Source organism: Leiobunum rupestre, chromosome 6 (assembly GCF_980474605.1).
Source record: "Leiobunum rupestre chromosome 6, qqLeiRupe1.1.hap1, whole genome shotgun sequence".
In the NCBI taxonomy this organism is placed as follows: Eukaryota; Metazoa; Arthropoda; class Arachnida; order Opiliones; family Sclerosomatidae; genus Leiobunum; species Leiobunum rupestre.
This window is the reverse complement of record NC_143389.1, coordinates 24620174-24743553: the sequence shown is the minus strand read 5'-3', so window position 1 is coordinate 24743553 and position 123380 is coordinate 24620174. Positions and strand designations below refer to the sequence as shown.

Sequence of the window (123380 nt, the reverse complement as noted above, 5' to 3'; positions counted from 1 at the left end):
AAAAACTTTTTTTTTCATTGATATTTAAAGGAACTGGCAAGGGGAGCTTAATAGGGGGAACGAAAATTCAAAAAACTTCATCGTTAACGCGAAATCGGGGACGGGGTCGTTTTTGTGAGGGAAGAACGAATATGCTTGGAATATTTATAGTTTATGCCGCTGGAGTCGGAAAGCGCTGCGCGTTTCCTTTGGATTTTTCGTTTCTCTAAAAGCGTCGAACGTATTCATCCGCGTTTTTTTCGCTTTGTTAGCCGTTTAGGGTTACGTATGGCGACTACGTGGTAATTATTTTTTATTTTAGTTATGAAAATAAATAAGTCTGATTCCAATTATTCCAAACGCAAACCTACTGAGAGTGTCAGAACTAAGGTAAGCCTTCTCAATGCCTTTGATACTTTTCAACAATTAAAATCCCAATGGGTAGAGCAGTGTTCGAACAAAAATGCAACTTCTAAGACTAGGCCCAAAACGCTATTATACAATATATTAATTATATTCGGGTCAGTCATTCTGCCGGAATGCGTTATTTCAGAAGTAATGAACTCTTCTGACAGCATCTTCTAAACGTTCATGAAGTTTCTGGCATTTTATGTTATAAATTGTCCGATAATTCATCTGTGCAAGAGAATAACAGTTGTAAAACTGTTGACCAGGAAACTCAGTATTCCTTAAGTAATTTGCAACTATCAAGTCAACAGTGCTCCATTACTACTCAAGATCAAACAGTACAGTGTTCCGTAGATGTTTGCAATCAAGTTACACAGACATGCGTAGAACTTTGTGATCAAGATACTCAATTTGAAGTTAATGTTTCAGATCAGGGCACCCAATGTGGTATATATTTTTCTAATCAGGCCTATGGTTATGACCATACATCTATAGCTTTGGTGAATACAAAACAGGTGTTACCCTGTTTGACCGCCAATGAGTCCCTAGATGTGAATCCCATAAATATGTCATTAGAGGTGGAAGGTGTCATGGAAAATGAAGATAGGTATATTTTGATTTACAATTTTTTAATAAGCTGGTTGTTAACTGATGTATTTCAGCCTTGATATTGAAGAAATTAGGATTTCAACTTTTAGCGCCGTGACGCGTTTTCAGCCAATCAGGAGACTGAAGGAAATGAGGGCATGTTAGCCCCTCACTCTTTCGAAACAGAGTTTCCAACTGAAAATGAGCAAAGGCTTAAAAGAGGAATTACGTTATTCAGATATTTTTGACCCTTAGTCGTTTTAACATTCGTTGAATTTTTATTCTTTGAGAATCCTTTTAAGTAAAGGGTCTGATGTAAATTTTATCCAAAAATACTTCCAAATATACTCAGTAGCTCACCAACTCGTAACCCCGTACATTTTCTTCCACTTAGTCGAAGCATAGGCCAAGTAATGATAAATTATTACTTGGCCCATGGCTTAAATAAATCAACGATTATCTTCTCTATTCCCACCATGTGATTGATCACGTGAATAGATAATTCCAACCCAAATTTTAGCGGGAGGTTAGATAGGCTATGCTATTGTATATTCATAGCTAGATATATTCATTTTAAAAACTAGGAGATGGAGCCAAAGACATTTTCCGGCAAAATACTTTCTGAACGCTCTGTTTAACTACTTTCAACGCTAAAACACCATTGTGCATTGGCTAATTTTTCTATTTACTGAACGTCCCCTGGGCAACGAATTACGTTTCCTACTTATTGAACGTACTGATTTTTTTCAGTGCAGCGTATGGGAGTCCTAAAAATCCATCGATTACTTTGAATGATTCTGAAATACAAACCGTTCAGTCTCCAGAAAAACTCAATTTAACACCGCTTGCTTAGTAGAAATAGAAAAATTAGTAGATCTCATAGAGAAAGCTTACGTTAACCAAAACTGCACTTATGAACATTGTGGTAAATTGGTGACTGCTCAAAGATACTATAAGGGATCGGTTTTTAAATACTCTTGGAAATGCCAAAACACCCCTTGCATTCTTTCAAATGGACGTCTGCTAATCCAGATATGAACTTGAAATTAGCAGCAAGTATTTTATATTCAGGATGTTCGTTTTCTAAAGTAAGTATTCATTAGTAGGTTAAAGCTTAAACACAATTTATAATTAGCTTTTTTTACAGTTAAACACTTTTTCTCCTTTTTTTAATGCAAGCCATTAGTCATACTATTATGTACGATTTGCATGACGCATACTGCTACCCTGCAATTTTACATTACTGGGATGCTCAGCAAGTGGCTTTTCTGTCACGGTGCAAAGAACCATATTGATAATAGCCGGCGATGCTAGGATGGATAGGTAACGTAAAACTGTTAGAAGGTTAATATAATTAAAATAATAAAATCAAATTCATTTCTTTAGCCCTGGCTATTGTTAAAAATTCTGCATTTATTCTGCAATTGACATCAAAACAGGCCAAATTATAGCGATGGTATTTGCTACCTAAAGTGAAACAGACCACAAGAGTCCGAACATGGAGACTTTATGCTTCCGTAAATTACTCATCTTGCTTTTACAACATCGAAAGTAGCTGAAGTAGTTACCGATACGCATAAAGGAATTAGAAAGATAATGAGTTAATGAAATTCTTTTGTTTCTGATGTGGCTTTAGCAATAATTCTCAAGTATACTGTTTTATGGTTTTTTAGGGACAGAATACCATCAAATTAAGCATTCGCATGACATTTGGCATGCTGCCAAGAACCTGAGGTTAGGGTAAAATATTTCCTACAAATTACGTTGGAAACGTTTGGTATCACTTATTTTTTAGGCTAGCAAAGATAAAAATTGCAGATTTATAGAAGACTGGATAGATGATCTAGTTAGCCATTTTTGGTGGTCCGCAGAAAATTCCGAAGGAGATGCAAATGAAATGAGGGTAAATCTTTTTCTAATTGGTTTGTAATGAAGCCTTTTATATTAAGCCGACAATTACACCATATACCAACGGGCATGATTGGGGTGGCGGTGAATGTTGCTATGAAGAAATAGAACCCCCGATGAGGAATGCAACAGTATGAAAGTGAAGCGTACGATAAACTGCACTACATCATCAATGATAAATCATTCCTACAAGCTTTCGAGTTCTCTGAAAATTATCGGTATTATTTACTTAGCACAACAGCGTGTTTATAATAATAATCTACTCTTACCTCTCCGAGGGGACTTTGTACCCTAGGAGGGGTTATACAACCACCGTGTCTGTCTGTGGGTGGGTCTGTCTGTCTGCCTGCGTTCGCATTTTCGAGGCAAAGGGTAATCACTGCGTACCCAGTTTCTTAGAATCAGGGAAAAGGTTTTTCCAAAAGCACCCTCTTTTTGTCATTGGGTGTAGTATAATTTTTTGATCGGCCGGGATTCGAACCCGAGCCCTCTTGCACGACAGGTGAGCGTTCTACCGCAGAACCACGCTTGTTAGTTCCACATCGAGATATATATATCGAAGTGGGACTATTGCTATGAACGGATTGTCGTTAAGTGTTTGTTGTTGTTGTTTGTCTGTCGTGGAAAAGCAACGACACGGTAGATGGAGCTGCGAAAAATAATTTATATAAATTAAGTTATTGGAGTCGCCGGGATTCGAACCCAGATAGCTGCTGGCCGCGTAATCTCCAAAACCAACGCCTCTACCAAGCGAGCCACGGTGTCCTTTTTGAATTTCATGCTTAAACTTTTAGCTTTGAACGCTTTTGTTAGCGACGCGGGGGGATTTGACTAGTTAAATTGTCACAATTGTCGTTCCTTTTTCCGCGTTATTTTTATTTTACGTATATTTACGGCGTTTAAGGTCAACTGAACCTCAAACTTCGTCTCCCCCCCAACCCAGTGGATTTACACGAAGGGTGACACGGGCGTGGCGGGAAGTTTGAATTACAGTGTGGGGCTACACAACTTTTACCGATGGCCAGTTTCAGGTCTGTCAGGTAAACAGGGGGCACATTTTCGACCCCCCTTTAATAACAATACGTTAAAGTCAACTCTTTAACTTAGCATGGTGCTTTTTATATCAAACGATAGAACGTGCAGTGCCGTTAGTTTCCGCCTCCTCCGACCAGCCCCCTTAAAGGGAGAGAGATCGAACAAACAAGTTAATAAATTAATTTTTTTTATGAATTTGCGAATTTACAAGACTTTTGGTGACTAAACTACCCAAATGTTTGATATAAATTTCCTAAAATAAACCCATTTGAATCCCAGCTTAAAAATGTCTTTAAATCATATTTCCACTAATTTCAATAATTTAAAAGAATTATGTTCGTCGTGTTTGGCTTACCTATTTCACCTTTGATACTTTCCGTCTATCTAACGATAGGAAATCACATGGCCTTAACAGCTTTTGTATGGGTTAATTTGGTTTGCCCACCCGGGTATCCTGAGGGCGGGCGGTGGCCACTCTTTAACATAGGATGGTAAATTATATATCAAACGATAGGAAATCACATGGCCTCAACAGCTTTTTTATTGCTTTGCCCACCCATGTATCCTGAGGGTGGGTGGCGCCCAAGTTTTAATCCTTCAACTTCGGATGGAATTTTATACATCTAACGATAGTACATCACATGGCCTCAACAGCTTTTGTATTGGTTTGCCCACCCGCTTATCCTGAGGGTGGGCGATGATATAAGATATGATGGTTAATTATATATCAAACAATAGGAAATCACATGGGCTCAACAGCTTTTATATTAGTTTTCTCACCAGGGTCTCCTGATGGTGGGCGGCATCCACTCTTTAACTTAGGGTGGCAATTTATAAATCAAACGATAAGAAATCACGTAGCCTCAACAGCTTTTGTATTAGTTTGCCTACCTGTGTCTTCTAAGGGTGTATAGGTTTGTCCACTCTAATACACTGATGTGGAACTAATATTACGGCCTCGGCCGACTTGCTATAACCTGCATCGCAACAGACCTGAGGCCCTTTTAACAGCGATACAGGGGAATTCAAACTATGTGGGAGCGAGAAGGCTAGCCCTGCCACAGCTAACTACTAGCGTCCCTACATTAACTATTGCATTAAAACCTCTGCAAGTTTTTATGAGAAGGGGTAACCGAAGATCTCGGGGGAAAACCCCTTGCAAACTCTACGCAGAAGGACTCGGAGTGGTTCCAGATTTTCACCCAGTGATCGAACCCGGCTCCTCTTGCTGCGAGGCGAAAGCGCTAACCACTCCGCCACCTCACTATAAGTGATATTATAATTTTGAAGAGAGAAAACAAAAGGCATTGGCTACAAAATGTGGATAATTTGATATAAAGAATCCAGTTTTGGTCTTTCCCTCGCTTATAAATCGCAAAACCCTCTTTTTTTCATTTTTGTACTCTTTAAATTTATTTACTTTTGTTCGCCTTTAGCTGATACATTTTGAGCCGCTACTTCATTGTCAAAAAGTATAATTCAAGGTCTTTTTTTCTTCCTCTTGCTTCCCCCTTTTTTTTGGCCTACCAGGAGGGCGAACTTTAGCCCGTTCCCTCTCCGGTATATTTCCAAGTGTTTTCCAAGAAAATTACGATTGCACCATTTTTTGTTAACCTCCTTGCGAGCGTCCCTTTCACCCTTTGGTCAAAAACGTAGTTAGATTCTCTTCTCACCCCAACGGGTCAACAGTGCCCGAATTCTTTTTTTAGTCGATTGTGACGTGTGGGACAATTCAGTCCTCTCGTCCATTTGATTAATCAGGGCGAGATATGTGTAACGGCCATGCCAACGGGGGGATACGTGGGGACAGGGGTGGAGACAACCGTGGCGGAAGTATTCGTGGTCTTCCTCAAACGGCCATCCACAAACTCTGCCTCACAGACGCTTGGGATTACAGGAGTACGCCACTACTGATCACGCGAGTTTTGGACTCAACTACAATTTCGTACGTTTACAACCAAGTCGCGGCGATAATATAATTTTGTAACTCTTTTTTTTACTTCAGTTACTTTCCCCCTCTTTTTGAATTAAAGTTTTGTTAAAGTTTTTTAATCTGTTTTCGATCATTTAACGCGTTGCTACGACAATCGAACTGTTTAGACAGGCCTTTAGATTTTTCAGTAAACTTTTATCCTCCTCCTCCCTTTGCGGTATTTCAAAGTCACACGCTCCTTATCATTAGTAAATTATTTTATACAATTTTCCAACTAATTAAAATATAAATGATGTAATTTAGACACATTGGTTGTTTGTAATCTTTTCATGCAGTGATATTGTCATATGCCTTAAAAAAAACTGCCATTCGAGTAAGTAGTAGTATCTATCAACTCGGTAGAAATTTCAAGGATATTGATGATTTTATTCATTCTGGTATAAGACTTGTGTTGTTCGCAATATACTAGCAGCGCTTGATCACAACAATAACATTCACCGACCACAAGCCAAGACCAAAGACGGAATTCCAAATTATTTCAATTACATAAGGGGAAAGTATTCGTTGTATTAATTTTCATTGATTTTAATTTTGAATAGATATAAGACAGTGTGCGCTAAATCAAGCACTAACATGGAGACTACCCGAGGTGTAACACACCTATTTTGTTTAAACTCGGGTGTTTGGTAGACCTGCATGTAAATTGAAAAACCCCAAAGGGAAATGTCTCCATACGCAACCGTTTTGCCATGGCAACCAAAAATGTTTTTGACAACACAAAATTGAATTTTTCCTATGGAAAATAACATAGGAATCTGATAGTTTTTAAAAAAAAAACGTTAAAAATTTTAAAAAAAAATTAAAATGCTAAAAACAAAAAAATAAATAAAAAATAATTAAAAAGTTCGAAATTGATCAAAATTTGACTAATTTTGATCGATGTGATCAATATGTGTGAAAATGAACGAAAATGGGTAAGGTTTCATAAATGTAAGAGAAAATGAATAAAATTGCAAAAATGACAATATATCTATGTTGCGAAGTAGCTCGAGCGGCGTTTAAAGTTGGGAGAGCGCTGGGCTTACTTAGGTTGACCGACTGAAAAAATCTCCCTAAGTATTTTATTTTGAAATTAAAAGGTTTTTACTTTAGGAACTGGTTGTATCGCGATTTAATAAATTGAACTTAGTCTTAATGTTTTCTAAAGAAAAGTCAAGTTTGTTTTATTTTAGCGACTGAAAAATGGCCCTTTTGGTTTGAGGACCAAGTTGAGAGCAAAGGACTGGAGTGCTCTACGGGGACATAGGTTGAACGATTTTGTTTGGTACAACAGCGCCACGTAGTAGTGGCGGCCCGAACTTTTCAGTTTAAAAACGGGCCAACGCGGACGAGACTGCGAACAACGATATCACTGAAGCCACGTGTGCGTGTTGCCCAAATACTTTTTCTTTGTCTTCTTTTTATTAGTTATATTTTTTATCGCATTTTACGTAATGGATCATGAAAAACGTTTATGAGTGACCTATTGCGCTTTTTTTTATTGCGGTAATACAAGAAAGAAAGATAAAAATATATCTTTTTTTAGGTTTCCTAAAGATAAAGAAAGGTGAGCTTGTAATTTTTAAAGTTTATTGTTTAAAAATTCACCTTAAACTTATAATTGTGTTATTTTTTAGGTGTGACCTTTGGGTTTCCAATGCGGAGCGTTGTGACTTAAAAGAGAAAACTCCTCATTTTTTAAATAAGTCATATACTGTTTGCGCGAATCATTTTAAAAATGATTGTTTTATGAATAACGCCAAAAAAAACTTGGTTTGGAATGCCATTCCAACAATAAAAACGGGTGAAATAGAAATAACATCTAATTCTATCAGTCCCTCATTGAAAATTATTTCTAATGGTAAAATAGGGTTTGATTCTGAAAGAAACTAAATTAATTCCTGATTGAGTAATGCCTGATTGTAATTTATTTTTTGTACAGAAGACCCAAAGACTGAAAATGTTCTTTCAACACCTAAGCGATCCATTGATTTAACAGGTGATATATAGATTTAAATAGACCCGAATTCTGGACTAATTCAACTCTTATAGCTTTAGTTGGCCAACTATTTACTGGCGATGGATTTTTGACATCACCTTTATCAGTAAAAGATAACTTTGAGACTCAAACCTGCAGTACAAAAAACCTAACTTCTTTGAAACCTTTAGACAATAGCATAAACTTACCAGGTGACCTAGTTGTATATTTGAAAAATACATTAATTATGGGTTAATTAATGTAATATTTTGCAGGTCTACACAATCAAATATTTGAAGAAAGTTTATTGACCAATGATTCATGTTTTAAAAGAAGTTTAGAGGCAGACTCATTAACAATTAATTCACCACCTTCGCGAAGAAAACTGGACAGCTTAAATTATGAACCTTTCAGCAGCACAACAGGGTTCCACGAAGTAAATGGAAAACCTCCACAACAAATAGGTACAATTAAAATCTTGATCTATTAATTATGGATAATAATATCATAAATCCTTTTCCTTAGAGAACATTACCAGATATCAACTAAATCTATCAAAAAGTTTGGTCCATGAATATTTGTTGAATAATGACCTTCCAACAACGGCAAATATGTTAATGGATGAGGACCCGGTATAAACAAAAAAATTATTCAGCATAACAAAACAAAACATTTATATTTCATTATGATAGGAATTTACTTCTTGGATAAAGTTAAATGAAAGTACGTGTCGACCACCTTCGCTTGTGAAGATTATGGAATGCTTTTTTGAAAATCAAAAGTTTCTATTTACGCACATGAACAAGCCAGATAAAGACAACGATAACTGTAATATCGTATATTTTAAATAATTCGAACAATTAATAATTTAGTTTCATTTTATGTAGTTTTGAGAAAACCCAGAATTCGCATTCGAAGAACGAAAGTTTTAAGTGAAATTGAAAATTCTAGATCCATGTCCGGAAAGGTTGATGAAAGTATAAATACAGAAACTGGTACAAGTCTACATATTTTTAAACTTAATCAATGCCATTGTATTCTATATTAAATTATTTATAATAATAATTAATGAATATTTTAGAACTGAGTAATCTAAACAGTCGGTTAAACATTGAAGTTCCTTTAGTTTCGGTCCAAAATACTCCTATTATTGACACTGGTAGTTATTTTTTAGTATATCTTAAAAAATTAAAGTAATTAATTTCTAAATTACTTTGTTAGGTGTGATCAATATGAACAAAGATGCTGCTTTATCTGAAGTACAGATATCTAATTTTAAATCGCCATCTGCTACTTTTACTGGTGAGTATTTTAAAATTTAATTTAATTTTTTAAATGTATTTATTCTATTTAATATAACATTAGGTAAAACCTGCACTCAAAGTCTAATCAAAAGGAAACGATTTTTTGATACTCCAAGAAAAATCAAACTGAAGAAAACTCTCAAAGTCAAAACAACACTTCTGAGCCGAAGCAGAAAACGGATACAAAACCTAAAATCCCAAATTCCAAAAACTAAAGCAGAGAAAATTAAAACTATAAGTTTAGTGGCAAAAGATTTTCTGACAGAAGATCAAGAACACTTCTTTCATTCTCAGATATTGAACAACAAACGTCCCAAAAAAGGAAGAAGATGGTCTGATATGGACAAGCAAATTGCTTTGTCAGTGTTCTATCAAAGCCCCAAGACCTACAGACTCCTTGGAAAACTTTTTGCACTTCCTGACCCTAGAACCTTAAGAAACTGGTTGGAGGACGTCTCGGTAGAACCTGGTTTCAATGAAAATATCTTCCAAGCTTTAAAAAAGAAAATTGAAAAGATGTCTCCAAGAAACCGAAACTGCGTCCTTTTGATGGATGAAGTTTCTTTAATGACTGGTCTTTCTTATAATCCATCCAAGGACCAGGTTGAGGGCTTTTTGGACAATGGGAATGGTGATCGAGAAAAAGTTTTAGCCAATGAAGCTTTCGTCATAATGTTGCATGGCATATTCCAGCCATGGAAACAAGTTTTGAGCTTTACATTTGCCCGTGGGACTACAAATTCTGCAAAAATGGAGAGTCATTTGAAAGAATGTCTGACAAGGCTGCAAGCAATTTGCCTGAATGTTAGAGCGATAATTTCAGACCAAGGGCCATCGAACCGAAGTCTCTTCAATCGCTTGAAACTAACAGAAAACCAGCCATTTTTTATGCATAATAGCCAGAAAGTCTTTGGTCTGTACGACCCACCACACTTACTGAAAAGTTTAAGAAATAACTTTCGTACTTACTTAATGGAAGTCTTTGGCAAACCAGTACGCTTTCATTATGTAGATGAGTTTTTTAAGTATGACCGAACAAGACCTCTTCGATTAGCGCCAAAACTAAAAAAAAAACACTTGCATCCCACTTCATTTTCTAAAATGAGAGTGAAAGATGCCGCACAAATTTTTTCCCACACAGTCTCTGCAGCAATGTCAACATGTATCTCATTTGGTAAGTCAATTTGAATATCAACTGGTATTGCAGGTATACAAACGTATACTATATAAAAAATTGTTACTGAAAAATTTAGGAAAACTGGAGGCAGAGGCTGCATATACCGCAGATTTTATAGGGAGAGTTGATCAAATGTTTGATGCTGTCAATTGCTCCAAATTTGACAGCACAAAGGAGTTGAGAAGGATGATGACAAAGAATTCTTTGCACCATAAAATCCTTGATGAATCAGTACAAATGCTTAAGTCAATTAAATTTGAGCTACCAAACAAAAATACCAGAATTTTCTGTGTGGATGGATGGTTACTATCCATTGCAGCCATTAAAGGGTTATGGCAAGACCTTAATGCTGAAGGAGCCCATTTTATTTTCACTCGACGTTTCACCCAGGATCCATTGGAAAACTATTTTTGTACCATACGCCAAAAAGGGGGCAACCGCCAGAATCCAAATGCTATGCAATTTAGCGACGCCTTCAAGCAAACATTAACCCAATCTTTTCTTCAAGGCAGTGATGGTCAAAACTGTGAAGGAGACTTTGGTGAAATCTTACTAACTTTGAAGAGTCTTAAAAATAAAGACTCGTTGATAAACAACAGTTCAGGCAATGAAGATGGGAAATCAGCAGAAAAAACAAGCCTTAATCTCTCAAAGAAAAAAAGAATTTCAGGCTTGAAAGAAATAGACGCACATGCAGTTTCCGAGGCATTTGGAAATGCCATAGATCTCAATGCTCTAACATATGTTACTGGTAGCGTTATCAAGAAAGTACGAGATTCCCATCACTGTGAAAGTGATAAAACAATTTGTCGTTTTTTCACTGAATCTGAATATCTTGAAAATCAAAACCAAACATTCACTCATTTAAAAGCATATTCTTACAAAAAGGGAGACTTTGGTGGGTTAATTTCTCCCTCAGACATAGTGACATCCTTTATGTTACAAATTGAAAAGATTTTTATTAAAGTGTTTAATGACGAAATGCATAAAACAAGCATTTTATCAAAATTAGCTAAAGAAACAGTTGTTATAGAAGCAGATATTTGCCAAGGGTTTAAAAATAAAATAGTCCTAACATATTTAAAAATGCGTATATATTATGCAGTGATTTTTATAAACTGGGAGCTTGTAGAGGAAAGAGAGAAAAATAAACAAAAAAAAGTCAGTGAAATCGAATAAGAAATTGTTAAAAGTTACCCACCTGGGTTGTTAAATCATGATAAGAAGTAATACATCTACCAAATCTGATTTTCTACATATATTTCAGGAACATTGTAAAGTTTATGCTTTGAAATGAGTGAATGTTTGGTTTTTTTTTTGGATTTAGTGAAAGCCTTCATTGGAACTCTTTTTTTAACGTATGCAGTTTTGTAAAACTGACTGCTAGTGCTATTAACCAGAAAATGTTAATGCGAATAATCTCATATGATCATATCACAATTATACTTTGTTAAGTATTGTGAATGCAAGAAGATTCTATACAGTTGGCTTTGTGAAATTGCACGATGCTAAACTGCAGTGTTATAACTTAGAGCCATAACACTTCATTGTTTTTAAAGGCTAGAGACCACCAGCCAAATAGTGTATGTTCATCTCAAAAAGCACCGGAAATCCTTGGTCGTTTCTTCAGCATAAGAGTCAACTAGCAGTCAACAGAGAGCACTACGGAGGCATTCACAAGTCCACAAAGGTCGCCAAGTGGGCAATTGACATTGTCAATTTGTTAACTACGAAAGGCAACTGAGCCCCACAATCCCAAGAAAGGGTGATTGCCTCTGTTTCAGACTGATTCGTATTATTCCTCAAGCGGGGATTGGAGTCCATCTCCCACTGCTGATCTGGATGATGATTGAACTTGGATTTCAGCTAATCGAAGAATGAAAACCATGACTGATCGATCGTTGAACATGTTTGGGGAAGAGGATTTAATGACCATGTTTCGCGAAACAGAAGAACTGGAGGTATTTTGCATTATTTGGCGATTAAGCAAGTAAGAGATACAAACTGATTTCATCTAAAAAGTCTTTTACATTTACAATAATTTTTTTCATTCATTAGTCTTAAAGCTTGAAACCAGGATTAGTGGACAAGATCGAACAGTCACTTTTAAAGATCTGGTCAAAGATTTCTATAGAAAAGCTTGTCAAGAAAAGAAATGGGGTTTAGTGAGACATATCGTTGGAATTTTAGGCCATAAAGTTAAAGATCTTCCTGAAGTATGCTACTGAAATTTCTCAATATTTTAGTGTATTTATATTTACTACTACATTTATACTCTTAGGCCATAACAGACCTGTTGGTTAGACCAAAGCTTCGAACATACAAGGCCCTTACTGGCTAAAGAACCGAGGGAAATAATAGAGAAATACGATGGTGGTGATCCAAGTACAGCTATGCTCACTCATGTTAAATGTTCAACAAAATGTAAAGATGTGAGAGTACTCCATTTTGGGGGGCCAGAACTCAATCCCAAACTTGAGCAGTCGTAGTAGGAAAACTCAAAAAAAAAATATCAAGAAGCCTAATCTTTGCGTTTCAATTACTAAAAATGGTTATTTAATTTCGAAACTAATTGTACAAGTACAACCCAACAAGCAGCCATCTATTCAATTAGCGCTAGTAGTGGTTCAGGGACAGAGGGCAGCAAAATCCTGGAAGATGTACCAGTTAGTAAAGTAAAGCGCGTTTTGTTGAGCTTAAGCATATTTCAGTTATAAATGTTTAATTCTTGGATAGCCTCATGTGGGATATCTAAAAAAAGAGCAATTTGAAAACTTTCCATTTTGTTCTATCGAAGAAATCTTTGTCACAAAATATAATTTATAATAAATGTTTTATTTTTGTAAAATTTTATACAATTTAAAAATAAGAATGGAAAAAAGCATGCACTTTAAGTTATCTAAAAGTTACACAATTTTATATCATTTTTAAGTGTACAATTATATAGAATAAATGAGTAAATTCTTCAATATTCAATATCTTGAGAACCAAGTTGAATCAGCGCAAACTTTTGGTTAATTAACGTATCGCAGTATTAAGACTGTAAATGTCACCATGGTTACTTTCTAAACAAAACTACAACCTCGAACAATGTCGAATATTCCAAAATAATTAAATAAGATAATGCAATGAAAAATGAGTGTTGTTGTAACAGCATTTTTCAAATTTTACTAATTAATTTAAAGACTATCTGAAAAGGCTGACAGATAGATGGCAGAGTGGTTCAATTATTTTAGTTCGCGCAGCGAGTACTTGGTGGCGCTACAAAAAAATTTATATTGCCATTTTGATTTTCGGATCTAAAAGCAACAGATAGATGGCAGTGTGGTTCAATTACTTTAGTTCGCGCAGCGAGTACTTGGTGGCGCTACGAAAAAATTGACCACCTTTTCGGAGTAGTGAGTTTCCAGTCTATGAGAGTGAGGCCTATTTCTCGACCCTCAAGTTTTACAAGAATGGTATTGCTACAACTTTCGAAATATGCAGTTGCGTACAACATTGAAAAAAGCGGAAAATTTTGGCGTACGGGGTTTTTTGGCACGACACAGAGAGAAAGCTACGAAACGAATATCGAGGCGATTAGAGCGCCTTGCTGACCACAACGACGCTATAGTTACAATGGAATATTTTTCTTTAGATTTTCTATGTATCGTACCTCCTCCCGCCCGTCACCATTTTCGTCTTCCTACAATGGTGGTTTTTACAAGTAAAAAAAAAGGGAGAGTATTTTTTGGGTACTTTGTAATATAAAAATGCTCGAAACGAGTTACAATGGATTAAAAACCTATTTTCCCACAATTACAAGATAATACACAAATTATTGAAAAAGAGTTCACAGATTTTACAAATTATTTTAGGTTGTACAATTTTATACAATTTTAATTTTAATTTTATTACTTGGATTTTAATGTTTTGTTAAGGTTAATTAAATTTTATTACGTTACAACAAATTTTCAACAATCTAAACGTGTGAATTTTTTCAAAAGTAATAAATTTGAATACATTTGACCAATTTCGATGAAAATTATAAATGTTTATAAAAATTTATTAAACTTGATTTACTGTATGAAATCGGTGAAATGTCTAGAAAAAATATTCGATAAAATTTGATTAATTTTGATCAATTATCAACTTGATCAAATTAGAAAAAGATGATCAAAATGAACAAAAATTTTAAAATTCTGTTCATTTTGGTCATTTTTTCTTCTCTGATCAAATTGATATAATTGATATATAAGGATATTACATATTAATTTTGAATAAAATTTGGTTTAATCAATCCTATTTACTTAAAATTTAACATATTTTATCTATTGTGAACCATTTATTGGTTATCTCTCACATCTTTTCCATTTTAGCCAATTTGGTCCATATTCATCTATAACAATCATATTGACCTATAGTAGTTCCAATTTTATGAAATATTATAGTTCATAAATGTTTACAAGAGTTTAACCCATTTTATTCATTTTAATCTATTATTGTCTAATTGGATCTCATGCATTTAATGCAAAATGTTTTAAATTTTGATCAAATTTGATCAAATCTTTAATTTAATTATTTACATCAAATTGGAAATATTTTATCTATTTTGGAAAATTTTCAAGTCATCTCATGTTTTTTTTATTTTTAGCCAGTTTGGTTAATTTTCATACTTTTTGATAAAATTGAAAAAAATTAGTGAAAACCTTTACTCAAATTTTACTAAATATATCAAGTTTAATAAATTTTTGTTAAATTGGATCTATTTGGATCCAAAAAAATTAGTTTTGATCAAAATTGGTCCAATTTTAGACATTATATCAATTTTAAAAAATATATTTTAAAACAAAGATATTATGACAATTTTAGATATCATTTGCCCTAAAAAGTTTAAACTGTTGTTCATTTTGTTTATCTTTTTGTTATTTGGTCAAGTTGATATAATTGACTAGAATTAATAAAATTGAAGTTTAATAAAATATATTTATCGATATAATGTACCAATATTTCACAATTAATAAAGACTAATTAATTTTTATAGAAATTTAATGATTTTTATCACAATCCCTGCTTTTGATTAAACTTGATAAAATTTTATAAAATTTTAAAAAAGTAATTTTATTTTTAACGTTTTTTCAGATATTTTGACAATTTTAGTCATCTTCGTACATTTTCTCTAAATTTTGTTCATTTTGATCACCTTTTTCAAATTTAATCAAGTTGATAATTAATCAAAATTAATCAAATTTTATCGAATATTTTTCCTAGACATTACACTGATTTCACACAGTAAATCAAGTTTAATAAATTTTTATAAAAATGTATCATTTTTAATCAAAATATATAATTTTGATCAAAATTGGTCAAATGTATTCAAATTTATTACTTTTGAAAAATAATCACACATTTAGAGATATTGTGTCATTTTTTGCAATTTTATTCATTTTCTCTTACATTTTTGAAACCTTAGCCATTTTTGTTCATTTTAACCGATATTGATCACATCGATCAAAATTAATCAAATTTTGATCAATTTAGAACTTTTTAATTATTTTTACTTCATTTTTTGTTTTTAGCATTTTAAAAAATTTAAATATTTTAACATTTTTACAGATTCCCATGTTATTTTTCATAGGAAAAATTCCATTTTGTGTTTTCAAAAACATTTTTGGTTGCCATGGCAAAACGGTTGCCTATGGAGACATTTCCCTTTGGGGTTTTTCCAGTTACATTAAGGTCTACTAAACACCCGAGTTTAAACAAAATAGGTGTATTACACCTCGGGTAGTCTCCTTTGTAAGTGGTCTGCTGTGCCTGTGAAGGTTAAACAAATTGTTAATTTTTTTAAAGGATTTGTTGGATTTAACTATTAGCAAGGAAGGGTTACGAACCAGCAACGAAATGTTTCCGGATAGCATTTTAAACGCAAAGCCTATAAAGCCACCTTGCCCTCCAAAAGAGGAATTAATAGCTCCCAGAGAAAGAAAAACAAGGTTTTCTTCAACGACTTTAGAGTTGACTAAACTATTAGAAAATTAATTACAAAATACTGCTAAAAAATGCTTATTTATTTCTGGCACTGAATTAAATTGATTAATAAAAATGCGCCTGTACACAATTTAAATTTAATGCCTGTTCTGTTGGTCCAAAGCTTGGCCATTATTATTTCTCCTCGGTCTGAATCCCGTGTAGTTACCATTAGGATTTGGATACCTTTGTCTGATTCTATGTACCACACAGGAAGGAACAACTTTTCTGTTGTTTCTTCCTAGAGGCCCATTGTTAAAAGCAACAAATGATCTAAACGCTGTATGCTTATAACGTCGATTATTATCTAAATATCTGTAGTTTGCTGCAAATATTTCCCGATTTCCCGCTCTCAAACAGGGGGAGGGTTGGAAGGGTCAGTTCCGTCCCGCCGAATTGGGGTCACCGATGACTTTTTTGAATTTTTGTTCTCCCCTATAAAGCTCCCCTTGCCAGTTCCTTTAACTAGTCAAAGTATTTTATTAAATTATTTCATATATTTAATAATTATTAAATTATATCATATATTTAATAATTATTAAATTATTTAATAAAAAATTAATTAATATTAATTAAATTATTTTCAATTAAATATTTCCGACTTCATTTTTAATCGAAGAATTCCACTATCTGCCGACGTAAAATAAATGTACCTAAATTTTGACTATCAACTGATTTGCTGATAGGTAATTGTGGACTCAATTTATTGACGTTTTTACCGACTCAAGAATTAGTTTCTGATTTGAATGAGAGTAGCTAAAATAAGATTGACGATATGTTATTTGGGTAAGCGTCGACACTTTACCACCCATATAACTAGACAAGTTTATATAGTTGGCTTTACAGACAGGTCAGACATTTATTATATCCTTATTTAAAAATAGCGCTAGGTTTTTATATTCTATATTTAAAAAGTAAAATTTATTCAAAAAATCTATTTAAATTAGCTGAAATAATTTTTAAACATATTTTAATTTATGAGTTTTAACAGTTTTAACCTACCACCTGTTGGTAGCGTCTATTTCAAACCTTGGAAATAAAGCTCGTTAGCCTTCTTTTAAACGCATTTTCGACGCATAAAGCTTAACGCAACGCATTTTAATTTTTTTGCGCAAGATAATTGGAATGAAAATGGCATCGTATCTGTCCGGTCCCCATCCTAAGTTATCGAGGCATCTGGTTTCTACTTCGCATTTATCGTAGAATTTTCGCAAAGCTACGACGTCGCTAGACGATTCCACGGGTGTCAAGGCCAAATCTAAAAGATTATTCATGTGGGCGTCGATAATGTCGTCCTTTCTTCCGAAACGTTTCTTGAGCAAACTCACGGCCGATTCGTAGTTTTCCGCGGTATTGCTAAATCCTGCGACCACAGGCGCGGCGTTTCCTCCCAATAAAGATTTCAGATAGGCAAACTTGATTGGTGCGTCTAAGTTCGTATTTTCTATGGATGTTTCGAATTGTCCCCAAAAATCTTCCCATTTCGATTTATCCCCGTTAAAATGTCCGATAGTGATTTTTGGTAAATGCATAGCCGCGGCGTTATTTCCGCTTACGTTTTCTCCGGTTGGAAAATTAAGATTTCGGTTCGGTGGTAATCTATCCAGTGGCCTTAATCTAGCATTAGCTCTTTCTTTACATTCGAAAATCTTATCGAACGTTATTTCGTTATCTTCTATTTCCGCATTCATTTCGTCTTGGTTCGTTATGAATAAGTGTACGTTACGGTTATACTCTTTCAACGTCTCTGTTTTCTTGTCAAGTTTTCGTAACTCGAGATTGAGCGTCGGTATGTTTATACCTAACGGATCATTCAACATTCCGTCTATTATGTTTACGGCCCTTGTTATCACTCCTTTATAACTTGACTGCTTTCGTATTACGGAGTCTTTCGTTTCCGCTGGTAAGGCTGCTTCGCCCCCTTCTTCGTTTGGCATTTTCGTTTCTTTACGTAATTCCACTAACCTTTAAACTTGATGTTCGTAATTGAGACCGTCGATTGATCTGTTGAATTTCGTTGCGTTATCAATCTAAGGTCCCGGGTTTCGGCACCATGAAATATTTTTGCGCGCGTATTTAGTTAAAATAGTAGAAAAAAACTAAAATTATGTTTAAAATAGATACTTTTAATGTTAGTAAGAGATTAAAAATGCGGATAAATACAGAATTGAATTAGGGTTACGGAGAGAAAAAATTATATTTCTTTTTTTTGACGGTTGCTAGTACGTTTTTTTTTATTTTTTGCGCGTGCACACTTTTTTAAAACCACTGTCAGCGCGTGCTCATTAAGCCCCATTTTCATGCTCGCTGGTAGCGGGTAAAAATCGTCAAAAACCGCTTCAACTACACACTTTTTGACTTTCCGCGTCGATCTGTTTCAAAAAGATATTTTAGGTTTCTTTTCATGCTTGCGAGTCGCGGAAGCGAATTTTTACAATTTTTACCCGCTACCAGCGAGCATGAAAATGGGGCTTTATCTTCAATCTTTTTTACGTGACGCAGACAAAACATTATGTATTTTCTAAGTCTATTTTTGCTTTTTGGGGAATATATTTTTACAATATATAAATTATATTAATCTTATATTTAATTAAATATTTATAAATTATATTAATCTTATATTTAATTAAATATTTATAAATTATATTAATCTTATATTTAATTAAATATTTATAAATTATATTAATCTTATATTTAATTAAATATTTATAAATTATATTAATCTTATATTTAATTAAATATTTATAAATTATATTAATCTTATATTTAATTAAATATTTATAAATTATATTAATCTTATATTTAATTAAATATTTATAAATTATATTAATCTTATATTTAATTAAATATTTATAAATTATATTAATCTTATATTTAATTAAATATTTATAAATTATATTAATCTTATATTTAATTAAATATTTATAAATTATATTAATCTTATATTTAATTAAATATTTATAAATTATATTAATCTTATATTTAATTAAATATTTATAAATTATATTAATCTTATATTTAATTAAATATTTATAAATTATATTAATCTTATATTTAATTAAATATTTATAAATTATATTAATCTTATATTTAATTAAATATTTATAAATTATATTAATCTTATATTTAATTAAATATTTATAAATTATATTAATCTTATATTTAATTAAATATTTATAAATTATATTAATCTTATATTTAATTAAATATTTATAAATTATATTAATCTTATATTTAATTAAATATTTATAAATTATATTAATCTTATATTTAATTAAATATTTATAAATTATATTAATCTTATATTTAATTAAATATTTATAAATTATATTAATCTTATATTTAATTAAATATTTATAAATTATATTAATCTTATATTTAATTAAATATTTATAAATTATATTAATCTTATATTTAATTAAATATTTATAAATTATATTAATCTTATATTTAATTAAATATTTATAAATTATATTAATCTTATATTTAATTAAATATTTATAAATTATATTAATCTTATATTTAATTAAATATTTATAAATTATATTAATCTTATATTTAATTAAATATTTATAAATTATATTAATCTTATATTTAATTAAATATTTATAAATTATATTAATCTTATATTTAATTAAATATTTATAAATTATATTAATCTTATATTTAATTAAATATTTATAAATTATATTAATCTTATATTTAATTAAATATTTATAAATTATATTAATCTTATATTTAATTAAATATTTATAAATTATATTAATCTTATATTTAATTAAATATTTATAAATTATATTAATCTTATATTTAATTAAATATTTATAAATTATATTAATCTTATATTTAATTAAATATTTATAAATTATATTAATCTTATATTTAATTAAATATTTATAAATTATATTAATCTTATATTTAATTAAATATTTATAAATTATATTAATCTTATATTTAATTAAATATTTATAAATTATATTAATCTTATATTTAATTAAATATTTATAAATTATATTAATCTTATATTTAATTAAATATTTATAAATTATATTAATCTTATATTTAATTAAATATTTATAAATTATATTAATCTTATATTTAATTAAATATTTATAAATTATATTAATCTTATATTTAATTAAATATTTATAAATTATATTAATCTTATATTTAATTAAATATTTATAAATTATATTAATCTTATATTTAATTAAATATTTATAAATTATATTAATCTTATATTTAATTAAATATTTTTAAATTATATTAATCTTATATTTAATTAAATATTTTTAAATTATATTAATCTTATATTTAATTAAATATTTTTAAATTATATTAATCTTATATTTAATTAAATATTTATAAATTATATTAATCTTATATTTAATTAAATATTTATAAATTATATTAATCTTATATTTAATTAAATATTTATAAATTATATTAATCTTATATTTAATTAAATATTTATAAATTATATTAATCTTATATTTAATTAAATATTTATAAATTATATTAATCTTATATTTAATTAAATATTTATAAATTATATTAATCTTATATTTAATTAAATATTTATAAATTATATTAATCTTATATTTAATTAAATATTTATAAATTATATTAATCTTATATTTAATTAAATATTTATAAATTATATTAATCTTATATTTAATTAAATATTTATAAATTATATTAATCTTATATTTAATTAAATATTTATAAATTATATTAATCTTATATTTAATTAAATATTTATAAATTATATTAATCTTATATTTAATTAAATATTTATAAATTATATTAATCTTATATTTAATTAAATATTTATAAATTATATTAATCTTATATTTAATTAAATATTTATAAATTATATTAATCTTATATTTAATTAAATATTTATAAATTATATTAATCTTTTATTTAATTAAATATTTATAAATTATATTAATCTTATATTTAATTAAATATTTATAAATTATATTAATCTTTTATTTAATTAAATATTTATAAATTATATTAATCTTATATTTAATTAAATATTTATAAATTATATTAATCTTATATTTAATTAAATATTTATAAATTATATTAATCTTATATTTAATTAAATATTTATAAATTATATTAATCTTATATTTAATTAAATATTTATAAATTATATTAATCTTATATTTAATTAAATATTTATAAATTATATTAATCTTATATTTAATTAAATATTTATAAATTATTTTAATCTTATATTTAATTAAATATTTATAAATTATATTAATCTTATATTTAATTAAATATTTATAAATTATATTAATCTTATATTTAATTAAATATTTATAAATTATATTAATCTTATATTTAATTAAATATTTATAAATTATATTAATCTTATATTTAATTAAATATTTATAAATTATATTAATCTTATATTTAATTAAATATTTATAAATTATATTAATCTTATATTTAATTAAATATTTATAAATTATATTAATCTTATATTTAATTAAATATTTATAAATTATATTAATCTTATATTTAATTAAATATTTATAAATTATATTAATCTTATATTTAATTAAATATTTATAAATTATATTAATCTTATATTTAATTAAATATTTATAAATTATATTAATCTTATATTTAATTAAATATTTATAAATTATATTAATCTTATATTTAATTAAATATTTATAAATTATATTAATCTTATATTTAATTAAATATTTATAAATTATATTAATCTTATATTTAATTAAATATTTATAAATTATATTAATCTTATATTTAATTAAATATTTATAAATTATATTAATCTTATATTTAATTAAATATTTATAAATTATATTAATCTTATATTTAATTAAATATTTATAAATTATATTAATCTTATATTTAATTAAATATTTATAAATTATATTAATCTTATATTTAATTAAATATTTATAAATTATATTAATCTTATATTTAATTAAATATTTATAAATTATATTAATCTTATATTTAATTAAATATTTATAAATTATATTAATCTTATATTTAATTAAATATTTATAAATTATATTAATCTTATATTTAATTAAATATTTATAAATTATATTAATCTTATATTTAATTAAATATTTATAAATTATATTAATCTTATATTTAATTAAATATTTATAAATTATATTAATCTTATATTTAATTAAATATTTATAAATTATATTAATCTTATATTTAATTAAATATTTATAAATTATATTAATCTTATATTTAATTAAATATTTATAAATTATATTAATCTTATATTTAATTAAATATTTATAAATTATATTAATCTTATATTTAATTAAATATTTATAAATTATATTAATCTTATATTTAATTAAATATTTATAAATTATATTAATCTTATATTTAATTAAATATTTATAAATTATATTAATCTTATATTTAATTAAATATTTATAAATTATATTAATCTTATATTTAATTAAATATTTATAAATTATATTAATCTTATATTTAATTAAATATTTATAAATTATATTAATCTTATATTTAATTAAATATTTATAAATTATATTAATCTTATATTTAATTAAATATTTATAAATTATATTAATCTTATATTTAATTAAATATTTATAAATTATATTAATCTTATATTTAATTAAATATTTATAAATTATATTAATCTTATATTTAATTAAATATTTATAAATTATATTAATCTTATATTTAATTAAATATTTATAAATTATATTAATCTTATATTTAATTAAATATTTATAAATTATATTAATCTTATATTTAATTAAATATTTATAAATTATATTAATCTTATATTTAATTAAATATTTATAAATTATATTAATCTTATATTTAATTAAATATTTATAAATTATATTAATCTTATATTTAATTAAATATTTATAAATTATATTAATCTTATATTTAATTAAATATTTATAAATTATATTAATCTTATATTTAATTAAATATTTATAAATTATATTAATCTTATATTTAATTAAATATTTATAAATTATATTAATCTTATATTTATTTAAATATTTATAAATTATATTAATCTTATATTTAATTAAATATTTATAAATTATATTAATCTTATATTTAATTAAATATTTATAAATTATATTAATCTTATATTTAATTAAATATTTATAAATTATATTAATCTTATATTTAATTAAATATTTATAAATTATATTAATCTTATATTTAATTAAATATATATAAATTATATTAATCTTATATTTAATTAAATATTTATAAATTATATTAATCTTATATTTAATTAAATATTTATAAATTATATTAATCTTATATTTAATTAAATATTTATAAATTATATTAATCTTATATTTAATTAAATATTTATAAATTATATTAATCTTATATTTAATTAAATATTTATAAATTATATTAATCTTATATTTAATGTAAAATTTGATCGGGATTAGGAATTGAAGTCGGGTCGCATTGTTACCATGCGGATAGTTCACCGCCGAGCCATTGACTTCCTTAGGGAAAATTTTAAAGTAAAGGAACCATTATGATAAGGCGGGTTTTTTTAGTAAACGGATGAATACAATATCTGTGGATATTTTTTATTGAACTTGGTTTTTTAATTTTTGTGAATTTGTTAAAGTCTAAATTGTTTACGTATGAAAATTAAAGGTCAAATCTTGTTTTAGTGCAGTCGGCAGATAAGATGGTTAAAGGGTAGAAGCGTGAGTTTTTTGTAATTTATTTCGTTTTTTCAGTCGTATATTTTTATCTATTGTGTGTTTAGCGTATTAGTTTTCAAGCGTAATAGTTCATTTATTAATAAAATATCGAGTTGTATACATCGTCCTCTTACACTTATGTCGGTCTTGTTTTTAACTGGGTCGTCATTACTTCGTAATTTATTTTAAACGTTTTCTCGACTGATTAAGATGTTTAATGCAGTTCATCAATTGGGTTCGTTTGTTTTAATTTATAAAGAGTTCTAACTATTCCATTTACGGTCATTTATTGATATACGAGCTGTCGTATATTCAAGTGTCTTTATGTGCTTTGTGAATGGTAAGTTTTTCGCTTCTTTTTAATACATTTTTTATTGGTGTTGATATTTGGATATCTACGATTCCCAATGCAGTCATTGATTTCCTGGGTGTGCGAGTCATTATATGATATTGGAAATTGGACGGTATTGGTCTTTTTCATGCGGTATGTGTCACAACGTCAACAGGAAGTCTACGAATCGTCCACCCCCAGATGTCGAATATAGCTATTCTACGGTATCTTCATCAAGGGCAACTGTTGAAATAAAATGAGCGTTAAAGATGCGGCAAGTATTTCGTAAGCGAGAAAAATACAAATACCCTCTGTAGATATTTCTTTTATTAAAATTTGCTTCGTATTATATTTAACTGATAAACTTGTTCTGTAAATAGGGTTAAATTCAATTGTGCATTGTTGTAGTACGTCTAACTCGCTGTTGTAACTACTTAATTTTCATTATTCTGAATAAATTAAACTCGGTTGTTTCGTCTCAATTATTTTAATTAAAATTAAAATTTTATACCGGGCGGGATTGAACTGGGATTACGTTTTTAGTAAATAATTCTGAATTGCGGAGATATCTTTAAGGGTCGTCTCGAGAAATTAATACCACTAGGGACAATTCTTCGGAGGAGAGGTATATTTTGGCTTGCCAACTTGTTATCATTTTTGTACCGCAAAAAAGAACTCCTCATTGCGCTGAAACAAGGCATAGAATATACAAAACGATAAATGGTCAAAACGTGCATATTATTTAAACGACATGTTAAATATACTAATTTATTTAAAAATACTTAGGCCTACTTATTTATACTATCGCAATAATAGTTAAATTTAATTTTAGCGCGGTTTCTTCTTCGTTTGTATTAGCCCAAACACGCACATGTAATGTAAACAAACGAAGTAAAAATAACCGAATGTCCGAAAACGATTACCCCTCGAGTACAGGCGGGGCTGAGATCGGAGAAAATTGGAAAAATAAATTGTTTGCTGCGGATATAGAGAGTTTCATATCTCTATATGCCAGGATCTCTGATAACTGCTAATAATCTCAATTCCTAAAATGGTCAGCTCTCCCAATGGGTAATTCCCAATATTTTAATTTCCCTAGTCGTCAGCGCAATTCCCGAAAAGGCCCTATCCGTAATACCGTAATTCAAATAAGATAAGTTATCAGAACTCAAGCAGTTTTCAAAATTTGGTCAAAAGCTCTCAATGAATTCTTTGATTAAACTTAATTCGATCTGTCAACATTTAATTTAAAATTTTTGGCGAAGCGATTCTTAAAATAGAGAGTATATTCAGGCTATCATATGGATTTGTTGAGGTTAACGGTAATAGTTAGTGAAGGGAGCTGTAGGTTCGCGTGGCTTGCAGGGCTTGCCACCACCCTCCTACGCATTGTTACCCGGCCACCTTTAAAAGTCGCTCGATTACTTAGGCCTAAGGCGGTGCCTTGGGTATTAGCCTAGCTGATTATTATTATTATTATTATTATTATTAGTTAGCACCCTAATCATCTCCTGATTTCCGGAAGAAAAATAATAATTTGTATAATTATTTTATAATATATTATTTATATTTCCATTCAAATGAATTATCTACTGCAAACATCTGGCGCTAGATTTGATAGGGTTTAATAACAAAGAAAATCGCGTTTGTCCTTTGCTGTTAGCTTGATGGAAATAATGAGTGTCAAAAAATTAAAAGGCTTTTCCAAACAGCCAACTGTGTTTGTGTTACACATTTGATTAAACCATGTTTGAGTTCCACATCTAATAAAAAAATTTAAATCCATAATTTCAATGATGGTTTAGCTGCACTAGCTACAACGCGAAGTGATAATAATAATAATCAGCTAGGTTAATACTCAAGACCCAAGTCATCGAGCGACTTTTAATGCCTTAAACAGGTGGCCGGGTTACAATGTGTAGGAGGGTGGTGGCAGGCCCTTCATTCCACGCGAGCCAACAGCTCCCTACACTAACTATTACCGTTAACTTCAAAAGGTTTTTATAGAAAACTCGAGGGAAAACCCCTTTAACCAGTAGGGAGATAACTTGCAAACTCAACGCCGAGGGAGTAGTTCCGAGTTTTCACCATATATCCCAGCATACCTTAATTGCGATTCGCCCGCAACACTCAGGGTCGTAGCTAGGCATGGGTGGGTAGGGCACGTTATGGTCTAGGGTGGCCAAAATATATATAAAAAAATTGGGGCCAAAAGTAGGCCCAAAATAATTCAAAGTTTGCGAGCCGAAAGTGCTACCTACTCCGCCACCCCACAGGGGCCTTTCATCGTATGATGATATGTATTTACTATTCTGATAATTATAATTATAATAATTATAATAATATTATTCTATTATATTGGAGGGTGCCAATTCCCACTCGCCCCGGGCTATATTTTTGCTAGCTACGGCCCTGGCAACACTTGACCCGCAACATCACTTGTTACATAAAATCGCAATTATTTTGTGCTGTTACAGTGCCCCGCAAGTGACCAAACTTGAGAAGTTTTAGCATGTGTAGATTTGATCACGAAGAAATAACTCACATTGCAAGAAGTATTAACTGCCATTATTTTTTCTTCTTCACATCATTTAGAAAATTGAGCGAACTCATCTTTAGTTCTTTAGTTCTTTATTAGCTCAACAAACAATACGGAATCCCGGAGGCACCACAGACACCGTGCGGAGACCGCGGGGTTTACGAAACCACTGAGAGGCCACCGCGGAAAGAGGCGCAAGGGCACCTCCGTGGCGGTGAACGACAGAGTTTACCAGAACTAGGCGCCTAAAACGGCGGCGCGAAGCGAGCGTGTTCCATTTGAAATTAGTTAGAACGTTTGTCATACAAGTGTTCCACGAAAAGCCAATGCTCGCCGCGAAACGAAGAGCACGACGCTGGATAGTCTCAATAGAATGGATCCCGCTTGCCGAGTTGGGGGCCCAGACCGCCGAGCAGTACTCCAGGATAGGAAGGACATAAGTTTTTATACCCAGAGTTTTAGTGGCCAAAGAGCAATGGGCCAGATGGCGCTTAACGAAGCCTAGCGCGCGAGCGGCTTGCGAGGTGACCCGTGCAACGTGGGTAGCCCACTCCAGGGTGTCGGTGATGGTGACGTCCAAATATTTCTGAGAAGTGACAACCTTGAGCGCGACACCATCGATGCGATAGACGGGCACCACGGGTGGTTGACCGGAGCGACGAAGGCAGAGCATGGCGCATTTTGCAGTGTTCAGAGGGAGCTTCCATTGTTTGCTCCATGTAGTGATGGCATCGAGATCCCCTTGCAGGAGTTGATAGTCATGGGACGAAAAGATCGCCCGGGATAGGGCCACATCATCAGCGAAAATGTAGAGGGTTGAGACAACATTATCCCCAATGTCGTTTATGTAAATTATGAAGAGTAGCGGCCCAAGGACCGATCCCAGAGACACCGGACGAAGCAGGGAGCCAAGCAGTAGCAGCTCCAGGGAGAACTACGCGGAACTTCCGGTCACTGAGATAGGGCCCTAAATGGGTTAGAGTGTGCAATAACTGGTGGCTTTACCGGGGAGTCGAGGTCCGGCTCTTGTAACCCATAAGGGCGGTGGCGCACTGGGAGATGTTAGCTCTGATCAAATGGTCCTATCTCCACCTCCGACTTCGGTCAGGTTTGGGCTGGATACTGAACTTCGGTTCAGGCTAACGGAGAGGGTCCAGGCAAACTGGTCGCCTCGGCGGATTGGGTAGCCTGCTGTGAGGCGGCGAGCCTCCATATGAGGGCACGGCGGACCCATCTCCCGGCCATTTGGACTCCCACCGGGATCTCCGGTGCCAGCTGTGCCGGGTTATGCTGGCTGCTGTGTGCTCGTCGTTCCCCTTTAGGAGCTCTCTCCAAAGGGTTTGGCTCCTTACCTTCATGGGTAGGGTGTCAGCTGGAGTTGCTATAGCATCCATTCTTAATCCCACTGCTGTGTGCGAAGTGGGGATTGGTCCACCCATTGCTGCACCTTCTGCTGGGTTGAGTGGCTTGCGTCAAAGGTGAGACCATCAGTAGTAGGGTTCTGCTACCCATGCTGGATTTGTCACCTGTCCGGGCTAGGGGGACGCTGGCGTAGGGCACTATGATGATATTCCTCCGGTGGTATAGTCTCTGTTACTAGGTACACCGGGCTATAAATTCTGACACACTGGTCACTAAGATAGGCCGACAGCCAGTTGAGAGTTTTGCCACGGACCCCATAAGAGTGCAGCTTGGCTTTCAGAAGTTCATGCGGAACCGAGTCGAAAGCTTTCTTGGAGTTATATAACCTACCTTATGTTGAGTTATAATAATTAATTAAACTATGTGAAATAATTATACAAGTTTAAGCTAAGATTGAAGCATGTCTTTATTCCCTGAGAACCCTCTTGGATCTCGTGATGAGAACTTATACAAAATAACATTATCTAACACCTTAAAGAGCCTGTTCATAAATTTGTTAGCCAAAAATCGACTTTAGTGTACCTCCCCTCTTCCTCTTCACGAAGAGTAAGAATTAGAAAGATTCCCAACCCTTGAACTACTTAACATTTACTCTAACCCCTCAAATCACAATAACACCATAGACCTTAAAATGATAAAATTTCTTTTAAAATATAGGCTTACTGATTGTTTTACTAATCATACTATTATACATGAGAATAATAAGTACTAAATGGCGACTGTAAGTTAATACAACTGATAATTTAGGTTATGATATGTGTTGAGGAGTCGTAAGTATTGTTTTAGTGAAGAATTTCTGATGTTATTTAAAAATAAATCATTAATATTGGATAAACTCGTTCTCGAATGACGGAATGACAAAGTTATTAGCTCTTTTGCGAATGCATAGTTTTCGAAAACAATCGTCAGTATACATTAATAAAAGTAAAAGTAAATGTAGTGTATAGGTAATTTTGCAGCAGTTGTTTCCGTATAACGGAGATATGTCCTCTGCCGTTGCACGCGCAGACACTATTTCAATGTACATGTCAGCGTTGCCAGACGTATGATAATTTTCGCTCAGTGCGATAATTTCTTCGGCATTTTTAGGGCTTACTATAATTTTCATGGCGTACATTATCGTAATAATCGTACCATTATTTCGATTATTCTGCCTCAACGTACGATAATGTACGATGATTTTTTGAAAAACCTACGAACGATTTAAATTGTATTATTAATTTATATAACTTCTACTTAAAAATGAATTATATACATTTTCTGCGGAACGTGCTGCGTAGTCCTGAGTATGAGTTTATTGCTCCTAGCTGTTACCGCATTTTCTATACATTTTTATACATATTACGTTCAGTTTAAGGGAAAGTTCAGGTTGGGTGAGATTTGGATTTATTTGAAAGATCATGTTTAAATAAACTCAAAAATATCAGTCGTAAAATTTTATCTTTTTTTAATGACGATAAATTAATTTTTAAACGAGCCAAATTTACCCGCCAAGCAATCTGCCATTTTGTTTCGCTGTGACGTTTTAGGACTTTAATCACGCGCTGTTCGCGGTATAACAGCGCTCTGTTCCCTGCGCGCGCTTGCTCCGCGTGCGGTCTGTGGAGGGAAGGTGAAAGAAAATAGCAGCTCGCTTAGCGGGTAGATTTGGCTCGTTTAAAAATTAATTTCTCGTCATTAAAAAAAGATACAATTTTACGACTTATATTTTTGAGTATATTTAAACATGATCTTTCAAATAGACCCAAGTTTTACCCAACCTGGACTTTTCCTTTAAGAATGATAATAGATATTTTGTTTATTTCCCTGAAATAAAACTCTAAATTTTACGCATTTATGTATGAATTCAAATTTAGCGCCAAAAAGAAATGTGCGATAATTTTCAAGGAAAATCGATAATTTTTTGGCCTAAATACGATAATGTCAGATTTTTGCTCTGGCAAAGCTGGTACATGTAGTATTTGAAATAGTTATCATTATTATCTCAACGACAAATACGTCTTCTTTGATAGCGAAAACTGAGCATTCAAATTAAAATAATTTAAAATGAACCCTTTCCAATCGTTGAGTTGGAAATATTTTTTATTTAATTGAATTAATATAAAGAGCCGTATTTAGCAAAAAAAACCACAAAATTATTTTACTCTCAGATTATTAAGAAGCCGGATAATAAAAGGAATAGAAATTTCATCTCGGGAAATGGTAGGTCTACTCATTGTTGTTTCTCATTAACCGGAAGATTGTCAAAAGCTTTCAAACGTAAAGAAAGTTTAAATGTAAATTTAAAAACTTTCCAATAGGCGCTTAAATAAATCATCCTCCCAGGAAATCGCCGAGAAGTAATATTTCCGAGAGCCAGGACCCTCAAGATATTGTTTTTATAGAGCTTGTGGAAATAATGTAAACTTAATTTCACCTGTAAACAGAACGTCGTGTTTCTGCCCAGCCTTAATATGTCAAAATGGTTAAGAGCGAACGCCATGGGGAACGCTTGTTGCTGCCGTAAAGGTGAAAAACTTCAATTATTTTAACAAACACTATATAAACAGTGATTGCAGGTCCAGGCTTTCGGAAATATTACTTCTTGGCGATTTCCTGGGAGGATGATTTATTGAAGCGTCTATACACTCTTTTTAGACACGTTTACTGGGCGCCGCCATTATCGTACAGACAGCCAACGAGCCAGCCCTCTACCGCAGAAATTTCATCCCCCCAAAACCGGTTTTTTCATCACCCTCCCCGTAGACTGTAAGTTAATGGCGGTCGATTGGGAAGGCGCGTTTAAGAGTTATTGGTAAGTTTTTTAATATTTTCGAATTTGTTTAGAGTTTAGCTGTTTGGTCCCTTTTCATTATGGACTGTTCTATCAATTTATTTATCACTCTTTGCAAGGCAGTCCATAGGTGGTTCTTATTAACTTAACATTTCGTGTATAATAATTAGTGACTTTAATTGCCATTGATTCAGGTGGCCTGGTTAAATTGCGTAGGAGGGTGGTGGAAAGCCCTTCATGTACTGGGAACAATCAGCTCCATACACTCACTATTACCGTTACAAAAATATTAAATGCTACGAAAATTTGAATTCAAAATTTTTCAATTACTTAAAGGGGGTATGAACTGAATCTAAAAATCGTCTGCTTAATCGTACTAAAGCTTATTTATAACGCAACTAGCGCCAATAGCCTTTAGCTTTTGTTAAACCTGGTGACAGATATGTGAAATTAGAGTTCATCCTCACTTTAAAGAAAAAATGTTTAAAATTTGAAATAAAAATGGTATCAAACACTTCTCGGAAATACATTTGTTAAATATTTTTGGACAAATAAATCTTGAAATTATTAGGTCATAAAAATTTTAAATGCCGAAATCACCATTTTCAAGGTTGAGATGTGAATGTTTATAGCAGTTATTATTTATTCTAAGATTTTAGTATATGGGAAACCCTGGCTTAGATTACTTTTTTGTTCTTCTGTGAGCTTAGAACACAGGCAGTGCTTCCACTCGTATGAGTACGGTGTGACTTCATTACACCTTGGATAAATAATAGTAGTTCCTACTTGTATATATCACTTGGAAAAAAACCTGACAAGCATATGGCTTTTGCGACAGCGGCGCCGCTTCGGCGAAATTAACCGAGAATTTCCGAAACTCCCGTAACACGTAGCCTTCTACAAGGCAGAACCCGTATGAATAGTTCTACATTTATTTTGTTTTCCTTCAAGACGTCATTGGAGTTTACGAGCATTTTCGAAACTTCTAAACTGCTAGCTCGTTAATAACCTGGAGAAAAAATGCAAATTAATTAATTTTGTGATAACAAAAGTAAGTGAAACATTTATTAATGGGCTGTTTATGTTGTCGACATAGAGGAAAATCTAAATTTCCGTTACTTCGGACAATTAAATTACAAGTTTTAATAATAATCAGCTTAGGTAATACCCAAGGCACCACCCTAGGTCGAAATCCACTAGCGACTTTAATTGCCATTAATTCAGGTGCCCTGGTTAAATTGCGTAGGAGGGTGGTGGAAAGCCTTTCATGTACTGGGAACCATCAGCTCCATACACTCACTATTACCGTTAAGAACTCGGGGGAAAACCGCTCTGACCAATGAGGAGAGAGCTGGGAAGTTTATCTCACTGTCTTGGCAAAGTGACTACCAAGTTACGTTGATGGCGATAAATAGGGGTAGTTCAGTAACGCCCATCAAAAACATCGATGAGTAATCGAAGACAACATTTTGCTTCTGTCGAGGCTACTGTACGATTTTTCGCGTTTTTGATTTGACGTCATGATAGGCATCCGATGCTCATTAAAACAAGTGGGTCACGTGACCCAAATAATAGTCTTACACGAGCTTACTGTATCGAGTTTGTGAGTTAAACTAAGCCAAAAATAAATAAGCACGACGATTTATTTGAGTGTACATATATTTATTAAACTACTATTCCCCAGCGCCAGTCTAAACGTAGTGACGATTCCCGCGTCCTCTCCCCAGCCATTTCGCGGTACAGCTCTACCCCAGCGCCAGTCTAGACGTAGTGACGATTCCCGCGTCCTCTTTCCAGCCATTTCGCGGTACAGCTCTACCCCAGCGCCAGTCTAGACGTAGTGACGATTCCCGCGTCCTTTCTTGTGTGTCACGTGACTCTTCCATGTCTATTTCTCTAAGAGTTGTAGGAAGATTCTTCTAGCTTTTGATTGTTACTTCTAGAGGCTGATTTCCTCGCGTGGCTGTTATTCGCAATCGCGTGCGAGGATTCTTCTAAGTTTAGTATGATTTCTACCCTGCCGTGTCATGCCTACGGCGGCGGCGGCGGCGGCGGCGGACAACGGAGCGAGACCAGGAGTCTTACTAAGAGCCTATACGGCTCGTGTAAGACCAAAAACCATCTCGGAGATAAGGTTTTTTTGATGTCTTGACGTCAAAAGCGTCGGTATTTACAGTTTAGCTGGTGGATGAGTTAAAATTATACAACTGTAGTTTTAGTCAACAATTCTACTGGTTTGGTTAAAGGCCTATAATTTAATTGAAATGCCTCCGCTTATGTAATGGGCGTTTTCGATTTTTTCATAAAAGACTGATCGGTTTCTTTTGACAATAAGCGTGATCCATTTTTAGTCCGAGGCCCGAACGAGGACACGAGGTCCATATATCGAAGCAGACGAACCCGCTGAAACTTTTCAGACTAAACTTCCACCCCCACCTCTCCCACTAGGGAATCGCATGAGACAACGCATTTCGCGTTCGTTTCTACCCCCTGTATTAACATTTCTGTATTTCACTCTTCCTCAATATTATATTTTTTTTTTGTAATTTAGACTGTGATGGCTTTAGGCATTGTAAAGATGTTAGGTTACAAATCATGCGATTATAAAAATAAGCACTTTCTACAATCAACACAGGATAAATATAAAAACATACTGAAAACTATAAATCCACGATGTTTTATGGTTTTAGGGAAAACACACGGTAAATGGTCGATTATTTCTAATAATCTATTTACAAATAACACACTAAATGCAAGACTGATTCAAACTGACAGGATGAGGCTTACAAAATGACGCAGTAGCCGTTATTTTGATGACAGCCACTAGATGCGCCAGTGTCGCGCCCCAGCAAATTCCTAACAATTTTGAAAATATCTCTCTCTACTGTGAAAGGCGTAAGTCGTGTGTCCAGGGCAGGCCCGTAGCCATGGGGGAGGGGTCAGTACGGCGTTCCTCGAAGTAAATCTATAAAGGCGGCACTGAATAATACTCGCCACTCCTAAATTACGGTTCGCCCGATCGACCCGGGTCTACCTCTAAAACCTGGCTACGGCCCTGGTCCGGGGTTTACCCGTTCTTCGTCTATGCTCACAGGGACCGTTCTCGTACGCACAGATACCATTTAAATGTCGCGGCAACGTATGGTCCTAATAGTTTTCTTATAACACCTGTATAGTACACGCATAGACATAATAAAGAATAGACACCTTACGCGGAGTTTGATTTGACAAAAAAATACGGGAGCGATAACTAGCAGACAACCGGCAGTTGTTTCGTATTCCTGGGGTACTACGTGTAAAGCGCCACTTAAGTTTGGTGGCGCTTTAGGCTAGGCGCCCACTGGCTCTCCGTTTCGTATCCGTCCTGCCTTCCACAAGGCATTGTCTCCGTTACGAAGCAAAGGCTTGTGGAAGGTAGTACGTAGACGTTACGAAGAGCAGTGAGCGCTTGGCCCTAGTACGCCACGTAGAACCTAACGCTGAAGAATATTTATCGGGTTTAAAATCAGACGCAAAAACTTTAGCGGTGAATTTGAAACACAGGTAGTAAGTTTATGTTAGCTAACATGTTTTATAATTAAATTAAGTTGTGGTTTGTTTATTAAAAAAGTAGTAGTAAAAGTGTTTTCTACTGAAAATCTGTTTTTATTTGGTGAAAATGGTTAATATTTGTTCTTTTACGAATTGCAATAACTTTTCAACTGTTTTGTATGTATATAATATTGGTGGCAGCACCTCCCCGATAAACATTATTTTACCTGTATTTGTAAAACTGCCCAGTCTAGCAGACGCGAGTGAGCAACCAGACAATAAAATTATGTCCTTTGTTTACCCAAAGTATCTCATAATTATTAAAATAAGCATAATGAAACATGGTGCCAGAAGTGATTAGATAAGGTATTTAGACATTCTTTAACTTTATGTCTACTTTCGTAAACCCTCGTGTTTCAACTTTATCAGTTCTATATCCATATCCTTTGAACTCTGACTTTGTCTCCGCTCGCTAAGCCTCGGCTACTCGCTCTCCCGTGCGTGTAACCATTGAGTTGGGAATATTAATCTAGAGGTCCAATCAAAACGTCGGATTTCAGTATTTCGCGAAACAAGTTTTTAAAAAATAAGAATACTGCCGTCTGCTCCCTTCTTTCTCCATGGTCTGCTCCCAAATGACGAGAAAACTTTATCATTCTACCCGTGGCGCCGTCTATCTCTCAATGGTTAGTTCAAATAGAACGCGGTTTCTGACAAAAACATTTTTTTTCCAAAATAATGGATGGCGCCACGGGTCATATGATAACGTTTTCTCGTCATTTTAGAGGAGACGGCACATTCGTAATTTTCAAAAACTTGTTTCGCGGGGAGCAGATTTGATAGGATCTCTAGATTAATATTCCCAACTCAATGCGTGTAACAGCTTTCTCAAGGTCGTCTCTTTCCGGCCGGATCTCCGCTATTGCACTTTTTTATGGCTACTACTGCTCCGTCGGCTGCTATTCCGTTTCCTCCCTCAGTTTCTTTGGACGGGGATGTGTATGGAAATTAGAAACTCTTAAAGGCCCAATGGACTAACTATGAAAAGGCAACAATTATCGACAAGTTGGCGTATGATATACGAATTGCCACATTTATATCGGCAATTGGAGTAACTTGTTTTCAAGTCTATCAAGAGTTGAATTTAACTCAAGCGCAGCTAGCAGATCTTGACTCTATAATTGATGCCCTCGAGAATCATTTTAAACCTCGTCGGAATGTTATTTATGAACGGTTTCTCTTTAATTCTGCTAATCAGTCAACAACGGAGACTGTAGATCAATATGTCCATAAATAAGGCTCTCAAACGCCCCAAATATCAACTATCCACAATCGAAGAACTTTTACCAAATTTGGCACAAGCTAAGGTTTTATTTACCTCTCCGAGTCTGTCTGTCTGTGTGTCTGTCCTGCGAACGCGTTCGCATTATCCGTGCAAAGGTTAATCATTGCGTACGCAGTTTCTCGAAATTTCTACGTTCGCAGTTTCTCGAAGGGTTGGCAAAACCACCGTGTGACGGTGAACGTTAACGGATTTATTTGCGGTTGGGTTGGGTTTGGATTGTCTTTTTTTCGTCAACGCTCACCGTAGCGACAGTTTTAATTCAGTTTGATTGGATATTTCGTTATTGTAATGTTTATGTGTAGGTTGTGAATGTTGAGTTCGTGTTATGACGGTTGTGGGTGTTGAGTTTAATAATAATAATAATAATAACCAGCTAGGCTAATACCCAAGGCACCACCTTAGGCCTAAGTCATCATGCGACTTTTGAAGCCCTTAATTCAGGTGGCCGGGTTACAATGCGTAGGAGGGTGGTAGTTGCGGATGTTGAGTCTGTTGTGTTTGTACGGGCGTTTTCTCTCCAACTTCTTCTTAATGACTTTGGGCCGGACCGAATGCTGAATGTTATGCAACCTCTCAACGTCCAATGGCAGGGTCTCCACCAATTGTTTACGGTATTCGTCTTAGTATCACTTTGCGATCGCATCGGGCGGGATTTGAACCCGAGACCTCCTGCTTGACAGGCGGACGTTCTACCACAGAACCACCGACACTTATTACGCTTCATTGAAAATTAGACCTTCAGCTTTATCGGAAGCGTATTTAATAGAGTATGAAATTTTGGTTTAATTGAAATAGAACAAGATTTCGTGTATGATTTAAATTATTTTAATATAATATGTATTTGGGTTTTAGGCAAAGGAAGGGTCGTATGTTATTTTTACTGATCGAGATAATGTTGTTTTTTGTCTATTCTTTGATCTTATATTTTTATCTTTGGTTTTTTGAGATTATTTTGTTTCCACGAAAACGTCCAGTTTTGGAGGAGACTTTATAGTGTGTAGGTCGTGTTGTTTAGCTTATCCGGTTTCATGATAATAACGTCGAAAATTCCTGTTTGTTAATGATAAGGTGTCGCACTAACTATTCCGTCTACGGTCATTTGATATATGAGCTGTGGCTTTCTGTGCTTTGTGATGGTTAATACATTTTTTATTGGTGTGGATATTTGGACATCTACGATTCCTAATGCAGTCATTGATTTCCTGGGTGTGCGAGTCATTATATGATATTGGAAATTTGATGGAATTGGTCTTTTTCATGCGGTATGTGTCACAACGGCAACAGGAAGTCTACGAGTCGTCCACTACCAGATGTCGAATATATTGCTATTCTACGGTATCTTCATCAAGGGCGAGTGTTGAAATAAAATGAGCGTTAAAGATGCGGCAAGTATTTCGTAAGCGAGAAAAATACAAATACCCTCTGTAGATATTTATTTCATTAAAATTGGCTTCGTATTATATTTAACTGATAAACTTGTACGGTAAATAGGGTTAAATTCAATTGTGCATTGTTTTAGTACGTCTAACTCGCTGTTGTAACTACTTAATTTATAATATTCTGAATAAATTATACTCTGTTGTTTCGTCTGAATTATTTTAATTATAATTAAAATTTTATACCGGATGGGATTGAACCGGGATTACGTTTTTAGTAAATAACTCGGAATTGTGGAGATATATCTTTAAAGAGTCATCTCGAAAAATTAATACCGCTAGGGACAATTCTTCCGAGGGTCTATTTCTTTATTATGTCTATCAATACACGAGTTACTTAAGCCTTTGACCAAATATCATTTCGTCAATTAGAATTTTTTATTTTTTATTAAAAGATAATCTGCTGCTTTTTATTTGGGTTTCGAAAGAATTAATTGACATATTTACAAATTATAATTAAAATTAACCTTATATTAAATTATCACAGCCGAAATTTTCGCGAATAACATCAGAATACATATTACAAACATGAACAGGTGATGATTTTTGATTTTCTCACCTACTCGACAGGCGTCGCTTAAACCACGGCCAACTTAGATCCACTGCTACTCGCACTAGAAGGCCCCCCAGCTTTATTTTCTTCCCATGTTAACTACCGTATGAGGAAAAGCCGATTTACGCGGGAAAATTCCGCTTGGCACGCTAGGAACCGGGACAACCCTTCTAATGTTATCCTACGGGGAAAATTTTTCGAAACAGTCCCACTTTTAGGAACCTTTTCCCTTATCTTTGCAATATTGTTCAACGCTGAGATTTTAATATGATTTGAAGTAAGGTTTTAGCTTTATTTTAAGACTATGTTTGTAATTTTCCGATCTTTGGTTCGCGTACAATCTTCTTTTAAAATCGACCAAAATTTTAAGGCGAGGAATTGACTCCGTATCGAAAATAAGCCTCGGCGTCATCTTGCGCGCCTGATTGAAAACTAAACATAAATTCAAACTCTGTATTAAATTTTAAAAACTTGTCTTATATTAAATTTCATAGTTTTACAAATTGAATTTCTTGTAACAAATTTCACGTGAAATATAAAAGTGTTTTAGATAAAATTTAAAGTTTCAAAACTTTTCGACTAACTGGTTTGTATTGTAGGTGTTTAACTTTTTAAAATTTTTGAGAAATATTGTGTATCAAATGGTCCAGAAGAGGAGGAACTAAGCGATTCTTAATGGTTTTATCCAATTTCTCAGTGTGTTGTTGATTGTTACAATCACAAATTAATACAAAACACTGTATTAGCTTAGGTTGTATCAGAGACAGCAAACTTTAACCATTTGAAATAATGTTTTGAACAGTTTAATAATAATAAAACGTAAAAATTGAGGTAATAAAATATTAACTAAAGTAAGAAATAGAACCCAAGTTGTATTTCAGATAATCTGAGATATTTTATTTTGTGTTCTTAGCTTTACATTGTTTAATCTCGCGCCGCGCAAGAGGACGCCGAGGCTTATTTTCGATACGGAGTCAATTCCTCGCCTTAAAATTTTGGTCGATTTTAAAAGAAGATTGTACGCGAACTAAAGATCGGAAAATTACAAACATAGTCTTAAAATAAGGCTAAAACCTTACTTCAAATCATATTAAAATCTCAGCGTTGAACAATATTGCAAAGATAAGGGAAAAGGTTCCTAAAAGTGGGACTGTTTCGAAAAATTTTCCCCGTAGGATAACATTAGAAGGGTTGTCCCGGTTCCTAGCGTGCCAAGCGGAATTTTCCCGCGTAAATCGGCTTTTCCTCATACGGTCGTTAACATGGGAGGAAAATAAAGCTGGGGGGCCTTCTTGTGCGAGTAGCAGTGGATCTAAGTTGGCCGTGCTTAAACGTAGTACCACAACTACCGGTTGTTTGCTTGGCGTCGCCTCCATGTTAACCAAACGTAGAATCTTGGGTCTATATCTTTATTATGTCTATGGTTTTATTTCGTCTTATTTTTTGCCCTTATTAAGATTTTGAGGCAGAGGTGAGAGGTCTGCTTGCATTTCATCGTCTGCTATTGATTCTTAAAGTTTGAATAGAACTGGATAACGAGAGTAGTATGTTTATTCATTTTTATTATTATTGTCTTTTCCCCTGAGTTTTAATTAATGTTATATGTACTAAGTTGTACACTATCTAGTTAATTACACTACTAATTCTTTTATTTTTTATTTATGTATCCAGAAGCAGACAGTGTCAGACGAATGACAGCTGTTCAGTGTACAATATCAAACGTTGTTTTGAAGTTTTTTGAATCTTTTTTCAAGGATATCACTTTGTAAGTTACTGTATCTTACAGAAGGCCATATTCTGTGTTACGGAATTAATTCTATTGTATAACATGCTCTGTTCTTAACTCAAAGCTATATTATCAATTTGAATTTGCGGTAGAGTATGTTGAGGTTTGGAACTATGGTAATATTAGCATGATAGCTTTTTAAGTTCCCTAGTATTCAGTTGCAAAATGGATACTAGGGAGCTTGAAAAGCTATCGCTGAAGTGAAGCTGATCACAATTAAAATAATATAATTTTTAAAAAGAAGTTAAAGCTCAGGGTATTTAAGGTTTGGAAATTGTTGTGAGATTTAACATAATATTTTTATTTTAGATGACAATGATCCATGGCCAAGAGCAATGAACCCGTCAATGCTTCAGAAGATGAAATTACCTTCTTCCCCAACCAGATATCTGAAGATGCGGACTTGGCTTCTACCTCAGAGATAAAATTTCCATATGCAATTACTAAATGTTCTTCCAACCTGAACACCGGATTTTACTGTAAATTTTTTTATCATACATTTATGGTTTCAGCTCTGATTTTAACATTTTGACCCTAAAGTCTGTACTTTTAGGTACCCCTTGTGTTGATTGAATCGTTTGTAAATTGGTCAATAACATAAATTACAGTAATTTTTAACAATATTTTTTACATGGGATATATAATTTAGGTTAAAGTCCACTAAATAAAGTATAAGTTATAATGAGTATTAAAATCACGACTGATACTTCATGGTACCATGAAGTATCAGTCGTGATTTTAATACTCATTATAATTGAAAATTCAACCATGGAAACAAAACTTTTTAACTTATAAGTTGTCTAAATATAATACTCTACAATGCCTTTCTGATGACGTTATCATTTGGCTATTTTGAATTTTAGTTTCCTTCGCCAATAGATGGCACCATACTCTCCACTAAAATATCTTTTTTTTAAGAATCTGATAGATTCATGGCCATCTCTAATAACAGGGGCGTGTTCATAATACAGGTGGCAATGATAGAGCCTTCAGTTGCTTTAAGTGGGATAAAGGACTTCTAGCTTGAAAGTGGTCTCATTGTAGTTAGAAATTTCACATGGCCCAGACACAGCGGTTTAATGAAATTCCCTTATTTACATTTAGCTGTTGTTCCTGCTCGTCACTTCCTTTCATTCATGATATTTTGGGCGACGTTCCTCGTCTACGCCCTGCGAGTTAATTTAAGCATAGCCCTTATAGCGATGGTAAAACAAGAACCAAGCAATACAAGCGTTGATTATGAATGTTCATTCGTCAATGGTTCCTCGGCAAATTCTTCAAGTGATTACAATGTACGTATTTTTGTTACTCCATATATATGATGTCAGAAAGGACATTATTATTATTATTATTATTATTATTAGTAAAAGTTGGGTGGTTGGGTTAGACCCAACCTAGCACTTCGACCAGAGGTCCATTTAAACATGGACAAGCCCAGTCTTAGAAACAAAGCGCAGGATTTGCTTCGCTGGGATGTTGGAAAGATCGCTCGTTTCCAACGTATGCATACCAAGGTACTCAAACCTTTGAGCCGCATAAAAATCACAGACACAAAGGACATGAGAGGAAGTTTCCTCCTCTGCAAGGCATGCCCTGCACAAAGGACTCGCTGATACCAATCAGATGCGCATGTCTATTAAGCTGGCAGTGACCTAAAAGTAGGCCCGTAACCACCCTTATACTACTCTTAGAGAGCGAAAGCAACTCAGTTGCTCTATTCATAGAAGGCCCAGGAATAAACTCCTCGGCCTGCCTCTGACCCTCCGTCTCAAGCCAAAGCCTGACCTGCCTCTCAGGCATAGCGCCATGCACATGGCTGCGAACCAGGCCATTGGGTATTGAAATAGCAGGTTCAGCACCTAAGAACCTAACCTCCACACCCTCGTGACCCTCCTTGGTCAGAGTGTCGGCCATTTCATTGCCATGATGCCCCTTATGACCAGGTACCCAATATAGTTGAACCTTATTATGGGTGCCCATTTCCGAAAGGAGATCCAAACAGCTAAGAAAGAGCTTAGAAGTAATACTTAACTGATTAAGAGCCTTAAGGGCAGCCTGACTGTCCGAGAAAATCTGAATAGTCTTGCCCCGATACATATTTTTAAGACAGAAGTCTTCACAGAAGCAGATTGCTAAAATCTCAGCCTGAAAAACCGTAGCAAAAACGCTAAGGCTCTCAGAGAAGCCAAACTTCTTAGTCTGACAATAAAACTCCAGCACCCACCCCTGAGTGAGTCTTGGAGCCATCCGTGAACCAAACAATTTCGCCCTTGGTTCCAACACTGTGTCGCCAGACCAGTCTAAACGACTTGGAAAGTAAACATTAAACTGCTTTTCAAAGTGTATCTTTCTAGCCATGTTGTCAGAACCCATCAATAAGATGGGTAAGTGACCAAAATATTGCCGAAACCATTTGGTGTGGCTACACTCCCAATTAGCAGGCCTCCACCAACCATTATGCAGTAACCGATGGGCACTCATAATTGCAACTTCCTCTATATAAAGATGAAGCGGTAGAATTTTCAGCAGCACCTCCAGAGAAACACTTGGGGCCGTTTTCATAGCTCCTGTAATGCTGACACAGGCCAGCCTTTGCACAGTGCGTAGTTCAGCCTGAACTGACTTAAGCACTACCCTCGGCCACCAAACCACTGTTGCATACGTCAGCATAGGCCTGATTACAACCTTTGGGCTAAGACCCCAAGACTTGCTTATGGTACCCCTTACTCTCCAGAATAACATTTTTGCCTTTCTGATACTAAGGTCAAGATGTGGCTTCCATGTTAGTTTACTGTCGAGAATAACACCAAGGTATTTTACTTCAGTTGATTTGACCAGGATGGTCCCAAAGAAATAAATATCTTTGAACAAGTCCTGCACCTTCCTCCGAGGGAAAGGAATCAGGCTCGTCTTGTCAGGATTGACGGTGAGGCCAACATCCCTACACCAGCATTCCACAGAGATGAGAGTTTTTCTCATCATTATTATTATTAATAGTGAAAGGGGTGAAGGGCTAAGGGCAAGCCCATTCGCGCACTTCGACCAGAGGTCCATTGTGCAACCCCGAACCTTAAGACTTAAAAAGCCCAATATCTGACACAAAACGGAGAATCCTTTTGGCCGGTATATTATAGAAATCAGAAGTTTCCAGCTGATGCATACCAAGATGCTCGAATCTCAACATAGTCCAAATGGTTCCTGGGAGCTTCCAGTAATTATCACTGCGACATCGTCAGCATAACCAAAGCCGCGACAGCCATCCCTGTTTAGCCTCACCAAGAGTTCGTCCAGAACCAGGCACCACAGCAGGGGTGAAAGAACACCCCCCTGTGGGCAGCCCCGGTTGGTGGTAACCCTTAGTGATTTGCCAAGCAGGGAAGCCGTCGCGACCCGATCAGTCAACATAGAGTCGATCCAAAGATACAATGTGTCATTTATACCAAAACGCTTAGCCACCTTAAGAATGACAGCCTTAGAGACTTTATCAAAAGCCCCCTCGATGTCCAGAAAAACAGCTAGCGCTATTTCTTTGAACTCAATTGCACGTTCAAGGCCATTAATTATGCCATGAAGGGTAGTCTCAGTAGTTTTGCCCTTTTGATAGGCATACTGAGCATTCGAGAGGGGTGTAACACTAAGAACCTCCTCTCTAATATAGCAATCAGCTAATTTCTCCAAAACTTTTAGGAGAAATGAAGTTAGACTGATTGGTCTAAATTCTTTAGCCTCGAGATAACTGGTTTTCCCGGGCTTAGGAATAAAGATAACCTTTGAGCTTGGTACGTGCCCAAGAACAATACAGAACCTGTAGATTCTGCACAACACAGGAGAGAGAATATCTATTCCCTCCTGCAACAAGATGGATGATATCCCATCCGGACCAGAGGCCTTGTAGGGCTTAAATGACTTCATAGCCCACATAAGCTTGGAGTGAGTGACAACTTGTTTTGCCACATCCCAATCTACCTTTTTAGTTCTTTTGATCCGAAGAGGAAGATCATAAGAGTCATCTGTGTCAGTGACTTTAGAATCTGGAAAGTGAACCTCCAATATATGTGTCAGTGTTTCCTTTCCAGAACTGGAGTAACTACCATCCTTCAACTTAATAGTATCTAGATGTTTTGTATTGTCATATGCCATAATTTTCATTAGTTTGGCTGTAGTGGGAATATCAGAGATACTCTCACAAAAATCCCTCCAGGAAGCCTGTTTGGCTTCTCGGATGGCCTTATGATAGGAAGTGAGGGTCTGCTTATAGGCTGACCAATCTCTCACAGTGGTTCACCAGATTGGCAACCTCCTGTGATGGAGGGGAAAATAGCCAGAGGCCATCATTAATTCGTCTTCTCCATCAGCTGATAATTTTTATGGTGGCAGTGTCCCTAGATTGGTATAATGAAAGAGGAAGAGCGTGAATACCCTTTCGTACCAAAATACATGCCCTAGGATTAGCAGATTTGTAGTCATAGTAAACAGTACATGCATTTTTGAGCCCTAGGATTCTTCCATTATGGATCCAAGGCTCCTGTATGAGGGCCACGTCTAGGCCCTCCACAACAAACCTGCGACAGAGAACTGCCGAGGCTGCCTTACAGTGATGCAGATTAATCTGTATCACCTTCATGTCCAACCAGAGTTACCGGTGTTGGTGCTGGGCTACTCGCCGGCTAAGGGGGTGGGTACCGGACAGACCCTACCTCCATCACCAGCTGACCCACTCGCATCTTCACCTAATGCCCCTGTGGGTTGGACAGACCCTTCTGTACAGGTGGAGGTGTTCTCTACAACCGTGATGTCGGAAATGTCCGACATGTAGCCCAAGGTGATATTACCCAGTTCTCCTGCCAGATCAAAGTCCGACATCTCAGTAGCCGAGTCCTCTGCCACCACTTCAGGCTGTGCTGGGGTGTTAGGATTTTTAAGGACTTTAAAAGTCCCCCTATCCACCCCTGTGTAGGCAGTAAATCCTGCCTCCTTTAGAACTGCGACTGAATCTTCATTCATCTGGAAAATCCACCGAATTAAGTTCTTGTCACAGACAGAGTTGACCACTTTTGTTTTGACTTCATAAATGATCCCACGCGTATGGAGGAAAGTAAGGGGTCACCACTCAGTAGTCCTCCTCCCAGGTGGAAGGCTAATTACAACGGGATTTCGCCTGGTTCCCAGAGGGGATCGTTAGTGATACAGAAAGGACATTAGGTAGTGGATCATGCTAGCACGCCTGGAAGGCCGCACTTGTGCATTTCTAGTAACTTAATAAGTTCATGGTACAATATTTATGAGGATTTGATCCTATAAATTATGTTTCTATTTTTGGCAGGGTCAAGGAGAGTTTGAGTGGAATGAGAAAACCAAGGGATTTGTTTTAGGTTCGTTTTTCTACGGATATGTAATAACTCAGCTACCTGGTGGAAGAATGGCCGAGATGTTTGGAGGAAAATGGCTTCTTGGGATTGGCGTTCTGGTGACATCAATCTTCACTTTGTTGATGCCTGTGGCTGCCCGATGGAATTATGTTGCTTTGATAGCTACCAGAGTTATAGCAGGTTTGGGTGAAGTATGTTTACTAATGTTTTTAAAAGGGTTAGTTTGAGAAATACTATGTCATGTTCTTTGCTTATCTAAAACAAAATTACACTTTCATTTTTGAAAAAGTATCTAAGCACTCTTGAATTGCTAGCTTGTCCACTTCATAATTTTAAGCTTCTTTTAAATGTATCGTTCAACCATGTTCACTTGAAAAGTCGCCCTTTTGAACTAGGCATAAACCATATAAGCATTGAAATATTTCCTCTTTTCTAGGGTGTAACCTATCCAGCTTGTTATGCGCTTTTGTCAAAGTGGATCCCAGTTCAAGAAATCAGCTTGCAGTTAGCATTTAGTCAAAATGGTGCCCAGATCGGAACTGTAGTAACAATGCCAATTGCTGCTATACTGTGTAATTTGGAGTATGACAATGGGTGGCCTTTGGTGTTTTACATATTTGGTAATGTTTTAAAACTTCAAATAAGATGATGCATTTTTAAAATTTGTTTGAATTTTTTTTTTGTACTTTCAGGTGGTTTAGGTTGTTTGTGGTGCTTACTTTGGCTTTTGCTAATGAGTGATACGCCTGAGCAACATAAAGGAATAACTCGAAGAGAACTTCTTTATATTCAGGAAAACCGGAAAACCAGTTCTGTGAGAGAGCAGGTAGTTAAAACATTTTGAACGTAAATAAAAGAAGAGATAAAATATCAGTAAAGAAAATATTTAGTTTTAGGCAGTACTTTTACCTTTTAAGATACGAAGTTCTATCTCTAAAAGTAAAATAAGATTTTAGTGATCTTACTGCTTAGGGAGATACTTTTTACGTGGGTAGTTGTACCCATTGATATCCCTAGGGTGCGAATTTCAAAATAAATTTTATCCAAGTTATTTTATTAAATGAAAATATTTGATGTAGTTTCTAACAATGTAAGAGAAGTTCTTAAATTTTCAATCTGGATCAGCCCTCAGTGCTCAAGGAATCTAGTTTCGTCAACCGTTCTTTATGTAAAAATATTTTACACGTTTTATTAAGAATAATATTGGAAAGAATTTCATATACCCTACAATTCAACTGAAGAATTTCAGAACCGCAAAATTACAAAAATAGAAAGTAGAAATGTAAAATGTGGCTTTTATGACACAAGTCAGAGTAGTATTATAGTCTGTGAGCAATTATTTTGTATCTATGCTAGAAAATCTGAATTCCTTGCGACTATAAGCTGTGTAAGCAATCGTCAGGCATTGAGAGCTGCAATGGAGTGGAATTTATTTTATTATGTTTTAATACTTAGTTTTATGAAGACTTCATATTATCATATACATAAAATATGATGTCAGAAGTTTAACATAAGAAATTTTTTACAAATACCCCAACACTGATCTTCGTGACAAGTTATTTTGAGATTTAGTTACAACAGAACAAGCATTCGAAAGATGGCTTCCAACAAATCAAACTTAGAAAAAAGTTCAGAATAGACAATATTTTGGATCCCATATGGGCGGTACAAACTTATAAGTTTCCTTTGGTCTCAGATCTGCCCCAGAGGAATTTCAACGACCGATTTAAAGTTGCTTGAAGGTTTGACGGCTGATGACATACTTTTTTGGGTAGAGGATAATCACGTGAAGAATGCATAAAGGCTCAAGTAATCAAGAGCAATATTACAATGGACAAAAACGTAGTGCAGCGTATCTTGGAAATTGTTAATTATTTGTCCTGTTTTCTACCGATAATGTTAAGCATTTGTGAACCACTAAAAGTGTTACTGGAAAAGGTTGCAATCCTTCCATGGCACCAGTCGCAAATTAGGGCTTTTGATAAGTTGAAGACATATTTCTCAAGCACCACTTCTAGCGTGAGGAAATAGGCTACAGTGCAGGATGGCCAGCCAATAGCTTATGCCTCAATAGTTTGGACCATGACTGACAAGTGAGCATAATTATGCACAATTAGAAAAGGAATGCCTAGCCATTCTTTTTGGTTGCCTTGGGTTCAATCAGTAAATTGTCAATTTTTTCCAAGCCTATACGATGTCCTCCAGTTACAGAACTTTTTAATTTAGAACTTCAATACCACCGCAGAAGCACACTACTAGTAGTCGATATGCTTAGTCAGACATACTAATCATAATCACTAAAAGAGATATCTCAGCAAGAAACGATATATGTGGTGTAGTCAGCCCTATAAGAAGTGCCAGAGGCAAAGCTAACACGTTATATTAACATTAATGCCAAACCATAATGTTTATCCTTGAAGCAACACTCAAGGATGGGGCTCTCCAACAGCTGAAAAATATGGCATTTAATAGCTGGCCCATGAGACGGGCAATGGTTCCACTTGTGATCAGAAGTTACTGAGACAGCCGAGACGAGATTGTGGTTTAGAATGAGATGATACACAAAGGCCAGAGCCTTATTATACTGTAAGCAATTGAAAAGGATCTAGTGAAGAGATTCCATTATAATTATCTAGACCCAGAAGCGAAATTCAAAAGATGTTATTTACTGGCCAGGCAACTAGGCCTCGGAAATAAAGGAATTTGTCAGTCACTAGCAATACTTTTATAGGAAATACAGATGGTAGTGCAAGATTTTTTTAACTTAAATGGACTGAAGTATTTAATAATGGTTGATTACTATAGTTTTTATTATGAGATGAATGTATTGAAAACTATAACCGCAACAGCTCCAGTTCAGGCAACAAAGCAGCATTTTCCCCGCCATGGTGTGCCCCAGATTTTAATAACAGACAATAGCACCAACTTTGTCAGTCAGGAATTTGACAGTTTTTGCCTCCACTGGGGTTTTCAGCATGTCACAACTTTGCCATATCATAGTCAGTCAAATGGGAAGGATGAATCGGCAGTGAAGATCACAAATGACCTAGTGAAAAGGACCTTTATACAAAACAAGACATTGGCTTAGCCATGCTCCACAAAAATATTGCGTCAGACCATCACATAAATTCTTCGTCAGGTGCATGCAGTGTCTTCTTAAGTTAACAAATTCTCCATTAATGCTGGAAGTAGTTCAAGGTGTTCCAGAGGCCATTGCGTACAAACAGTACAAGTCGAAACAGTACTATGATAAAAGAACATTTGACTTAACACCGTTGATATCTGTTACTAAACAAGTTGACCAATGGTCCTATTTGCTGAAAACTAGTAAAGGATCAATTTATAAAAGAAACAAATGTTTTTTAGAGCAGCGTCAGATGGGGCTGACTTTTCCACTCTTAAGTCACTAAGTCGACTAATATCAACTAGAGAATCCAGAGGATAGCTGTTGACTATTACAGACATTATATAGTAACAAAGAACAGATTCAAAAGTCACCAACTCACTGGACCTGTATATCCTCTCCAAGAGGACAAGAAAAGCAACTCAATGGCAACATCTAAAAGCTCATTGGGGCGAATATCTACAGGTGGTCGCTAGAGCATCACAGAGTTACGGGATCATTCATATCAATACGGTGCAGTCCACAAGTAGAGATACCAGATCAGAGTCTAAGTATCAATCCAACACCTGAGAGCCCATAGTCAAATGATAGGAACGAGTCAAGATTAAGAACAGGATCACTGACTTCACAGCTGGAACAACAAACTGCTAGCACTCCAAGCCGGCTAGCCACAGACAGATTCAATACAATCCCATTTTTATGTCCAGGTCTGACTCCAAGCCCTAATGAAACAACCCCAAATCTGTGACCAAAGACACACAACATAAACCAGTCAGGCAGAAAGACTATGGCATAAGATAGTCCAAATTCAAATAAAGAATGAAAGGGAAAGATGTTGAGAGGTCTATTGATAGAAGGCGATGTGTAAGCAATCATCAGGCATATACAAGTCAGAGGGTCCAGCCTCGCCACTCACGATATAACTTTGTAACAAGGGACATTTACTGTGTACTAATGTTTATTATTATATTTTATTAAGTTTTAGATTTATGATGACTGTTTATATTATCATATACATAAACACAAACGCTTATATTCATGTGACAGTAAGATCCAGTGATGTAAGACCTATATTAAGACCAAAAGGAAACTTTTCTTTATTCAAAGATCGATGGCTTTCTTTCTAGTTTCTCATAATTTTATCTTATTTTTAGCGAGCCGCTCTTCCGTGGAAAGGTATTTTAACAAGCATTCCGGTTTGGACTCTTGCAATTGTAAAATTTTGTATCTCCTGGTCTTACTACACAATATTAACAGAGCTTCCAAATTATATGCAAGTCATTCTTCATTTTGATATACAAAAGGTAATATAACTGACGTATTTTGCAAGCCCCATAGCAGAGCGGTTCAATTAGTTTTGATGGTAGCTGAAAATTTAGTATCTGAAACAATAAAAATAAAGAATTAACATCGTATAAGTTAAAATTTTTATTTACCATGGTTTAAAATATTAATTTAATAGTTGTTTAAAGCATGACTGATACTTCATGGTATTCTTGATTTTATTAAAAACAGTTAAAATTTACATGTTTCCGAAGCTTTCGGGTTCGCGACCCCTCGTCAAGCGGTATTTTCAAAATACCGCTTGACGAGGGGTCTCGAACCCGAAAGCTTCGGAAACATGTAAATTTTAACTGTTTTTAATAAAATCAAGAATACCATGAAGTATCAGTCATGCTTTAAACAACTATTAAATTAAAGAATTAACATTTTTAACCGAATTATACTACAGTTTGTTGTGAATAGGTATGCTTTAGTGTGATGATCAAGGTTACTTAAATAGACTGGTTGACCGACTCCGTCTAAAAACCCCATGTAAAAAAGGGCGAGCTTTCCTGTAATAGCCCGGGTATTGAGATCAGAGCCATCGTGTGATTGACTTTTGAAATAAACTGAAGGTTCAAGGTCGTCAAGCAGTCATGTTTTTTTAGCACAACACGTTCGTTTTCAGTGGTTTTTCATGCTATTAAAAATGTTCAATTAAATAAATATCAATGTAAACGATAACGTCGAGTAAAAAATTAGTTATTTTTATTTCTTATATGTTTAGTTTTTAAATACGAAATGCCTAAATGCTGGGTGTTAAATTGTACAACTTCAACCTATCCAAGAGTTAATAGAACATATACCGACGAAGAAAACTGTAAATATCATGTTCCACATGAAGCTCTAAAAGATTTGGAAAGGTTTGCTAATTGGCAAAATATATTTAAAGAGGAAAGTGGTTTAAAGCCTAGATATTTAATAGGCAAAAAACATTTCAATAAAGAGGACATCATAAAGGAAAACATTCGTGTTATTAACAGTGCAACTGTAATAACTCCCAGCGATAGGTGGCTACTTAGAAAAAATGCAATACCGCTTCCCAATGAATGTCGAGAAAGAGAGCCTCGAAGCATGGATAGTTCTCTCTAATACATTTTACTATAATACGAGTTGCCAGATATTTTTGCCGTCCCCTCAATTATACCCCCTTTACCGATACAAATACGGAATAAGACTTCTTGACACGTCGCCATCTCGCGGCGGCTTTTGGCGTTTTTTATATTTTTCCAAAGGTTTGTTTTATTACATTTGAAATTGAAATTTTTAAATATTCAATCATGGTCAGTACCTCAGTGGCTCTGGAGCTTCCTGGTTCAATGTGGGAAATAATAAGTACGATAAGCAACCTTTTTCATATTGTTTCTTAGCCATTTATGTATATAACCTAATTTTTCGTTAAATTGTTTATAGGCTTTCAAAATATAAACACGTTTTCAATAGATAGGCCTTGGCCTACAAAAATAATAATTTAATCAATCGCGATTGCACCCCCTTTGCTATTTTTCCCCCGTGTATCGGTAAAATCGAGACTTCCGGTCGTTGACAATTCTGGACACCAGGGTACGTCTGGAGCAAATATTGTACCCCAGAGAACTATCCCTGTAAGGTTATTTAATCCATGCTCTAAGTCAGCCTTTACAAAGTATTTCAATCTCTCCAAAACCACAGAAATCTCCAGACTTAAAAAACTTGACTTATATCCGAGTTGATCCAGTTTGTTATAATTCAATATCTAACAGTAAGCAGTTAAGATCATCTTATATTAGAAACACATCTAGACTCACATCTGAAGATGGAGTTTTTTTAATGAAGAACCTTTACAAGAAATTATATGCTGTAAATCAAAACAACAAGAACAAGGTTTAGAAAACCCATTTAAAACAAAATTTCGTAACATTGCAAAGCTCTACCAAATTTCCAAAGGTTGAATTAAAAATAGACCAAGAACTTAACCAAACATGCAAGGCTAAAAGTTCACCTAAAAAAGCACTAAAAAGAGGTAATAAGTTTAATTTTGAAGTTTATAAATTTTAATTTAAATATCTTATATGTTTCAGAATTTATAAAAGAACCACACAGTTGTCGCTTCCAGCTTAGATTTTATAACTTGAAAAGTAATATCTTACTCAAAAATAAAATTATTAAAAAACTCAAGAAGATATACAAGCAGATAAAGATAGTTCGAAGAAAATTTCAAAAAGATGGAATCGCTACCAGAGAAACAAAAATTAGTTATCAGTGAAGCTGTTTCCAACTGATTGTATTTTAGATTGTCTACTAATTAAAATTAAATCTTCATCATTATATGACTTAATTTTTGCGAACCAATAACTATCTCCCTCTGCCATCTATGTCAACTCTCAACCACAAAATTAAAAATCTGGAGGCCAAGTTTGGTTTTGATGATAACATTTTTGAAACTTTATCCCACAAACTTTCGACATTAGAAGAGAATGAAAGAAGAGGAATGCTGTTATTTGATGAAATGCAAACGAGTCGACACATTGATTTCAAACCACATGAATGCATGATTATTGGCAAAGTGGATTACGGTGAAATATTAATGGAAACCATGCTCTGGTTTTTTTATTTCAACCATTTCTGGGAGGTTGGATTCAAACTATTGGTGCCTTTTGTACAGTCAATGCTGCACCAGCTGTAGTTTTGAGTCAACTCATCCTCCAGGCAATTTTAAAACTACATAAAGCAGGAGTAATTGTTGATGGTGTGGTAGCTGATGGAGCTGCAAGTATCCGATCAGCATTGAAGACTTTAGGATTGTCTACAGTAAATGGTGAAATTAAGAATAGCCTCCCTTACCAAAAAATAAGTGATCTAAGAACTATTTAAGTTGGTTTTAAGTTTGTATTTGAGACAAATACAAACTAAAAACCTACTTAAAAACAACTTAACACCAACTTAAAACCAACTAAAAACTTACTGAAAATTTTACTTAATAAAGACCACTAAAGCCAACTTAAAACTTACTTAAAATGTTACTTAATAAAGACCACTTAAAGCCAACTTAAAAAATAATATGTAATTTTCTGACCACTAAAAACCAACTAAATACCAACTAAAGTAAAAGGCATTTTCCCACCAACTTAAAACCAACTTAACTAGTTTACTGAAATATGCTGACCACTTAAAACCAACTTAATATCAACTTAAATGTGAATACCAACTAAATACCAACTAAAAACCCACTTATTTTTTGGTAAGGGAATTTTCTAGTGATTCTTAGTATGGCTCACTATCGCCAACTTCTAGATGCAGACAACAACATGGCAAACTCCCTACGTGTGGTTCCTAAGCTCACCACTGGTCATGTTAATCCAAATGATTTTCAGAAGATGTCTGTCAGATTAGCAGTTCAGGTAGTTTTAAGATGTTTTTGTTGGTAAAGATTTATATGAATATTATTTTCAGCTTTTCAGTAAGTCTACTGCAGATGGAATGGAATTTTATCAAAACCAAAAAGTACCAGGATTAGAGGATGCCACGCATACCATCGCTTTCACTCATCACATGAACAATTTACTTGACTTGTTAAATTCCAAACTTCCTAAAGAAGCAATATGGAATAAAATCAAACTAGAGGTATCTAATGCAATGCAGTATGCACTTATTAGCCTGCAGTCTAAATTTATAAAATTCCAGAGACTCCAAGAAAATCTAAAGTGGTTTGAAAATTGGGAGTCTTACCAAAAAAACCTACCGAAGAACAAGAAAAAGTATTTCTTAAGTAAACAGAATTTCGGAAGCTTCAAGATTACTATTCAAAGCACAATTGATTTGACTAAAAAACTACATTCAGAAGGGTTCAAATATGTACTTACAGCAAAATTTAACTAGGATCCTTTAGAAGTAATAAAATATTTTTTTCAATTAAATATGGAAATAAACTAATACAAACACTTTCCTATTTCAGCGGTTTTTTGGAATGGTTAGGCAATCGTCAGGAGGTGATGACCATCCCACCCCAACCAGTTCTTTTATATCTATAGGCTACTCTCAGTGGCATCTTTAGTGAAACCGCCAAAACGAGCAAATGTAGAGTTCAGTGAAACAAATTTTCTCAGACATAAGTAACTTGAAACCAAATTCAGAGAAAAAAATCATTGGAAATGATAGAAGACAAACTGACTGAACTGATGGAAAGCAACATATTTGAAGAAGTAGCCTGGCCTGCTATGTTCTTAGAAGAAAAAGAAGCATTTGCTAGTTCCGATGAATGTTTTTGTAAAATTATTTAGGAGGATATGTAGCATACAAAATGAAAAAGTTCACGTAATATATAGCCAATGCTTGGACTCTCTAAAAGACATCTCTGGAAATTTTATGCCCGAAGCTGCTTTGGTGAAACTGCAATTGCATGGCAGTTTAGTCTGTCCATCTCACTCTCTTTATGGACTTATTTATTTCATTGAACAGTCAGTTAGGAAAATAAGTGTGGACATAAAGAGGATGCTTTTCAAACAATTATAAATAATGTATTTGAATCGCCTGAACTCCCAAAAAATTTAGTTGGATGTAAAAATCATTATTTAGGTGTAACCGCAAGGGCCCTCAACTTATATGTAGTGTACAGAATTCATTTCATATGTAGAAACATGAATCACAACCTACCAAGTAGAAACAAGAAGCAAATCCTTGCTAAACAATCTAAACTCACATAAAATGCCCTTAAACAATGAAATTTATGCTATAGAATTTATTAGTATATATTTGTAAATAACAGCAGTCTTCTCTAATTATTTTATAATTATAAATTATCAGATCTAGCTAAATATAGTTACTATACCTTTTAAATTTTATAATTATTTCAAAAGTTGTATAAAATAAATGCAAGTAGTTGCGTATATTAAAATGTGTTTTCCTTATCTATAATTTGAAGTTTAATTAATAAAATTATTAGAAAATCATTTAAAAATGTCTTAATACCAAATTACATCGGTTAAATTTTAGGATAACTACCGTAAAAATTGTCGGCCTAATAAAATCGCTTGGGCGCGTTTCCCAAAAATCTTCATGGTTACAGACGCGAGCGTCATCTACTAGCGTTTGAAAACCGTATCGTAAATGCTCAACGCTAAAACGGCCAAGTCGGTCAACCAGTCTATTTAAGAAACCTTGTTTTTAGTGAGCAAATGGCATTTCCTTTGTTTAACAAGTTGCTAAAGATTTAGTTACCAATGCATTTCTTTTGATGGCAATGTTTTTTAATTTTTCTTTTCTTGTAGGGTGCTTGGCAGTCATCTGTTATCTACTTGGCTCTGGCTATTACAGTGATGATTGCTGGTTCCTCTGCGGATTATATTCGATCATTAAATTACTTTTCCATTACAACAATCAGAAAGGTGTTCCAAACATTAGGTGAATGTTTAAGGTTAATTTTGAACTTTGCAACGATGTATACCCATAATAAACATAAAAACGTGCAATGCAGTTGGCCTGTTCATTTTGGCAAGATGCGGTTTTTGTAAAAAAGGATATTAGTTTTCTTTCACAGTTGACATATCAGTTAGTCAAGGGCAGAAAAATGTTTAACCTGAATCAGAACTGCTGATGTTTCTATCAAAGCTCGAAAGTAGCCTTGTTTTTTCCATTGATTTTTACTGTTTTTGCATAAATAAAAAAGTATTATTTTTTAAATTTTTGGCAAAATTGAACTACAGCGGCCTCATGTAATTTTGCTTTTTTTTAACTTAATTTTTAAAAAAATTTAGGGGATTAGTAACGTTTTTGTTAAAAAATAGTTTCGTTGTGTATCCGTCGACAGGCCCTCAAGGGGTCGGAGTGTGCAATAACTGGCGGCTTAACTGGGGAGTCGGGGTCGGGCTCTTGTGACCCGTAAGGGCGGTGGCGCGCTGGGAGATGTTAGCTCCGTCCAAAGGGTCCTATCTCCAACCTCCGACTTCGGTCAGGTGTGGGCTGGATACTGGGCTTCGGCCCAGGCTAATGGAGAGGGGCCGGGCAAACTGGCCGCCTCGGCGGATTGAGTAGCCTGCTGTGGAGCTGCGGGCCTCCGTATGAGGGCACGGCGGACCCATCTCCCGGCCTTTTGGAGCTCCACCGGGATCTCCGGTGCCAGCTGTGCCGGGTTATGCCGGCTGCTGTGTGCCCGCCGTTCACCTTTAGGAGCTCTTTCCAATGGGCTTGGCTCCCTGCCTTTCTAGGTGGGGTGTCGGCCGGCGTTGCTAGAGCATCCGTTCTCTATCCCACTGCTGTGTGCGAAGTGGCGGGCTGGTCGTCCCATTGTTGCACCTTCTGCTGGGTTGAGCGGCTTGCATCGAGGGTGCGACCATCGGTAGTGGGGTTCTGCTACCCATGCTGGTTTTGTCACCTGTCTGGGCTTGTGGACGCTGGCGTAGGGCATTCTGATGATAGGCCTCCGGTGGTGTGGTTCTTTTCTTACCGGTACACCGGGCTATAAATTCTGACAACATGTATCCGTCGACACAACTTTTCAGACGCGCCCAGCCCCATTCCGAGCATTGACGGTGGCCCTTCTGTAATTGTACCTAGGGGCATCGTAATTAGTGATATCGTATCAACTTATACAGTAACTCCCCGTATTGGCGCCTGACGGCGCCGCGCACTCACTTCGCTCAAGCGCTGGGGGCGCACGGCGCCTCCCCAACCCCATACTAAAAAAGCGATGGGCCATCTATAACGTTACCTAGAGGACAGTACCAAGCCTTACGCATCAAGTATATACTTTTAATATCAACCTGAAATAAGCGTTTGTGGCCCAAAAATACAAAACACCTAGAAAATGAACAAAACCTGTAATTGATTTTATAAAGTACGGGAATATCAATTTGTGGCCCAAAAATACAAAACACCTAGAAAATGAACCAAAACTGTAATTTATTTTATAAAGTACGGTAATATCGGGAATATCACGTGGAAATTATTAGGACACCGAAACTGTGGTGTCGGCGAACACACGACTGAAATTAGTACAACGAAACACGTGAAAATGCCCAAAAATGTGAAATTTTTAAAATTACATTAAAATATTGAATAATCATTTGCGGCCAAAATAAAAAATACCCTCGGCCTCTACGTGACAAGGTCTATCAGGCGCAACCAAAATTAATATAAAATTCAATGAAAATGAGAAATTTTTAAAATTTAAAAATTAAATAATTATTTGCGGCCAAAATAAAAAAATACCCCGGCATCTACGTGACAAGGTCTATCAGGCGCAACCAAAATTAATATAAAATTCAATGAAAATGAGAAATGTTTAAAATTAAAAAAATTAAATAATCATTTGCGGCCAAAATAAAAAATACCCTCGGCATCTACGTGACAAGGTCTATCAGGCGCAACCAAAATTAATATGAAATTCAATGAGGCCGCTGTAGTTCACTTCACCCAAATTTGTATGCAAAAGAAGTTGTTTTAACTATTTATATTAAGGCATTATTGCGATCATGATGAGTAAGTACCTGGAGATAGAAACAAATTTTCTAAATCCTATTGACTGACCATCACCAGTAAGAAGCCTATTCCACAGAACAAGTGGAAGAGGCTTACTCAGAAAATATGTAGCAAAATATGAATTTAAGAAACAAAAATTCGTTATCTTATTGAAGTTCTTCGGTATGATGTTCTTTGCAAAGTTTTTAAGACAGCAACATTGCACATTAAAAACACTTGTCAAATATTGGTTTTAATTGATTTTTATTTTGATGAAGCTTCCGTTGGAAGTGCTATATGCCTTGCCAGCATTCCATTGGTTGGCTGTGATAGATTGTCTATTTTCTTACTTCTGGTGGCTACAACGGCTCTAATTGGATTTGGAGCTGGAGGAAGTGATCCCTCTGTTTTAGATATGGCTCCGGGATATGCTGGTATGCTGATTTCTTCATTTTTTGTATTGGTTTATTTGACTTATCTTAGTGTGATCAAAAGTGGCATAATTACCAAAAGTGGGTCAGTTAAAAAGTTTTGAAATGAATGTTGCTCACAAAGTTAAGTTTTGAGGGGAAGAGGGAGGATACACATTGGGGAAGGAATGAAGTTTAAAAGTATAAATAGTATCGTCTGGTGAAAGCTTCAAGAATTAAGGAAGCACTGGGGGAAGACGATAATAATCAGCTAGGTTAATACCCAAGGCGCACCACCTTAGGCCTAAGTCATCAAGGGACTTTTAAGCCCTTTATTCAGGTGGCTGGGTTACAACGCGTAGGAGGGTGGTGGCAAAACCTTCATGCCACGCAAGCCAACAGCTTCCTACACTCACTATTACTGTTAACCTCAACAAGTTTTTATGGAAGGAGAAACCGAAGAGCTCGGGGGGAAAACCCCTTAAGCCAGTGGGGAGAAAACTTCTAAACTCAACGCAGGAGTTGTTCCGAGTTTTCACCCGGTGACACAAGTTGGGATCGAATCCGGCTCCTCTTGCTGCGAGGCGAAAGTGCTAACTACTCCACCACTCCACTTTACTAGTAGGCTTATTGATTTTTTAGGACTCAACTGAAATACTACTGTATAGTACAAAATACGAAAGAACAAACCAGTCCATCTTAGTTTGCCTTTCTATGAGCAGTAAATCTTAAGCATTGGAAAGTATAAGAACTAGCACACTTTTGGTGTCATGCAGTAGGAAATAATCTTTTGATACTTAATTGTTGAAATTTAAATATGGTGAAATAATTTAATTTCTTATTTATTTTTGTGCAAGCGAACTAGACTAGACTAAAAAGATGTGTGACTAAATCCATGTGATACATAACTGGCGTAAATTGTCTCAATGCTTTGAAAGTTTATTCATAGTTTAAGTAGCTGAAGTAGCCGAGACAATTAGATTATAGTACCAATTGGTGTATTTTTGTGCCAAAACGAAAAAGGTGTTGGATAGTTCAAAACCCAATGAAATGTTGGTCTAGGAATTAAAATGTTGTTATTGTGCGTCAGCCAACGTTCAAAATCTGCCAAACAAAAATGATATTCCCAAAACCATTAAGACTCATCATAGTTTTTTTTTTAATTTTTTAGGAACGGTTTTTGGAATATGTAATACTGTAAGCAATTTTCCTGGAATATTTGCTCCTATGGTTACAGGATTCATCACCAATCAAAATGTATATTTATAATTTTATATTTATTTTTTTTGGTATATTTTAATATATATATATTTCTGGTTCAATTATAGGATTCAATGTCTAGTTGGAGTTGGGTGTTTTATATTTCAGCCACCATCAATTTTATTGGCGCTATTATTTTCATAATTTTTGGAACAGCAGATCTCCAACCATGGGCTACCTCTTCCCCTGAATACAGCACAGTTGCTGATACAGATGAACTAGTTAACGAAGAGATTACATCAACAGTCGAAAGTGACATTGAACAAAGGATATAATGACTTTAGTGCTTATAATATTTGTGATATAATATCTATAATTGTGCCTTATGGAGACAGAGAAAACTACAATTTGCATTGTCAAATAGAAAATTTGAAATAGCTACTATAATTTATGAATATTTTATAATTAATATTTCAGCAAAAGTAGGGTACAGCAACTCATCTTGTTTTTTAATTATTTTAGGCGGATACGATAGAGTTTGTCACGTAGATAGCGTGGGTATTTTTTATCTTGGCCGCAAATGATTATTTAATTTTTTTATTTAATTGAAAAATTTTAAATTTTTGAGTATTTTCACGTTTTTTATCTTGTTGTTTAATTATTTTAGGCGGATACGATAGAGTTTGTCACGTAGATAGCGTGGGTATTTTTTATTTTGGCCGAAAATGATTAATTAATTTTTTAATTTAATTTTAAAAATTGAACCTCTTTGGGTATTTTACAGTTTTTTTGTGGTTATTATTTTCGTCTTGTGTTCGACGACACCACGTGTTTTTCAGCCCTTGGTATTCCGATAGTTTGTTAAAACAAATTATTTCCAAGTGGTATGCCGCAATGCCGGTAGTTTGAAGAAAAAAAATTCCAGGTGGTATTCCGGTGGTTTGTTCAATAAAATACAAATTTCTAGCTGTGTTGCCTTTTTATGGCCGCAACTGCTTGGGCCTTTTCACGATTTTTGTCATTATTTTCGTCTTGTGTTCGCCGACACTTGCAGTTTCGGTAGCCTACACCACGTGTTGTTCACTCCGAATAATTGCCACGTGATATTGCGTTACTTTCTTGTTGTTCTTTGCGTTGTTGATTCGCATGATTTTGGGTTGAAATTCTTTTTGTCGTGTGTTCGCCGACACCAGACTGTTTTAAAAAATGGGTAAAGAAAAGTTTTTCTAGTTCGTATAAGTATTGGCGCCGCACGTTCACTACGCTCTCGTGCTGGGGGCGCGTGGCGCCACCCCAGCCCCATACTAAAAGAAAACGATGGGCCTTCTATAACGCAACCTAGAGGACAGTACCTAGGCATACCCTACCAAGTATTGTCGGGCGTGAAAAAAATTGAAGCGTATATCGCAAGACCAAGGGCAAAGTGGGGTTGCGGCCATAAAAAGGCAGCACAGCTAGAAATAGCCAAAAATTTAGAAAATTTGTAATTTATTGAACAAGTAACCGGATTACCACTTGGAATTTGTTTTTTCAAACTACCGGAATACCACTTGGAAATAATTTGGTTTTAACAAACTACCGGAATACCAAGGGCTGAAAAACACGTGGTGTCGTCAAACACAAGACGAAAATAATAACCACAAAAAAACTGTAAAATACCCAAAGAGGTTCAATTTTTAAAATTAAATTAAAAAATTAAATAATCATTTGCGGCCAAAATAAGAAATACCCACGCTATCTACGTGACAAACTCTATCGTATCCGCCTAAAATAATTTAAAAAAAAGATGAGGTTGCTGTACGCTACTTCACCTAATACGTCAATATTGGTCAACCGTTAGCATCAGAACATTCTTATGTATTCACTAGGCTTAGAAATCTTGGTGCTTGTCTTCTACTCGTTATCTAAGAATTTTAGCAAAATGCAGTATATCAAAACCAGTAGCTGCGCTAGCAATTTTTGAAACTTAATTCATATCAGGACTAATTTTTTGACTTAAAGATATGCAAATTAACTTGAAATGTTGATTTTATTACAGTGCTCTGAGTGTTTGCTATTTTTAAAATATGTAGCACTTTTGGGAATTCCAGGTAAGCTATAGCCTACCTCAGCTTTTAGCATCGCTACCGTTCTAAACCTTGTTTAACTACATGTATGCATTTACGTGACATAAGAGAATGAGCTGGAATATGTCAGTCAACATTTTATGGACGTATGTTATTTTTGCCTTTTGAAGGTTAGATTAACTACAAGCGACTTCAAACTGGTTACTGAAAAACCAGATAAATTGTTACTAAAATTACCTGATGATATTTTTCAAAATATGAGCATTTTGAAGTCAATTTTTATGACTTAGATTATAGACTATAGAGCATTTAATGAAAGCAAAAATGTTGCCACATGATACCGTCTGTTATTCTTTTAGATTTTATTTATGTGTTTAAAACTTTATTTTTGTTTTGTACCTTTGTACGTGTAATTTAATTTCTATTTATTCATTATTGATTTTTTGTTACACACTATTTTAGCCAATCTATTTAATTTCAAATTTTGGCTATAGATTCCACATGAACGTATTTAAACTTAGAGATAATTAAGAAGTTGAGACTAACCGGTATATGGTTAATTTTAAGGCATCATTATGTATGGGTCTGATATTGGACATTTTGCATGGAATGAGCAAACTGGCAGATCATAAGTGTAATTGGGATCAACACAGTCGTTTTCTCTAGGTATAAATTAATATATTCTTGGTTGCTTGCACCGTAACTGAAATTACAGATCCTTACCAAAAGTTTGGGATAAAAGTTAATAGTGGGAAAATGTCTATTGAAGTTGTGCAAAATATTTTTTGACACTGAATACTTAGATCAAATACCAAATCGAATTTGTGGAATCAAATGAGGATCAAATAACCTAATATTTAAAATGAGGCGTTAAAATAGTTTTGAAACTAGTAAAATAATTGTAGGCTTTTCTTTAAATTACAAGTCAGCTCTCTTCATCCTAAAAAGTTAGAAAAAATTATAACTTCTTATCCCAAAATGAACTTTTATTTCTATTATTGAAATATCTTTTTATTAAACTAGTAAATAATTTATTTTGGTGATTTCATCAGCAATTTTGACACCAATATTTTGATCAAATTATTTAATCTCTTAACAATCAAAATTTTTAAACGGTATTTGAAGTATTTAAAAAAAAATTGTACTAAATAATGATAATTTCACCCACCTGTTTTTTGACTGGCTTTTACACCAAAGACAAATTAAAAAATTTGAATTTTCATAAAGGTATTTGATATTCTTATAGGCGTACACACAGGTAGATTTGTCATAATTAATTATGAATCAAGGCAGTGGAAGCTGTCTTCCTATATAAGCTTCTTTGTATTGGCGCTGGTAGACCTGAACGTCTACACTATGTTATTTTGAAAGCTTTGTAATATGTGATATGTTTTAACAATTTTAGAATTTGTTGTGTTAGAAAAGAGTGGTTTATTTTGATACCCTAATCTCTTGTAAATATAATATTGAAGTAATGGTTACAGATTTTGACTATTTGTAAACTATTTAAAAACTTTTTTTTTAAAGAAACTAGTTTTGACTGACAACATTTATTTTTAATCTAATGGTATAAATCAATAAGCAAATAGCAAGTTTCGATAATTATACCGCCCTACTATGGTGTTACTTATTTTACTAAGAAAAGCTCAAACTGACGTCATAAGTAGCTGAGCACATGCTGAAGTCAAAGTACTATCCTTCTTATTCGTCTAACAGGGCTAACATCGGATATTATTTAAACCCGCTTGTTAAAAAGAGCGTTTTTTTGTAAAATAAAATAGCTTGGTGATGCATTTAACATGACCGTGAGTATTTTCACAATTACATTAGCAAGTAACTAGAAAGAGGTTGTCATGTCAAATAAAAATTCTTAATAATAAAAGTATACTGAAACAAACTTTGCTAATACATAAATTTTTTTTATTTTTATTGGTTCTTTGAATCTAGGAATATGAATGACCCGTCGGATGGAATAGATATGTGTTTTTGACGGGAAAAAATTGAATTTAAAAAAAAACTTTTTTGCGGTGTTATATACGCCATATATTAAAAATATTGAAGTATTTTATAGTTTATTTTACAGTTTATTTATTTTAGATTATTTTATAGTTTATTTATTTTAGTTTATTTTATAGTTCATTTATTTTAATTATTTTTTAACTAAATTATCATCGCTAATCACCCAGATGACATCCATGGCCAACGGGGGCGCATAGGCGTAGAGTTCTCTAGGCTCGTTGGGCCCGAGCTCCCCCCCCCCCCCCCCATTAATTTTAAGGGCTAGGCCGAGCCCTCCCAATAATTATAAGCATTGTTTGCTAACAAAATTTACTCCTAAATATGTAGTATTATCGAAACAAACAATTTCGTTCGTCGTGTGTCTGTCTTGCTTCAGTACAAATACCTAAGCTATCAAGGTATTTACCAAATAGTCGCAGGCAACTATCGTTGTAGCTTGGAGCTTTTGCAGTAAATTTTCCCTAGGACGATTTATACCCCGACGGCGCCGAAGTACGCGCCGGCGCCGATTTTAAATTGGAATTACTTTGGACAATTGCAACGTTATGACGATGGAATTATTATATGCTGTTAACACATGTAACATAATTACTCATAAGTATGCCACTAGCTCTATTTCTTCACTAATGGTTTGTTTCACAAATATTGCGTCATCCGTATCCTACGTAATATTTTACGTTATATATGATGTCATATTTGACGTCATTGATAAACCGACGGCCATTATTTTAGTAAACAAACAGGTTTGAACAACCAAGGCTTAAGAGCTAAAAAGAACTACAATATACTGTCAAGTGCTGTTCATGCAATTAATATGCAAATTAATGAAGTTTTCGGAAACTCAGGTTCTAAAATAAATTTGCATTGTCAAATCTTTTAATCCAAGGTCAAATAAAAGAAGCAGGTTTACTGGAAAAAATAGTTGAATTTCAGGTTGAGCTTTCTGAGGCATCTACAAGATTGGGGTCAATGAGGTAGAATAAATAGAGATCCAAACCAATCTGGGATTCGTGGGACACGTTTTATTTGAGTCGGATAATTAGGCTTCAGTTTAAACTTTATCCAATCGTGTTGGCACTAGTGACCATCTGATTCTTTAAGCAGACACTTTTATATATATTAAGGTTTAGTTTTCCAAAAACACGATCGATGCGATGGCGCCAACATGACTTTAAGTTCATTTACTAGACCTAACTCTCCAACTCAACAAATACTGCCCCGCGAAACGGTAGGTCCTGGAAGGCGGATTTGGATCTCTATTTATTCTACCTCATTGGTTGGGGTCTTTGCAGGCCTAACTCTTCTAGGCTTAGTATGGGTTTTAATAAAGATGGTGGAATATCCATCCCACTTCGACATCGACTTGTTCCCTTTTCGGAAAGCGATCTCTGAACCGCACCGTATTGGTCATTTTCCCCAACCTTTTCTTTTTCTAAAGTACTAATTATTTAACTTAATCCGCACAAACCGAGCGAGTTTATAAATTTCCATAAAGCTACATTGGGCCTAGGAATATAATACTCGTACCATCCTCCCATGGGCCAAATAACATTATTTTACCCATTATCCTCTTAATAACTTCCATCCTCCCAGATTGGGCTGACTAAAATTCCGACACCAAAAATTCCTTCTCAATTTAGAGGTTTTCCATGGCTTAAATACATATGTCAGTAGCAAATAGTGTGACTCCCAAATTACTAGGATGAATAAAAAGGTTAAAATCTAACGTAGTCCACCTTTTTAATGGTTCGTGGTGAAACAAACCGTTAGTGAAGATTTTTTAATGGAATAAAGGTTCAGTGGCATACTTATGAGTAATTATGTTACATATGCTGTTAATTATTATTCTAAACTAGCGTAAATAAAATAAGCCTATGCTCGGAATAATTTAAACCAGGAGCAGGACCACAGGTAGGTTGATTTCTATTTCTAGTATAAAAATATTTTACTTTTATAAAGAAACGCCGGCTCACGCCGCCGCCGCCGATGTATTTTAAGTCAACGCCGCCGCCGACAAAAAAATCGGCGCACGCCGTTCGCGCCGCCGCCGCCGACTAAAATTGACCGGCTCGCCGCCGCTGACAAAAATTCAGCGGCGTCGGGGTCTAGGACGATTCTTTAATTTCTAGATTTTAATGCGTTTTGGATAACGTGGGGCTGATGACGAAAAAGTGGAAATGCAAAATATTACTAACTTACATTTTTACCTCTCCGAGGGGACTTTGTACCCTAGGAGGGGTTATACAATCACCGTGTCAGTCTGTCTGTCTGTGGGTCTGTCTGTCAGGCCTGCGAACGCGTTCGCATTTTCGGGGCAAAGGGTAATCATTGCGTACGCAGTTTCTTGGATCACTGCGTACGCAGTCGAATAACCGTTTTAGCAGTTTAAAGGTTGGCAAAACCAACGTGTGACGGTAAGCGTTAACGGCTAAATTTGCGATTACGTTGCGTTTGGATGCATTTGTTTTTCGTTAACGCTCACCGTCGCGCCAGTTGTTATGGGTGCGTTCTCTCCAACTCCTTCTTATTGACTTTGGGACGGACCAAGTGCTGAGTGTTATGGCAACCTCTCTCAACGTCCAATGGCAGGGTTTCCACCAGGCCCGGACTGGCCATAAGGGCGATCGGGCGCGCGCCCGGTGCGCCCCAAGGGTTAAAAAGGGCTCGGCGCCCCTTAAGTGCCAAACACAGTTCCCCCGATCGCAGATCGCCCTATGGTCAAAAAGGTTCGGGCAGTGAAAATATTTCACTAAAACTCGAAAATAATAAAACATAAATATCAATATATCCGTATTAGTATTATCCAAATACTATTTTTGCTTTCCTGAGTCCGGCGGCTACTAACGTATTAATAAGCGTGAGTTAGAAGTCCGTCTGACAATTGGATACTCTGTACATGTAGTTGCCTCTGTATGTAGATCACTCATTTCACAGTTGACACTGATATTTAAATTTGTAAGTTCTTTTTCTATTCGGTATTTTTATTACTTCATTATTTTTATATGATTTTATAATACATATAGTAATTGGTTAACAAAGTTTAATAATCCTGAATCGAGGGGTTGGTCACTCCGCGTACTCTGTGTACACTGTCGTACCTCTGACTGTTGCTAATAAGAGTTCGTCAACTCTTTAAAATCCGTACCTTTAACAGTACTAAGTACGCGAACTCGGTGTACATGTCATCCGAGAGTGACTTACCCCTCGTCCTGAATTAAAATCGTAAGAACCAACCAGGGTGGAACGTGGACGTTACATATTCGAAAGTAAAACTAAAACTTTATCGTTTCCCTCAAACGTGACATATTTTAAATGATGAAGTAGGGTGCACGACCACACAAGACGAAATAAAAAATTTGTTTAGGTAATACTAATATACCGTGTTACCGTTATACAGGGTGTTTTGAATTGCTCTGACTGGACATTTTTTTGAAAAAACAAGCCATCCATAGGGGCAAAGAAATCACGTTAAAACATTAAATTCCTTAAATAAAGTACATATAATTTACCAAAACGCCAATTTAGGCTTACAGTAGGCCTAAAACGTATCAGTAGGCCAACTACGCACTAAGGTCAAGTTTTCAATTAGTATTTAATGTGAAATTTTATGGTTTTCAACCATTCTCTAACTTTATTGAGTATAATCAATATGCCACTAAATTAATCTCGTAATCAGCGTGCCAATCGTAACGCGCATAGGGTTAGTGAATTGTTCACTGTTCGATATCCTGATAGAAGACCCAGTCACAACACCGTTCTTGTAGCTGTTCGTGACTTTCAGACTTACGGAAACGTCAATCCCAGATTTCGTGGACCAGGTCGTCAAAACATCAACATGGAAGACAACGTTCTAGCCTATTTTGTTGCGTATCCTCGAGCAAGCGTCAGAGGTGCAAGCGACCATCTCGGATTATCGACGAACTACGTGTGGACCACTCTTCAGAATCACAACTTCCATCCGTATCGAGCGACCCTCCACCAAACTCTTCACGAAGGAGATATGGAACGTAGATTTGATTTCTGTAACTGGCTAATAACCATGTCTGATGATAACCCTAATTTCATCAATCAAATGCTGGTGACCGACGAGTGTTCCTTTGGGTAAGATGGGCCTTTCAACCATCAAAACACCCACATATGGTGTGACCAAAATCCTCACTGGGGTTTTCTTCACCATCATCAACAACAACTCCGACTGAATGTTTGGACGGGTTTGCTCGGGGATCGAGTTACTGGCCCATTTTTCCCTCCATCTCGTCTTAATGGACAACGCTACTTGGCGCTTTTTCAGAACGAAATAGCAGACGCTTTAGAATATATTACGCTGGAAGTTTACAGACAGATGTGGAACCAAAATGACGTCACACCACCCCACGTACCTAGATGTTTAGTAGAGCATCTTAACGAGTTCCCTCAGCGTTGGGCTGGCATGTCGCTGTTCGATGGCCTGCGAGGTCTCCGGACCTAACTCCGATGGACTCTTTCTTGGGGGGTTGAGAACATCGAAGATTTGCGTCACCGAATCATTGCAGCCTTCGAGCTTGTCACTCCTGATATGATAAGATGCTCGTTTCAAAACATGCATCATCGTGCCAAAACATGTATCGCGGCAAACGGAGGTATCATAGAACCTCACTTGTAAAATTCTTATGTTTATTCGAATAAAATTTTCATTTAAATCTTTAAGACATTTCTTTCATTTATGTACAAAATGCGAAGGCTATTGGCCCCTATGGACAGTTTTTTTTCATCAGCTCATATCTTCGTGAAAAAGTGTTCTTTTCCAATTAAACCAATTTCTTTGAACATTTTCGACAGCACTCTATAACTTTCTCATTGAAACGTTTTTTGTAGCACCTACCGGTGAAAAATATTTTTTTACAAAAACCCGACATTATTTCCGATTTTTCTGAAATTTAGGATTTAAAGCGATCCCACACTACAAATAATACCCTGAAAATTTCTTAACTATATCTGTTGCAGTTTCTGAAAAAAATTCCCAGTCAGAGCTATTCAAAACACCCTGTATTTATAAGCAGTTTAATAAGAATTAAAAAAATATATAATCAAATCATTTAGAACTGTAACATCAGATGTGTATAATAATTTTATAATAAACACCTTTAGGGGGGGGTATAATCTAGTTCTGATCAAAGATATTGGCGCCCTTAGCTTTTCCCGCCCGGTGCGCCTTTTGATACCCAGTCCGGGCCTGGTTTCCACCAATTGTTCACGGTATTCGTCTTAGTATCAATTTGCGATCGCATCGAACCCGAGACCGCCTGCTTGACAGGCGGACGTTCTACTACAGAACCACCGACGCTTATTACGCTTCATTGAAAAGTAGACCTTCAGCTTTATCGGAAGCGTATTTAATAGAGTATGAAATTTTGGTTTAATTGAAATAGAGCAAGATTTCGTGTAAGATTTAAATTATTGCATCGAAGAAATTCTAATTTAGCGTTTTCTCTATTGATTAAAAACAAATGCGCCACTCAGGTTTCGAACCCAGGACGTTCGGCTTGGCAGTCGAGCACTCTACCACAGAACCACCGACGCTTATTAGGAGTATGAAATTTTGGTTTAATTGAAATAGAACAAGATTTCGTGTAAGATTTAAATTATTTTAATATAATATGTATTTGGGTTATAGGCAAAGGAAGGGTCGTATGTTATTTTTACTGATCGAGATAATGTTGTTTTTTGTCTATTCTTTGATCTTATATTTTTATCTTTGGTTTTTTGAGATTATTTTGTTTCCACGAAAACGTCCAGTTTTGGAGGAGACTTTATAGTGTGTAGGTCGTGTTGTTTAGCTTATCCGGTTTCATGATAATAACGTCGAAAATTCCTGTTTGTTAATGGTAAGGTGTCGCACTAACTATTCCGTCTACGGTCATTTATTGATATACGAGCTGTGGTTTAGACAAGTGGCTTTCTGTGCTTTGTGAGGGTAAGTTTTTCGCTTCTTGTTAATATATTTTTTATTGGTGTGGATATTTGGACATCTACGATTCCTAATGCAGTCATTGATTTCCTGGGTGTGCGAGTCATTATATGATATTGGAAATTGGATGGTATTGGTCTTTTTCATGCGGTATGTGCCACAACGTCAACAGGAAGTCTGTAGGGGAAAACGTGGTCAAGGTTCGACCGTTGAGTTCGATTAAACAATTAAGTTTAGGAAACCAAATGATAACTTTAAAAAACAAGTCTTTATTCTGCGCTCCGATATCGCGTATACAGTTCGATAACCTTTCCACCGAGTCCAGGCTTACAATAACCAACGGCCTCCTGTAAGCACCGCCTTATAACGTCCAAAAAGCCCGCCGATGTCAACCCTTGCACTCCAGATAAGACTCCCGCCGCTGGACTGGTGGCGCCATCTCTCCATCGCTCCTGCAACCAAACCATAAACAAAACCCACCGAGGCTTCCCGTAAATGACTCCCCGTTACATCTTCCCCCACCCCAAAAAAGGGAAGCCTCGGAAAAAACGGAAACAAGAGAATTGATCAAAGAGACTTTATTGAAAAAAACCAGCCGAAACTTCAAACCGATAAATAAATACCGTACAACTGCTGAACGTTCTCCAACAGAGCCGCCGCCAGAGGATCCACCGCACAACCCCGCAAAGTAGCCAACCGATGTACTAACACCCCCGCAAGGCCCGGCAGCGGAACCGAGACGTCCGAAAAATAGTCCACCGGCAGACCCCCAGGAACAAACAATGGTGCAGCTGATTCCACCACAATCCGACCTACCGCAGCCCGCCGAAACACTTCCCGGGCCGGCCCCAAAGACGGAAAAGTGGCCATGGGAGAGTATCCCAGCCACAGGTTCGGAAAATACCCTAAGAATTGGTCCGCGTCCCACCGAGACCCCGAGAAATTATGAAGCAAAATGTGTTGCGACCGCCCGACATATTCTTTAAGTAACCGGAACACCTCCGAATACGCCCCCCGACACTGCACCACGACCGGAAACTGATACCGCCGGGCCAGCTCAAGCTGAGCAACGAACACCGCTCGCTGGATCGAGTATGGAACCCGACCCCCAATGCTCCGATCCAGTCCACACGCACCGATCCCTACCACCCGATTATGCCTCAAAATGCCCTCAATTGCCACCGAAAGCCCGGCGACACTTCCATCCAACGCATTCCTCGGCGGCACACCGACCACCACCCAAACCCGAGAATTCGCCACCAACCGATCCAATGCCACCGGCAAAGTAGCCGGAAGAGCCAAATTAGAGACGCACCCGACGAAGCCGTCCCCGAAATATCCAGGCTTTAACTCCACCAACCGATCAAAAGACATATCAGCCGGCCAGACCAGCTTCTTAGAAATCTGGGTAATGTACCCAAACCCATCCAAATACCGAAAAGCACACCTCTCCAACGCTACCTGAGCCTCCGACGGCCGAGAACCCACCGAGACGTCCAAACAAACGGTAGCCACCGCCGACGGACCAACAACCGGTACCATTTGCGAAGCAACCGGAACCATGGACGGAACTACCTCAGAACCCTGCTTCACCGGAACATCCGAATCCGCAGACCCTTTCTCCAACACCGCCGCTGCCTCCAAAACCTCCAACAGTAACGCCTGTCCAAAACCTCCGACCCCAGCCGCACGACGCACCACCAGACGCTCGACCTCCACCAACTCGTCCCTGCCACCATCACTCAGCAAGAGTACGTCCTCGACCACCCCAGGATCCAATACCTCCTCCGACATACCTACAACTAACCATCTAAATTACTACAAAGATTCCCTAGTCGTTACAAAAGGAGAACCCCCAACTGGCCAAGACAAAAAAAAAGGAAAAAAAACCATCCAAGCTCAACCCATGGCCAGAATGATCCCGAAGATACGTCGCACCCTGAGGACCCGACCGCAGCTTTCCGAACCGGCCCTGGAGTAATATCAGAAACACCACGCCGAGGACTTTTTCCCCGACTAACCAGCAACCGGTTCCACCCATAACGACCAGGCAAAGACAACACATGCCCAGAATCCCGGCCCCAGGTCCACTGCCCGGCCCACCACAGAGAAAAACCCTTGACAGAGAAAACCCCGGGCCGCCTCCACCGGAAAAGACATACGCAAGAAGACAGAACTCCACCCCTGACATTCCCTATGAAGGAATTGCCGACCAGAATCCCCCCTCGATTTCAGCTTAGAACCATCAGAAGTAATGATGAAGCCCATCAAGGTAACCCGTCGCAAAACCCCATCAACCCAACAGCATGGTCCCCGAGACCACCCGGGTAGTTCCTCCAAATGCACCACGTCCCCCCTCCAGTGGACCACAGCTCCAATAACCCTGTTCCCCAATTTCTCCAGCCGTAGTGTTACCAAGCCTGAACCCCCTACACGGACCACCCTGCTTCGGAGAGCCAAACCAAGAAAACGCAGCGATACCCCGTCCAGAACCAAGAAGAGAAACAAATTCGCCAGTATGTACGTTACCGACGTGATAAGAAATCACCAAAAAAACCCCGCCCTCTGGATCCCCAATGAAGCTGACGGAACTGCCGCCCGACGTCCGCCCCCGGTTCGAGTTTCCAACTACCAGTTTGATAGTGCCCGCCAAGGTAAACCCGTCGCCGACAGAAATCCTCCTCAACCCACCAGAACCAACCCCGAGACGAGCCAAGTGAAGACCATCGTTATGCTTCACGCTACAGTCCCAGACGACGACAACCGCACCAATTCTCCCCGGCTAACCCCCTAGGAAGGGCAAATAATCAATTCGTCCCGAATTCCACCGCCCACGTGCAAGCCGGGCCGCCATGGAAAACCATCCTCCACCATCCCACAACTCCGTACCCTCCTGTCTCTACAACTCCGAACTATCGCAAACCATGACGACAGACCCGAAAGAAACCTATGTTCTAAGTCAACCCGTCGATAGACCCCGATATCAACCATCAACCGTAATATTGCCCCAGCAATTAATACCACAACCAACGGACCCCAGATAGAACCGCCACCAACCATGTCTCTCATTATAGAAAACAAGCTATAAAGAAACCCTTCCCCATTTAAAAACTTTCCATAAACCCCATTAAAAAATAAACCAAGACCATCAGAAGATAGCCCACATAGAACCTTGTATAAAAATACTAAAACCAGCCCATTCACCATAGGAAAGACATTGCGGAAAAAAACTCCAAAACTTACGATCAGCGGAAAAAAAAATTATCTCGGCGGAGCCTCCAAAAATGTAGGGGAAAACGTGGTCAAGGTTCGACCGTTGAGTTCGATTAAACAATTAAGTTTAGGAAACCAAATGATAACTTTAAAAAACAAGTCTTTATTCTGCGCTCCGATATCGCGTATACAGTTCGATAACCTTTCCACCGAGTCCAGGCTTACAATAACCAACGGCCTCCTGTAAGCACCGCCTTATAACGTCCAAAAAGCCCGCCGATGTCAACCCTTGCACTCCAGATAAGACTCCCGCCGCTGGACTGGTGGCGCCATCTCTCCATCGCTCCTGCAACCAAACCATAAACAAAACCCACCGAGGCTTCCCGTAAATGACTCCCCGTTACAAGTCTACGAGTCGTCCACTACCATCTTCATCAAGGGCGAGTGTTGAAATAAAATGAGCGTTAAAGATGCGGCAAGTATTTCGTAAGCGAGAAAAATACAAATACCCTCTGTAGATATTTCTTTCATTAAAATTTGCTTCGTATTATTTACTGATAAACTTGTTCTGTAAATAGGGTTAAATTCAATTGTGCATTGTTTTAGTAAGTCTAACTCGCTGTTGTAACTACTTAATTTATAATATTCTGAATAAATTAAACTCGGTTGTTTCGTCTCAACTAAATGAAAAGAGACATAAAACGGTTTTAAAATTCACAATATATTTATTTAAAAATCCAACGTTTCGGAGGAACTGTTCCTCCTCCTTCTTCAGGGATTTTTACAAGTCTTGTAAAACAGACTTGTAAAAATCCCTGAAGAAGGAGGAACAGTTCCTCCGAAACGTTGGCAAAACCACCGTGTGACGGTGAGCGTTAACGGATGCATTTGCGGTTTGGTTTGGATGGTGTTTTTTCGCTCACCGTCGTGACGGTTTGTTGTATTACGTTTTTGTAATGTTTATGCGTAGGTTGTGAGTGTTGAGTTTGTTGTGTTTGTGTTCTAATGGTTGTGCATGTTGAGTCTGTTGTGTTTATATGGGCGTTTTCTCTCCAACTTCTTCTTAATGACTTTGGGACGGACCGAGTGCTGAGTGTAATGCTACCTCTCAATGTCCAATGGCAGGGTTTCCACCAGCTGTACACGGTATTCGTCTTAGTATCAATTTGCGATCGCATCGGGCGGGATTTGAACCCGAGACCTCCTGATTGACAGGCGGACGTTCTACCACAGAACCACCGACACTTGTTACGGCTTATTGAAAATTAGACCTTCAACTTTATCGGAAGCGTATTTAATAGAGTACGAAATTTTGGTTTAATTGAAATAGAATTGAAATTGAAATTATTGCATCGAAGAAATTCTAATTTAGCGTTTCTCTATTGATTAAAAACAAATGCGCCATCCAGGTTTCGAACCCAGACCATTCGGCTTGGCAGTCGAGCGCTCTACCACAGAACCACCGATAGCTGCTTAGATTTACTGAAATTAAGACAGGCATCGTAAGCATAATAGGTAATAGTCTTTTTTTATTAATGAATTTATGAAGGCCTAATCTGGTTTTTTTTTAAAGGTTAAATCTTGTTTTAGCGCAGTCAGCCGAGATTAGAGGGTTAAAGGGTAGACCCTGTGGGTGGTCCACTTTGTTAGTTTTTTTGTTATTTATTTACGGGTGTTCTTAACGACCTATATATAGTTGTGTTAATTCAAATGAGATAATTTAACGTTAATTGCTTTAAGAGCTGGCGGTTAGTCAAGTGGCTCTCTGTGCTTTGTTGATGGTAAGGTTTTTGCTTCTAGTAAATATATTTGGTGTGGATATTTGGATATCTACGATTTCTAACGCAGTCAATGATTTCTTGGGTGTGCGAGTCATTATATGATATTGCAAATTGGACGGCATTGGTCTTTTTCATGCGGTATGTGTCACAACGTCAACTGGAAGTTGAAATAAAATGAGCGTTAAAGATGCGGCAAGTATTTCGTAAGCGAGAAAAATACAAATACCATCTGTAGATGTTTCTTTCATTAAAATTTGCTTAGTATTATATTCAACTGATAAACATGTACTGTAAAAAGGGTTAAATTCAATTGTGCATTGTTTTAGTGAATCTAACTCGCTGTTGTAACTACTTAATTTATAATATTCTGAATAAATTAACTCGATTGTTTCGTCTCAGTTATTTAAATTAAAATTAAAATTTTACACCGGGCAGGGTTTGAACCGAGAATACGTTTTTCGTAAATAACTCTGAATTGCGGAGATATCTTTGGGGGTCGTATCGAGAAATTAATACCACTAGGGACCATACTTCCGAGGAGAGGTATATTTTGGCTTGCCAACTTGTTAAATAATAAATTGCGGGTAAAACGTTTTGCATTACTGTAATCCTTGACAAATAACAAACCAAAAAAACCAAAAACCACCCAAAAAAAACAAAAGTACCTGTTTTTAAAAATCCCCGTTGATTTTACGTAAATTCGTGAGCTATGCATTCTTCGACTTATATGATTTATATCGGTATAAAGTATAATGTTGAGGTTGAATCGACCTATTTTAAGCGGTGTATGACTATTCAATGTAATCCATACGATAATATAAGTTAAAATATTTTACCATGGTTCTGTGTAATACTTTTAAAATAAATATTTAATACAGTGCACGACTGGTACTTCATGGTATTTTTATTTAAAATAAATTAAATTAAAAACCTTAACACAAAAGTAAAAAGACATTTTACCTTTACAACTATACGTTTCGGTTGGGGGGGGGGGTACGTACGCCCTGTTCTCCCCACTTTGCTACGCTACTGAATCCCATAAAGGTTTTGGCCGGACGGCCCGAGCGCCCCTACAGTAATTTTAGAAACTCTACGCCTATGCGGGGGCGCATCTATGGAACTCGTTTTTGAAGAGAAAGTCGAAACGTGAAGAGTGAGCAAGCGGGCGAAATTTGTAAGAATCAAACCAACATGCATAATGCATTACCATATGCCTATGTGAATGATATATCATTTGCCACATGTTTTTTACCTTCATTTATTGTACCAAATCCTATAAAATAAGATAAATTTCCCCTTGATTATAATACTATATTTTGATAGCCGCTGCTTTGTTGTTTTTTAGAGATAAAAGAACTTAAACCGAAGCCTGGAATTCAATACACGAATATAAATTAAAACATATATATTATATTAAAAAAATTAAATTCATTGTTAAATTCTTTTCTTACCTTAAATTTAATGTCAATTTGAAAATAATAACAATGCCACCGTCGCCACGTGGCTTCTAGAAAATTGTAACCATTAGGCCTAACTGAGCGCGCACATATTCTTATAAATATCGCCCAATAAAATAAGATTAATATGTACAGTCCCGGACAAAAGTTTCTGGACACTTTGTTTTTGAAATATTTTTAGGACTGCTTATAGTAGAAAGTCGAATGATACTATTTGGAAAGGTTAAAAAACGGAGAATAATTTGCCTATTTTCGTTTTTTAACAAATATTTGGCCAAGGCTTAAAAAACTAAACCATCGCCTTTTCAACCAATAGAAATTCGAGAAATTCGTGCACGTGACGAACACCAATTGACTCGGAATTGTTCCCTTTCCATAACTGGTTTTGGTTTCAAAATCGGACAAGTGGTTCCGGAAATATTGAAGAAAACCCAAAACCAAAAATCAAGTTTTTTAAGCCTAATCGAAATTCATTTCAAATTAAAGTCATTTTTAGGGCCCGTTGCAAAAGTCTGTTTTGCTAGAATCGCACATGTTAAGTTCTATGGGCTAGCACGTTGGCTAGGGCTTTTGCAACAGGCCCTTAGTTGGCAGCGAGGAATCGCACGACGCCCCGGTTATACGATTTTTGACGGTGTTTTACGATATTTCTTCGTAGTTTTTTCGGAATTTTAGGATTTTGAAAAAGCTATAAAATATGATTTTAATATCCTAAAATTCCGAAAAAAACTAAGAAAAAATATCGTAAAACACCGTCAAAACTGAAAAAAATCGTATAACCGGGGCGTCGTGCGATTCCTCGCTGCCAACTAAAACTGACTTTAATTTGAAATGAATTTCGATTAGGCTTAAAAAACCTGATTTTTGGTTTTGGTTTTTCTTCAATATTTCCGGAACCACTTGTCCGATTTTGAAACCAAAAACAGTTATGGAAAGGGAATAATTCCGCGGGTCGATTGGTGTTCGTCACATGCACGAATTTCTCGAATTTCTATTGGTTGAAAAGGCGATTGTTTAGTTTTTTAAGCCTTGTTCAAATATTTCTTCACATGTTAAAAAACGAAAATAATCTAATTGTTCTCCGTTTTTTAACCTTTCCAAAAAGGTATCATTCGACTTTCTAATATAAGCAGTCCTAAAAATATTTGAAAAACAAAGTGTCCAGAAACGTTTGTCCGGGACTGTACCATCTTTACGTTACTGACGTAACCAGGGGGGGGGGGTCGGGCCGTGCCCACCCTGAAACGTATGGTTGTATGTACAATTTTTCTTTTATTTGTTTCCATTGCGTGCCCCCCCCCCCTGAAATCAAATCCTGGTTACGGTGCTGCCTCCAATATTAATTTAAAGCTTATAGTATTAAATGTATGAGCTTCAAAAAATACAATCAATTCTAAAAAACAGATATCAATATGAAACGATTTATCAAGTAGTAAATCAGAAATATCTGTTTGTTTTTCGTAGTCAAATTTGGCTACGTTCAGTGAAGCTTAACGGTCTTACGTTTGCGTTAATTCCGTTTAGAATTTTGCTGAACGCTTTTTTAGGATTGTTGTAATTTTTATAAAATACCGTCTGCTGTTCCGTCCGCAGCTAGCCTTCCCGTGTGCTTTGACGTCATGATTCCGTTTAACAATGACGAAACCTGGGGTACGTTCAGCAGCGCTCATCGGTCTCATAGTAATCGGTGACATCGGTTTCCTACTGTACGCTTTTTCGTGTTTCCGGTTTTGACGTCACGATAGTCATCGGTTACTCACCGAAGTCATCGGCTGGAAGAGTCGATTTTTCCGATGACTGACGTCATTACTGTCGTAAAACTATTATAAAAGCTACGGCATTTTAAAAAACACCGATGACTGAATAAAAGCGTTCAGCAACTTACGACGTCATTATGACGAAAAAGCTCATCGGTGGAAAATATCAAATCCATCGGGTTTTTTTTCCGTTGACTGCTGCTGAACGTAGCCCTGCTCTTTCAATCGTTGAGTTTGTTGAGCTAACGTTGCCAACGTGACGTCAAAACCGGAAATTACAAAAACCGTTCAGTGAAAAAAAGTTGTCAACGTTGAGACCGTTGAGCTTCACTGAACGTAGCCCATTATCCATTCTGTGGAAGATCTGCAGGTGAAAGTAGTTTTTTATTCCTTTGCACCTTCGCCGTAGATATAACAAATATAATATAACGCCACGTCTTGTTTAATTTTTCTCACTAGCGACTTTTGTAAACAACGCTCTTTTTCCCCTTTCCCGGCGGCTGTCGAAATCCACCTTCCCGCCACTCTTACACGAGCCAACCAGTGGCGTAACTAAGTTCCTCGAGGCCCACCCGGGAAAGTCTTTTTGGGGGCCCCTTATGTTGTGACTCTTTTTGAGAGGCTATTGTTTACTATTAATAATCAATGGCGTATTTAAGATGAGTTTTGGGGATTTAGCACTTTCAAACATATTATTTCTGCCAACCTTCGCTAATACCTAAAAACCACTCCGAAATGGATGTCCCGTAGCTACTCAGGGCAGGACACACTGCCTATGTGAAGGCAAAAATGGAGAATTGTCATATGGCACAGTAAGAGAGGGAATATAATAGGTGCACTATGAACAAAATAGCCAGGAGAGCTGGTAGTTGGTTTCATTTTATAAATATGAAGTAGACCAGGGTTTTCTAGGAAGCACATTTTTCATTTAGCCCTTTAATTAAAATTAAATAATTTTGTAAAGTAGGCGATTTTAGCCACACTCTGGCAAATATTCACGATACTTAAATCGCCAAATAAATTCCATTTCTATTTTACTTATCACACCAACAATTCTAAACACGAAACAACTTATACTTTTCAATTTACTTACTTTGCGGGGAAAAAACGAATTAAATAAACTTTGATGTTTTCAAGCGAAAAAAATTTATTTAACGTCGGAGTAAGTATGTTTATTTAATACAGTATCAGTAAATTGAAGCTACGGTTACACTACGAGGTATAAAAAGTTTCGAACCATTTAGAAACAATTCGAAACGGGGTTGAGTGAACCGTACCAGTAGCATAACTAGCTTTTTATGCGCCCGGTGCGAGCTTCTCTGCTTTGCGAGCGCTCGTTGAAAATGGGGCACCTTCGCCATCTACTTAACTTCAGGTACAATATTACGTTTTGTGAAAAATGCAGTGTTGCCAAAACTGGGTCCTAGTCTGGTCATTTCTGCGCCCCTCCAGGTTCTGCGCCCTGTGCCAGGCATAGAAATCTCATAGGTAACTAGAATGCTGCCGTGTAACTGGCAAATGGGCCAAACGCCGTGGCAGACGATAGCCAGATCTCAGCCAATCAGAGCTCAAAGAGTGGTTCTGCCAAGAATTTAATGTCACCAGAGAGAATGACGTCACCTATCTCCCGCTATAGTAGCGGATACAAGGAGGATTATTATCCTCCTTGGCGGAACCACTCTACGGCCTCTCATTGGCTGAAGGTTCAAGGCGAACTGGCGTCAATCTCGGCCGTAGGCGGCAGCATTCTAGTTACCTATGAGATTTCTATGGTGCCAGGGCACTGCTGGCACCGCCCTAGTTACGGCACTTAACCGCCCTTAAAGTTATTGATGTTACTTTTAACCTACGTATTTTAGTACAGTTTAACACTAAAATTGCTCTTATTTTTACCCGTCGCGTAACCCAAGTTGCCTTGCATTTTATTATTTTTCCTTTCATCAAAAGCGGCGGTTTAATTTGAACAAAATAAGATACTCTAACATCCAATCAAAAAAGTAGGAATTTAGTTAATAGAATTTCGGAGAGCATAATCATGATTTATTTAGGACAAAAAGAATTGCTCAATAAGCCTCAGATGGGTTTTGTTTGAGTATCGCTACACAAGGACGAAAAAATGCAATCTTTCAAAATAATTTAGTGACTGTGACCAATCATGTTAATATTGACTACCGTAGAGATTAGACGACATTGGGATGTTTATTACTAACACCCAGTCACAAGCTTAAGTATATTTTAATTTTATTAGATAAAAAATTAACTTACGGTTTCATACAAAGTTGAGTCTCGACATACTCTCTAAATCGAGAAGTGAAGACCTTTCACGAGCTGCACTTACTTTGATCCCTCGAACTAGACTGTGCCTGAATTTCCATAATTCAGCGTAGATCGGAACTCTGCCGTTATATTACTAAATAAAAGCTCTTAACACGCGTCGACTAAATACGCGAAAATTATGAGACATTGCGATTAAAGGCTGCGTAAGGCGTTTATAATCTTCCCACCCAAACAAATATTACATTTATTTTTATCCCGGTTTTACTGGTATTTAAACTTCAGAGATTTCGACGTCAATGGCTCATCGGTGAAACGTCCGCTTCATAAGAAAGTTCCCCGGGTTCGATTCCTGACGACTTTTGCATTTAACTTCATATTGATCAATTTCCACTTTTGACAATTTTATACATATAAAAAAAGGTACAGGAAAAATTGACAGACACACAGACACGGTGATTGTATAACCCCTCCTAGGGGACATAATGTGGGTCCCTGTACAACGTGGGCTGCAAGTCATCGACCTTTTAATACAATGGTTAAATGTTACAAAAACCCATCATATTTAATGGTTGTATTAATCATCAAAAGGGATTTCCCCTTGCAATTAGAATCTCAAATGTAATTAGGAATTTAATGGTAAAAACGATCAGCTTGAATACATTTATAACTTATTCAAATAAAATATATTAGCCTCTGGAAACGTGTTCTTACGCCGGGGTCAATATAAGTTTACCTAGCTTTTATATAAAAGCGTAATGTCAATACGAAATTCGTCGGAAACAAGTACGACGGATAAATAGACATTGAGCAACATACAATTAACATTTTAAAAACGGATGCTTTTGTCTGAACAAATAAGAACATAATATACTAAACTGTTATTCTATTGCCGTTTTCGGAAATTTTTCTTCTGTTGTTTAATCATTAGGAACTCTTTGTCCACCTGGTTTGCAATTATATTTCACGTCGCGGAGCGGGCTTTAAATATCGACGATTAACTAGCATCTGAGATTGTGTGTAAAATACTTAACAATAGGAACGCGAAATATAACGTTGCCATGAAGAATACCACTTTCTCATTAATACTTGTACTCTTAGTAGTTCTAGTGGAAAGGTTTTACGCCAAAGTGGACGTGGACGTCGCTGATCTGGAAGTTGGTGGTAACGATGGGAGTTTGACGAAAGCAGCTTGCAACCGGAATGGAGGAGACGGTACGCAAGACGGAGGTCTGGGAGTTGACGACACTGACGGTGAGACAGCGGCTGTACGTTCAGCGAGGAATAGACAACGTTCTCGCCAACAGCAACAGCAAGGGAAAAAAACGCAAACTAAACAGAAGCAAAATAAACGAGGTAACAAAAGAAATCGGAATCAGGATAAGACAGACAATGAACCGAAATGATTACAAGTTTCATTTTTGGTACTTTATCACTGTTTGTACATCGCAATAAACATCATTTTATAATTTCAATTAGTTTTAATATAAAAAAGAGTTATATAGCAGCCATAGTGTATATTATTTCCTCCTAAAAGCAACCATTTTCCAGCTTTTAAACTGAGGAATAGCCGGAGATTCTCGTTGGGTGATAATATAAAAATATTTGTCGCTGCTGGTACTATTGGGGACAGATACTGTACGGGTCTTTTTGGTGTTATACGGGAAAACATCCAAGTGGTTTCATTGGTGCAGCAACATGTTTAAAGAGTACATTTGGGTCGAAATTCGTGAAGGCTCTTACGATCATTCGAAACTTTTAATGTAATTTAGTATCGCTCCCTTAAATGTATTAAGCGAAGTCTTCTAACCAGCATTGAATGTTGGATGTTTATAGGGCATAATAAAATATACATGTATTAGTAAATATCCCCTTTATTTATTTTGTAAAAAAAAACAAAATCCACTTAGGGACGGTCACTGTGAAAAAGTAATGAACCGTATCCCCTGATTATGACGGGGTCCAATGCTACGGAAATAATTTCTTAGATATATTTTTGTTTTTCTAAAATACAAAAAGCATTTTGACACTATTTTAATGTAAGATCTCTCGATGGCCAGAAGCGTAACCCAGCAGTGTTCTGATTGCAGGTAAAGTCTTACAAAGATATGATGGGAGAAAGACGCTACCGTTAAGTTACTTATCACAATATTTCAATAATTTGGTCGATAAGGAACAATATTTCCATAACTCGGTCCATAAGGAAAAATATTTCAATAACTCTGTCCATTATAAACATTATTTCCATAATTATTTTTATTAGGTACAATATTTCAATAACTCTGTCCGATAGGAACACTATTTCAATCACTCTGTCCATAGGAACAATGTTTCAATAACTCTGTCCAATAGGAACACTATTTCAATCACTCTGTCCAATAGGAACCATATTTCAATCACTCTGTCCAATTGGAACAAAATATAAATCACCCAGCCCTTAACGTAATTATAGCACTAAGCATTAAGAACCTAAGAATAACTTTATCGCTTAGAAAAATTCATTAAAACGCTCTCTTAAGCACTGGTCATTCGGGACAGTATTTCAATCACTGTGTCCATTAATGAAGGATGAGCTTTTAACATGAACAAACTAAAGACCTTTTCACACGAGCCAACTTTTAAAATCAAAATGCTGAGTCAGCAAAAATGGATCAGTGATCCATTTTTTTCTCGCGTACTTTTTTGGTGGATCAACTCATCGAACTTTTATTCACACGAACCAACTAGTTTACTCAACTCAAAGTTGACTCATCTAGTTGGATCAAAAAGTTGGCTCGTGTGAATAGACCTTAAGAGTAATTTTTAACACACAGAAACTTCAATTCCAATAATACCCAGAAATAATTTGAAATGAAAACTCGAACAGACAGACATATATGTAGGTAACCGGACTATAATGAACAGCTTTGCTTACCCTACATCAATAATATTTTAATAATAAAAAAACCATTAGGGAAAATTATTTTTACGCATTTCAAGTTCCTAGATCCGGTGTTATGAAATATATTGCATTAAATGGCGCGTGTATCTTCAATTGGCACTAAATTCAGAGTGCCTCTGCGGGCTAAAATCGTGATTTATTTTCGTAATGCAATTAAAAACGTAGATAAGAGATGTCAAGGCATAACCGAAAATCAATTAGACTTAACCTTAAATTTTAAATCCCTACGGAGAATGAATTGTGTGTAAAAATCAACTGAGTGGCTAGCCACTTCCTCAAATTCTGTACACCGATTGCAACGACTACAGCCTTAGGTAGTGCTAAATCTGTAATCGATTACGTAATCACTTTAGTACAGTCAAAGCTACAGGCTTATACACCGATTACCGATAGTGATCAGCCCCTCGAAATCGGCATGTGGAAAAGAAATAGGTCCAACGTTTCCCTGACCGCTTTATAGTGTTAATTTCTTTAATTTTATAACTCTAGGGCTCTACTCTACTCTTATCATACTCTAATAGGGCTCTTGAATTGAATGAAATCCAGCTGAAGTGAAAAACATACTTTATTTTTGTCTCTACACGCGTTCTCTTTTAACTCTATATACATGCGTTCTCTTTCAACTCTAAAAAACCTCTGCCCGTTTTTCCGGGCTCTTCTTTTGTTTTTCTCTCTCTCTCGCAGCCATAAAAACGTACTTTAGACCGTGGTTTTGCTGGACCTTGACGAGGAGAGGGACATGTTGTACAAATTACGGGTTTTTTTACTAAAGTTATGTTTAACAATTCTTTTTTTTATATTCATATAAAGGTTAAAATGCACACAAAATAAACAAACTAAATTAAAATACAACAATAGTAAATGATTTCCCAGGGCCCTTTGGAGTAAAAATAAACTACTATATTGACGCCACTTTTGGATAAAATGTCATTTAAAACATGAATTTAAGAATTTGTTTTTGGTGCCGCTAATGTTAAATTCGCTTACTACGCCTAGCTTGGATTTCTTAGTTCAGTGTTCATTTATATGTTTATATGTTTATATGGAGTTTTGATTGAATTAATATTAATTCTTTCCATATGGATATGTAAATTTCTATATATATATTTTTAATAATTAACAATTTTATTTATTTGGCTATGACATATTAATAAACCATGAAAATAATAAAAATAATGTAAATTTATATGAATTCCTGATGTAAAAGAGATTTGTTACTACAAAAAGCAGAGACAACCTCAAACTGTTTGATTCACAGACGTCAATCTAAAAAATAGCTTTATCTGAAATTTGTTTAATTATGCTAACAGATTCATCTGATTAGATAAGGTAAAGGGCGATGAACGTACTTTCTCGTGGGAAGCACTAAACATGATTTTGCAATTAGATCGGCCCAAACATATTTCTGAATCTTTATTTTACGTAAATATTATAAAATTTAATTATTTGTTATAAGAGAACTCCTTAATTTGTACATTTCAGGAAATCTGAAAGTTTTATGGTTTGATAACATATTAGTTTATTTGTAACCTTCAGAGTATTTTCTACAAGTTACTCATTTTAATACTTTATTTTTTTTTCAAACGTATGAAACATTTTCTATTTTAATTTTAATTTTATAAATTAAAGAGTTCCATTTATAATTCACAAACATTTAAAATTTCTGAATTTGAAATGAAAGGTTTCAGAAAAACAACTGGCCCTATCAAATTTAAATATCGTGCATTTCGGTATTATGTCCAATCAGTGGAACCACGTTTTCGTATCTTTCGGTGATGGGTGACGTCGAAAGTGTCTATGTTGCAGTAGTGCGGCACCACGAAGGAAGATTGACTCTGTAGATCTCCGAAACGAGAAACATTGCGAAAGAGTAAAAAAGGTGGAGTTATTTGAACTCAACGTTGACGAAATTATTTAAAATCTTTTCTGTTAAATTGAACAACCTGTAAAAATTAGTTAAGGTTCATATATTGTCGAAATTAACCAATAAGTACGATTACCTGCATTAGAGTTGTGTTGAAATAAATACTGAAATTTGTATTGAAGTATTTAAAAGGTCTTCTTGTTAAACCCAAATATGTGGAAATCTTTGGAAATTTGAAAATACAAAACGATGAAATGACACACACCTAAACCTAGAAATTGGAAATACATAACTTTTAACCTTTTTAATGCGATAAACTAAGACCATATTGTATCGAAAGTCAAAAGTTACCATGTAGGTTACTAGATCAACAACAACAACTATTCCGCTACCAACTAACGGCTATGTAAAATTAACAAGTGTGGGGTGGTGGAGTGGTTAGCACTTTCGCCTCACAGAAAGAAGAACCGGGTTCGATCCCAAATTGTGGCACTGGGTGAAAACTCGGAACTGCTCCTTCTGCGTTGAGTTTGCAAGATCTCTCCCCACTGGTTAGAGGGGTTTTCACCCAAGTTCTACGGTTTACTTTTTCCATAAAAACATGTAGAGGTTAACGGTAATAGTTAGTGTAGCCGGGAGTAGTGGCTCACTCCTCTAATCTCAGGCGTCCGGGAGGCAGAGTTTGTGGATGGCCGTGTGAGGACGACCACTAATCCCCCAACGGGTGGTTGTCATACTTCCGCCACGGGTGTCCCAACCCTATCCCCAAGTATCCCCCCCGTTGGCGTGGCCGTAACACATATCTCGCACCTGATTAATCAAATGGACGAGTGGACTGAATTGTCCCACCCGTTACAATCGCTCATAACGAGCTTCTAAAAAAAAAATAGTTAGTGTAGGGAGCTGTTGGCTCGCGTGGCATGAAAGGTGTGCTACCACCTTCCTACACATTGTAACCCAGCCACCTGTTTAAGTCGCTAGATGAATTGGTCCTAAGGTGGTGCCTTGGGTATTAGCCTAGCTGAAAGCGCTCTACGAGTAGTGATTTTAGGCAATCGAGTCGGGTACCGAGTATCTGAAAGTTTTTTTGTCGGGTAGTTTTTTTGTCGATTAAGCCAAAAGATTCCTTATTCGAGTAGTTAAGAAAAACGTTCGGTTTATTTTCTTAAATTATTGATAACGGTATACTTGATTATTCATAAATATATTAATCTTGATAATTCAAAACTAATTAACGATTTAAAACTAAGTAATTCATAGATAATTTGACTGATGAACTGAATTAAACATTTAAACCCTAAATTGATACCTAAGTAACCTAAGCCTAGCAGCGCCGAAACCGCCAAAAGCAAAACAAAAACTTAACACTAGTCGAACGAGGTATTTCAAAATCGCGCAGCCGCACTACGGAAAGTTTGTTCTAAGTCGACTGTACTTTATCTCAAGATCATGGAAAGGGGGTGGGGGGGGGGGTGCAAAACGGTTTTTACGGTTCGATCATTGTTTCACTCCCTTCTGTTTTCCCTCTCTTTCAGCTACAAACCTATTCTAATAGTAATATCAGAGCGTCGCGTTGAAATGATTGTGGCGGAAACACAAAATACTAAAATACTCGAGCATGATAGAAAAAATAATAACACGACGAATTCAGCGTAAATTTTCGATACTCGAGTATTGCTGGAGTTGCTACAGCATCCACTCTTAATCCCACTGCTGTGTGCGAAGTGGAGATTGGTCGTCCCATTGTTGAGTGGCTTGCGTCAAAGGTGGGACCATCAGTAGTAGGGTACTACTACCCATGCTGGATTTGTCACCTGTCCGTTCTTGTGGACGCTGGCGTAGGGCACTATGATGATAGACCTCCGGTGGTATGGTCTCTGTTACTAGGTACACCGGGCTATAAATTCTGACACACTTACTGTCTATAAATAACGGTCCATGGGGTGACCCTATGAGTAACACCGAACCTACGGACGCCACTGTCACCTTCTCTAGTTATATGGCCAACATTTTCCCGCCTGGAACGTAAAAATAGAAATACACATTTGGAACTACATTGATATTTCGAGTAAGTATTTTGAGCAGTTTGAGGGCGTAAATACTTCTATCTAAGAGATTATTATTATGACACTCTGTTATTATTTTAGTCGAATGGGAAAAACATTTAAAAATTGATTAACGGAACCATCAACCACAACGCAGCCCTAGGAGAGCGGAAGATATTCTTCACATCCTCTCGGTGGCGCCAAATTTAAATTTTCCGGTTTAAATGTTTCCAGATCGGTATGATCATACAGCAGCCCGTATAGTTTTAAATCCGCTTCCTTGAGAAAAATACAAAGAACAATTTCTAACATTTTATTCGCATGACTTCGAACACAAATAAATTTGTCTAGGGAATAGAATAAGCAGAGTTATTAATAACCAGTTTAGAGATTGCCAAAGACTGATATTATTTATTTTAAACACTAATAAAAAAAAACTCCTATCTAACTAACCAAATACTAAATAGCTAAGCAACAACAAAATTATAACACTTTTCGCAACACATATGAAATAACTAATACTTGTTCACAACTAAGGTGAGTGCAAGACTACGGGAAACGGCGTTTCTAGCAGGAAGAATTATGAGATATACTTAGGCGCTCGGTGTGACCTTATGGTCGTACTGGCTGTGGTCGAATCTAACTGATGCCACTGATGGTTTCGAAACATCAAGATCGTCTTTCGCAGATTCGGAAGTCGAAGACAGTGATGAATCGTGAACAACGTTGTTGATGGAGCCGTTAGGTAACGAGGCTTCTATTCGTCGAGTTGATTAAATCTTGAGCCTTGACCAAATCGCTGGTATTTGTAAATGCTGAGTATTTCGTCAAGTTAGCACGTTAAATGAAAATGAGACCTTAACGGCCAAAGTCCATTGAACCGATAAAATATGTGTCCGATTTTTTTTAGTAGTCTCCTTTACGAACCAGCTCCCGATATTAACTGACTTTTCCTTGTCTCTCTTATTTTTTTAATCTTTTTTCAACCCTTTTTCAAGAAGCCGTTAGGATTTGATTTTTATTTTGCTCGCGTCCAAGCACGCACTTTTTAAAAACTCGAGCTTCTATCTCCGAAATTAGCAACAACCGTTTTTATTACCACTCTACTATGAATGCACTCTGTAATATATTTGAACGCCAAAACATTTTGATATCAATAAAATAATACGCAATCAAAAATTAAAATTTTACTATTATACATATTCCAAAAATATCTCGGCAACCTCTTAACGGTTTGAAAACTATTGATAATTAAAGAAACAAAGGGAGTGGGGAAACCCTATATTGGAAAGAGCCTCGCTAAACCATACTGGATGATTGACGGTTAAGGGATTGGCCACAGATATAAACGTTCAAAGACACCCAATCCCTTAAATATCTGACCAGCAGATACCTTTCGAAAAGGACGATTAGAATTTCTACATTGTATTTAATGAGTTAGCGTGAAAGATAGTACTGGCTCATATTTTTCGTTATAATCGCGCCGCTCAACCAAAAAGGATGAATACCTTGTAGCTCCCAAAAAACCAAAGCCGACTGAAAAGCAACGGTTTCAAATATATTTAAATATTACCACGTATTTCTGTTTTTAATAAACATAAAAATATATCACCCAGTGAAGCGGATATTAACACCAATTTAATTTTATCATATCTTTTGTAAATTTAAAACAATGTCAATATTTATGGGCCGAACATGATTTCCTATGGGAATCGATAGAACACTGGAAGGCAGGAAAAAGACAATTATTTTCAAAGTTTTTCATGCCCCAGATTCAGCATTAGGGAGGGTAGCGGCATGATTCTTATTGTCAACAATAATTGATTAACACATTAAAATTGCAATGCCGTACAAGGTTTACTCGGCAGTAAATAAGAGTATACCAATGGCTTTCCTTCATAGACTCCAATCTGACATAAGTCTGCTTTCAATGGCTGGGAAGTTCCTGAGCTAGCAACCCTGTTATAAAATTCCAAAATAAAATGGCGGACTGCAATGTCACCTTAAACTAGTGTTAAAACTTTTCGGTTTTTAAAAACGTATTATTTATAAATAAATTTGGTTCAGATGTATTTATTTAATTGAAAATTGTTATTACTAAACAATTGTATTAACTTTAATTATTTAAAATTTTAACTAATATTTAAACTTTAGGGTAAGTTTTAATAATAATTTAAAATTCGCGCAACAAAGATTACTGGTAGAATTATACGCCATTAGATGGCCTCCTAGGATGTAGTAGGATCATACAGATAGAAAATAAGTTATCTATGAGTAGGATATACATTATTTCAGCTCAGGGGCCTTGTAATTTGTTGACAAGTAGAAACTCTGACTAGCTTGCTATTGAATTAAAAAGAGTTCCAAAATTAGAATATAAAACTGTGACTATAAGTGAAGATAAGTGTTAACGTATTTTGTGAAAATAATTCTGTTAAATTTGCAGTTGAAAAGCCAGTCCTTTTCTTCAGTTTTAATATATTTTAGACTGGAAATGAAGGAGTGACAGCAATTGTTAAAATTATAGTGGGCACTGATCAATTTGACCCCATTTTTGTTCACAGTGTGTGGTCTCAGTAGTTTGTTTCTAATTTCAGGATTTCTGATAAATTTACAGTAGAAAAATCAACGAGCCGAATCCTATTCTTCAGTTAAAATTGATTTTATAGTAGAAATGAAGTTATTTAGTGAACGAGTGAACCTAATGGATAGTACCATTGCTAAGGAAGCAAAGTATATGTACACTGTGGCCCACATAATGCTTTATTTTTTTCAAAAAATTCCACTCGTTCTTTAATTAACTAATTTAGAGACTGAAAAAATTACTTGATTAAATTGTGTTTTTTCCAACTGGAAATGTAACTGAATTCTTTAAATTGTTTTTTAAAGACAAGACCGAATCTGGTAAATTTTAGTTGGAAAATGCACGAATCAAGTATTGAAGTTAATGATTTGGTTGTGCAAAGTGAAATGTACTAAATTTAAAGAATTTTGATAACTGCACATTTGTGAAATTTATGATATCTCTGTAGCTCCTACCTTTAATTGATAAATTTTTAAGAATTCTTATGAAATTGAAACTCTAGTCTTCAACATTTTTAATAGTGCTTCTTTACATTTTGGCTTGAATCAAAGTGTAGGATTTTTCATTAACAAAACTAACATTTTTTACTACAAAGTGAAAAGTTATAAAAACTGGTATGTAAATATGTAACTGAATGATTACTTATGGCATATATTTACAATAGTAATTTATACGATAAATATGCCCTGTAGGGCAGGGGAAAGAGCCAGATATTAATTAAAAATGCTTTTATCAAAGCAGTTTTAAGGCAATTTATGGGGGGGGGGGGGGGTGAGTTGGGACATAGAAAGGTACAGATATTTCTTTAGATTTTAAGAGATATTTTTTGCAATTACTTTCAAAAGCCAAATATAAGGTGTTATCAGAACTGATTAGGATTTTTATTCTAATAATAATAAAAATAATAATCAGCTAAGCTAATACCCAAGTCACAAACCACAGGCTAGCATCTTGTTAGTTTAATGTGAAAATATTATAAATTTAATATATAAAGTTTTCAGTATAATAGGGAGACATAAAAAAAAATAAACTACGTCACGAATCGTTTAGACAGTAACGCCACCTATTAAGATTTTTCGCATCTGTCTGTGAAAATTTTATTGGTTCTATACCGCCATTTTGGTAGAGCGGCGCCTTTTTTGAAAAGGAAATTTGTACGACGGTGTAATGACGATGAGTAAAGAACCCAAATTAAATTATTTTGAAACTTTAAATGAAGTAGTTAAAGTAAGGTACAGAGAAAAGACCAGTATAATAAATAATACAGATCCTTATCTCCTAAAAAAATGTGATTTTAAATATTTTAATGGCCAAGATAATCGGGAAAGTAGTAATTCCTTTGACTTGTTGCCACCTGTTGGTTTTCCTGATGTGTATTTGTATTTAATTTCTGGTAAATCACCATTCACACATAAGTTATTAAAAAATTACAAATCACTTGAGGCTTATGATCAGTTTGTTTGCGATTTTGTCAGAAATATAGGCGTGAAAATATTTAGTGATAAAGGAAAGAGTCTTTTTTTGATTAGGTGCCAAGTAAGTTTACTTATTTACAAATTTAACTTTTCATTTACTTTTATTTATGTATAATTTCATTTAAATTAGGTCATGCACTCTCAAAGACTTCGGGAAAAACTACTTGAACCATGGGTGATCATTGACAGTGATGGAACAATCCTTTCGGGACATTGTACTTGTATGGCCGGTTTAGATGAGTGTTGCACACACATTGTGGCTCAACTTTTTTATATTGAGTATGCAGTTAGGTTTAGAGAATCTGTCACTGTTACTGGAAAGAAAGCCTACTGGGTAGTTCTAGTTACAAAGCAGCCAACATATTCACCGGTTTGCCAAATGGATTTAACTTCAGCGAAGGTGAAGAAGAAAGCATTGGACAATATTGTGGAAGCAGGTACCCTATCTAAACCTAGTATGTTAGTTCCTGACTTCACCAAAGAAGAAATGGATGATTTTTGGAATGAAATTAATGAAAAATCTCCAAACTCCGCAATATTTAGGGTTCTCCCGCAGTTTTATCAAAAATATATTCCAAATTGTACCAATTCCAACACATATCCACCAGTTTTAACTAACCTTTATGACGAATCACTAACAAAGTTATATTTTGGGGAACTTCTAGTTCGCTCAGATTTGCTGGATATATCATTCTCCCAAGAACAAGCTAATATAGTTGAAAGCGAAACAAAACTACAGTCTAAATCCAAAAGTTGGCATAGGTTTAGGGCTGGCTGAATTACAGCATCTAATGTGAGAAAAGCGTGTCACACTGATCCATCAATGCCTTCGGTTTCACTTATTCAAACCATTTGTTACCCTGGGTCAAAACATTTTTAGAATGAGGCGACAAGGTGGGGAATAAAGCATGAAAATACCATGAAAGAAGTGTATTTGAAAATAATGATAAAAAATCATAACAATTTTATATTGGAAGAATCGGGTTTAATTTTAAACACGCTTTATCCCCACCTTGGGGCTTCACCACATGCGCTAGTCGAATGTCAGTGTTGTGGGAGAGGGGTATTGGAGATAAAGGCCCCTTATTCTATGAGGTTCAAATCAGTTGAGGAGGTACACCCAAAGTTCTGCCTCGAAAAGAAACCGAGTGGTCTTAAGTTGAAACAAGATCATGATTATTTTTATCAAATTCAGACACAAATGTTTTTATCCGAAAGGCCCTATGCAGATTTCTGTGTTTGGACCACAGTTGATTTTCATATTGAACGTATAAAACAGGATAAAACCTTTTGGGAGAATGCTACTCTTAAAGCCACCCAACTTTTTAGAACAGCATTATTGCCTGAACTTCTCAGTCAATATTTTACAGCGGAAGTAGTTCAGGAAAAGAAAAGGACTATGCACGACTCAAGTGAAATTTCAAGTCCAAAACAAAATTTCCCAGACACATCCAACACCACTTTCTCTGCAACTACAATTCTTTCACCATCGCAACCCAAAATTAAAGATTTCAATATAGCTGAAGATGTGGAAAGGTGGTGTTATTGCAAGGAAGGAGAGAAAGGGCAAATTATATTTTGTGAATTCGAAAACTGTGAAATTAAGTGGTTCCACACTAAATGTTTAAAAATGCTACAAATTCCAAAAGGAAAATGGTTCTGCCCTGATTGCCAAAAACAGAAACGTGAAGACAAAAAGAAATTGAAGAAACCTGAAAATTTAATCTAAGCAATACACTAGCCAAGTTCAAGAAATCAAATTTTTTAAAGTTAAAGGGAATATAACCTCCCGTATTTGGTGTGGAACACCAACGTTTGCAGCCCTGGCCACTCTTGCCTTTGGCTTTAGAAATGGTTGGCGCCACTGTACAGGGAAATTTGAAAAATTGAAGGGGTCTTCCATAAAGATTGCTTTGAAGGTTATATTCCCTTTAACTTCTCTAAGCAATTATCTCAAATATCTATTATTTACATACTTATAAGTCAAAGGTCAATATTTCACTTATTTAAAAACAAATTTATTTCACTTTTTTAAAAACAAACTTATTTCACTTATTTAAAAACCAATTATTTAACTTATTTAAAAACAAAATTATTTATTTCTATAAAACAAAAGTCAGGTAAGTTAATTTTAAAGTGATATGAGATATCCACCATTGGTCTAGACAATTTGGAGGAACTAAATTAAGGAGAATACACTGTTGTTCAGATACTAGGCCTTCCACGCGATCAAATCTACAGAAAATTGAATGTAAATTCTACTTAACTTCCAAATTTTTTAGTCTTTTGACCTTATATTCTATATAGTTTTCAAAAATGATATATTTACAATTTAACTTTGTATGTATTAAATAAAGAATTTTAAATAATTATTTTTATTCCATTGGAACAACTGGGGATGTCAAATTTGTTAACCCACATGCAACTATGACAATTTTGTCTATTATAGCTATCGTTTCATCATCGGGTGCTTCATGTAAAAGTTCAAGTGGTACTTTTGAGTGTAGAATTTGATTTTTTTGGCGCAATAATCCAATAACACGTTCTACGTGAATTCTAACATTAGCTATATGTCGGGTACTCTCAACTTCTAATGGATCTAATTGTGACTTTCCTTTTGTAAAAGCTGGTAATTTTAAAGATGCATAAACCATACTAACAGAATCGGCAATATCAAAACCACGGTCAGCTAAAACTAAATCTCCAGGCAATAACTTATTTAAAAAACCACAATTTTCTGTCAAGTGTTTATCACTGACACGTCCACCCCACCCTTTAGAAACAAAACTAATTGTGCCTTGTGGTGTAATTGCAATTAAATACTTAATAGTATTGTTGTGTTTGTTATTGGACCAAGTTTCTGCTTTGCTTAAAACATTTGAGGGCTTTTCAATAAATATTTCAAAACAATCTATGATAGTAGCCACCTTTTTACCAAAATTCTCACGGAAACACATAGGCATAGTGGCATAAAGTATCTCTCTTTCAGGCCAAACAATCGTATTTTGTAAGAGTTTATACAATGCGTTCAAAGTATTGTAAAAAACTCTGCCAACAGTTCGGTCTGAGATATTAAATCTATAAGCCAAATCTATATTTGTGGATGCTAGTCTCATCTTCATAAGTGTTAAAATTAATTGTTGGAAGTGATCAAGTTTTGAATTATTAAATAGAAAAGGCTGATTTTTTTTTTAAATTACCAAAATAACCCCCAAACTTTCAAGACCCGTAAAATAACGAATTTTGTCATCACTGTCAATAAAATAAGTTTGTGCGTAGTTTTGTTTTGCCAATTCTGTTTGCAAAAAACAAATTTCTGCTTTAAATTTATTAATTTCTGATAAATAATTGTTTATTTGCTCATTAGCTTTTTCTAATTTTTCATTTACTTCATCAAATATATTCCGTGACTTATCCAAATCATACTGCAATGATTCTAGCTGAAACTTCTCTACCATTCGAAATAAAGTTTGAGTTTCCTGATTTAAATTTTTCATTAAATTTACTGGAAGCACTTGCGTTTCATTTTCCACTGTTAAAACTTCATGTTGCGTGCAACTATCAACTTTTGTTGCCTCAAATTGGCATTTAAAACCAAATTCTTCACAACTGACTGGGATACATTTACTTTCAAATGTTTTGAAAGGGGTTTGTGTACCAGTATCCACTAATATTAATGCATCGGTTACAGGGCTAATTTCCAATTCTGACGTTAATACAGCACGAGTGTCATCCGGCCCACAAAAGGATCTCGTAGAAATTTCAGAGTTAGGTCTTTCCTCAAAATAATTGACTTCAACCTTTGACATATTTTCCATATTTAGAAGTTTTCCAGTTTCTAATGTAGTAGATACCTTATTTCCACAATCCATCCCCTAGTAACATGATTCCATTAAAAAGGTAGGCCATTTTGGAAATTATATAAGTATATACATCTTTTGTTGCAGCACGGTTTTTTCTGCGCTTGTATCTTCCAACAGCCGTCTCAGGCAAGACAAAACGCTTGTTATTCACATTGGTTTGGTTTAAATTTTTATTTGGAATCCAATCTGGATTTGTTTGATCAAATAGAGTTGAAGGTACTAAATTAAACAAGAGGCAGTTCAAATAATAATTTTAAAGCCAATTTAGACTTAACTTACCAGAGAAAAAATGTTTAGAACAAACCCTTGTATGTTCTTTTATTGCATTGGGTCCCAGGCTTAAATTTCTTAGCCATAAATTACGCCGTTTGAGAGATAATTCTCGAGTAACCTCACCTTGTTTCGTTATTACATATTACCATGTGTAATAACGAAACTTAATTTTTCTTTGGTACTAATGGTTTTACAATTAATTAAACAACACACCCTCACCATTTTCAAATTTAAACAATTAAAAAAATATAAGCCCACTCCACCAAAATGGCGTAAAAATAAAAAAAGTAAAAATGTATTTATTTGGAACTAGATGGGGTAAGAATCGCCCCGCGAAAATAAAAAATTCAAAATAATATGACGTCACTGCTTTTTTTTAGTAAACTGGAGTTAATTTATTGTGTAGCATAGTACAACAAGTTTTAAGCAATATCAAGCCCTAAAAATAACAATAAAAACCAAGTGCCACTTCATTTTAAAATATTATAATATGCAAACTAACAGACAGAATTTATAAATTAAATGGAAGTAAAACTCGCTTACATATTAATTAAATACAAATAAAAAAAGCATGATAATTACTTTACAATAACTATGTACTTATTTATTTTTTCAAACTAGTGATGACACCGTAGCAGACGACTGTTTTAAAGGTTATTAAAGTAAAAATCTGCTTGCTATGAGTATGAAGGTTTCGTTATTTGGAATACGTGTATTTTGCTGTGTCTCTTTTCTTATGGAAGAAGTAAGTGATTTCCAATCTTGTTCCCCCCCTCCTCAACGAATATAAAACCCTGGAAGTACACGCGTACTCCTTTGCATTTTAATATTTTATCAGTTTCCTGTTACAGTTTCAAGGCTGAAATTTAATTAAAGGGTTTTAAAATATATACATTTCCATCTGATAAATATGAATATCAATTTGTGAAAAGGAGAGGAAAATTGATGAAATGTAATAAAATATATTTGGCTTTTGAAAGTAATTACAAGAAATATCTCTTAAAATCTAAAGAAATATCTGTACCTTTCTAGGTCCCATCTCCCCCCCCCCCCCCCCCATAAATTACCTTTAAACTGCTTTGATAAAAGCATTTTTAATTAATATTTATAATTTACCAATATATTTATTAGTATTTTTCTAATATGAAAAATTAATAACTCGCGTTATTGACGTCAGTCATAAATTTATAGTTAAATCTAAATGAATGATAAATATAAACTAGTTTCATAAGACGAAATCGATTATTACTGCGATTTGAATTTGGTGTACATCAAATGGCAAATTTTCTCATACATTAATGGTACCACCTAGACTTTTTGCAATAAAGTAGTATAAAAACTTTCAACAAACTATTACTACTTTTTGCTTGATGGTTTCTTACCACAATCCCTAAAGGATTTGTGTGTACTAGTTTCACGTACAATGTACATAACTCTCCAAGAATTAAGCTAAGAAGGGCCAGGGATATCTCAATCGAAAGGAAATATCATGCCATCGGTATAGCCCGTTATGAATTTTGGAGATCGGGGCCCACAAGTTGGTATTTTCCCATTTTAGTGATCTTTGGCGAATTCCTTATACTTTGCTATATATTTAACTGGGGGCTATCTTTGTCAGTTAATAACTTTCACCTTTGCCCTTTTGCTTTACTTTAATCGGAAAAATAGCTATAATTATTATACTGGTACATGTACCTTTTTTTGCACGTTTCCTACATATTGATATGCTTTGCGTTGATAAATATAACAAGATATTATTATAAGGTGCGTGAGGTTTGCAGAATTGGCATTAAATGAGGCTAAAGTTAATTACTTTTAGATTTGTAAACAAAGCATGATATATTTGATTTCGGTTTAGGGTAAACGTTTTGACATGTGTCTTTCTACGGAGCGAAGTTTTGGAATAGATATTTTGCCATAGATACCAATTAAGAAACTACGTATTGGGCGGAAATTTTTACATTTTACCTCTTAAACAAAAAAGACTAATTTAAAAAATAAATCATAAAAATTAAAAAAAAACATACATGTTGAACTTTTTATTCGAATCCATCTAAATACAAGTTGGCAAGCCAAAATATACCTCTCCTCGGAAGAATTGTCCCTAGTGGTATTAATTTCTCGAGATGACCCTTAAAAATATATCTTCGCAATTCAGAGTTATTTACTAAAAACGTAATCCCGGTTCAATCCCGCCCGGTATAAAATTTTAATTAAAATAATTGAGACGAAACAACCGAGTTTAATTTATTCAGAATATTATAAATTAAGTAGTTACAACAGTGAGTTAGACGTACTAAACAACAACAAAAATAACCAATAGAAAAATATTAAAGAATATTCAACCTAGAAACAAGTTTATCCAAATGCTTTGAAATCAAGAAAAAATAAACCCAAATACCGAAAGTTGAAAAAAATTCTGTGAAAGGAAAATCGAAAAACACTTTACCGTTAACAATACACGGCTTACAACTGTTCTTAAGAGCAAAAATAAATCACACGTTTGATCATAATCTTTCCCAAATAAAGCGGTATGGAACACAGCCTGTTTGTATCTGTTAAATCGCGAATAATAGTAACATTAGTCCAAGAGGCAGCCAGTACTAGGTAAGCACGTAACAATTTCGTATAGCAAATGTTTGCAGGTGGTTTCCAAGTGAAAAGCGGCCGCTTTACCCGCTTAGTCTGTAAAAATAGTCTTGCCAGTCTTCAGAGTGGGTACTTTGCCACCAGAGGGTGTTGTAATGCTCAAAATGGCTTTTAAGAACGTCGCACTCGTTGCTGTGAGTGAATCAGAAAGAAACTAACATATTAAAAAACAAATGTTTTATTAACTATAATAATCGAGGGGTCGGACACTTGCCATTATTTTGTACGGGATTTCGGGATTTCATACAATACAAATAATATTACAATAGTTTTGACTATTTATTACGTATTTTGACAGGTATTATGTATTTGGTTTTTTAAGTCACTGTCAGAATCTTCTTAATTCCATTCTTCTATACCTGAGTGGCTTTCTTCCGTTAGAAAACTTTGGTCAAGCTCATTTGTCAAACCATATTATTTGGTAAGCATTGTTTGGCAAATACCATCGATGTTTTGTATTGTTCCATAAATCGGGAAACAATTCGTTGGCGCATTTCCAGAAATGGGCCACAAAATTGTGTATTTTAATATGCTCTTTTGGAGAAGGTAACGACGGTGGTAGCGCTCCGAGATCGGCTCCTTCAGTTTTCGGGAAGATCTTTTCCGATTTGTTATTTGCATACTTTTCTACGAATATGTGGAATCTAACTCTTCCCATCGTGGTTATTTTAAATTTTGTATAAATGCTACAGACAAGCAATTCGACTGATGCTAAAACGTCATCAGTCAAATTTTCAGTTTCTCAAGTAAAGAAAGCGCTTGAATCCTTCCTTTTCGAAGAAACGTGGAGGTATAGTCTGAGCAAGTAAAGGCGTGGAAAGCTGGTAAGGTTTTATACATTTCAGGTCCTATGGTTTTTGTAATAAATTAATATCGAAAAGCGCCTGTGGTTTTTACTCGAATGACATAGATCCATCCAAATGCGAGTTTCAAATTTGTGCGCGTGAACCAAGATAATTATTTACACGTCTGTACCATCAGTTTGTTAAATGAAAGCAGGCTGATCAAATGTTACCGACATGGATAATAATTCGAGCGTCAGCTTCTTCATGTGAAGAGCATAGCGACTGTAATCACTCCCTTTTCAACTTGCCGTCAGATTTGGAGAAAAGATAGCAGAATTGTTTTAAGCCAAAATATAATCTAAAATTTTCGAAACTTGCTAAGTAGCTGTCATTTTGCCATTCTCCAACGAAGAAATCGATTAGCGATGTTTTGAATATAGAAGAATTAAGGCTCTTTTGAAACTCACGAGGACATTTCAGATTCTGGCCAGATACCATTAAATTTAGATCGTTTCGTTGTCTGTTTTCTCTTTCTCTTTGAACTCTGCGCCCACTGGCAACCTAAAACCACCTTCGGAACTTTTGCATTTGAAATTTTGGTATATTTGGATTCAAGCCATCAGTTTGACCTTGCGCGCCCTCTGGCGGCTAACTGCCCACTCTGAGACTTGTAAGATTGTTTTTGGAACTCAGCGCCACTTTTTCACCTAGCAATAATAACCCTCAAACCTTTTGAACTCAATTTTGTTTAAAATCGGTGGGAGCTCCCAGTCTGTGCGAGATAGCGTACTGTCTACCAACCTTGGGTCTATGCTACGAAACAAAACACAGTGGCGAGAGAGTGACATATACTCTCCCCATCCTTCTGGTGTCGCAAAACTAAGGTTGTTCAAATTACATGCATTTAATTGAATTCAATCTGCTTCCCGAAAAAAAACAACGGTCAAGTTATAAAAGATCACACATGGTATTGAAGGAAAGGAGCTTGCGATAGTGTGACGAAATTAGTTGTATAAAATTGTAATGGCTAAATAACCGTTTGAATTTGAACAGTTTTCCGAGGAGGGAGTTAATATTTTAATATTTTGTTTCTTTTAGACCTACCGATTGATATATCGTTCATCGTTCTAACCTTAAACGAAAAATAAAAGTTGCATATCAAGGCCCTGTTCTATTCTTTGATGTTTCATTTACCCTCCTAACCCTATTGGTGGGTGAGTTACGGACATCGGTACGAAATTAAAAAAAGCCATGGTGCAAAAACGAAATTGTGTACTGTTCGCGTTTACGGGCAACTATCGAAAATTTTGATATAAGAGTAGCGAGTAAGGGGACATTTTCTATTCATTGAGCTAAATTTAGAATAGTACCGCGAAATCACAAATATGGGCACTTCTAAAGTTCCGTCCCACCTCTGTCCCTGAAATCAATATTGAAATATCGACAGTCGATAATGCTCAACGAATTGACGTATCCTTTACCGATCTAACCGTAGCGTTTGAAGAGTTATGAGCAGTACGGCGTTGGTACAAAATTCGTCAAAAATCACACTGAAGTGGGCTTTTGAGCAACTTCTGCGCCCTCGATCGTCGAAATCAATATTGGGCTATAGAGGGCCGGCATTGCACTGTCGATTGAGTAACGGTTCAAAACTTATTTAAAGTACGGCGGTGGCTATGTACCATGTAAAAATAGTACACACGAATCATTATGGGATTGTGTGTAAAAATTTAATTTTTTTAAATGTACTCTATTTTGCACATTCACAGTTTTATTGAAAATAAGATACACTTAAACAAATGTTATGTTAGCTTTAAGTCCTCGACCAATTTTGTATTCGTTGGCCATGATTAAAATTATAAATTCGTTTTCCTTGGATGTCATCACTTCTCCTGGAGGAATGTCTTGAGCGCAATACCTGCAAATTAAAAAAAAAATTCTTAAACCCACTGTCCTAGATATAAGTGTTTTTTCTCGCGTAAATTGATTTTTCAACGTTAATTGGATGAGATACACGGATCGAAAATCATTTTGTCTCAAATCTAACTATCTTAGTTTCACAGAAGGCATTGACAGTTTCAGGGGCGTACCAACCACGGGGGCAGCGGGGGCGACTTGCCCCCACCTCAATTTCACAGCGAAGGCCCTGCCCGCGCTACTTTTTCCCAGGGCAGTGTTTCCGTTGAGTTATATTTCACACAATATACTTATTTGCCATGGACGGACTCTTGCAAAACACATGGGTGTCGCATGTTTAGTCAACCTGTTACAATACATGCGACAACCCTTGTCTTTTGCTTTCTATACCTCAGCATTTTTGCGGACGCAACCTATTAAAATTTTGTTTTTTCCCCCGCTCTCCTAAAAACGTTGGCACGCCCGTGGACATTTTCAACATAAACACGACCTAGACGAGGGGCCTAAATTTTGGTTAGTCGATGTATTTTGGTTAAATAAACGTTAATTTTGCAGTAAAAACTCACTTTCTAATCTCAATGCTCTGCACTGACTTCGTTCGGTCTTACAACTACATTTGTTTTCAGATACGTTTTTGGGTTGTTAGCAGCCGAATTATCAAAAAATATCGCCTCGCTTATTAATTTAGTATCATTTAATTAAGAATTTGATATGCAGTGATATGGCTGTCTGATATTGCCCTGATTTGGCTTATTTTTTATGAAGTACTTACGCTAGAATTAGAAACATTTTTTGGTATACGTATTTGGAACAGACACTCTTTAACTTAAATTTCAGAAAAATTTTAAAATTATTCATGATCTTAAAACTTTTTTTTAACCAGTAGGTTGGAGAAAAATCTTTCAATTAGAAAGCTATGAAGTATACAGGGTCTTTTTTTTTGCTCGGAAAAGTGTTTTTTTTCAAAAACTATTTATAGTACCGATTTCAAATTTGGAAGGTCAATTCTCTATACCGGGGGACATCAGTTTGAGAAATTTGAGCGTTTTCGGTAATGTTTTTCACCAATTTTGAAAAATTATTTTTCGACCACTAGGTGCGAGATAAAAATTTCCTTTATAAAGTTGTAGGCCGTCATCGAAAACCCTTAAAAATTGTTCACTCGACGAAAAACAACTTATTTATCAGTGAAAATTCGAGCTTGAAAAATTTACAAGTTGGTGAAGCCAAATTACGATTGTTTGAAACGATAATTGAAAAGGGAACAAGTCTAATACAAACGTAGTAGAGTTTTCACACTTGAAAAAATGTACACGTTTGGTTTTTAAATGCAGATATTTTATTCACATAAATTTTTACAAAACATTTTCAATAATATCACCATTGGCTGCAACACAGGTTTGTGCGCGGACAATTAAGTTCTCAAACGCTTTCTCTACCATTTCTGGTGTGACGTCTCGGCAAGCACTGATTATTCGTCTAATGAGTTCCTCCCTAGTTTCAATGGGCGTGGCGTATACCTTTGCTTTAACGAATCCCCAGAGAAAATAATCCAGCGGTGTTAGGTCAGGTGACCTTGCTGGCCAATGCACTGGACCATTTCTCCCTATCCACCTTTCAGGAAACTCGTTGTTGAGGTGCTCAGTTACTTGCCGGGAAAAATGCGGAGGGGCGCCATCTTGCTGAAACCACAACTGACGTCTTTCAGCCAATGGAAGGTCGTCGATTGCGTCACTCAGTTCGTTCTGTAGAAAATGTAAATACCTTTGGCCGTTGAGGTTCGTCGGCAGGAAAAAGGGACCAATCAAACGGTTTCCAACAAGTCCAACCCAAACATTGACCCGTTCAAATTGAACCTGGTGATGATATTCAAAACCCCAATGTGGGTTGATGTCAGACCAAAGATGGCTGTTTTGATGATTAAAGAGCCGATCTCTAGAAAATGACGCTTCGTCGGAGAACAAAACATGGCGCAAAAATTGTCTATCTTCTTGGACAGCATTTAGTAACCAGTTGCTAAATTCATAACGTCTTTGATGGTCTCCGTCAATTAGTCCTTGGTGGAGCGTAGCTCTGTATGGGTGATAGCGATTCTTACGAAGAATTTTCCACACACGATTTGCAGAACAACCCAAATCAGCAGCGGCGTTAGCGCAACTGTGACGAGGATATGCCACAAAGTACGCGAGTACATTGTTCTCGAAGTCTAAATCCGGTTGACCCAATCCGCGAAACCTAGGTTGCAAGTGACCAAATTGATTGAAATCGTGAATTGCTCGTCTTACTGTATTTACAGATGGTGCTCCATTTGGATGTCTTTCTGCATAGTAAATGGCAACTATCTCGGTACGCTCAGCTACTGAATAACGAGGCATTGTTCGAAATATTATCAAACACTGATAATAATCTCCCAAAGTTTTCCTTTAAATACCCAATGCATGTTTAGGATTGACCTATAGCCTCGTGTTTTTTAAATCCGGTCGTTTTTTTAACCAAAGTTTCAACTGGATTAGGTAATTCGGTTTCAATTATCGTTTCAAACAATCGTAATTTGGCTTCACCAACTTGTAAATTTTTCAAGCTCGAATTTTCACTGATAAATAAATTGTTTTTCGTCGAGTGAACAATTTTTAAGGGTTTTCGATGACGGCCTACAACTTTATAATAGAAATTTTTTATCTCGCACCTAGTGGTCGAAAAATAATTTTTCAAAATTGGTGAAAACCATTACCGAAAACGCTCAAATTTCTCAAACTGATGTCCCCCGGTATAGAGAATTGACCTTCCAAATTTGAAATCGGTACTATAAATAGTTTTTGAAAAAAAAAAACTTTTCCGAGCAAAAAAAAAGACCCTGTATATTAGAAAAAGGTTAAATAAATTTGGTTGGCCGGAAAAGGTTGCATTTGTTACAAAGATGTGAAATCCGGAAAAAAGGTTCGTAAGTAAGCAGCGTTGTCCATAAATGTTGGAAGTTTACTATGTGTTTATTTTTAAGCATAACATAATCGTTATTTTAAAGTTTTAAAATTAATTTGAATAAAACCACAGTCTTTCCCGATATATATTTGAGCACGATAAAACATATTTTGAAATAATCATATGATAATACAATTCGTATATTCTTCACAAGGTCGGAGATGTTTTAGTTAATCATAATTATAAACTAGAATGGAAGGCATTGTCAGCTTACATTTCTCCGTTGAAGCGGTCTTCGCGCCTTATTTCGATCCTTTCCAAAACACAAAGCCCGTCCAACGGATGATCTTTCAAACTGAGTCGCCTGTCAAAGTCGAAGTCGATGAACGTTACTTGAACTCGCTGTCCTGGAGGGGCCTGTGTAAAAACTATTTATTAAAGCACCGATTTAGGACTTATTTAATAACACGGTTTTACAAAACAATGTTGCAATTTAACATATTTGATTTCGTTGAAATTTGACAGAAAACATGTCAGAATTACGGCGGAAACGTTAAATTTTACCCTGGAAATTTCCGGACAAAATGAAGCCTGCCAAACCTAATACGTCAGATTTCACTTCTGAAATTACGATAAGCTTTAACTACATCAATTCAACATTGAATAAAATTATGATTTGAAATAATTTTTTTATCGACTTGGTACCGAAATGAAATTGCTTATAACGAGTGCATTTCTCGATGCTGAAAAACCAGCGTAACATTCTCCACCTCACTAATTTTCAAAACAAAATTATGAACTACAAGTTTTGTATATCTTTAAGGCAAAATAATTAGACACTAAAAAGTAAATGTTCATTAAATTATAATTACATTATAAATCTAGTTAATTTTGTAACCGTAATGTGTGATTATACTGGTTCATTATTGAACACAGAATATTAAATAATAAAAAAATAAGATACTTTGGCGTTTGAAATATGAAGCCTAAATAATAACGAAATTAATAATAAAATGATTTAAATTTCAGATATAATTGAAACAATAAAATTTAACGAACAAATGAAATGAGAGTAAATTTCAAACAACTATTTACTTGTATCCACCAACTGCAGTCTTCATGCGGTTCTTTTCTGACTGGGTAGTTTGGCGTCTCAATAATTTCTGGTTCCGTCACATTGCCCCCGCAAACTGGTCCTGCTACGACGAATTATATTATATAAAAATTTATGTTAGGTTTCAGAAATACCTTAAACAAGCTATTGAAGGCAAACCGTTTGTTAAGGGTTCATCAAATTATTGTTAAAATTGAAATATTCTTAAATTGTATTGTTCATATAAGAAATGCCTTTCCGATTTATTATTTAATTAACTAATTCATTCATAATTACAATACGAAATTTAACAATTTTTTTTTGGAATATCGGAGATAACCTTAACAAATTCCGACCCTTATCTTATAAGAAAGGTATTCCTATTAGCTAGTTGGAATTCCTTAAACAACTTACTGTAATAATCACTGTCAATATTTTCGCAGAAGTCACCGCTGGTTCCGTTCGGACAGTCACAAGTGCAATTCTCCGGTTGGTCTCTTAAAGGTCGTAGGTATCCTTCATTCTGACACACTATCGAACTTTTGTTGGCACATTTATCTTAAATGGGGTTAAAAAATTGTAGTTGTATTTAAAGTACAAGGTTGTCTGTGGCGACCCAACACACAACCCAAGCGTTGACGGGCAAATGGTTAAGTTTACCACGGCCAACTTTGATCACGCGCTGTTCTCGCTACAGCGGCCAACACATTCGTCGAAATTCCGCGAGCAAGGATTTTCCCCCTATAAACTGTACTATAACGTGTAGGAGTTCAGCGCCACGCTCGGTTTTAATATTGACTTCAATTGTAAAAACTATTCTAAAAATAATAATCCACTAGGGGCGCTCACGTCATACACATCTTTTGCTCATAGGTTAACACAGAAACGTCAACGAATGAGATGGCCGCTGTAGCGCGAGATATCAAAGTTGGCCGTGGTTAAACAGATAAGTCCAAATCTCCGGTGCATGGCCAAAAAAAGCCCATTGATAGAGATTATTTTACGAAATATTTGTTGGGAGAAAACACCGAGATACTTTTTGAAAATTCCCCAATGATAAATCCCTCGCTTTGTTTCGCTTTCAAGGATAAATAAAGGGGGTGAAAAGGTAATTTAAAAAAGTCGATAAGACTAGCTGTTTTGTTTCTACAACATTTAGGCAAGTATTTAAATTCTATAGCTGCCTAAAACTCGATAAATCACCATTGATAGTTTTCAATACAAGTGGTTACTTATTTTTAAGGGCATAGCGCTCATTTACAATTTTTTTTTCCGGATTGAATACGGAGGTTCATTTCCCTTACCATCGCAGCTGTACAATGTGTTGGCCATTTTCCGATCTCGAAAGCTCAGGCCATCGTATTTGCCAAGCAATCGTTGGTCATGGGGATTCTTTGTAACTAAGGTGTTCTTCTCGTACGGTCGAATGCTATAGATCTGAAAAAAAAATTGCTTTTCCCTGTAAAATAAACCTCCATGATATGATAAACGAAAGAACAACTTGAACGACTGTGGTTTCCGTTAATTTACAAGTTGTTTTTCTAGTTATATTTCCGAAGATGTCATTTATTTCGTTTGCTTTATATTTTCCACTCCGATATTCCATTATCCCAAAAATAATTTATTTTCTTTTATATTTATCTTGGCCTTAATCGGTGTGCAATGTGGTTGAATAATTACGCTTAAATCATTTTGGATCAGTCTACTATATTATAATCGCTATGTATTCGCTAATTACTCCATAATCATTTAAAATAATAGTATGTAATCATGGTATTAATAATAATCAGGTAGGCTAATACCCAAGGCAGCACCTTAGGCTTAATTCATCTAGCGACTTTTAATGCCTTAAACAGGTGGCCGGGTTACAATGCGTAGGAGTGTGGTGGAAAGCCTTTAATGCCACAAGAGCCAACAAGCATTTGATTGGGTTGCTTTCTACTCGCTCTCTAACCACTTAAACAGCCGAAACAATGATTTAATCATGTTAAAACAAACGCCGTGTAATAGCTTTTCTCGTTGTACTCGCTCAACAACCGTCATCATTCTTCATTTTTCGTCCTCCCAGTAATCGCTAATTGATTCTTAATCCGTGCTACAATCACCGCAATACCCTGTAAACTAGCTCAAATCCAAAATGGTCTCACACGATTAAGTTTAAACCAGTTCTGTATTTTTAAGGAAAAAACTAACGCGTGTGTCTTAGCTAGTACTTTTTTCTGCTTTAACTGATCCACTTATACGTTTTTCGTAAAAAAATAAGTTATTGTTCTTGCTCAGTACGAACACTTCTTATAGTTACTATTAACGACGCACGTCAAAAATACCATGTTTGCCATGTTCCCAGTCACAATTTGGTAAATACAGTGATCAAAAGAGGTACAGCAACTAACCCAGTTGTCGTAGTGCATCACTGATTGATAGTCGTATGGAATCCCGAAAGAGCGGGTGTTAGACTTAGACAACTCGTGTAAATTCTCAGGTTTAACGTTTTGCGTCAACAAAACTACAAAATTGTCCCGATCTTTCCTTGATTGCTCGTTGAAGAAGCCAATAGCGTGACCAATTTCACGAATGACAGTGTCTCTCTACAAGGGAAAAGGTTTAAAGGTTTTAAGGTTTTCAACAGCCAAACGTGTTCCGATATTAAACATTGGTTAAAGGGTGTGTTGTTTTCTTAAACGCTACTGAATATCTTACATTAATTTCCTATTCGATCTCTTCGGTATTGTTCCAATAAGAAAAAAAAACATGTTGTCTAGGTCACATTAACAAAATAAATTGAAATGTATATACATGTATTGTGTTTAGAATTTATATTGGTTTATATTTTACGTATGATATATTTATAAATTTAATTTTTTTTTAAACAAAATATTTTCAACATAATAATCATAATTTTGGGTTTCTACTTACGCTTTAAATTTAAGGCTGTGATATAAGGACGTAAATTGTTAATGCTCAACTATAAATTTAGGAATCATTATCTTGTGGAAAGCAATTGACCATAAACAGTCTTTAAAATTTCGAAAGGAATTTAATAAGGCAAACGTGTAAATTTGTTAACTGGAGGCATATGAAATTTGCTCGGTTTAGTTCTTGTTTTAAAATATTTGCTTTTGCATTTTGAGCAATATCAACTTATAATATCTGAACGTCAATGCAGATAATCTGATATCTGATTTATCATATTTTTGTTCGAATCAACTGTTATCTTACGTGATTGTTTTTATGTTATTAAATGTATGTTGCATTTTGGTGTTTAGGAAAGTATTTTATCACAAATCACCTTTTTTTATCTATGTAGAAAATAAGTTTCATGCACATGCATGTACATTATACCATTAGAGTCCGAAATTTAATATGGTACTAAGTCTATTGAATTTTAAGACGTTCTTTAAAATGTTTCCAGTTATTTCATTATTTTAAACCAATCGTTTCAAGCGGTGGTGTTCACCTTAATCCTAGTCCATAAACTGTTATTTGATCAAAGAAATTTTAATTAAATCTCAGCAATCAAATACATGCAATTGAAATAAGCATTTAAAATATGATTTACGACATAGTAAAGAGGGGCTAGGAGCGACTGCAAACATTAAATCAAAATAAATATTACGTATAATTCTCTATTTTGTAAGGTTTAAATTTGAACATCACAACGCTTAACTCTCATAAATCTAAATTTTAAATTTATGTCAATAGGAACGCTAATTTTTAAATTATAAATCGAATGTTAGTGATTTCAACCCACGATATGTTTTTATCGCTCTTGGAAACTATTCTGTGTAATCTAATATCTTCTTTGATTATTCATGTTGAAAACTTACATATTCGCATCCTTTTCCAATTGAGACATCTTGTCCTCTCATTGTGAATACCACATTACCAACCGACGAATAGCAACTGAGAAAATTAAAAAAATAATCAGGGTGTCGAACTTTTGCAGTTTACGGGATTTTTAAAAGATCCATGATTTTCTTTTAACTAAACCCTGAGGAAAATTTTATGATTTTGTATTTTTCAATTTTTTTTACGGAACATTGGCTAATATACAAAAAATATTAATTATTTAACAGACAGTATTTAATCTGTTCAATAATTAATGACTTTTTAGTATTTTTACCTCTCCGAGGGGACAAAGTCCCCTAGGAGGGGTTATACAATCACCGTGCCTGTCTGTCTGTGTGTCTGTCCTGCGAGCGCGTTCGCATTTTCCGTGCAAAGGTTAATCATTGCGTACGCAGTTTCTCGAAATCTCTGCGTTCGCAGTTGTTAGGACTGTCGAAAGATTGGCCAAACCATCGTGCGACGGTGAGCGTTAACGTTGGGTTTGGTTGGGATGGTGTTTTTTCGTTAACGCTAACCGTCGCGACAGCTTGTTAAGCTACGGTGTTTTTCGAAAACCGGTTTGGCGAATGTCCTTTACGAAGTTATAACGTTAGGTACTTTAATTTATTCTACATCATTTTAAATATACTATTCCGTCTAAGGTGATTTATTGATATACGAGCGGTCGTTTAGTCAAGGGGCTTTCTGTGCTTTGTGAATGGGAAGGTTTTCGCTTCTTGTTAATTAATTTTTATTAGTGTGGATATTTGGACATCTACGATTCCTAATGCAGTCATTGTTTTCCTGGGTGTGCGAGTCATTTTATGGTATTGGTCTTTTTCATGCGGCATGTGTCACAACGTCAACAGGAAGTCTACGAATCGTCCACTGCCAGATGTCGAATATAGCTATTCTACGGTATCTTCATCAAGGGCGAGTGTTGAAATAAAATGAGCGTTAAAGTATTTCGTAAGCGAGAAAAATACAAATACCCTCTGTAGATATTTCTTCATTAAAATTTGCTTCGTATTATATTTAAATGATGAACTTGCTCTGTAAATAGGGTTAAATTCAATTGTGCATTGTTTTAGTATGTCTAACTCGCTTTTGTAACTACTTAATTTATATTATTCTGAATAAATTAAACTCGGTTGTTTCGTCTGAATTATTTTAATTAAAATTAAAATTTTATACCGGGCGGGCTTGAACCGGCATTACGTTTTTAGTAAATAACTCTGAATTGCGGAGATATCTTTAAGGGTCATCTCGAGAAATTAATACCAGGAGAGGTATATTTTGGCTTGCCAACTTGTTATTCGTAGAATCTGATTATGTTGAAAAAAGCGAAGTGTTATCAAACATAGTAAAAGAGCCTGGAATAATTACGTATCGTTTGCCACATATGGTTGTCGGTTGCTATTGATAGGTTTCCCTAATTCCAAGAAACTGCGAATGCAGTGATTACACTTTGCCCCGAAAATGAGTACGCGTTCGCAGCCCAGACAGACAGACAGACACGGTGATTGTATAACCCTTCTTAGGGAATATAGTCCCCTCAGAGAGGTAAAAGTAGTCAAGTGCTCCTTATAAAAATTATACACGACAGATTTTCGAAATACGCGAAATCTATTTCTGCGCGGAGACCAAGACCAAGAATAAGTGCACCTTCAATTTATTAAATTAAAAAATAATAACGAAAAACTTTCTTTGTTAATCCCTGTGCATGGTTGTTCCAAATGCTAAATGCAAAATACAAAATTCTTTCTCCATAATTCAAAATGCAAAATGCATTTTGAAAATTGGTTTTTCTAAATGCAAAATGTAAAATTAAAGTAAGTGAGTAACTGAGTATCGCCATCTATGATTATTTGAGAGTAAATAGCAGACGAACTTTATCTACAAGAGCTGCGATGATGGTAACAGAGTAAAAACCTTTTGAAAATGTTGTTCCCCGTATCAAACCCACAAAATGCCAAATGTAAAATGCAAAATAGTTTCCTAGACACTCAAAATGCATTTTGAACAACCCAGTGTGGCACTCTTTCTCGTTTTTTCCCCGAAATAATTGATTCATTTAAATATTTTCCCTCCAACCAAATCAAAACTGAAAAGTTTGCTTATATGGATTTTATTTAAAAAGGGATACTAACCGATCTTTGTCATGTCTGAAATTCAAATACCAGAAGGGAAAGTGATCCAAATTCCTTTTTTCAAAGCTAAGACACGTATTTTCTCTCCAGTGATCAATTGCTTCTTCTATTGTTTTTCGTAAATTTGGTTTTCTAAAAACGGCTAAAACCAAACATATATATATATTACAATTAATGTAATAATACAAATAATAATAAGTTAGGCTAATACCAAAGGCACTAACATTGGTCCAAGTCAGCTAGCCCTTCATGTCACTCGAGCCAACTCTCACTGTCACCATTAACCTCTGCAAGTGTTTAAAGGAAACAAAAGAATGCTGGGGAAACCCCTTTGACAAATGAAAAGATAACTTGCAAATTCAACGTAGAAACAGCGGTTCCGAGTTTTATTCGTATACTCCCCAGAGTTTTATGTTCATTTGTATACTCCCTAGCGTTTTATGTTCATTTGTATACTCCCTAGCGTTTTATGTTCATTCGTATACTCCCTAGCGTTTTATGTTCATTTGTATACTCCCAAGCGTTTTATGTTCATTCGTATACTCAATAGTGTTTTAGGTTCGTTTTTATACTCCCTAGCGTTTTATGTTAATTTTCATACTCTCTAGCGTTTTATGTTCATTTTCATACTCTCTTGCGTTTTATGTTCATTTTCATACTCTCTAGCGTTTTATGTTAATTTTCATACTCTCTAGCGTTTTATGTTCATTTTCATACTCTCTAGCGTTTTATGTTCATTTTCATACTCTCTAGCGTTTTATGTTCATTTTCATACTCTCTAGCGTTTTATGTTCATTTTCATACTCTCTAGCGTTTAATGTTCATTTTCATACTCTCTAGCGTTTTATGTTCATTTTTATACTCCATAGCGTTTTATCTTCATTTTATACTCCCTAGCGTTTTATCTTCATTTTTATATTCCCTAGCGTTTTTTGTTCATTTTTATACTCCCTAGCGTTTTATCTTCATTTTATACTCCCTAGCGTTTTATGTTCATTTTTATACTCCCTATCGTTTTATCTTCATTTTTATACTCCCTAGCGTTTTATCTTCATTTTATACTCCCTAGCGTTTTATGTTCATTTTTATACTCCCTATCGTTTTATCTTCATTTTTGTACTCCCTAGCGTCTTATGTTCATTTTTATACTCCCTAGCGTTTTATGTTCATTTTTATACTCATTAGCGTTTTATGTTCATTTTTATACTCATTAGCGTTTTATGTTCATTTTTATACTCCCTAGCGTTTTATGTTCATTGAAAATATCCGTTGTTGTTTCTCCTCTGTTCTTCACTAATCAATGCCTGAAACTGTTAGAAACCCGTGTATATATTTTTGCACCAGAGGCACGATTTACAAAAGGCGTCCAATGTTTTCTTCTATACATGTATAAGTAAATTTATATGCGTTGTTAAAAGGTGCCGGATATTTACTTCATTCGTAGATACCATACAACACTGGAAATTATTATTTCTAGCATAAGTTAATGATACCTCTAAGTAGACAAATAAGCCCTTTCAAGGTGGAATATTTGTCCAGAAAATGTGATGTCAAATCTTGTCTCTCCGATTCCCGCGAAAATGAAAGTTTTGAAAAATATCTAGACCCAGCGCCGCTGTGCGGTCGAGAATGAAACTATATTGGGCTGAGAGAAATAAACCAATAGCAAAAAAACGTTCTTTGGCCTCTGCGGGGGGAACGAATTTTCTAAGGGAATACCGAAATTTATCTCTTTTGGGGAAGTTCAAGCTAGCCTGGCACCAAAGGGGATTAAAGAAACGTCAGTTTCGGCAGTTAAAAGTCTATGTTAAGGCTACCTTGATACGCAGTACGGAGAGACATAGGTCAATTTGGACAAGCATATCCGCCATAGGCAGCATAGCCATTTGTCTACTTAGAGGTATCATTAACTTATGTTTCTAGTTATATTATATGAGCGAGTAAACTGGTACTTACATGGGTGAAAACTGTAGACAACACGGCGATATGACCAGAGAACAATTAGATTAGTCGTTGCTTTTCTGGCTGATAAATCATTCGCGGTGTATTCGTCAGTACTCGAAACTACAGTGTCTCCGTTCACGATTTTAGCTCCGTCTAGCGTTATTCGGCTTTGGTTTCCACCAAAAAGCGTGTACTGTAAAATAAAATGCAAAATTAAAATATATTTCCATAAATAAGATATATTTATGCATAATACACCGTGAGAAATGAGAATGAATATTTTGGTCTTTAAAGGGAGTTTAGTGTTCCATAATAACAGTAAATCACATTTCAGTCACCAGATGTATCCTAACTAGGGTTAATGACGTTAAAAACAAGTCGTAGCGCGTGTTACCAGGCAATTTTTCTATTTTCCTTAAATTGTGAGTGTTCTACACTCTTAGAAATATTTGTCAAAATTGGACAAAAAACTGAGCCCAAGGGTGGTCACTTAAACAGCGTATGTTTGAATAATTTTAACCCCAAAACCTCTTACTTATACAAAATGTAAATAACATTTAAATGCTTATTATTAACTGCTAAATGTACAAAATCAGCCACAAAAATGTGCAAAGTTGAGGTAATCTTTAATCATTCTTTCTAAAGCGTGAAATATCAGTTGTTCAAATGCCAAATATTGAAGTTTTAATCGCTGCTAAATAGCAGCCGCGTTTTAGTTACCTGCAGGACCGATTAAGTTATGGTTTTAATTTTTTTTACAAGTGTGAAAGAATTCCATTATATTAATTTCTTAATTCACTGAACTAGAACCATTTTTACGTATAAAAATGAAATTACACAACTCATTTTTCTTTTTCAAAATAAAAGAGCAAACTTTTTGAACTCGACAGATTACCTAATTGCGGAAATTCTCGTAAATTTATTGATATTTTTTATTGTATTATTTCATATTAATAAAAATGGTAATGTATATTACTTGTGCCATCCATTGGTTTCTTTCCAGAAATTCTTCATTCGTGTCTTCGGAGGTCTGTCAATGAAATTTCTCAAATTAATATTACTTTTGGACTTATTGAGTTTTTATGCGGTATCGCGAATATAAATTTACCAAATTGATTCCTTTATCTTCTTTATCTTGTTCGATCGATTTTGACTCTACCGATAATATTTCTGGATCCTAAGAAATAGAGCAAGTACGGTATGAATGATTTTGTTGAAAAATTTTAGTTGTTTGTGAGTTATTTATTTAATTGATCTCATCTTCTCCACTTCTCCAGTTGAATTATTTCGCAATGCCTTTCTTTTGGGTTTAGAAATTTCGGGAAGATATGTGTTAATAATTTTTTTTATAATATAATTATTGAAAATTAAAAAAAAAATAGATACGGGCTATGATAAATTGATCTTTTCTATATCCTCTTTCCTCTCGTAACAAAGTGTAACATTTAATAAGACCCAAATCCCCAAAATTACTTTGCAAATACTCAACATCCTTTGAATTACAACAGCGTAAGCCTTAAAATAATTAATTTTATTTAAAATGTTTTACCTCTCGGAATCTAATCATAAAAGAGAAAAACAAATAATAAATTGCTGAAAATAAATTATAGTTTATGCTCTGCTATAGCATTAGGATATGTAACATTTCAATAACCCCTCTCCTCCTCTTGTAGCATTTGCTCCTTTACTGTGTTACGTAATTTGAGCATGATCCCTTAGTACCGCTAGACGGCGCATGTTAGCTGCGACTATCGACTGTAGAAGGGTTTTCGGGAGAGGCTACGAGTCCAGTGATCAGCAGTTCAAACACTGGCTTAATAAATAGTATTACGCTGTAAGAAAACTGTGGATAATTTTGCCCAAAATCGTGTGCTAAGTGATCACTCGGAGACAGCACAGATATTCGACCAATTCCGACGAATTTTATATTTGAGCTAATTTGTATATGAATTTCAGGCCCGGACTGACCCGGGCGGCTAACCGGCGCGGCGATCGCCGGTCAGATCGGGGCCAACTCAAATTGGGGGCCAAAGAGGTAAAATTTGGCATTAATGGGAAATGGGGCCAACACGATTGCATAGCCGGTGGGGCCATCTACTAGCCAGTCCGGCCCTGATCAATGTTCAATTTTGAAAGTAAATACTTATGCTAATACCTAAAGCACCAACATAAGTGCAAGGGGCTAGTGACTTTCAATCCGTAGGTAGTCAGTAGCTAAGAAACTAACATCTTGTTTTATGATCCGTGCAGTGCTGGACAGAAACGTGCAAAGTTAGATTGTTTGTGCAGAGAGATTTCTAACGGTGTACATAAACAGACACTTAGAGATTGGAAGTAAAAATTAGTGAGAATACTATGTGCTTTAATGTTTTGTAGCTGAAACTTACCGGCAATAAACCTTTCTTTCGAGACTGTGATTCCATGAAATCATCCTGATAATCAAATTAGTTAGTAAAGCATGGTGATAAACAATATATTATTTAAGAAATATTTACCAAATCAATGGTTTCATTTTGGTCGTATGGGAATTTTACCAATTTTCTCTAGAATCGTTAGATAAATCAATAGTTTAGTTATCATTTTAAAATGGAGTAGGTAAGACAAAGGAACAGAAATGTAATCATTTAATTAAAAATATAGTAGTTTACCATGTACACTACTATTGCGACGTTTTCACCATAAACATTTAAGGTGTGTCATTTTTGGTTTATATTGCATTGAAAAAGATTTTTTATGTCCCATTTTTAATATTTTTAAGGGAAAAATGTAATGGAAAAAAGTCACTAAACCTAAACGTTATCTAGATAGTTTTTCAAAAGAGAACATTCAATTTTCAAATGACCTCAGCACGAGATACGTAACTCGAAAAGTTCAAGTTAATTTATTAACCTATATTGCTTTTGATCTAATGCGACATTCTGCGGAAATAAGGCCATTGAATATTTTTAATATTACATTAAAAATCAGTAGCAGCTTTAGAGTTTGCGAGACCTAAAATTACTAATTAATGAATTAAATAATATTTATTTATTAAGGGAATTGATAATTTTTTATCGGAATACTTAGCTGATAGCTTAAGAAATTAAAATAACAAATTTTTTATTGCAGTAAATTAATAACTTTCTTATTCAGTAAAATGTGAAATTTTGAATTATAAGAAATAGCTAAATTACTAAAATTGCCAATTAGTATAGTATTAGTTTTAAAATAGTAAATTTATCTTAAAACAAATCGCTTATTAAAAAATTACTAAATTAGTTATTCAATTAAATTTGTAATGGTCTAATTGTAGTAAAATTCTAAATTTATCACAAAAAGGGCGAATTGAATGTTTCTTCTATTTACGGTAATCTTGGGCTAAAATAGCTTAAATTTTATTTTGAGCTCTATGGTCAAAGAAAAGTATATTTGACAACGTAACCTTTTATTATCAAAACCCGAAACTAAATCAACGTAATATATCTTATTTGGTGTTCTCACATCTGTTATTTTGTAGTACGAGGGACCTTCGTTATCGTTTATCCAATCGGTGGAAATAGACATTGCATACTGAAAATATAGGATATAATTTAATTAATTATAATAACACGGTGCTGTGGAAATTTGAAATTATACTTTAGATAAATAAAAGTTATTAACACAAATACTAATTAGTTAGCAATAAGTACATGTAGAAAATCACGACCCAGAGTACGAAACACCACCGTTTTATACATATCTCTCGTCGGTATGAAGGGAATAGAGCGCTTGACTAAAATAGCATTTGTTAAAATAGCGTTTTCAAAAGCGCGTTTTTCAAAACAGCATTTTGTTGCAACGGCGCTTTGTTAAAACAGCGGTTGTTGAAATAGCGTTTCTCAATACCGCGGTTTGTCGAAAGAGCGTTTTTTGGTTAAGCGTTTCTCAGTAGAGCGGTTTGTCAAAACAGTTTTTTCCATAAATAGCGTTTCTGAATATAGCGTTTCTCAAATTAGCGATTTCGAAACAGCGGTTTTGGTCAAGACAGCGGTTTCTTAAAACAGCGGTTTTGGTCAAGCCTCGACTTCGAGCGACCAGCGGTTCACGAGTTTTTAACCGGGTTATTTCGGCTACGGGGATTTTTCGATATATAGAGGGAGTTATCTCGAGGCTAGCGCGCGGAGCGCGCAACGGTTAGGTTAGCCCGGCGCGCCGTAGGCGCGTAGGCACCGTTTTGCTATAGAAAGCAGCGCGGTTTTCGGAAATGCTGTTTCGACAAAATGCGGTTTAGAGAACCACCGTTATGACAAAGCGCCGTTTGAACAATTTGTTATTTTGGGAAATGCTATGTAAAGAAACGCTGTTATGACAAAGCGCTATTTCGACAAAACGCTGTTTTGACAAACGCTGTTTTCGAAAACGCTGTTATGACAAAGCGCTGTTATGACAAAACGCTGATTTGAAAAACGCTGTTTTGGAAAATGCTGAATAAACAAATGCTGTTTAGGAAAGCGCTGTAGTCCCTACAAATCGTCTCGTCTATAGAGAAATAAAAAACATTATGTCTAATATCAAAAAGTAAGAAGTCCGCCATAATTAATAATAATAATAATCCGCTAGGCTAATACCCAAGGCACAACCTTAAGCCCAAGTCATCTAGCGACTTTCAATGCCTTAAACAGGTGCTCGGGTTACAATGCGTATGAGGGTTGTGGTAAGCCCTTCATGCCACGCTAGCCAACAGCTTCCTACACTAACTATTAACGTTATTATATCTAGGATATTCTTAATAAGCTAAAACGGTTCGAATTTCAATTTAAAATACTGAAGCAAGAGTTCAGAAATAAGAGAATAAGTGAAAACGTCTATGAAACTTATCAATTTTCTTTCTTATCCAACTCCTCACTCAGTGTAGAAAGCTTTCAAAAACACTGGGTACCAGAGTACGGGTTCTACACTACCCCATGAACCATTTTCTAAAATGTTTAATCCAGCACTTGCCACCGAACCATCGAACGTCCTCAATTTTTAACAAAGCTTGAATTATCAGGATTGAAAGTAGCCCAATATTATAATAAAACATATTAAATTTAAAACATAACCCAAAGATCTTCCATTGAACACAGCATATTAATTTCATCATATTTAAAAATCAAATAATTATTTCTACTTACCGGGATTAAATTTAATATGAGACGGAAAGTGTTTGTTAAATAGAGTTTCATCGTTGAATGAAAAAAGATGCGGACCTCTCGTAGATCAGTCGCTTAGTTTCTCTGACAAGTGTGACGTAATGAAAACCCCCATGTAAGTTCTTTGATCTTTCTTTAACAGTTTTATGATTGAATTTAATTATGCAACCCGCTTCCTAAAGGTGTAATTATGTCATTGAATAATATATTGCGTAATAATACCTGCTTTGATTTATAACAGCAAATTCGATATACTTGTGGCACTGGGTGAAAACTCGGAACAACTCCTTCTGCGTTGAGTTTTCAAGTTCTCTCCCCACTGGTTAAAGGGGTTTTCCCCCGAGTTCTTCGGTTTCCTCTTCCATAAAAACTTGTCAAGGTTAACGGTAATAGTGAGTGTAGGGAGCTGTTGGCTCGCGTGGCACGAAGGGCTTGCCACTACCCTCCTACGCATTGTAACCCGGCCACCTGGATTAATGGACCTTCAAAAGTAGCTTGATGACTTAGGCCTTAGGCGGTGCCTTGGGTATTAGCCTAGCCTAGCCTAGTCTAGATGAAGCAGCTAACAAGCTTTCATTTTACCTTTTTGGTTTTTTCTTTGATACCCTCTTTATAAGATAATAAAATAAGCCGTAATTCATATTTTATAAACCTAGTGATAGTTACAAAACTAGATTAAATAAAATTGAAAATAAATTTAATTAAAATTTATAAAACGATTTTAACGTGGTTTTATTATTTGAATATTCTCTTAATAATAAGCGAAATTCTTAGGTTGGTTTAAGTTGCGCGTATAGACAGGTTAAGCCACTATCTTTAAAACGGGGTAACTTGTTGGAGTGTAGATTGTAGAAAATAAAGCTACACTAAGCTACAAGTTATCTCTACACTCAGCCACAAGTTTCCTCTACACTCAGCTACAAGTTTCCTCTATACTCTTAGCAACAAGTTTATTCTACACTTATCAACAAGTTTCCTTTACACTCAGCTACAAGTTTCCTCTGCACTCAGATACAACTTTATTCTACACTTAGCAACAAGTTTCCTTTACACTCATCTACAAGTTTATTCTGCACTTAGCAACAAGTTTCCTTTACACTCAGCTACAAGTTTCCTTTACACTCAGCAACAAGTTTCCTCTATACTCTTAGCAACAAGTTTATTCTACTCTTAGCAACAAGTTTCCTTTACACTCAGCTACAAGTTTCCTCTACACTCAGATACAAGTTTATTCTACACTTAGCAACAAGTTTCCTTTACACTCAGCTACAAGTTTCCTCTACACTCAGATACAAGTTTATTCTACACTTAGTAACAAGTTTTCTCTACACTCATCTACAAGTCTCCTCTACACTCATCAACAAGTCTCCTCTACACTCAGCTACAAGTTTCCTCTACACTCATCTACAAGTCTCCTCTACACTCAGCAACAAGTTTCCTCTACACTCAGCAACATGTTTCCTCTACACTCATCTACAAGTCTCCTCTACACTCAGCTACAAGTTTCCTCTACACTCATCTACAAGTCTCCTCTACACTCAGCAACAAATTTCCTCTACACTCAGCAACAAGTTTCCTCTACACTCATCTACAAGTCTCCTCTACACTCAGCTACAAGTTTGTGGGTTAACCTGTATATTAATGTGGCAGTCAGATAATGATTTTCTATGAAGCACATTAGGCTTGTGGTATCAAATGTTTTAAAAAAATTATTTTAGCTCAAATTTTAATTTTGACCATGTACACCCCGACCTTAAAATCATACCCTCGTGCTCTGGAAGTCTATCCTTTTCACTTAACTGCTTCCATGCCCTATGAATCACCGCGTTCTGCAGTCGTATTTGCCGATATAAATGTCCTTAACAAAACGATTAAACAATAGGGGTGAGAGGTCCGTAGCGCAAATATATTCTACTCCCAAACGAAATTTTTAATTGCCTTCTCTGTTTTAGCTGTATCTGATTCTGGGCATGTCGCAACTAGTTGAGAAACCAACTACGTTTAGCTACTGGGGCATGGTTTGTTGATAATAAAATAATATCGTAACTACGAACCATTATGGTATTTGATGCAGCACTGTAAAGGATTCCCGCCAATATATAAATGGTTTACCTTAAAATTTCTTATGGGATTTTCAGCAATGCAGTAATCGTTTCTAGATAAAAAAATTAAAAGTTTAAACAGATTAAGGTGTTTTCAGAAGCATAGTCATAGGTTTCTTGATAATATAATAACAGTTTCACTTCAAACCATAATGGTGTTGACAGCAGCGTAGAAAAAGGTTTTACTTTAAACCATAACAATATAATTTTAGCAAAGAACCAATTTTAAAACTGTTTAAATTCAAACCATTATAATATCATAACGACATAATAACGGTTTTACATTGATATAGTAAGAGCTTACTAATAAACCAAATATGTGTCAATCAAGCACTTTCAAAATAAACTTTAAAAGTTTAAACAATTAAAATTTAGTATAATTAATTTTAAGACCTGCCATGAATTGCATTTTGGATAAAAATATCAAAGCCAATATGGGTACGTTCAGCACCGAAAATTAGATGAGTATCGGTAACGGCTTAATTTTCGTTTTATGAGGTTGTGTCATCACTGGTTGTTCAGCGGTTACTTTTTCAGTTACCGGTGTTTAAAACATGCCGGCGAAATCTATAAACTTAAAAACCATATCTTCTAGTTGTATTTTTGATATGGACCCGATAGGCATAAAACCAGAAATAATAAGTGTCGTACAATAGAAAATTATGATGAAAGTTACTAAACGTACCCTTTGTACACCTCTATACTTGTATTGACAGTGTAGTACTATTTCTGCCCTATGTGGCCTTCAATAAGATTATTTTAGAATTTCCGAAATTGTTTATTTCATTTGTACGTCATTTTACAAAAAGTTTACATTAGCTTGAAGTCCACGACCAGTTTTATATTTGCTGGCTGAGATTAAAATGATAAATTCGTTTTCTTTCGAGATCTTTACGTCACCTTTGGGAATATCCTCGCCACAGTACCTGAAATCGAAAAAGAAATCTTTCATTTATCGAATGAGTGGAGGCTCAATGAAATATTCGTTTTCCATAAATAATCCTTTCCCTTCCTTAAACGCTGAAAATTACTTTTGACCCACCCCAGGATTAGGGTATTCGGGGGGACCATACTTTAAAAAATGGGCCTATTTAATTGACGCTTCACCCAGGTTCAAGCATCCGTAAGTGTTAAGGGTGTAGGTTAGGAAACCCCGCCTCAAGTGGTAAAACCTATAATTATTTTAATTCGAGAATCATTGATAAATTTGGCTTTAAAATTAATGGTCAAGTTTTATATTTGTTCTGGTTTTAGTAAGCCTAAAAGGAAATCTAGTTGTACATTTGTTCAAACATCGTAACAAGCCAACTAATATGTGGTAAAGCGTTACGAACGAAATATAGAAACGAAGGTCCTTTAATCTAATCCAGTTGTTTCCGATTTCTGTTTGTTAATAGGTGTTTAATTTTAAATTTGAAGGCCCGATTTTAGAGCTACTATAGGCCTATTCTGTAACTTAGGTCAGCAACAACCTACGCCTCCAATGTACACTACCTGGTTTTGATTACGACAATAGCGACATCTGTTGAAAAAAGAGCTCTTTGACGTCGACACTTGCTTTAAAACGCGGGGAAAATATATTATTTTTCACTAACAACCGATAACGTTTTTAGAAGGGAATGTTCAAATACCAGAAGTGTTACCAGATTGCCCTCAAACAGTCGAACAAATGTTAATTAACTAAAAACAACTGTTCCTTTTTAGAGTTCATTTTTCTATACAGCTTTCACTAACACTTGAAATAGTGTTAAAAGTCGCTTTTTTGAAATAAATGATTTTTTTCCTTCTTTCCCGACAAACTGTTTAAACTCTAACCATCTAATATTAATAAAAGCAGTAAAATCTAACTTTTAATTCTCTCGCTTTAAATATTGATTTCCCTGTCAGAAATTTGTGAATCGCTTTATGAGAGCGGCACACTTTGGATGGGCATTTCGCTTACATGTCTCCATTGTACCGGTCCTCGGTTCTTATTTCGACTCTTTCAAACACGCATAAATTATCCAAAGGATGTCCTGTTAGATTGAGTCGTCTATCGAAATTGAAATCGAGGAAGGTCACTTGCACGCGCTTCCCCGGCGGAGCCTGTTGAAAGGTTAAAGTGTTCAATATTTTTCCGAATTATTTTTTTAATAATAATCAGCTAGGCTAATACCCAAGGCACCACCCTAACCCCAAGTCATCTATCGACTTTCAATGCCTTTAAATCAGGTGGTGGGGTTACAATACCCCAGAAGGTGGTGACAAGCCCTTCATACCATGTGAGACAACAGTTTCCTACACCAAATATTAATGTTAACCTCAGCAAGTTATGGAAAAGGGAAACCCGAAAAACTCGGGGAAAAACCCAATTAGCTAGAGGAAATATAGCAAACTCAAAGCAGTAGTTCCGAGTTTTCACCCGGTGCCATAAGCTGGTATCAAACGTGGCTCCTCTAACTGCAATTGAGAAATTTAATTTTTAAATATAAAATTTTGATTAACTATTTTAATCACAAATTATTTTTAAAATATTTTGTTTGAAACGAAATGATATACTATATCAAAATTAATGCTTAAAAACTTCAAAATGTAATAGTTCTTTTATATTTGCCTTTTTAGTAATTATTGCGGTCAGTATATTAATTGAAAAATATTTGAATACTAGACTTAGAATAGTTTGCCTCCTCAGTAATAAATTTGAATTTACTAACTTGTATCCACCAACTGCAGTCTTCGTAGGGGTTTTTTCTTTCGGGATAGTTCGGTGTTTGAATGACTCCGGGCTCTGTCACATTTCCGCCGCACACCGGATCCTCTACGATAATTTGACGAATTGGGAACAGACTTTTAATTTATGATGGGAATCACTCACCGTAATAGTCGCCCTCGAAGTTTTCGCAGAATTCGCCGCTGGTTCTCGGAGGACAATCGCAGAAACAATTCTCCGGTTGATCTTTAACAGGTCTCAGATAACCATTGTTTTGACACGTTACTGTATCTTTATTCGAGCATTTCACTGTAATTTAATTTCATTTATACTTTTTCAAACCTTAAATATTAAAAAAACACCAACTCTAGATTTTTACCAGGCTTTAAATTGTATCTCGACTTTCTAAAACTACGCGCTTGCTTGGTGTGCTTTCGGTTAATAAACGAGGTTTGAGTCAGAGGTAACTAAAGTATGCCGAGACAAAAAATAATCCAATTTACTATTTCGAAAAGGATAATCGCACTGAGTTCTGATATTCAGTTTTCGAAATAGCAAAATGACAAAAAAACTTGCGCGAACATTTCCCGTATCACGTTACGTTTCTGAAAAAAAGTCAGTTGAACTTCTTAATTTTGTCTTATGCGTATAGTCTTTGCCAAAATTTTATATACAACTGTTTAATTTCCATATTTCATTAGTTCATTTGTTATTGGTAAACGTAAAAATGGAAAGTTAAAAAAAAAAAACAGATCAAGTGGTAGCCTAAGTGCTTTGTTAGAAATTCATTTTCTCAAAAATAGTGTAATTTGAATTACAATAGACGATCTGTGATATTTCCACCTTCTATTATTTTACGTTACCGAAATGCAAAATAAAAAAAAATTTCAATATACCACCGCAGTTGTACAGTAAGTTGGCAATTTTTCTATCTCGAAACGTTAGTCCGCTGTATTTTCCCATCAGCCTCTGGTTGTGAGGGTTCTTCGTCACCAAGGTGTTCTTCTCAAATGGTCGGTTGCTGAACGCCTGGAAAAAGTCATTTGTTAAGTTAACCAGCTAGAAAACTTTGTAAAAATGCCTCGGGTTTAATACCTACCATACTATTGTAGTGCATTTCGGAATGGAAATCATACGGAACGCCAAAAGAGCGGTCTTTGTATTTGAAAAATTGGGGTTGCATTTCATTGTTGATGTTGTCTGGCAATAGAACCGCGTATTTATCCCGGTCTTTTCTGGATTGCTCGTGAAAGAAACCAATTGCGTGACCAATTTCGTGAATGATAGTGTGTATCTGTTTATTGAAAAATTCAAATTTAAATTACTGTTATTAAAACCGTAGTAAAATAGCTAGACAATCTGCTTTACTTAATTTGTTTATTCTGAATTCATTGAAATTAATTTTATATAATATTTTGCCACAAATCGATAATTTTGATTTTGCTATGGATTGAAAGTAACGTTAACAAAGATATCAATCAATTCCCGTAGCTCAATCGCGGATATTTCGATGGTATCGGAGTTTTAATAATATTTTAAAATTTAGTTCTATTTACAATTTAGTGATCATTATCATTTAGCTTATTTTAATAAAATAAAAATAATGTTTTTTATTATTTTATATTAATAGTTATTTATCACTACTTTCGTTCAATAAACTCAAAATTTTGATTTATGATCTTTTTAAACCGTAACATCCATTTCCCATCCCCGAAAGCTAGATGTATTTGAAAATACAAAACAGTTTCTAAAAGATACGATTTTATTTTGGCTAGCCGTAGCTCCTCTCTTTTGATCGAATAAGCTAGGTCAAAATTCAAATGCTTTGGCAGACGTCTAAAATATTTATAAAACTTACATATTCGCAACCAACTCCAATGGATATTTCCTGCCCTGAATAAAGCATAAAAGCATTTCCAATA

At 35.1% G+C, this 123380-nt stretch overlaps 7 protein-coding genes across 8 annotated transcripts in view; 3 read left to right on the top strand and 4 right to left on the bottom strand.

Annotated features, from left to right (window-relative positions):
* Positions 1-17404: 17404 nt before the first annotated feature.
* LOC149940475 (uncharacterized) lies at positions 17405-18295 on the bottom strand. Its single transcript, XM_090179277.1, has one exon. The coding sequence runs from the start codon at positions 18293-18295 to the stop codon at positions 17405-17407; it is 891 nt and encodes a 296-aa protein (XP_090035403.1).
* A 21182-nt stretch (positions 18296-39477) lies between these two features.
* On the top strand, positions 39478-62590 carry LOC149940474 (sialin-like). Of its 2 annotated transcripts, XM_090177704.1 has the most exons (12): positions 39478-39571; positions 39699-39792; positions 40123-40292; positions 40918-41105; positions 45137-45373; positions 45619-45802; positions 45875-46008; positions 49461-49610; positions 54876-55008; positions 57342-57497; positions 58645-58730; positions 58802-62590. In XM_090177704.1, exons 3-12 carry the CDS (start codon positions 40136-40138, stop codon positions 59006-59008), a joined length of 1632 nt encoding a protein of 543 aa, XP_090033830.1. In that variant the 5' UTR covers positions 39478-39571; positions 39699-39792; positions 40123-40135; the 3' UTR covers positions 59009-62590. The 2 variants fall into 2 exon arrangements, with proteins under 2 accessions (XP_090033830.1, XP_090033832.1); XM_090177706.1 differs by lacking the exons at positions 39478-39571; positions 39699-39792 and adding an exon at positions 39808-39901.
* Positions 62591-89848: 27258 nt separating this feature from the next.
* Positions 89849-90874, top strand: LOC149940473 (uncharacterized). The gene is made up of 2 exons (XM_090179276.1): positions 89849-90157; positions 90227-90874. The coding sequence occupies exon 2, from the start codon at positions 90230-90232 to the stop codon at positions 90872-90874; it is 645 nt and encodes a 214-aa protein (XP_090035402.1). The 5' UTR covers positions 89849-90157; positions 90227-90229.
* A 423-nt stretch (positions 90875-91297) lies between these two features.
* LOC149940472 (uncharacterized) lies at positions 91298-91825 on the top strand. The gene has a single exon (XM_090179275.1). It carries the CDS (start codon positions 91298-91300, stop codon positions 91823-91825), a length of 528 nt encoding a protein of 175 aa, XP_090035401.1.
* Positions 91826-92471: 646 nt separating this feature from the next.
* Positions 92472-93212, bottom strand: LOC149940471 (uncharacterized). The gene has a single exon (XM_090179274.1). The coding sequence runs from the start codon at positions 93210-93212 to the stop codon at positions 92472-92474; it is 741 nt and encodes a 246-aa protein (XP_090035400.1).
* A 9623-nt stretch (positions 93213-102835) lies between these two features.
* LOC149940470 (blastula protease 10-like) lies at positions 102836-115060 on the bottom strand (the record flags this gene model as incomplete). The annotated part of the gene is made up of 12 exons (XM_090179272.1): positions 114998-115060; positions 113905-113949; positions 112626-112694; positions 112494-112547; positions 111530-111710; positions 109574-109715; positions 107423-107498; positions 105989-106183; positions 104900-105032; positions 104010-104153; positions 103598-103701; positions 102836-102919 (listed from the first exon to the last, which is right to left on the bottom strand). Coding segments are annotated over exons 1-12 (1290 nt in total), but the record flags the coding sequence as incomplete, so codon positions are not given.
* Positions 115061-119568: 4508 nt separating this feature from the next.
* The window catches only part of LOC149940469 (blastula protease 10-like), a 5983-nt gene continuing 2171 nt past the window's right edge, over positions 119569-123380 (bottom strand). Inside the window, exons 5-11 of the mRNA XM_090179271.1 lie at positions 123317-123380; positions 122558-122752; positions 122355-122487; positions 121624-121767; positions 121463-121566; positions 120712-120854; positions 119569-119695 (exon numbers count right to left, since the gene is read on the bottom strand). The exon at positions 123317-123380 is cut by the window's right edge and continues 12 nt beyond it. Coding sequence (XP_090035397.1) covers positions 119569-119695; positions 120712-120854; positions 121463-121566; positions 121624-121767; positions 122355-122487; positions 122558-122752; positions 123317-123380 — 910 coding nt within the window. The remainder of the gene's footprint in view (positions 119696-120711; positions 120855-121462; positions 121567-121623; positions 121768-122354; positions 122488-122557; positions 122753-123316) is intronic.

What these genes read in the sequence shown, in the direction of transcription:
- LOC149940475 (XM_090179277.1), bottom strand. Translation starts at nt 18,295, where the DNA reads ATGCCAAACGAAGAAGGGGGCGAAGCAGCCTTACCAGCGGAAACGAAA.
- LOC149940474 (XM_090177704.1), top strand. Translation starts at nt 40,136, where the DNA reads ATGGCCAAGAGCAATGAACCCGTCAATGCTTCAGAAGATGAAATTACC. An exon ending in TTTGGTGTTTTACATATTTG is followed by an intron (nt 45,803 to 45,874) that starts GTAATGTTTTAA and finishes TTGTACTTTCAG; the next exon opens with GTGGTTTAGGTTGTTTGTGG. An exon ending in GATTCATCACCAATCAAAAT is followed by an intron (nt 58,731 to 58,801) that starts GTATATTTATAA and finishes GTTCAATTATAG; the next exon opens with GATTCAATGTCTAGTTGGAG.
- LOC149940473 (XM_090179276.1), top strand. Translation starts at nt 90,230, where the DNA reads ATGCACTCTCAAAGACTTCGGGAAAAACTACTTGAACCATGGGTGATC.
- LOC149940472 (XM_090179275.1), top strand. Translation starts at nt 91,298, where the DNA reads ATGTTTTTATCCGAAAGGCCCTATGCAGATTTCTGTGTTTGGACCACA.
- LOC149940471 (XM_090179274.1), bottom strand. Translation starts at nt 93,212, where the DNA reads ATGAGACTAGCATCCACAAATATAGATTTGGCTTATAGATTTAATATC.